Source organism: Rhinatrema bivittatum, chromosome 9 (genome assembly GCF_901001135.1).
Source record: "Rhinatrema bivittatum chromosome 9, aRhiBiv1.1, whole genome shotgun sequence".
Taxonomy (NCBI): Eukaryota; Metazoa; Chordata; class Amphibia; order Gymnophiona; family Rhinatrematidae; genus Rhinatrema; species Rhinatrema bivittatum.
In genome coordinates, this window is record NC_042623.1 from 90374315 (window position 1) to 90518493 (window position 144179).

At 44.5% G+C, this 144179-nt stretch overlaps 1 protein-coding gene across 2 annotated transcripts; it reads right to left on the reverse strand.

Moving 5' to 3' along the window:
• Positions 1 to 3144: 3144 nt before the first annotated feature.
• On the reverse strand, positions 3145 to 116044 carry TES (testin LIM domain protein). 2 transcript variants are annotated; one of them, XM_029615848.1, is made up of 8 exons: positions 115835 to 116044; positions 115436 to 115655; positions 76858 to 76943; positions 49565 to 49817; positions 37670 to 38005; positions 32524 to 32739; positions 27078 to 27236; positions 3145 to 5008 (listed from the first exon to the last, which is right to left on the reverse strand). In XM_029615848.1, the coding sequence occupies exons 2-8, from the start codon at positions 115574 to 115576 to the stop codon at positions 4817 to 4819; spliced, it is 1383 nt and encodes a 460-aa protein (XP_029471708.1). In that variant the 5' UTR covers positions 115577 to 115655; positions 115835 to 116044; the 3' UTR covers positions 3145 to 4816. The 2 variants fall into 2 exon arrangements, with proteins under 2 accessions (XP_029471708.1, XP_029471707.1); XM_029615847.1 differs by having other exon boundaries at positions 115436 to 116044.
• Between the last annotated feature and the right edge of the window lie 28135 nt (positions 116045 to 144179).

Here is a 144179-nt window from a genome sequence, read left to right on the forward strand (position 1 = left end):
TCCAATGACTTTGGTTTTCCAAGTCGTCTATTTTTAATTGCACCACTCGAACAAGATTGCTGAAGGGTTGCACCTTAATATCGGTCTCGTGTGCCCCGGCTTCAATTTCTGTGAATCGCCATGCAAATTCTGATAGTTTGGCATCAATGTCTACCAGTGAGGTTTTTAATTTGTCAAGCTTGCCGTCCATTTCCTCAATAATCCAGGAAGTGACTGCAGGTGGTATTTCTGTGACATCATTCTCAGCCTTTTCAGCAGTCGCCGCTGCCATGATGTTTTCCGGTTTGAGTTTCCCTCATTTTTCTTGGGCAAACTAAGAAGTGGTCAGCTCCGCAAGCATCAAAGCACCTATTTAGGTAATTTATGCAAGTTATTCTTGAAATTTAGCCTTCTGAGAGACAAAAAGCAGGGTGGCACCTGGAGCCACTGTAAAGCACGTCTTAATGGCTCACTACATCTCCGGTTTGTACACTTTTGATTGAAAACAGTTGCCCCAACAGGATTGAATACAGATGTGGATTGGAATGTTTTCTTGTGAACTATTACTGGATTGGAATTTTTTTTTTTTATATTATGTTGTATAATTGAACATTTGATGGTGTTATGGCAAACAAATAGCAGTATTTTTCAGTTTCTTTCTGTGCTATCAACGAGATGAGAGAAGGTGGAATAAGTAGAGATAATAAATCTGGTTGAAGAATTTCGGTAACCAAACAGAATCAGACAAGCTACGATTGAAAAGATTATTGCTGTTTTTCTTTCAATGTCATTCATAGGCTGGCAGCAACTAGAAAGCATAATGATACATCAGGAAAGCATTAAAACAAACCACTGAAACAAGACACTGCAGAGCACACATCTATGTAGAGTATACAGACATCTCAGTAACAAAAAGCATACACTAACAAATAACACAAAAATAAGTTGCTCTAAATTCAAAAAGAAAAAGTGTGACTCAGGGATGTGATGATTAAAAAAGTGTAAGGTAAAAGCTCGCACCTATACAAAGAATCCATTGTAAATTATGTATTCATATAATCAAATTGTCACTGCAACACCACCCCTTATGCAAATTTTTTTTAACCCTCAACTGCTCCTTTTAGTTTTTTTTTTACTAAGCTCCTCTTCCCCCCCCCTCCCAGTTGTCACCCTCTTTAAAGTTAAATGCTACTACAGTAGTTTTGATTTCTTCTTTGCAGTGATTATGTAAAATTAGATTGCATTATGACCACTATTGTTAAGTGGCTCCAGCACCTTTATCCTTTGTACCAGGTTCTTAGCTCCAGTGAGAACCGGGAGGTGAGGGGAGAAGCAGAAAGATTAATTATAGGGGCTGGGAGAGGAGAAAGATTCTGCAGTCTGGGAGGGATCTGATATTCTGGGATCTTTTAAAGGTGGTGGTGGGGGGAGGAAATTCAAGGATCTTTGGGAGGGATATGTGGAGGTGAGACATGGGAGATGCCCCCTTGCCAGCTGCAACCCTACTCCCCATACCTGTCCTCACATCCCCAGTCATCTCCCAAAACACACACACACTCCCTCCTAGCCCTCTTTCACATATACCTCCAGCCCTCTTGCCTCCCCCTCCATCCTGTGTTGATTGGGCCAGCATGAAGGGGTGAACAGCAGCACATTAGGTCTCTCTTCCTCTTTTAGTACTACTCTGAAACGTGTGGCACATCAGCAGACTAGACCACATCCTTCTCTTCTGACAGGGGCTGAAGTGCTACTGCTCACTTCTGTCAACCTGATCAGTACAGCAGGAGGGAAGGAGATGGAAACCCACCACTTAACCCAGCACCTGAATCCTGTGGACCAGCTAACTCAGTGGCAAGGGCCAAATTGTGCTGTCCTCTCTGTACTATCATGGGAGACTGAGGGCCCTAATTGTTTTTTAACCGCAGGTGTGCTAGTTGGTATAGTGGTATATTAGAAGTCAGATTTAAAAAGTGTTTAGATGTCTAATTTTGGGAGTCAGGCTCCTAAAATTGGCCTTTTTGAGTTTACTAAGGCTTAGTTTTTAAAATTAGCAGCCTAAAAAGTGGAGTGGCCATGGAGGTGGAGCTAGGGCAGGGGAATAAAAGTTAGATGCTTGGGACTGATTTTTTTTTTAGCACTGGGCATCAAACTTTGGATCCTATATTCAGGCAAATAAATAGCAAGCTTTTGTGCAGAAGCCCAAGTTTTAGGCTGAAAATTAAGAACTTAAGTTAGGTGTTTCTAATTTAGGAACTCTGCTTTTTTGGAATATTGGTCTCTTCATATCTACTAACCAATTGTGTGTACAAAATTCATAGAAACATTAAAAGTTTCAATTTAGGACCATCTGTAGATTAGGCAGATGAGACTATAAATCATTAAGCTCAACATCAATTGTTAAAGGTCTACAGAAAGAAGAAATTAGACATAACTGAATAGCTTGTAATGCTCCAATTCTGATGCTAGCTACTAACAGTTTACTTAAAAAAAAAAAAAAAAAAAAAAAAAAAAAAATATTATTTTTTTTTTACTTATTCACATCACATACTGCAGATTTATTTTTATCTACTGGATCAAGAATGAGGCATGACGTAGAAAGTATAATTTGCTATTGGGTTGTATGAACTGCTAACTAAAACAGTGGTCAGCGTGCGGCATACATACAGCCTTATCAAGATTCTGCCATTCCCTCTGTATTTACCAAGGCCACACTGCATCCTTTTGTTTAGCAATATTTATGCCCAAGCCCTTCTGGGCTAGTCAACAGGCCAGCACATCTATGAATGGAAATGGAACATGACAACAGAAAAAAAAAAAAAAGTTACAAGATCAACATGATCTAGCAAAAGGAATACATTCACCCAAGCCATCCTTATTTAATCATTTATTTTGTACTTACATGGGTGCAAGTGTACACAATCAAAATGAACCTAATTTGCATTTCAGCCTCTTCACTGGGGCTAACTGGTTCACATTTCACTACCTCTTTAACAAAGATGCCTGTTTCTTTTAGAAATACGAGTACACAGATTTTCCATTTCCATGAATGGTGGCTATTCAAAGACTTGAGTTTTATCTTTGAAAGTCACTCCCCCTGCTGGAAAAAAATGAGTATGTACTTTTTTAAGCTAAATTGTATATAACAATAAAAAGACAGGTCACAAAGAAAGTTTTGTTCTCTTTAATGTGGATATTTGTATTCTCGCAGGTACAGTTAAACATTAAAAAGTATAGTGTAAATCTGCACAATTAATTTTTTTTTATTAAGCATATTTTAGTCCCTTGTTTGCCATCTGAATGTGTTGCAAAAGATTTTACAAAATTTAGGTAGCCTTGAAGGCTCTCTAATTGTAATGGTCCCCAATACTAAGTAACACAAGGTTACAGAAGTGCAAATCTCTTACATTTTCCATTCTTTGTACTTACTTACAAATGCATTTTCAGCTTGTATCATTAGTAGCTAAAGATTAAAATAGAGCGGTTCTTCTGGGTATGTAAACATTTTTAGCTTTCACCTTTTGGAGACAGACAAACCCACAAGCATGGCAATGTAAAGGTACAATCTGCAAAGTAAGAAATACAAAGTCTAGATAAAAATGTGAAAAGGATCCTCAGAAAAGATGGGGAAAAGTGCATTGTGTCATCTTGTCACTGTGGGAATATGACAAATTTATGTTCACCAAATATACAGTTCAGGCGAGCCCTACTACAAAGAAAACACATTCTAACTCTAATGTACATTTGTTCTAACTAGATTATGTTTGCTCCTGCCTACGGTCACAGTTATAAATGTAGTTTTCACATATGTAAGTATCTTTCAGGAAATTACAAATTTTCTTCAAGCTCAAAATAGCTCTGAGTGTGACACATTGGCTGGGCAAAGTGCAACACTTAATATTCCAGAATGTGATGCTTGAATAAGCCAACACCACCTCTACACTGCATGGAACTGACAGAGAAAATTTACAAGATGCTACAGTTCAGTAACAGGAGAACCACCACCCCCTACCAAAACAAAAACCAGCATTTTTCTGGCCTTTGGCTCTAAACTAAGTTTCCATAGTAAATCTCTCCACTGTCCATTGGCACCCCTTTGCCTTCGAAAGGTCCGCAAGCATAGTCGGAACTTTAAACATTTTGTGAATCAACTGGAAATTTTCTGAACCTAGGGCCACCTCCATGCTTCCAACGGCAATTTGTTTATAAGGTGACTGAAAGGCTCGACCTGCAGGACAGGTCCCGAAAGCCTGCTGGGACAACTGATCGGTAATGTCACAGAGTCATGACATTGCTGATCAGTGATCTGCACACCCGATAAACAAGCGAGCAACAAAAGAGCAGACCCAGTTCCAAGCTTCAAAACTGAAAAGGTTCGTACACACTGGGCTCCCCTTTGCCTATTTTTAAAAGACACCAAGGAAAGTCCACTTACAGCAGAGGGAGTTATGAAAGAATTCTGACAGTGTAGAATGCTACCCTAAAAAATATTCAGTTTAGCACTAAGTTTTACACATTTGGGTTAGAATTTTGAGTGTTCAACCCAAAATACCATGGATAGAAGTGTGAAAACAGATTTGTAGCAAGTTGCTGAAACTTTATTGAAAAATTTTAATGCTTGGATATTAAGCCTATGTAGTTGCTCACCAATATTCAGCCAGAAAAAAATGCAAATGAATTGTTTTGGTCTTTAACTAAACTAATCTTCTGGTAGAACAGCTCATCTAAATTCTTTAATATTGAGCAGAATAATTCCTTGTCCCCTCCCCACCAGGTTATAGCAGATTTGCATAACATTTTTAGAAGGCGATCATTGCAGTTTTACCCACTGATTCCTTGCCTAAGACATCATTTTTTTCTTGCACTCCACTGAGCAGAAGACCATTTTTTCAACTGGCATGAACTTTTGCCCAATCAGACACTTGCTGCAGCAGGAGCAGAGAAAGCACTCAGGGGTGGCATGCCAGTGGAAGCTGTTGTAGCTCACACGTTGCACTTCTGGGTCTATAGCATTATTACAGCCTTGACACATCTGAAAAGTATAAACAATCAAATGAAAAAGTTAGGAACTTGATTTTTTTTAAATCATTTTATACACACACACACCACACACCCCTTAAAAAAAAAAAAAAATCAAAAGGAATTCTAAACATTAAAATAAAACACGACTTACAAAAAGAAAATGGCCACAACTCATTCTCCCCTCCCCTACAGACTTATTCAGCAAACCTCAATTTTTCTAAGCTGGTGTGACAGCAATAGAAGCAATTTCTAAAACACTGTACAAATACACACACGACCGTCCCTGCTCCATGGAGCTTACAATCTATTTTTAAAAAAAAAAACTTTTATATTCTGCTTCTTCCAACTCTTTGCTCAGTGCAGATTACTTATATTATACATTCATAATTATATCAATATATAAAATACACACAAACATCAAATAGTCTAGACAAGCAAACATAAGAGTCTCTGGGAAGTATTTATTGTAGAGAAGTACTTAGGACTTAATCTTTTTTGAAGCTGCTTTTAATCTGGATTTGAATAAGGGCAGAGAGGGAGCATGACAAGTACTCTGGAAGTCTCTTCCAGACAAATGTCACAGCAAGGTGGAAAGCATGGAGCAGGGCACAGATGGAGTTCATGAGAAAAGGTTACAGGGAGAGAGAAGTTTAAACTACTGAATATTCCCAGTAACTAAATTATTTTGAATTTACAATAGTCTCAGTAAAATGGCATCTACTCAGAGAGTCAGAGCATAACAAGAAATGCAATGGTGATTCCTGTGGATGTTTCTCAGATATCTGACCCTGTCTTTTCCTTAACTAACAAATTTAAACTAGATACAGTATTACCAAGAAATGGCTTTTCCATAGTTTATTCAAGAAAAGGATTGAGTGCATATTTTGTAGAACGCTTGTTTTAGATGTCTTGGTGTTGCTGAATTCCACTTTAATGTTAAGTGGATGTATGAGATCTGCACACAAGTGCTGACCTGCGAGTTTTGCTCATGCTCACCATGCCGGCAGCTAGCAGAATGTTGAGAAATGCTATAAAATCCCCAAGCATCTGCTTTTGCACTTTTTTTCCCCTCAGATACCCAAGTAGATCTGAAAGGAGCAGTTTCTTTAGCTGATTGGGACACTTTTCATAGTTATCAGATATTGTGAGAAAGCAGAGTTGCTTACCTGTAGCAGGTGTTCTCCTAGGACAGCAGGATGCTAGTCCTCACACATGGGTGACATCAGATGGAGCCCAGTATGGAAAAAAAAACTTTTGTGAAAGTTTCTAGAACTTTGACTGGCACACTCAGCATGCAACACTTCACATGTCTACTTGGGGTCCCCTTTCAGTCTTATAACATAGAATTACGAAAAAATAAAAACATAGGAGAAACCCAACTCCATGGGGTAGTGGGCGGGTTTTGTGAGGACTAACACCCTGCTATCCTAGGAGAACACCTGTTACAGGTAAGCAACTCTGCTTTCTCCTAGGACAAGCAGGATGGCAGTCCTCACACATAGGTGAATATGTAGCTACAGGCTGTTCTTGAACTTTACTAGGCCACAGGCACCTAACCTGGTGCCAATAGGCACAACAACTGTGGTGCTGTGGAGAACAGGGATTCAGCCTGAACCCGAAAAAAAGAGGCAAGAAGAGTTGGGTTTTCACAGCTGAAAGCTTCCAAAGAACAGATTGGCCGAAGCAGCTGTCGTGTCAGCCATCTCTGTCCAAACAATAATGGACAGCAAACGTATGGAGAGAACGCCACCTTGCAGATCTCTGCCATGGGGACAGCTCGCAAGTGGGCCACCAAAGCAGTCATGGCTCTGACGGAGTGAGCTTTGAAGTGGCCTCCAAGCTGAAGGCCTGTCTACGCATAGAAGGAAATACAATCCGCCAGCCAGTTTGAAAGCATTTGTTTGGAAACTGCAATGCCCAATCTATTCTTGTTGAAGGAGATAAAGAGCTGCATGGACTATCTGTGGGCTGCTGTCCTCTCGAGGTAGAAAGCCAAAGTCTCTTGCAATCCAAGCTGTACAGAGCCTGTTCTCCCTGGTGCAAATGAGGCCTGGGGGAAAAAAAGTGGGCAGGACGATTGCTCGGTTAATTTGAAAAAAAAAAAAAAAAAATCAGTCACCACCTTAGGTAGGAACTTAGGACCAACCTATCATGAAAAAACTTAGTGTAGGGTGGAGACTTCACCAACACCTGAAGCTCGCTTACCCAGTGTGCCAAAATAACCACAACCAAGCTGACCTTGGTGGGGTTGGAACGCTCGACTCAGCCGGTTCGCCACCGCATTCTCTGTACCGGCCAGGTATATGGCCCGGAGCAGCATGCCCCGAGACTGAGCCCAGGACCAAGTCTGGACAGCCTCCTGACACAGGAGACATAATCTGGTACCTCCCTGCTTGTTGAAGTACCACATCACCACTTGGTTGTTGGTCTGTAGCAGGACCACCTGGTTGGGCAAGCAATCTTGGAACGGCCAAAGTGGGTATCTGATCGCTCGAAGCTCCAGAAAGTTGATCTGGCATTGAGCTTCTTGGTCAGACCACCAACCTTGCGTGCAGAGGTCGCCCACATGTGCACCCCAACCCAAGGTGGAAGCATCTGTGGTAAGCACACCATGGGTTTGGGGGGGGGGGCCTGAAAAGCAACCCCCTGCTCCCAATTAGGCAGACTCTCCCACCACAACAGGGAGGTCTTGAGAGGTGGCGTGATGTGAATGCGTACACAGAGGTCCTGGGTGGCTTGCTGTCACTTAGACCATAGGTTCCACTGAGCCCTCCACATATGTAACTGAGCTAAGGGAGTAACATGGATAGACATGGCCATTTGATCCAGCAAGCAAAGCAGAAACCTGGCCAACACCTGTCGCCTTCTGTGGACTAGACTCAGAGACACCAGAGCAAGTGCCCGATTATGAGGAAGAAAGGTCCGGCCTTGAGCCATATCTAGCCTGGCACTAATAAAGTCCAAATGAGGCGATGGGGTGAGATGGGACTATGGGTAGTTGATGACAAACTGGAGAGACTCGAGCACCTGAATGGTCAAGCATAGGGAGCAAATTGCCCCCTCCTGGGTGGTGCTCTTGACCAGCCAATCGTCAAAGTAGGGGGAACATGTGCACCCCCTGCTAGAGGTGCAAAGTAGGGGGAACATGTGCACCCCCTGATGGAGGTGCAAATCCCCTGCTGCCAGGGATTTGAAGACCCATGGGGCTGAACGGCAACACCCTGTATTGAAAGTGGCTCTCGCCCACGAGGAATTGTAGATAATTCCTGTAACCGGGGAAGATCTCGACATGGGTGTATGTGTCTTAGGTCGAGGGAGCACAGCTAGTCCCATCTTTGCAGGAGGGGAATCAGAGTGCCCAGCGAGCCCATATTGAAATTTGCAGAAATTTGTTCAAGACCCTCAGATCCAAGATGGGGTGGAGCCCCTTGTTCTCTTTGAAATCAGGAAATTGTGGGAGCAGAACCCCTGCCCTTGCTCGAAAAGTGATACGGGTTTTACTGCTCTGGCCATTACAAGGGCAGCAAGCTCTACCCAGTGATGTGTGTGTCTGAGCTGGAGACCAACATGGAGAAGGAAACTGACCCAGAATCCTCTGCTATCTTAGCCTTCCTGGCTATGTGAACTTCAAATGCCTTACTGAGCCTGAGCTGGAGGAATTCCAAGGACACCTGGACAGCAGTTGAAGCTGGCGACACTTTGTGATGCCTAATTATAGGGTCACAAAAGCAGAAGGAACGGTTGGAACTTCAGGCTATACTGTCACTATAGAAGCAGCATTTTCAGGGGCATCTGTAAACACAGCCTAAGATATGATAATTGCCCTGACCAACAAGATTCTAACAGAACAAAGGACTATCTAAAAAGTGATAATAAATGGGCCCCACCTTGGAGAAATAATCAGGATAGTTTAGGGATAATCAAATCATGCTGTTGACATGACAATCAATGTAAATATTTCTCTGGGTAGTCACGCTCTTCTAGAATTTCTAACCTAGTATATTGTATTTTACCTATAAAAGAAGGATCAGTTCATGTATACAATGAGATGCTGGTGGTCAGTTTGTCAGAGAAATGGCATCCTGCATCTCCCAAGAAAACTTATATTGATCAATAAAAAATCATACTTTCTACAAAGTCTAATTGTTCTTGTATCCCTGGGTAAGTGTCATAAATAATGGCTTGGTGCTTAACACCAAAGAATTTCCTGATGTGGGGTCTGGCCCCATGACGTGCAAAGGGGAATAGTCCGTGGGGGACATGTAGGTAGTTCAACCAATACCCTCGACAAATGATAGGTCACCTCAGACCAGTGGGTCCTGTCTGAGGCCAGCAGTCCAAAAAGGACCGTAGCTGACCTCTGATCTGACCAGGGACCCCAAGGTTGAGGGTATGGTACCAGGGCTTATGCTCCCTTGCAGCCAGTCAAAACCCAATAGCGGGGCTCTGCTGGGGCACCGACTAAGGTCTGGGGGTTCGTTGCTGTCTAGAATGAACCCTAGAACCCATTCATGGCATATGGGCATCCGAGGCCGGAAGGTAATATTTCCTCTGGCGTTCTGATGCGAGAAGTTTCTGCTAGAGGACGGAGGGTCCGACATACTGGCCAAGAGATGCTGGAGGGTCTCATGATCCTTCAACTGAGTCACAGCATCTCTTACCTTGACCCAAATAGATTCTCGCCAGTACAGGGCAGGTCCATGAGCTTCTCTTGGACCTCAGGCTGGAGATCAGATGCCTGGAGCCACGCCATCCTACAGGTGCCAATGCCCACCACCACCCTAGGTGCTGTTTCAAACACATCATAGGTGGAACGCACCTAATGTTTGCCATACTCCAAAGCCTTGCTGGGTGACTGCCAGGTGGCTTCCTGCTGTTGCTGGGGGGAGGCACTCCGACAACTTCTGAATCTGCTTCCAGAAGTTCTGAGTGTATTGGGTCATATACAGCTGGTAGGAAGCAATTAGGGTGATCAGCATAGCACCTTGGTACACCTTCCTACCCAAGGCATCCAATACCCAGTGCTCCCGACCCAGAGGCGCAGAAGCGTGCAGAGGCGCAGAAGCGTGGGTGTGTGAATACTTGGCCTTCTTGAGGGCAGACTCCACAACCACTGACTGATGCATGAGTTGATGCCTCTCAAAACCCAAGGCCTGCTGTATCAAGTAGACTGCATTTACCTTCCTGTTTACCAGAGGCACAGAGATGGGGTATTTCCCAAATCCAAAAGGAGTAATTCTCTAAAGATATCATGGATGGGAAAAGCTACTACCTGCTTTGGAGAATTTTCAACATTCTGCAACAGGCATCTTCCGTTAGAAGCTGGAAAGGAATGCCTCTGTCATAGCCCGCAAAAAGGTTAGATCCTCCGGTGAGGATCGGCCCATCTTATCTGGAGGGGACGGGTCCGAGGGAAGATTCTCTGAGTCATCAGAAGACTACTCTGAGGCATCATCCCCCCAGGGATCATATGGGGCTTCCTCCTCATTGAAGTCCCCTAGAGACCCTTGTGGAGGACCCTTGCCCAAGCATTTCAGTTTTGGTATGAAAAGGCACCAGCGGCACTGACAGCATAGAGGGCACCAAGGATTGGACCAGGCAAAACCGGGTGCAGTACCAGAGTCCCCAACTGTGACCCCGGCCATGAAACATCACCCTCCTCTGAGGAACTCACAATGGGGATGACTCCAGAGGGAGGATGACCCGGTGGCCGCTGGAGTATCAAGGGACCTCCAGGCACTGGTAGCTGCTGCATGGGCAAGACGGCCAGGAGGATGTCGAGGCGCTCCAGCAGCAGTGCTTAGACACTGGGGGAGGCACCGGTGGGGGCTCAGAACACTGCCCATTGCACCCTGCAGTCCAACTTCTCTTGAAAATCTGCTGAAGACAAGATGGTTAGCCGGAGGAAGAGAAAGAGGAAGAGGCTTCACCAGAACTTCCTCAGAGCCCCGAGGAAGCTCAGTGCTTGGTACAGATATCAGTGGGGAATGCCTGGGTTTAATATAGGTCAATGCCTCATTTCCAAGGGGGCGCTTGGGGGGCACCATGGTGGTCAATGGTGCTGGCAAGTCCGACACCGTGCAATGACGGCAAGTGGTGATGATGTTTCCGAGGTTTCCCATGGTGCTTGGCCTGGTCTTTCCCCAGTGCCAAGGAGACGATCCTGACAACACCGATGACAGCCTCTCTCAGTGGAGGAGTGGAGAACGATGGATCCACATCCATCGATTCCCCCCGGCCCTTAGGCATCAATGCATCCGACGCCAGAGTCAAAGGATCAGACTTTAGATCCAAAGAGCTTCGCCATCTTGTCTAAATGGCCCAGACGACCCTTGGGGGTCCATTAGATCACAAAAATGTCACCCCAGATGACGTATGATGCCCCCAGGCAGAAGATACAGACCTTGTGCAGATCCATAATGGACATGGTCCACGGGCATGGGGGGCATTGGTGAAACCCCGATGACGCCATGAAAAAAGAGCCGGCAAGCAGTCGATGACCAGTGGCCACTGAAGAGCAACACTGTCAGGAATTGACCGCAAAGAACAAAAAACTTAACACGCTGCCCTATAGAAGAGCCGATGGGGAAGAGGGGGGCCTGGCACAGATAAGTCACAAAAATGGCCAGAAAAAGCTATGGAGAGAGAACTCCACAACTGCGATGTGAAAGCTGCGCAGAAAAGAGACTGAAGGGGGACCCTGTGTGGACGCGTGGATAGTGGCATGCTGGGTGTGCTCAGTGTGCCAGTTAAAGTTTCTAGAAACTTTGTCAAATGTTTTCCGGGCCAGGCTCCATCTAATGATGTCACCCATGTGTGAGCGCTACCATCCTGCTTGTCCTAGGAGAAAACAAACATTTCCAGGGAATATATTTTTTTTTGTTTATAGATTTTGCAAATACAAACCAAGATACATCTTTTAAAGAAATAATAAAACTCTGAAATAATATTAAGGAAAATCCAAATATAATCGTTAGTCCACTACCTTGAGGAGATGCATAGATGAAGGAAATCAATTTACCCTGGCACAAATGCATAGCTACAAATCACACTTAAGGGTGTCAATCTCTAGGAGAAGGTGCTGAACTCTGACAAGAACTCAATAGAACATTAAGCAATTGCCTCTGGGATATAAAGGTGGTTGCATGTTGAGGGTCAAAAAATATATTTAACCCCTTGTAATTTGACCAAGAATAGGACTCCAAGTTGTAATATTGTACGCTGATGATGTACAAATTCTTATTCCAGTAACGGAATCCATACCCAAAGCCATTGAAATCTGGGACACTACCCTCGCTTCTATCAATAATCTACTAACTTCCTTACAACTTGCCCTAAACTCCACAAAAACAGAACTCATGATCATTTCTCCTCCCACCCCACTACATGCTTCTCCCACCTCACCAATAACATCGACGCACATACAATTCTCCCACCAAGTCCGAGACCTAGGAGTCATTATTGACGACCAAATGACCCTCAAAAAATTTATCAGCGCAATCCTTAAAGAGTGTTTTTTCAAATTACATACACTCAAAAAATTGAAACCCTTACTTCACGCATCTGATTTCCGGACAGTTTTACAAGCCATGTTTTCCAAAACAGATTATTGTAATTCTCTCCTCCTAGGCCTACCTAAAAATGCCATCCGCCCCTTACAAATCCTGCAAAATACTGCAGCCCGCATCCTTACTAATACAAACTCAAAGGAACATATTACGCCAGTTTTGAAGGATTTACACTGGCTCCCCATTCAATCTCGCATACACTATAAGACACTAACACTTATCCATAAAGCCCTCCACAATCCTGAAATGAAATGGTTTAATAATACACTACAATTTCAAAATTCTATTAAACCCACCAGAAATCAATACCTTGCCACATTACAGACCCCCTCGCCCAAACTATATAACTATGCTTCTACCAAAGCGCGAGCGCTTTCTTTTGCTGGCCCTTTGCTGTGGAATACCATTCCCACCGAACTGCGCCTTGAGCCATCTCCCAAAACATTCAAGCAAAAACTCAAGACATGGTTATTCACACATGCTTATACTTGAAATACATATGTCCTCCCCTCCTTTACCTGCCCTACCTTTCTACCCGACACCCCCTGTCTATATACCATCTCTAACTTCCCCTATTTCTACTCCTACTATATGATCTTACCATATAATTGCTCCTAATCTAAGATTAGCACAATCTCTCCCCTCTTACCACTTCCAATTTAGAACTCCATTACCTTCTAACCATCTCCCTTAGCTTTTACCTATTCCCCTTGAACCCTTTTACTCTATAGTATTGTTTTTAATTCAGCTCAGTTAAGTTACAACTAAATGATAGTTCTGTTTTTTTAAAAAGATTCTACTTGTTTTATGTTCAAATATTTATATACCTACCTTTTTTATTTGTATAACGCTTATATAACCCTGTTAAATGTAAAATGCTCCGGCGTAAGTTCCTGTTTACTGTACACCGACGTGATATCTTTGATGAGCGGCGGTATATAAAAACTTATAAATAAATAAATAATAAATAAATATCCCAGATCTCAGGAGCAAGAATCTCTTCCTTCTTTAAAGTATTTTTGCGACATCTGGAAAAATATTGACACTACTCCAAAAAGGGGGTCAATCAATGTTAATGGAAAAAATATTTCATAATCAACTCTGAGTCCACAACAAATCACAACCAGGGCTGAGGGAACTATTTCTTCAGAGACAGAACCTTCCAAATAATCAGCAAGATTCAGGATGTCCAAAGACACTTGTAGTCCTGGATCAGGATGTGGAACTTTTTTGGTTTGCGGTAAATAAGCCCTAGCAATAGGAGGTAAAATATTATCAGGAATCTTTAAGATGTCCAAGAAATATCTCTGAAGCATTCGTATAGAAGAAATTAACCACTGCTTAGGAAAAGTAATCAATATATCTTATATTTCTAGATCTAAATTCATTTTCCAAAGATTCCAGGTTATTTTGCAAAACCAAGTGGCCTTCAGACAACATTCTGACATTTTCTTCTAAAGAAGTAATCTGGGGTTGAACCTCTTGAAGTTTAAACAGAGTTCAGAAAGCTCCTGTCTTGATTTTTGAAGGGATTCAATGAGCTCTTTGAGAAACAGCATGCTATCTTAATTGTAATGAGAGTACCGTATTTTTCGCTCCATAAGACACACTTCCCCCCTCCCCCCCCCAAAAAAAAAGGGGGGAAATGTCTGTGTGCCTTATGGAGCAAATATAAAAACAAACAAAAAAAACTAACTCAACCCCCCACCTTCCTGACGCTCCCCAAGACTTGCCAAAAGTCCCTGGTGGTCCAGGAGCGATCTCCTGCACTTGGGCCGTCTATTGCCAGTAATCAAAATGGCGCCGATGGCCCTTTGCCCTTACTATGTCACAGGGGCTACCAGTGCCATTGATCGGCCCCTGTCACATGGTAGGAGCAATGGATGGCAAAGGGCCATCGGTGCCATTTTGATTACTGGCAGCCGATGGCCCAAGTGCAGGAGATCGCTCCTGGACCCCCGCTGGACCACCAGGGACTTTTGGCAAGTCTTTGGGGGGGGGGGGGGGGGCAGGAGGTTGGGGGTTTGTAATTAACTAAATTTAAAGGGTTGGGATGGGGGGTTTTTTTCTTTTGTTTTTTCCCCACAGAAAGAGAATGATAAAAGTTTTCTGATCCGGGGAGAGGACCGAAATGGCCCTCCCCAGAGCTGAAAACGAAATGGGGACCAAAAAAAGAAAATTTTATGCACTCCCCTAATTTGCTCCATAAGACGCACAGACGCCCAGTAACAGAGCCGGTTTAGCACACCATTTTTTTTTTTAATTTTTATTTTCTCTCTGAATCCTAGGTGTGTCTTATGGAGCGAAAAATATGGTATAATCGCCTCTCAAATAGAATCCAAAGTTATTATAGGTGTTTTGAGAGGAAAGATTCTCGATTCCCATATTGAGATACCTGTGTCAGCAACAAGGAGTCCATTATGGTCCAAAAGGAAAAAACAGAGGGAAATCGCCATCTTGTGCTGTTCCTCCTTCCTGTCCTATTCCCCCTCTCCCCCAACAGACGCATGCAAAGCATCTAGAATGGAAGGGGATGACACCTTCTAGCTCTAATCCACACAGTGTATGGATGCCACTTTGCATGGCCACAGGATGGTTGGGGGCAAGGGAAGTGCATCCCTCTGGAGACAACATGGTGTCAGCATCCAAGGAGTTCAGAGCTGATCCTTTGCACGCTGTGGTTCCCAAGGACATAATTTGCTCCATTTTCAATGAGCTGTGCAGGAACCACCATGCTGATGGCAATTTTGTCAATAGAACCCAAAATAACTAAAGAGGAAACCACCGGGAAGGTACGAGTTTTCCCTCTCTCTTGTCTATCAATATGAGGAACTTTTATACAAGAAAATAACATTTTTAGTGGTAGCGACAAGCAGCTTCAGTGGGGAGAAAGGTGCCGGCGGCCATCTTGAAACACTTCTTTCTAGGGAATATATTTATAATGGGAGAATGTACTTCAGTTTAACAAAAACATCACACTTTTGTACCAAAGCATCTGAAATATGTCCATTGATATCACTGGATTACTCTACAAGATATACTACAAGACAACTGGAGGAAAACCATTTCAGTTTAATGAAACTTGACTAATTATAAAATTCCACAGCTAAAGACAAGACCAATGGTGTTACTGGCTGTTGTCTGCGCAGAAGTAAAGATGATCAGAACAGAAGGAGACACACAGCAGGGACTGAGAAATTGTTAGTGTCACCAAAAATTCACTTTAATCAAAATACAGCAGTTAGAGACAGACACTGGTGTTCTGCCAAAAAAAAAAACCAAACAAAAAAAAAAAACCCCCAACCCATTTACATGATGAAATTAATGAGCATGCAATGGCTTCTAGTCTTCATGCTCACAACAAAAATTGTGCTATTACAATTTTAGAATACAATAGTAGAAAATATCAAATACAGGCAGAGAAGATAGAGAACATTTTGGGTGAGAAAACACATGTACTTGTGCAACACTCAAATGGCTTTAAATAAGCTATACACTTTTTGTTAATGTTTTTAACTTTGCTGTGATTTTTTTTAATCTAAATTTTTAACTCTAAAGAGGAAGTTTATAGCTAGAATTCAAATCCTAATGTAGTAACAAGCAATCATTTAAAACTTATGGGGATTACTGCATGCATGTTACAGCATCGTGTGGCTAAATTTCTAAGTCAGAACATGATCTGTACTAAAACAGAACTGGCAAAACAATTTGGGGTATCAAATTTTTATGAGATCAATGTGTCTTTTTGTAAGTGGCATTTGGTTTAAATAAAAATACTGGCTTACTTATTTTATATTAAATGAGGACAAAAAAAAAGACAGCCATTGAATGCAACATGATATAATAGAAAATAATCCTTAAATGGTAGATCCAAATAAAGTTTCTAGCCTGAAGTCTGATACCTCCTGGGGAATGTGCGGCCACCAGCCACTTCTGGATTAAAACTAAACTACTTAAATTCTGAAATTGGAATGTCAGCCTAATCTGCAGATGAGAAAAAAGGTCACAAGGAATCTGTTAAAAAAAAAAATAAATCACAAGTTATATACTCTAATGATCTTTTATCTGAAATTATCGAATGCGTACACATCCAATTTTATATTACCCATCTCAAAGCCCTCTCTGCAATACAAAACTAAACTATAGTAGGCTTTATAATCGGCCTTCAGGGCTTAAGCAATCACACATGGCTTGGTATCCTACTACAGCAACAGAGTGGACGATGACAGAAGACCAATTGACCCACCAAAACCATTTTTGTTGGCTTTGTATCCTGAGTAGATAAGCATACAGATTTCCATATGTAATCAACCCTCAGCATCTCTTCCCCACCCCACCTATTTTACCACCAAGATTTGTAATAATTCAAACAGGAAATGTAAACTAGACTCCTATCTAACAAGATTAAAAGACATAATTAAGAAACGTGTTCATTTTTGTAGACAGGGTAAAGATTCTTTAAAATCAAGAGAAAGGATGCAATTGCATCAGATCTACCCAACTAAGGGGGTTATTTTCTAAAGCTAGCACACGCGAAAAGAGCCTTTTTGCATGCGATAGCTACATCGGGGCGGAGTCTGCGACGACTTCGCTGACGGCGAAAGGTAAGCTTCCTTATCGCTGCCGTTTTCGCGCCGAATAACTACACCTTTTATGGTGTAGTTATTCTGCGCAAAACCGGCAGCAATTGCTGCCAGCTATCGCAGGCCCACTCTCCGCTTCACCACCCCGCCCCCCGTTAGTGCGGGATTTTCTAAGGTCTGCGACCTTAGAAAATCCCGGCCTAAGATATGAAAATCAATTTAAATCCTGGCCTAAGATTTGAAAATCAATTTAACTTATGACCACATGAAAATATGAGTGCTGAGAACATCCAATTTTATGCCGATTTTAAAATTTCTAAAAGAAAATGTGTTTAAGATTCATAAAATCTTTTTTCCTGGATTTTATTTTTTGAGTCTCATTTCTAAAGCGCTAAGAGGTCTATTCATAGATGCCAGGTGATGCATTGAAAGATGATAAAAACAAGAGAGTCAGTTTTTTCTCTCTTGATCTATAGTAGACTAGCGGAAAATGCAATTTGATGTGGTCAACCTTACAAGCAAAAATGGATGTACAGAATTTAAGAGTTCTGGAATACATTAGTAGAAGCTGATTAACAGGAACTTGGCATGCAACAGTCACTAAGATGAGATGACATTTTGCTCCCACCAAGAGTTTATCCAACCACCATAACCCGTCTCTCCACCCCCAACAGCTTCCCAGGGACTCAAGCTGCTGACAAAATCCGATTTAGATTAGTGCCTATGACGTAACTATTGTTTATTACATTAAAATATAATACTGCATATCCAGACTGTACTTTGTAATAGACTTCAGAAATCTAAGAAATGTTTTTATATAGAGTCTTATTAAAGTCAGCTTCAAATAAATTATACATAAACACTTTCTCATGGATAAAACTGGCAAAGTATTAAGAATGCATTTGGATACTAATGTGATCTAGTGAAGGAAGCAAACAAACAATGCGCAGTAAATGTAGAATATGAGAGCAGAAAGAGATAAAGCTCCTCTAGTATGTATAAATGCATCTGCATGTTTGGTATGGGCCGGCAGGAAGCCAAATTTGGAGGGAGCAAAGATGAAATAAAATCTCCATGAAACAGAACTGAATTTCCCCGAAGCAGGACCCAGTCTCTTAACTACAGAACAAAGAAAAATACAGAAAGTTGATCACCACCTGCTACTGGGACATTTACAAAAGCTCAGATATTTTTAAGAATGGAGGAAAGGCATTTTTGTGGTAATTGTGGGATGGGGGGAGGGGGGGAGAGTCTGGAACAGGGGTGATCAAGTTAGGTCTTATGGGCTCCCCAACCAGTCAGGTTTTCCGGATAACGCTAATGAATAAGCATGAGATTTGTTTGCATGCACTACCTATGTATGCAAATATCTCTCTTGCATATTCTATTAGGTATAGCCTGAAAACCCGACTGGCTGGGGGAGGGGGGTCCATAGGACCGGTTTTGATCACCCCTGATCTAGAATTAGGTGACAAAATGCTTCCAAATATTGTCAGAACATTAAAAGCTAGACATGCTTCAGTTTCTGCTAGGAAAATTAAAGTGCACTCAAACTTCTCGACCCACAGGATGCAGATATAGTATTAGCACCAAAGGGGTTAATACCCAATTCTATTACGGCTGACCTGAAATAATTCCAAAAGCCGCCCTGCAGGACAGGGTGCTGCTTCTGTGAGGACATCTCAGCGGTCGGGAAACGTGTGCCATCTCTCGCTACAGCCACGAGGGGGGAGTTGGCTAGCTCCCAGTTATTGCTAAAATGCCTGCAGGTTTGTTGAAATTCAGACCTATTTTTGGGATAGGAAGGGCTTTTCTCACTTGTTATGAGGATGATAATATATAAAACATCCCTGGATGGATCTATGTAATGAAGGGTCAGCAATTCATGTGTACATTTACTTCTGTAAATGTACGCACATCTCTTAAGGTAAGAAGGTAGTAAAAACAAAGGTGGGAAAATTCCTCAGCTTCACTCTCCACTGCTAGTGTTCCAGTTGCCTTCAAACATGCTGTAATCATACCATGCATAAAAAACCCCTACTGGATCCTACCTGGCCTGCCAACTATCATCCTATATCCCTTCTCCCTCCAAGTTACTTGAATGGGTTCACTACCGCTGAATTGACTTTTATATCTCAAGCCATTCTTGATCCATTCCAGTCTGGTTGTCACACTCTACATTCAACTGAAACAGCCCTTGTTTCAGTTGAATGTAGCCATAAACAGGTTTTTACCCTCTAAAGCCAAAATGTCTTTACTCTGTTCTTATCTTCCTTGACCTGTCCTTGCTTTGCTTGGTTCTCTTCTTACCTCTTCCATTGCACTTTTAGCGTTTCTTCTGGTGGTTCCTCTTTTACTGCCAATTCCACTACCAATTGATGTGCCTCAGGGATCCAACCTGGGCCCTTTTCACTTCTCACTATATACTAATTGCCTTGGTGCTCTGATTTCTTCTCATGGCTTTCACTACCTCTCCTCTCTCTCTACACCCTTCCATGTACATTCCGCCCATTGGATAAGTCACTCCTATCCATGCCCTTCTCCTCTACTACCAATTCCCAACTCCATGCTTTCCACCTAGCTGTGCCATGTGCGTGGAATAGTCTTCCTGAACTGGCGCATCATGCTCCCTCTCTTGCCATGTTTAAATCTCATCTAAAGACTCACCTTTTTGAAACCACTTTTAAATCTTATGCCTCATCTGCTTTTAGTCTTATACTAACCTTTTCTTTTTAACCATTGTCTTGTCCTGTATGTTTTTCTTACTAGATTGTAAGCTCTATTGAGCAGGGACTGTCTCTTTGTATGTTTGTACAGTGCTGCGTATGTTGTGTAGCGCTATAGATATGTTAAGTAGAAGTAGCAGAAGTAGAAGTAAATATTAAATTCTTACTTTGTACCAAATTCAGTCTCTACTGATAAAAATAAAATTTACTCTGTTTCTCCTCAATCTCCCTGTACACCTGGGAAATGCCATGTGAATTAGAGTCTCAGATGTCATGTCATCATACAGGACAGTATTTGGACTCTATAGCCATTAGAAATTCTCTAATATGATCATAGCGACTGACTGAATGGTGACCCTTTTAATAGATACAAGGTCAATACAGAAGAAGGCGTGAAGGAATATTTGGGCAAGAGTCTAAGAGAAATGTGATCAGTGCCCAAATACAAGAGTTTGGAAATCGCCCCACAGGCCAATTATTGTATCTGTTTTCTCTTCTTTAGAATACAAAGACCAGGGAAAAAACATTACACTATGTCAAAAGCAAGTTTGCTTACCGTAAACGGTGTTTCCGTAGATAGCAGAATAAAATAGCCATGCTGTCATGGGAATTGTCATTCAGGGCCCGGGAGGCGGAGCTTTACCAAGCAGAGGTTAGAATTTTCAGTCTCTGCAGCTGCGCGAGTGTTCCCGCGCAGGAAAGTAACAGATTCTCCTCAGTCTGTAATTAAGCTTACGTGTAGCAGAATAGCAGGTCAACTACCAGGGAGGGTCAGCATGGCTAATTCATCCTGCTATCTACGGAAACACCGTTCAAGGTAAGCAAACTTGCTTTTTCCCGTTGATAGCAGGGCTGAATTAGCCATGCTGTCATGGGAGTCCCAAGCTCCCTATCACGCCCTGTGAGAAAGGTTCATTGTTCTTGCGTGATCAATTCAATGTGGTAGTTGACTTGGTTAAGATTTATTTATTTAAAAGCTTTTATATTCGGTATTCATGTGATCATATCGGTTTACATGGAACTTGAAACAGTAGTACATTGAACAGGGTGCAATAAACTGGGGGGGCGGGGGGGGGGGGGGGGGAAATCAACCAAGTCAGGTAGGAACATTGCAGATATAACTTGATGATAATTGCACAGGTGCATTAAACTCAGAAAGGGGATACAAAGTTTGCATGGCATCTTACAAGTATAACTTGCTGATAAAGAGGTAGATGTTCAAGATCTTAAGTAGATGTTCAAGATCTTAAGGGGGGAAGGAGATGATGATAGTGCAAGCAACCCTGCAGTCTCTATCTTCGCATCAGCGGCTGCCTGCTGGTTCAGGCAGTAGTGGGATGTGAAGGTATGAAGAGAGACGACCATGTAGCCGCTTTGTAAATGTCCACATGTTGTACATTTCTGAGATGTGCTACAGAAACCGCTACTTCCCTGACCTAGTGAGCACTGGGAACAGACTTTAGATGTAGTTTCTGTTTCTCATAGCAGAATTGGATACACTGCACTATCCAGCTTGAGATGGTGCATTTAGCTACTGGTAGGCCAGGTGCATTCGGGTCGAACGAGGCGAATAGTTGAGAAGCACGGGAGTCAGCATGTGTTCTTTCCTTGTAGTATGCTAACGCCCGTTTGCAGTAAGCATTCCCTAACATTAGAATGAGGCTTTGGGAAAAAAGTTGGTAGTTCTATTGACTGGTTCAGGTAGAACTGTGAGATTACCTTTGGGAGAAAGGCTGGGTGAGTCCTGAGAACTGCCTTGTTGTGGTAAAATTTTAAATATGGAGCATAGTGAACTAAGGCTTGCAGTTTGCTAACTCGTCGTGCGGATGTCACTGCCACCAGAAATACTACTTTCCATGTCAGGTACTTCATGCGTGCCAAGCCAAATCCATGGATTCGAATGGTGAGAGCATGAGTTGTTCCAGAACTATGTTGAGGTTCCATGGAACCGGTGGTTTAGAGATTGGCGGACGAAGGTGATTCAAAACTTTGATGAAGCGCGAAAGCAAAGGGTGAAAGGAGATAGGATGATTGTTAAATGGCCTACGATATGCTGATATGGCACTAAGGTAAACTCTTATAGAGGATGTTGCCACGTCAGACATGTATAACGAATGGAGGTAATCCATGAGCAGCTCTGGTGAGCAGTCCAATGGTGGATGTTCACCAGGTAGAGTAACGTTTCCATTTGAAACTGTAATTCTGTCTAGTTTATTGTTTCCTGCATTCCAAAAGGATCAATTGGGCTGCAGTGGATACACCTTGCTCAGACAAGAGGAATCGTTCAACCTCCACGCTGTCGAATGGAGGGATGAGTGGAGCAGGTGTAGGAGCGTTCCCTGCTCCTGAAGCAAAAGATCTGGTTGATCTGGTAGTCAAATTGGGTTTTTGATAGAGAGGCGTAAGAGGTAACTGTACCACGGTTGCCTGGGCCAGGCTGGGGCTATTAGGATCAGTTGAGCCCCGTCCGCTATGCATTTTTGAATCTGTTACTTTCCTGCACGGGAACACACGCGCAGCCGCAGAGACTGAAAACTCTAACCTCTGCTTGGTAAAGCTCTGCCTCCCGGGCCCTGAATGACAGTTCCCATGACAGCATGGCTAATTCAGCCCTGCTATAAATGGGAAAGTACCCCGTTGCAGGGCCAACAATATGGAACTCCCTACCGATGATCTGAGACCGAGCCCTTGCAGTAAGATGTTTAAGACTATGCTCAAGACTTTTTCTGCAACAGGCCTTTTAGAATATTCTGACATTTCTCAAATGTATTTGATACAGATGATTTAATTAACTAAGAGCTTTTTGCAACAGGCCTTTTAAAATAATTTGGTTTTCTCATATATATTTGTTGCAGATGTTTGAATTATTTATTGGATGTTTTTATAATTTTGTGTATGTAAATAATTTTATGTATTTTTTTCTACATTGCCTTGGCCTTTTAGTATGAGGTGATTAATAAATTTATAAAAACAAAAACAAGATTATTCTCTACTATGGCATCAGTTCTTGGGAAAAAAGCAGAGTTGCTTACCTGTAACAGGTGTTCTCACAGGACAGCAGGATGTTAGTCCTCACATATGGGTGACATCACAGGATGGAGCCCAATCGCGGAACACTTTTGTCAAAGTTTCTAGAACTTTGACTGGCACCTACTGGGCATGCCCATCATGGCACTAACCCTGCATCCAGCAGGGGTCCCCCTTCAGTCTCGTCTTATAGTAAATAGTACGTGCGAAAAAATAAAATAAGAAAACGTAAACGAACCCAACTCTGCGGGGTGGCGGGCGGGTTTCGTGAGGACTAACATCCTGCTGTCCTGTGAGAACACCTGTTACAGGTAAGCAACTCTGCTTTCTCACAGAACAAGCAGGTTGGTAGTCCTCACATATGGATGACTACTGAGCTGAGGATGCCCGAGCAATACACCAAATGCACCTAAAGATGTGCAACAGGTACAACAACAGGGGTGGAATTTGGTTAGGAGGGCATCCTGAATGGGTCGATGGAAGGATGTTGGGAAGTTAAAATTGAAAATAAGTTGCGTAGAACAGACTGGCCAAAGATGGAATCTTGTCTGCCAGCCTTATCTAAGCAATAAATGGGCTGCGAATGTATGGAGGGAACTCCAGGTAGCAGCTTTACAAATGTCAGCAAGTGGCACCGAACGGAGGTGCGCTACTGATGTCGCCATGGCCCTCCTAGAGTGTGCTTTCACACGGTCTTGCAGCAGAATGCCTGCTTGCTTGAAGCAAAATGAGATACAGTCCACTAACCAGGAGGAGAGGGTCTGCTTTCCCACAGGATTTCCCAATTTGATGGTGTCGAAAGAAACAAACAATTGAGTGGATTTCCTGTGGGCCGACATGCGCTCCAGATAGAAGGCTAGAGCACGTTTGCAGTCCAAGGAATGCAGAATCTGTTCTCCTGGGTTTGAATGGGGCTTGGGAAAGAAGGTAGGTAGGATGATGGATTGATTAATGTGAAATTCCGATACTACCTTTGGTAAAAACTTAGGGTGAGCGCGGAGCACTACGCTGTCATGCAGAAGTTTAGTGTAAGGCGGGTAGGTGACTAATGCCTGCAACTCACTAACTCTGTGAGCGGATGTGATAGCGAGAAGAAAAACTACTTTCCAGGGGAGATAGCGGAGTTCACAGGAGTGGAGAGGCTCAAACGGATGTTTCATGAGCCATCCCAAAACCACGTTAAGGTCCCAAGCAGGGACCGGAGGGTGCAGTGGAGGTTCTAAGTGGAGCAAGCCTCTCATAAAGCGTGCTACTAAGGGTTGTTGAAATAGAGATATCCCCCATGCCCTTATGAAATGCGGCTACCGCGCTGACATGCACCTTGATAGAGGAGGTTTTCAGGCCTAACTCAGACAGGTGCCAGAGATAGACCAGAAACTTCACAGTGGAACAAGTGAAGGGGTCTATGGACATAGAAATGCACCAGACCCGAAACCTCTTCCACTTAGAACGATAAGATCGCCTCGTGGAAGGCTTTCGTGAAGCTACCAGGACTCGGGACACAGACTCTGAAAGAGTAAGAGGCTGAAGTATTAACCTTTCAACATCCAGGCAGTCAGGGGCAGGGCCTGGAGGTTGGGGTGGCGCAGGTACCCTTCGTTCTGAGTTATCAGAAGGGGATCCTTCCCCAGAGGAATGTGCCGATGTACTGATAGGTCCTGGAGGATTGGAAACCACGCCAGAATCATTAAGCCCTTGTCCTTCCATAACTTCATGAGAGTCTTTGATATAAGTGGAAGTGGAGGGTATGCATAGAGGAGACCACTGGCCCACGAGAGGGCGAAAGCATCCCTCATTTGCGAGTGGTGGCTGCGAGTGAGAGAGCAGAAGTTTTCTGCTTTGCGGTTGTGGACTGACGCAAAGAGGTCTATGTGAGGGTAACCCCAACGTTGGAATATTGTGTCCGCTACCGTGGGGTTGAGAGACCACTCGTGCGGATGAAACATGCGACTCAACTTGTCCGCCAACACATTGTCTATGCCCGGAAAGTAGGTGGCTCTGAGGTACATCGAGTGGGAAAAGGCCCATGCCCCTATCTGTGCAGCTTCCTGACACAGAAGGTAGGAGCCCGTTCCCCCTTGTTTGTTGATGTACCACATCGCCACCTGATTGTCGGTTTGAATCAGGATGGTCTTGAGAGGCAATCCTGAAAAAGCCTGAGGGCATATCTGATTTCCCGAAGCTCCAGGAAATTTATCTGATGTTTGGCTTCCTCTGGAGACCAGGTTCCCTGACTCTGCAGGTTGGAGGAGTCTGTTGTCAAGGTAATTTGAGGTTCTGAAGCCTGAAATGGAAGGCCTTGAAGTAGATTGGAATGTTGCATTCACCAGGCCAGCGACAGGCGGAGCTGCGTGGTAACTTGGACAATGCTGGACATTGGCTAACAAGATTAAATCCACTGGGATTTTAGGGTCCACTGCATTACTCTCATGGCTAGGCAGGCCATCGGAGTGACATGCACCGAGGACACCATGTGACCCAGCAGTATGAGGAAGTGATGAGCAGTTGAAGATATGCAAGTCTGTAAGTGATGCACCAGAGAGGCTAGGGTGAAAGCCCGATCCTGAGGGAGGAAGGCTTTCGCCTGTATAGTGTCTAGGTTGGCCCCTATAAAAGGATAGGGTTTGGGATGGAACTATCTTGGATTTGGGATAGTTGATTAGAAACCCTAGGGAGATCAGTGTATGGAGAGTGAGACGTAAGGATGCCAATGTGGCTTGTTGAGTTGGAGCCCTTATCAACCAATCGTCGAGATAAGGGTAGACATGGACACCCTGACTCCTGAGGAAGGCTGCGACCACCACGAGGCACTTGGTAAAGACTCGTGGAGCGGACGTTAGGCCGAATGGTAGTACATGGTACTGGAAGTGACGAGGGCCGACCAGGAATTTGCGATGAGATGGAGTATTTGAGATGTGTGTGTATGCATCCTGGAGATCCAGAGAGCAAAGCCAATCTCCTCTTTGTAGAAGAGGAAGTAGAGAGCCCAAGGTTACCATCTTGAACTTTTCCCTTTGCAGATACTTGTTTAGGGCGCGAAGGTCCAGAATTGGACGAACGCCACCTGACGTTTTTGGTATGAGGAAATACCGGGAATAGAACCCCTGCCCCTGTTGGGAGAGGGGCACTGGTTTTATTGCCTGGGATTCGAGGAGGGTTGAAACCTCCTGTTCTAGAAGGGGAGAGTGGTCGGACATTCCCCACTTCAACCGAGGTGGGGAGTCCGCCGGTTCAGTCAGGAAGTTGAGGTGGTAACCTTGAGTGACTACCGCAAGCATCCATTGATCTGTGGTGACCGTGTGCCAAATGTAGGTGAAGTGGCACAACCGGCCGCCGACCGGTACGGATGGAAGAGGAGTTTGGCATATGCTCTCCAGGGAGGAGTCAAAATCCTGATGCTGGTCCCGGCTGAGGAGCTGGTTGGGTCTTCTGAGGCCAGGATTGCCTAGATTGACCTTTTTGGTAAGGCCTGGAAGGGCAACCTCGGGAAGCCGGAGGATAGTATCTTCTTGGCTTGTAGGCTGGTCGCTTAGAGTCTCGCCTGAATGTCCTCTTGGAGGTGGACGAGAACTCAGCAGGCACTGAAGAAAGTTTACGCAGCGTTTCATGGTAGTCCTTTAGCTGCGCCACAGTCTCCTGGATTTTGTCCCCGAAGAGATTATCACCAGCACAGGGAAGGTCAGCCAACCTGTCCTGTACCTCTGGTCTTAGGTCGGAGGATTTCAACCAGGCCCACCCTTCTTGCACTAATCCCTGCTGCGGACACCCTAGTGGCAGTGTCAAATATGTCGTACGCAGCACGGACCTCATGCTTGCCAGCATCCAGGCCTTTTTGAGCCAGAGCATTAAGCTGATCCTGGAACTGGTCAGGTAAAGATTCAGAGAAATCCTGGATCTTCTTAAAAAGGTCTCTATTATTCTGGGTCATGTATAACTGGTAGGAAGCAATGCGGGAAATAAGCATTGAGCCATGGAAGACATGTCTGCCAAAAGCATCCTCCTCTTAGTTTATTTCAGCTCTCTCATTAGCCCACTTTATAATCATTAGTCTTATCTTCCCTCAACCTATTTCATCAACATTTTAAAATATATTCAATTAAAATACTTTTACACAACAAAGTTATATCTTCCAAACCAACATGCAGGAAATCAGAGAGGAAATAGAAGTAGCTCACCACAGCATGGTTCTTCACATAACAGGGCTTACAGACAGGCTTATCGTTCACCATGACATAGATCTCCCCGGCCAGCACACAGTCGCAGTCAAAACAGCAAAAATGCTTCAAGTGCCAGCTCTGACCCTCTGCCTGTGTATACTCATTGCTGAATATCAGCTGCAAACAAATCAAAACAGAAATTAGTGGTCCTCCATTCATGAAAAATATTTCTACAGCAAATGACCGACCTTTTTTGTGTATGTGCAGTGCAATCTTGAGACATGAATGCACATGACCATGCTTTCGTTCAGTCCTGGAGTAACTACATTACAAGTTAAACACATGGTAACAATGCATTTTTCAGTTTTGCATACTGGAATCTTTTAGAAAGTCTAGGATAGTTTTTCAAATAATCAGGCTGCATCTAACCATAGAGCAAAATAATGGAAGCAGTCATCCTGTCTATTTGACTGAGCACAGTCTTGTCTTAACTGGATAAATTATACACACACCAGTTACCAGTTTTTATTGCAAGTTACTATGGGGATTTCTAACTCAGCAAAGCACAGTTTTGCTTTTAACACTGACTAATGTTCAAGAAAAGCTTTTGCTATTTTATCCAGTATGAATGAAAACTATATAATAGCATGAAAAACTGGATTTAGCATATAGCAATTTTAAAGAGGTCTTCATTTATGCTAAAGCCTGGGATGTTTTTTTCTGCCTTTATAATATAGTACATATAGATTCCATACTGCTCTTGGTTAAGTTACAGATAAACTGAGAATGCAGCAGCTGATTTGGATCATATTGCACTGTGGAGCTGTATCATCCCAGTGTTCCCAAAAGAGCACTGGTGGAACTGGAACCATATGGCCATACAGTTACATCAAATTCTCCAAGGAAACCAAGATCATTATGAAAAAGTGAATAGTCCAAAGCATCCTCTTTACTTAGCCTCTGAGAAGCTAGAAGGAAGCGGACTTTTCATTAAGGTGTCAGCCCATAAGTTGTGATTTATGAAAGGTTTCTATCCTCTGATTTTTTAACCTGAAAGTAACAACTTGTCTTAGATGCTTGTTTAAGAGATTGGGGGGGACATGGACAGGTCAGTTTGTACTAACTCGTCCCAGGAGCACCACAAAATGTCTGTCCAAGTGAAGAAAAAAAAAATGTTACAAATGTACATCCTCTCATGCTTTAATACAAGAGTGAGCAAAAAATTAAATAAAGGGGGGGGGGGGGGGGGAGACTTGACCAATCCTGAAGGGGGGCACAATGGCTGCCCAATCAGGGAAGGGAAAAAAATGGCTGCGCTTTAGAATCTGTCCTGCAGAGGCACTGCAAAGCTCAGGAGAGCGAGAGCTGCCAGGACGTAGTGACATCACTAAGCCACAGCCTAACTATGCATACATTTCGGTGGGCCGGGGTAGGAAGCTGCTTCTGCTGTGGCAGAACTGGACACGGGAACAGCCACTGAGGAGAGCCACAACTTAGGAAGACCTGCCACCCTTGGATCTCAGCCCAGGAGGAATTCCTGCTGCTGGGTTCCTACCCAAGGAAAGCGATCACAGCTGTTGCCTGCCAGGGAAAAGAGAAAAAAAAGAGGAGGTGAGGTTGGTGAGAGGAATGGGCAAAGAGGCCAAAGAGAAATGAGGTAAAAGAGGTGGGGAAGGGAGAATAAAGGCAAAAAGTGTAAAACAAAATAACAAAAACAAAACATGAGAAGATATGAGCAAATTAAAAAAAATACAAAGAAAAATAGTAAAAAGCAAAAACCGTTGGGCAGGATGGGAATCTTTCAGCTCCTAGAAGATTTGGGCTGGTTCCTAAGTTTTTTGAAAAACTTTTCAGCCCTTCCCATTGAGATGTGGTCTGCCTGCTTGTCTTTGTTTCTCTCTGTCTGTGATGTGTGCACTTTTCTGTCTAGGCATTGTATGTCTGAGTCCCTGTGCCTGTCTTAGTGTTTTCTCTCTCTCTCTGTCTGAATATGGGGTTACTGTGTGTCGGGTCTCTGTTGGTCTGTATGTATGCTTGTGTGAAACAAAAATGGGGGCTCTGAACCATTGGTTGGCAGTGTGGACCTCTGGTGAACACTCTTCATGTACGTATGTGTGTGTATCTCTCTCTCTATATCTACAGTGCATTCAGAAAGTATTCAGATCCCTTCACTTTCACATTTTATGTTACAGCCTAATTCTAAAATGGATAATATGCATTTTCCCCTCCTTAATCCACACACACAAAATACTCAATGACAAAGCAAAATCAGGTTTGTAGAAATTTGTGCAAATTAAAAAAAAAAAAAAAAAAAAAAAGAGCAAATTTCACATTTACATGAGCATTCAGACCCTTTACTCAGTAGTTTGTTGAGGCACCTTTTGCAGCGATTACAACCTCAAGTCTTCTTGAGTAATACAGTACAATTTTCATTGGGGATTTTTTTTCCCATTCTCTGCAAATCTTCTCAAGCTTTGTCAGTCTGGATAGGGAGCGTCGATGCTATTTTCAGGTCTCTCCAGAGATGTTCGATTGGGTTCAAGTCCGGGCTCTGGCTGGGCCACTCGAGGGATGTTCACAGACCTATACCGAAGCCACTCCTGCATTGTCATGGCTGTGTGCTTAGGGTCACTGTCCTACTGGAAGGTGAATCATCGCCTCAGTCTGGGGTCCAGAGCCCTCTGGAGTAGTTTTCATCAAGGATCCCTCGATCCTGACTAGTCTCCCAGTTCCTGCAGCTGAAAAACATCCCCACAGCATGAAGCTGCTGCTACCATGCTTCACCATAGGGATGGTATTTGCTGGGTGATGAGAGGTGCCTGGTTTCCTCCAGACATGACATTTGGCATTCAGGCCATAAAGAGTTCAATTTCTGTTTCATTAGACCAGAGAATCTTGTTTTTCATGTTCTGAGAGTCCATTAAGTGCCTTTTGGCAAACTCCAAGAGGGCTGTTATGTGCCTTTTACTAAGGAGTGACTTCCGTCTGGCCACTCTACTATAAAGGCCTGATTGATGTAGTGCTGCAGAGACTGTTGTCCTTCTGGAAGGTTCTCCCATCTTCCACAGCAGAACTCTGGAGCTCTGTCAGAGTAACCATTGGGATTTTGGTCACCTCCCTGACCAAGGCCTTTCTACCCTGACTGCTCAGTTTGGGTGGGCGGCCAGCTCTAGGAAGGGTCCTGCTGGTTCTGAACTACTTCCATTTAAAAATGATGGAGGCCCTCATGTTCTTCGGGACCTTCAATGCTGCAGCACTTTTTTTGTACCCTTCCCCAAATCTGTGCCTCCACAATCTTGTCCCGAAGATCTACAGACAATTCCTTCGACTTCATGGCTTTGATTTTGCTCTGACATGCACTGTCAATTGTGGGACCTTATAGACAGGTGTGTGCCTTTGCAAATCATGTCCAATTGTATTTACCACAGGTGAACTCCAAGCAAGTTGGAGAAACATCTCAAAGACAGTCAATGGAAACAGGATGCACCTCAGCTCAACTTTCAGTGTCATAGCAAAGGGTCTGAATACTTCATGTAAATGAGATTTTTATTTTTTTTTAATTAATTTGTACATATTTCTACAAACCTGATTTCACTTTGTCATTATGGGGTGTTGTGTGTAGACTGAGGCGGGAAAAGTGCATATTATCCATTTTAGAAAATGGCTGTAATTTAACAAAACGTGGAAAAAGTGAAGGGGTCTGAATACTTTCTGACTGCACTGTTTATCCATATAGTATGTATTATAGATAGTGTCTTGGAGGGATCCAATCAATTGAATGAATAAAAGATTGGCCACATCTCAGAACATTTGCTCATCTTTACTTTAATGTAGTTAACATGAGCAGTTGATTTAAAATAAATAAATCCCTAAGCCCTAACGCAATTAGAAATCCAACACAGGGGCCACCTCAGAGGCAGGTACAGAATACTGCCATGCAGAGGACTGGGGTTTTAGTCTCTGCTCTTCACCACCAGGCTGGCAGGAACTGAGGATGCTGTAAAGGCACTGTTCACAGCCCCTGGTAAGGGGACCGTGCATTAGTGCAGAAGCAGCACTGATGCACAGTCCCCAGACCAAAGACTCAGTACAACGATAATGGAGCTAGCTTTGTTGGGATAGCATAAAATGGGGGAAAAGGGGTAGTTGCAAATAAAGGCTCATGGCATCAGATCCGAGACCCAGTTCTAAGTAAGTTGGAAGCCTAAAGGAGCAAGAGGATATTGCCAAGACCATCCCAACCCCAACCATCCCCACCCTAAAAATAAATAAATAAATAAAATCCAACCAAATGTTGTTCCACCACCACCTCCAGAAGCAGCTGCCTCCTGGAAGAGCACTAATCAAATTCATTTCTTTGAGAGCGTTTATTTTGTTGAAAAGACTGGATAATTTACACAAAAGTCTGCCTATAGCTGAAAACCTCCCTCTTAACTATGACCTTGCAATACTAGAAGGACATTCTTGACACAGACATGGGGGCTGATGCAATATAGTGTGCTCAGCTGAGTGCACTGTTTAACCCATGGTTGGATGTGGGTTTTGGACATGCGCCCACAACCCCTTATTCTACAAGGGGATTATAGCACATCCAACCACCCTCCCTCCCCCCTCTAAACTAATAGCCTCATCAAAAAGTATTTGCATGTGATGAGCGCTAATTAGCTATTCTTCCCAGATTAAAAAAAAAGTGCACCTGACCTGCACATTTTTATGCTAAGCAGCTCAAAAAAAAGCGTACAGAAAAGCAGAAAATACTGCTTTTCTGTACTTCCTCCAACTTAATATCGCAGTGATATTCTGAGGAACCAAAAGGACAAAAAAAAAAAAAAAAAAGTGTGCAGTCAGGTTAGGAAAAGGGGCGCTTGTAAAATTGAGTGTCTGTTTTCCTAACCCACTGACAGCCACCTCTCCTGGGTGTCCGCTGCCAAGGAGGGCACTAGGGGCACACATTTGTCCCTGGCGCCTCCTTGGCAGCATGGCCCCTCATTTAAATATTCAGTCGCGGGCCCAGGTGGCACTAGGAAAGCGGGCACGAAACACTGAGAACCTGTTTTCTGCGCCGGACACATTGTGGGTAAAATTAAGCTGCTGGAAAGTACTTGTGGCATGGAAAAGCCACTAAAGATTTTCGTTTTTTCTACCTGCTAGGTTAATTTGTTTTTATTTCAATAGGAAGGTGTGGGTACTATTGCATGTGCTTAAGAGTGTCTGAACCATGCTACTTCCAGTCCTCTAACTGGGAACACAAATGAAGTGACATTTCTTGAAAGCTCCACCGATTACTTATATACGGTTATAAACATCACAAGTCTTTTGTCCAAGTACAGGACAGAGAACCATACAATGAATTCATTCACGTTAGGCTAATCTGGGCCGCTTTTATTATTGCCAGATTGAATCTTCTAAAATTTCAAACATAAGAGCCCAGCCAGATCATTCTAAAGCAAGGAATCCGGCCTACCTCGTCACAGCCGGCACAGCGTGGTTTCTCGCTATCGCAGTAATGCCTTCCGCAGTACAGCTTCCCACCCTTCCAGAAGTAGATCATGTCCACCAGTAGCTCATGGCAGATGCAACAAACAAAGCACACAGGGTGCCAGAGTTTGTCGAAGCCAGCCCGCTCTGCGTACACCGCAGGATCGCCCTCTTTCATGGTCAGTTTGCAGCGGTAGCAGGACTGTAATAAAGCAGGATCTCTTTAATCACAAGAAAAACCACAAATGCAGAATAACTCATAAGGAAAGAACAGTGAAAGATTTAGGATTTAGCTGCCATCAGCCCCCATTCCGCTGGTGAGATCAGGCAACAAGGAGCAAAAGGGCTAAGGCACAGCCACACAGCTGCTTTCAGCAGCTCAGTGGTAGACTCTGCTGTAAGAATTGGAAAATTTGGAAGCACACTGCCAAACATGTCCATCTTATTTTACATTATAAAGAAGTTAAAAAAATTTTTTTTCCAACTTTGCTTGTGTCTCTAGTTTTTGTTTTTAATCGGGGGAGGGAAGTATCCGTGAGCAAGGCAGTTAGATTGGCCCCATTAAAAATTAAGTAATGCTGAGTGACTAAATTTAGGAAGCTTCATTTAGCTGCTTAAAAGGTGGGTGGCACCAGGGGTTTAGTTAGGTTGGGGAGCAAAAAAAAAAAAGTAAGAAGCCACAGCTGAAATTCAACTCTTAAATTTATTTTTCTAGGATGCCCCATATTTTAAGAACTATAAAATGGATTTATTTCCTCTGGTCCCACCTTTGCACAAGTCTTTTTGCATGCAGTATGCAAGCCTAGACACTTCAGGCCATTGCAAGTCTAGCTGGCAACCTAATATGCAAGGTTTTCCATTTTCAAGGCTGCAGGGTTGTGGTATTTAATCTTTCAGACCCTCCTGTTTGTACTTTTTTTTTCTACATTAGTGTTGGTTGCTTGATGAGATTATAGCGTTAGTCCTCGTAGAATCCCTACAATGTGTAGTCATTCTGCGAGGCAATAAGCCACCATGGATTCCTGCAGTCCATGCAGTTGCAAGACTCAGCATATGGGAAGCCAAAAAGATAGAAGAGCTGACAGACACCCTGGATCAGAATCAGTCTAATTAAAGTTAAATTTATGCTTAATACCTGCATTAAGAGAAGAGAATTTTTTTAGGAAAAGAAAGTGAAAGTCATGTTTTTTTTTTTTTTTTTTTTTTTAGTTAAGCTTACTCATAACTTGTCTTTTGATTAATTTATGTACCATTTTGTTACAATAAACATCTATAATTAAAAGTAACATGTAGAATATAAGACTGTAAATAAATGTACTTTTAATATGTAGAAGGCAAAGGGACCCAGCACTCTTATCCACAACCTCTGGGATTCCAAACAGAATCCTTTTTTTTTTTTTTTTTTTTTTTTTTAATATAGCAAATAGTGGATAAAGGAATTGATTGAAAACTCAAACAAGCCAAGTACTTCACTTTCCAGTGGCATGGATGAGTGGCCCAATGGTTAGATTAGTAAGCTGCAAACCAAGGTTCAAAGCCCACAGCTGTTCCTTGTGCCTGAATGTATTTAAAGTGCCAAAAAAGATAGAATATAAATAAAACAATTCTATATATTCTAACACACAACTGCCAGGTAGCATGTACCAGAGACTCCATTCTCCCCAAATATGCCTTTAACATTTTGCTGGGCCTAATAAAGGAACTTTTGTTCCAACTCTCAGATAAGAGAAATGCATGGGGGAAACGTGGCACTCAAAATTAAGCTAGTAACACGTGGAACAGTAGCATGTGAGAAATGTGTTTTAGCTGTGAAGATTAAGCATACTGGAAGCGTTTAGCATCAGGAAAGGTACATCTGAGCCCGCTCAGTTAGTGGTCTAGAGTGAAATGCAGCAAAATTGCAGCTCTATTACACTCTTGGAAAATGCTTGCAATAGAATTCATCTCATGTGTGTGAGCCAGTATTTGTGTTGATATTGTAAAGCCATATTTGAGGTTTTGAACGGCTATCTGTTAAGAGAGAGAAAGGGGTCCAAACTTTTAAGCATAAATGCATTTATTGAACGTCGTGTCAAAACCCAACAAGCCATGTACTTTGCTTTCCAATGCCCAAATGTAGCTGAAGCCTGATGGGCAACTAAAAGTCCCCATTTCTCATAGTATGGAGTTAAAAAATGAGCCAACAGCAAAGTTAGGATTTTCCTCAGAACTGGAGAACCAAAAAAATAATTAAAAAAAAAAACTTCATGGAATCATTAAGTGAAAGTGCTTCCAAAGCTGAAGTGACCAAATTTTCCGATTATGTTTTTTTCTTTAAACACACTAGCACATTTTGCTGTAGTTCAGCTGAAAATACAGTAAGATCTGGTCTCCCTAGTGTGTTCAGTACCATGGAGCAGGGTCTACCTTTTCCTCCCAGAACATAAAATGTAGATTTCTTAATAAGAACCTCTCTTTTTTATTGGGGAAAAATACTGTGGTAAAGCTGCAGTTAATTATGATACATCCCTCTCCACATTGAATTTTTTCATCATACACATCAATTTTGGAGTCACCTTGACAGCTAATTAACCTATAAAATTGTGACATTGCTTGGATCACCAAACTACAGATGTCGCAGACATCACGATAAAATAAGTTCCCAGCTTGCTTTAATACTGGCTAAGGAATCGCCAACAATATTTCAGCATAGCTCACCACAGAGAGCTTCGAATCCACCAGGGTCTTAATATTAATGTGGGGGTGGAGGTGGGAGGGCACCAAATTACTGGAATACAAATCGTAAAACTAAAATCTCTAGACAGCAGGTAAAAATGACAAAAGTCCCATTTGTAGTGCCGCCCTCTCCTGTATGTAACTTTATTAGCCCTATTCACCTGCAGGGGGACAGTTTAATACCGCCGACTAATGAAATGGTACTAAAGGGGGAGGCTCCAGTCACTTCTGACCATCGAGCTCTGCATGCATACCTAACCCTCAGACTGCGTATGGTGTTTTTGTTATGTATTTTCTGCTTGATTTGTTTTAACTCTGCTTCTGTTTTATGCTATGTACATTGCTTATGAGTTTTTTGGGTTTTTGTTTTGTTTTTTTTTATTGGAAGTAGGTTTAAAATTTGAATCAAGAAATATTGTTGGCTGCACTAGTTAAAGTCCCTTGCTATACAATCCAGACTGTTTAGGTAGCTTGAACTCTGCTTTGCTTATATTACTAGGCACAAAAAGGAGCAGTGTTTCCTTCCATGAACTGTCCCTTTGGCAGTCTCTATTTAAAAAGTACAGAAAAGCTACCGACTGCCAACATAAAATGTACACTTCCATTTCTACTCCTATGTTTTTATTGGTCCTAGTGATTACACAACAAAAAAATTATGCAAGAACATACTACTTCAGTTTCAAAGTAAAAGAAAAAAAAATTATAGGAAGTCAATATTCAGTGGCATTTTAGTTAGATAAACTTGAGTTATCCAGCTAAGTGCAGACACTTGCATATTTCTCTCAACTTATCTGACCAAAGTTTACATGGATATCTCATTCACCTACATTTTAGACAGGTTATAGAGGGGCATTTCGGGGTGGAGTTAAGTTAGCTGGATAAGTTAGCTGGCTAACTCTGGTTGTGCCACAGATTAGTCCTTAAGTTAGCCAGATAAGCTTTATCTGGTTAATTTTAAATTAGTCAGGTACATTCAATAGGGCAGCTGTACCACTGAATATCCTGTTAAAGTTAGCTGAGTAAGCATATTTGGCTAACAATGCAAGCTGGCCAGTGGCTGAATATTACCTCCATATGTGTATATATTATTAAAAATATATATATAGAGCATGGATTCTGCTCCCATTTTCAGACCATATTTTCTTTAATAAATGGTAAACAAGTTATTTTATTTATCTACATGCACCCCAGGGTTAACTAAGCAGAATAATGTGTGCATTACTGGTTTACCCTCTATTAAAGAAAAGATAGGACCTAGAAATGAGAGCAGAATTTATGCACAACTGTTTGCAGACTCATTTTACAAAGCGGCAGTATCAGAGGGTCACTTTAGTGGGGTTCTTCTGATTGTACAGTTCAGTGGTGCTTAACCCTGGGTGTCATGAACCATCAACCAGTCTAGTGTCCAGTTGAGCCATGAGAAATATTCATGAGATGCTGCCATACATCTGATTTGTGAACCAAGTTGGTCTGTTTTGTCCTCCCCTGTTTAAACTGGTGTTTCACGATTCCAGTCCTGGATACAGATTAGCTGCCATCTCTTGCACTGGTCCCCATGCTGGCAGCACCTCCAGCCAGCAGCATTTCTACAGGGAGCCCCGCCGATGCCAAGCTCATGAAAATTCAAAATGCAACAGTTTACAAAATCCTTGCTTGTCAAGTGCCCTTTTGGCATAAGAAATACCTTTGAAATCCTTCACAGATGAACAAGGACAATACTACAGGTTGGTAACAATCCGTCTTATAGTTTTAAAAGCTTTCAGAAACTTAAAACTGAACTGGATGTTTGGGCACATATTCAGATCTGGTTACAGAGGTGGCAATACTTGCCGATATACATCACATCGTCAAAAAAAAAAAAGGTTGTGCTTCACAAGTGATGTGCTGTTTAAGCGGATTTTCCATTACAACTAACAATGAATTAACATGCTTTCTTAGGAAGCGTAATAATTCTAACACACATCCCTCCAGGGAAAACAAAAATATTGATAAAGTGTGAAGTCTGAAGTTTGGTCAAGAAATCAATTATCTCAGGCAGGCAAACACAGTGTATATAATTACATATTTTCAGTACTGAAATATTTGTGCTGTGACCACCTCAGGTTTTAAGAAGATGGAGACAGCAGCGCAGAGCTATCTCCGCCACTCCCTTCACATAAATTCTGATACCATGCTCGTTCAATTAGCATTCCAACCAAATCCTTTCCAACATCACATGCAGACTTGTGTGATATTAGGTGTAAGGGCAACAGTGTAGAGCCTTGGGTATCCATGAATAGCAATGCACTGCAAATAAGGTAAGAACGAGTCAATGGACATTTTCTCCATAACCAGATATTGGCAGGATATACATTAAATTAAAAAAATAAAAAAGTGTTAAATAAGACGACAGTTGTAATATTCACTCTGGTACTTACATATTGGGCTCCCTTTGGAGCTCCCAGTTTGTCATCCAAAACGCCAATGACTGCAGTGGAACTTTTGTCCCCGTCACTGGACTTGCTCTTCTCGGCGGCAGGTCTAGCCACTTCTGTAGGAAGCTTGACGTCGCCCACCCCGAGCACCTCGTTTTTGTACTTCTTGACAAACTGTTCCATCTGCTTCACCTCGTTAGGGGACAGCTCATGGCACCTGGAAGGGTCCTGGTCGTGAGCAGGCAGCTGCTTAGCCAACTGTTTCTTCCTATACTGAGCCCCTTCTGACCCGGCCACCGGCTGCTTCTCCTTTGGAATCATCTCCATGTAGCGCCTAGCCTAAGACAACGGGGATTAGCAGCATTAGACATCTGATGCAGTTTCAATTAGCAAGTCCAGCTCTTTAAACAAACAGGCTTGCCGAATCAGCCTGTGGGTTTATTGCTGAAGCTGTCATACCAACAAAATAAAAAGTCTCTTCCGAATTGAGACTGCAGTGAATCACCATGTTTGAACAGACGCAAAGAACTGCCAGGGTGGGTTAACCTGTTCCCCCCCCCCCCCCAAACCCAGTGTTATAACATTAAAAGAAAAAGCTTTAATGATAACTCCAATTTTCCCCATTGTTAGGAATGAGCAGGATGCTTGCTTTTTTTTTTTTTTTTAATTTAAACCCATTACTATAATCTAAAAAAGTTATACCTAAATTTTAAAACCATCACACTTCCCCGCCTAAAAAAACAGCAACAAATAACCCACACATCACTGTCAAAACAAACAGCAAAGTAAGAAAGATAGCACATGACCATATTCACGGGTTTAGCACTAGGTAAGTGAAAATTAAAGTCTCCTGCATCATAGAGACAGAAGGTTAGATTGCCCTTCTCAGGTTATACATCATGCTGAACTGATATACACATGGTGACTTGTTTTATTTTTAAAGCAGAATAGTCTTAAAATGTCTCATCCTCTGTCTCCATATGTACTGAGGAGGCTTTCCTTTTTCTGAATCCTGGATCTGACCCCTGTGCTACAGTCCTTACCATATACAGTAACAAAAACTCGTGCAATTTGGAATGCTTTCTTTGGCTCGGGAGCATGACAGATTATGCAGCCTTCTTCAGCAGCCGAAGCTATCCTAAACAAGCACTCAATTAAAGGCGTTTGTAAAACCCTCGGACAGGCTGTCTGGTTTTCAGATTTTATTCCTACCTGCCCTCTCAAGCAGATCACCCACAAAAATCAGAAGGAATTAGCTGCAAACCAAAATGTGCCCCTTTACAACACCAAAAAAAACAAACACACTGCTCAGAAACCAAACTTTGCAAAATGAGATGCTGTGCAACTTAGCAAGGCTGCCCTTCAGAACAATGTAGCACATGCACAAGTTTTTCCTGGAAAAAATGTGACAATTTGACTGACCTTGAAATTAGGATTTTTGGTTTATTTTTTTCAGGGAAAAAAAAACAAAACAAAAGCTAAACTAAAAGAAGCAATTTACAAGGTTAAAAACTTGCAAGTGGTGTGAACATTGTTTAAAATGACCATCCTTGAGGACCACATTGTATTCCAAGCATTAAAAAAGATCAAAGGAAAACCAAATGACTACTTGTATGGTTTAATAGTGAGGTGAGAGACAAAGCCAAAAGGGCATCATTCAAAAAAAAAAAAAAAAAAAGTGAAGCAGACACAAAATGAGAAAAAAATAGGAAGAGCATAAGCACCAGCAAGTTAGATGTCAAAACATAATTAAGAGGCTAAGAGAGCATTTGAAAGCAGTTTGCCAAAGGTAAAAGCAAGTAGTAAAATCTTTTTTTTCGAGTGACTCGTGGGCTTTTTGCTTCAGATGTAATTGACCCACTAGATGACCAAAGGGTAAAAGGGGCTGTTAGGGAGGACAAGGAAATAGGAGAAAAGCTAAATGAATTTTTTTGCTCCGTCTTTCCTGAAGAGGATGTCAGTCATATGCACATCAGAAACGTTTAATGACAACTCTGTGCAGCTAAACAAAATCACTGAAACTGGGAAGATGTAATAAATCAGACTGCAGACAAGTTATCGGGACTGGATGGCATTCAGTCCCCAGAGTTGTGAAGGAACTCAGTGAAAATGCAGACTTATTTCTGGTGATTTGTCACCTACCATTTAAAACAGCCATGGTACGAGAAGACTCAGGGTGACCACCTCGGTGCCAATTTATTTATTTATGCTATTTTTAAACTAAGCATACTGACAAATTTGTTGCAGAAATAGGAGAAAAACAAATGAAAAAAAGGAAAATAAAAGTGTCAGAGTAGAACTCAAAACCCAAGAGATTTTACATTTATGCATTTAGCTGTAATTACATATTTTAGGTAACTAAAAAAAAGTGTTAGCCTCATAATACTGAAGAAAAACAATGGAGAAGGAGGATGAAATTTAAGGGAGTAAAAGGAAATGAACAATAAAGCAAAAGCTATAGCAGGTATAGGAGCCCGAACAAACTAAATGCAGATCCTATTATAAGGCTATGAATTTGTGAGAACTGGTGAAGATGTAATAATCTTCCTAGCATTTAAAGAGGATTGCAACTGCTCAGGAGCAAAAAAGACAAAATGTCCCAGAGTGAAACTACACCAAACATTTACAAGGATAGCGTAATAGGAAAGTTGCCCCCAATTCAAGAGTATCCTTCCTAAGAGCCAAAAAGCCTTTCCACCATTCCTGAGTTAACCTTGAAATGTCGGGAAAAATTCTAAGGTTCTGCCCATAGAAAGCAGAATTTACATTTTTGAAATATAGTGATATCACTTTAGATAAATCTGTAAGAGAGAACCAAAAAAAAAAAATTAACAAATTCGCATGATGGACATGGCACTACTGGAGCGAATGGACTTTCCCAAATCTCCTAAGCCTGTGGACAAGAACTGTGCAGGGTGCTGAGCTCACTACTGTTCTCTTCTCTCCCCATAGTTACAAAGTCACTTGAGTACAGCAGGCTACCGCGTCACTTGGTACTCCACTACTCCCGGAGCAAATAACCCCCGAGTGGGATCATGCTGCACATCTTTTTTTCTTTCTGATTTTCACTTTTTTCTCCCTGTTTTGCTATTTTGTTAAGGGTCCTCTTAACGTATATGGGCAATGGGGCTGAGGTGGTTGTATGGGTGGGACGTGTGAGGTGTGACTGGTATGTATGCTTGAATGGGAGGGGTGATCGGTTTGGGGGTTTAGTTTGATTACAGAGGTGGATGATGTTTAAAAGAAGATTTACATAACCACTGATTTATCCTGTTGGTATCGTTTTTCTTGTATACTTCTTCGTGCTTGTGGAAATGCACATCTTTGCAATAAAAATGATTTTGCAAAAAAAAAAAAAAAAATCTGTAAGATTCAAAGGAAGAAACGGAGATCTAGAAGAGGAACCAGCAGATATTTGAGGAGATAAAGACAAAAAAAGGGATTTTTCTAATCAAGGGGAATTCACCAGAAGGTATACCAAGAACTTGCAAGAAATATTGTTTAAGTAACCTCAGGGAGTTCACCCAAAATTTTAAGAAAATTAAGAATCCAAAGATTCAAACAGCGAAAAAGACTTCTCCAACAATTTAAGCCTCCGAGACAGTGCTCCTCTATCATGTACAAACGTGAACTGAATCCCCTGAATATTAGTGATATCCTGATGGACTGCAGAGAGCTTTCTTGAATGATCAATTAAGATGCTTCCATGCTGTTCCACAAGAGGATTCAATTTAGAGCCACAGTGTCCACTTTACAAATAGAAATGGACAAAATCTTAGAAACCTTTTCCATAAAGTTCCTACAGAGATTCCAGCGTGAGAATCGCCGGTTTCTTGGGCATCTGAAAGGGTTCTGACAGAGTAAAGGCAGCGAGAGAAGCAACTTCCAAGTTTAAAGTCCTCGACCCTCTTACCGGCATACTTCCAGAGGGAGGAGGAAGAGAAGCTGTTCCTGAACCCTTTACCAAGGATGGTAAAGACGATGCCACAGCCTCAGGGGCTCCCACTGGCATGAATGCCGGCGTCCTTGCAGCCACATCAGGGAGAGGATGCCATTCCAATGGTGGAGTAAATCTGCTCTCGAGGGCTGGGGGACACCTCGTCTCGAGGAAGCCCCGATGCTCCCTTCACCAGCGGCTTCAAACGGGGAATTCACCCCCGAGAAAGACGGAATCTGCAGAAGCTGCAAAGGAGGTAATTCTCTGCTGACCGGGTAGTAATGGGGGTTTGGCTGGGAAAACCCTTGCTTTCCCTTTCCTTTTAGGAGCCATAGCACTGAAAGAAAAACAAAATAAGGGAAATAACAGAGCTCAGCAGAGTAGCGGCTTCTGACTCGCGGCCATCTTGCCCCCTGTGATGCCAATTTTTAAAAAGGGTTCCAAAGGTAATCTGGGAAACTATAGACTGGTGAGCCTGGCATCAGTGCTGGGAAAGAAATGGTAGAAGCTATTCTTAAAAACAAAATGACTCACCACATAGATAGATATGGTTTAATGGGGGGAGAGAGAGCCAACATACATTTTGCCATGGGAAGTCTTCGCTTACCAAATTTACTAGATTTTAAGAAGGTGTAAAATATGCAGATAAAGGTGAATCAGTTGATCCAGTGCATTTGGATTTTCAGAAGGTGTTTGACAGTTTTTCATGAGACTTACCAGGAAATTGGGAGGTCATGGGACTGGAGGCAGTGTCCTGTTTATTGGTAATTGGATAAACAGGAAACAGAAGGTAGGAATAAATGGTCAGTTTTCCAAAAGGAGAAAGGTCATTCCATCAAAAAAAGGCCAGAGGGGCCCCTACCTCCTAGTTCTGGTAAAGCACCTGCCTGGTCATGCTTGCTTCCCAATGAAGCTAGTGGTGGTGGGGGGGGGGGGGGGGGGGGGGGGGGGAGGGACTCAGTGGAATCCCTTGAGACCTCAAAGCCTATGTTGTAAGTTCCCATCTGCTGCTGCCATATTCTTTTCCTGGAAGATGCCTGGCTCCTCCTGCTGCCCTGGGATGAAGGAAGGTAAGAGGGCTTGTCTCCTGCTCGCCTGAGTCTATAATCACATAGGGGGCAAGTTGAGCCGGCCACCATAGGGATTCTCATGGTCCCACAGACCAGGCACCTCCATCTTCAGGGTCCCCCGCCTTGCCTGTCAGCTGTCATGTGCTTTGTTTTTCCCGCTATTGGGTAGACTACAGTACCTCCGGGGAAAACTAAGTCCCTGGAAAGCACGTGGCCCTCAACAGTACAGACTCTCCTCAGGCAAAGATGTGCAGGAACATGACCACTCAATTCCAATGTGGCCCATTCTTCAAATGCAGCCGTTGGTGGGAACATGGCCCCTTACTTCAAGTATGGCCGTCTGCGGGAACACAGCCCTTTACTTCCAGTGCAGCCTTTGGTGGGAATACGGCTCCTTGCTTCAGGTACAGTTGCAGCCTACCTCATTAGTAGGGCAGCAGCCTGCAACAGAGTCCTGGCCATTAGCAGGAACATGGCCTGCTACAGGAGCTGCTCTGTCTGGTCCCAGACTTCCTCCTGGAGAAGGGAGCCTCCTCCCTCTCAGCTTACCTCAGACCTGGAGGGGGCCAATCCTAAAGGTCCTCTGAAGGGAGGAAGTGGAGAATGGCGGGGGGGGGGGGGGGGGGAAGCATACATGAGAACACCTTCTGATAATGCCAACCTTACCCTTGCTGGGAGCACTGCTCGAGGGGCTCACTCAAGAAGCCAGAGGATCTGCAGGGCTTGGGAGCAAGCTATGGAACACCTCATGAGGAATCTCAGGTATCCAGATGACTGACCATCAGACTTGATCCAGCCTTGAAGACAACTCTGGTCTACACTGCAGGAGACAAAGAACTACTGCCTCGAGCAACACCTCCTTTATAGTAAACCTAACATCGCATACGAAGTCAGGGAGAGGAGAAATCCTTAGAGTCAAGGCTTATCTAGCAGGAGGATAAGGAAAAAAAAAAAGAGGGCTGGACAAGCTCCTGAAGGAAAGGTCCAGGTAGCTTATCCCTGGGAGTGAGATACAAGCAGTAGATCAACTACTGGGTATCTACCAGTTGGTGGTCAGACTGGGACAGAAGTATTGGAAAATGGGATACTGCATTTGATGGCCCTTGGGTCTGACCCAGGATGGCATTTTTTTGTTAGTTTTGAAAAACTCCCTTTTACAGAGTATTTATAAATGTCTTCTAAAATGAGATCTGCTTACACGAGTTTAAAGTGATAAATACATCTAGCTAGCTTCCCCCACCGACATGTTTATAGCATTGTTTTCAAAACAGAAAACGTGGCAGAGCATGTGTCAGATAAAAAAAAAAAAAAAAAAAAAAAGATTCAGACTTGTAGGAGTTCTAATACAGTTTTGGTAGCACAGCAGCAATGCAGTTTTAAGAGAAGCAAAAGAAACCCAAAACAGGGCAGACATACAAAACCAAACCTCCAAGAGGAGGCAAAAAAAAAAAAAAAAAGAAGAAGAATATTGAACAAGCATAAAGAATCCACAGCAATGGAAGCAATGGTGGTCAATGAGAAATTACTATTTACCTGATAATTTCCTTTTCTTTAGGACAGTCAGATGAATCCAGACAAGTGGGTTATCTACCAGCAGATGGAGACAAAGCAAACTGATGTCACAGTACATATACCCCTGCAATGACATCAGCCTGCCAGTATTCTCTTCAAAAGCAACTGTGGACACACTAGCAAAACTTAAACACAAAAAAACCCCACATTTCAATACTCAGCCAACACTCAGCTCAGACAAGAATGTATTGACACTAGTCTAGGGACTGGACTAACACTTACCAGTAATCCCTGTAACATGTGGCCACGCAGGAGGACCACACTACAATCATTCAGTAGCCAAGGGAGGGAAGCTGGATTGATCTGACTGTCCTAAAGTAAAAGGAAATTACCAGGTAAGTAGTAATTTCTCATTTCTTAGCATCTAGTCAAATGAATCTTGAACAAGTGGGATGTACCTAAGCTACTCCCAAAAGAGCGGGAGGCTACCTGCGGTCCAGTCAAAATTGTACGTGCAAAGGCTGCGTCCTCCTGGGCTTGCACACCCAGACGATAATACCTGGAAAAAGTGTGTAACAAGGATCATATCGCAGGTCGGCCAATGTCGACAGAAGATAACTTCACTTCTGCCCATGACACTACCTGAGCCCTAGTGGAATTAGCCCTGAACTGACTAGGTAACTGCTTCCCAGCATCAACATATGCAACCGTAACTGCCTCCTTAATCCAGCGAGCTATGTAGCATTTAACAAAAGTGCTTTTCTGCACTTTTGTTAAATGGTAAAGTTTCACCCCTGTTTCTTGTGAACCAGCATGATGGGACCACCGTCTTGAATGTTGGTATATAAAAAACTTAAATAAATAAAAATAAATAAAATAAATGTAGCCAGTTATGCCTAGTACTGCTGTGAAGGACAAAAACAGGTGATCCATCTTCAGTGAGGCTTAGTGACCTCCAGATACCTGACATTATGTCTCTTGACATCCAAGGATAGCAACAGACGATATACCTCTACACCTCTCTGTCCAGAGACGGCAGGGAGATTGACTTTCAATTGAATTAGTCCATGACCACCTTTGGTAAAAAAGAAGGAACAGTACATAGCTGTACCACTCCTGGAGTCACCCATAGGAAAGGCTCCAAGCAAGACTAGGCCTGCAGTTCAGAAACCCTACATGTAGAACAAATTGCCACAAGAAAAAAAAACCCAACTGTTTAAAGTCAGTAACCTCAAGGACAGGGTACACAGCAAACTAAACTTAGGGCCCACCAAGAAATCCAACACCAAATTAAGACTCCATAAGGGCATTGGAAACCACAAAGGAACAAAAGAACATGCCATACTGGGTCAGACCAAGGGTCCATCAAGCCTAGCATCCTGTTTCCAACAGTGGCCAATCCAGGCCAAAAGAACCTGGCAAGTACCCAAAAACTAAGTCTATTCCATGTTACTGTTGCTAGTAATAGCAGTGGCTATTTTCTAATTCCACTTAATTAATAGCAGGTAATGGACTTCTCCTCCAAGAACTTATCCAATCCTTTTTTAAACACAGCTACACTAACCACATCCTCTGGCAACAAATTCCAGAATGTAATTGTGCGTTGAGTGAAAAAGAACTTTCTCCGATTAGTTTTAAATGTGCCACATGCTAACTTCATGGAGTGTCCCCTAGTCTATTATCTGAAAGAGTAAATAACCGATTCACATCTACCTGTTCTAGACCTCTCATGATTTTAAACACCTCTATTATATCCCCCCTCAGCCATCTCTTCTCCAAGCTGAACAGTCCTAACCCTCTTTAGTCTTTCCTCATAGGGCAGCTGTTCCATCCCCTTTATCATTTTGGTAGCCCTTCTCTGTACCTCCTCCATCGCAACTATATCTTTTTTGAGATGTGGTGACCAGAATTGTACACAGTATTCAAGGTGCGGTCTCACCATGAAGCGATAGAGGGGCATTATGACATTTTCCGTTTTATTCACCATTCCCTTTCGAATAATTCCCAACATTCTGTTTGCTTTTTTGACCGCCGCAGCACACTGAACAGACAATTTCAATGTGTTATCCACTATGATGCCTAGATCTCTTTCTTGGGTGATAGCTCCTAATATGGAATCCAACATTGTGTAACTATAGCATAGGTTATTTTTCCCTATATGCATCACCTTGCACTTGTTCACATTAAATTTCATTCGCCATTTGGATGCCCAATTTTCCAGTCTCAAAAGATCATCCTGCAATTTATCACAATCTGCTTGTGATTTAATTATGAACAATTTTGTATCATCTACAAATTTGATTACCTCACTCGTATTTCTTTCCAGATCATTTATAAATATATTGAAAAGTACTGGTCCCAATACAGATCCCTGAGGCACTCCACTGCCTACTCCCTTCCATTGAGAAAACTGTCCATTTAATCATACTCTCTATTTCCTGTCTTTTAGCCAGTTTGTAATCCACGAAAGGACATCGCCACCTATCCCATGAATTTTTTCTTTTCCTAGAAGCCTCTCATGAGGCTTCTAGGATGTTTCATTTCTTACAGGAAATGGGCCACATAAGGATGAGCAGACAAGGAACATCCATTCACCTGACTCCTGAATTAGGCGAAGGCTGCAACTTGTACTTTTAAGCAATTGATGGCCAAGCCTTTATTCAAGCCATCCTGCAAAAATTCCAAAATGAATGGGATTTTGTGCCGAACAAGGAAGAGCACCTCGATATTCATACACCTCAAAACACTTGCCAAACCCGCACATAGGCCAAGAAAATGGGAAACGTTCTAGCTCTTTGCAAGGTGGAAAACACTTGCCACAGAGTATCCACGTTTCAGCAAGCAAGCCCTTTCAAGGGCAATACCGGAAGACAAAATAGAGTCGGATCTTCGTCAAGAGCCAATCCGTGTCGCAACTAGAGATATGATTCTGCCGAACCTTTTGGTTTGGCCTTTGTTATCAGTCCGCTGCGGGAAATTTCGTTTTCCCGCAGTTCGGGCCAGTTTTATTTCAGCTGCCCCCCCCCACCCCGAAATGAAACCCACTCCAACTCTTCAAATGTAATTAATTGTGACCCCCCCCCAAAAAACTTGCTGAAATTCCCTGGTGGTCCAGCCGGGGTCCCAGGAGCGATCTCCTGCTCTCGGGCCGTTGGCTGCCAGTAATCAAAATGGCGCCGATGGCCCTTTGCCCTTACCGTGTGACAGAGGCTATCGGTGCCATTAGCCAGCCTCTGTCACATGGTAGGAGCAATGGACGGCTGGTGCCATCTTAAAAAATGGTGTGGGGAGGGGGAGATCGCTCCCAGGACCCTGCTGGACCACCAGGGAATGTCGGCAAGTTTTTTTTTTTGGGGGGGGGGGGCTGCAATTAATTAAATTTGAAGGGTTGGGGTGGGTTTGGGTTTTGTTTTTTTTTAAATGTGCCCTCCCCCCCCTAAAAAAGGATAAGAAAACCACACGAAATTTCGTTGGTTTCTTTATCATTTCATTGCCCCCCCCCCCCCCGAAACGCGATGAAATAGGATATAGAGACGATATTTCCTATTTTGTCGCAAACGAATGCACATCCCTAGCCTCAACAGGTTGCTGAGTGCTGGAAGTTGAAGGGGCAAGTCCACCAGGAGCTGCAGCAGATCTGCATACCACGGTGTCCTAAGCCAATCTGGAGAAACCAAGAGCACCATCCCTCTGTGGTGTTTAATTTTTTTTTTTCCAATTTGCCTAACATAGGCCATGGAGGAAAGACATACAGCAACTTGTCTTCTGGCTACTTCTGCACTAGGGCATCGATCCCCACTGATTTTGGATCTCTCCTGCAACTGATGAATTGCAGAGCTTTCCCATTTCAAGAAGTCACCAACAGGTCTAGCAATGGAAGTCTACAGCGATCCAGAATCAACTGAAATGGATCTGACAATACCCATTTTTCTGGGTACAGACTCTCCCTACTGAGAAGTCTGCTCTTTCACTGTCTTTTCCTGCTATGTGCGAGGCTGAGATCATCTGGGAGATGATCAATAAGTTGATCTATTTCCTGCAACACTCGATTCCTCCCTGCTGATTGATACAAGCCACAGTCATTGCATTGTCAGATATTATCCGGACCACTCAACCCTGAATATGATAGGCAGAACAAAGAGCAAGGCGCTTAGGTTTGTTAAGCTATAGGCGTCATTAAGCCGTCAGTGCGCTGATCTGTGACTGAAGGCATGCAGTTAAAGACTTCCAAAATTCTAGGCATCCACAAATTAGGCGTTCAACCCTTAGGTGTCTCATACCTACGCGTTCCAATGCCTAGGCATCCCTAAGATAGGCACCATAAAAAGCTTAAGCGCACAGCAAAGCTCAACTTGTGCATACAGGTAAATGGATAGCCACTTAAGGTGACGCTTAACTTGGATGCACAGACTACTAGGCCCACCTAAGTATCCTAAAACTGGTTGCACAACTTGGATGCATAGCTAGACGCACACACTGAACAGACAATCCTGTAGATGGCAGCCTAAAGAAAGCGCGCAAAACGCCATGGAGACCAACCACGCGTCATGCAGCAAAAACGCCTCGGAGCGGGGAGCAGCCTACAGAGGCTGATCAACCCATCAGGCTGCCCACGTCCCTCGACCTGCCACGGAGCGAGACGAATGTCAGAATGGCGCACGAAGCAGGGAGACCGGGGGAAGTTAGCCCTACACAAAAAAACCCAAAAAACCCACAAACCCTCCTCCATAATTTTTTTAGTTTAAAAAAAAAAAAAACCAAAAAAAAAACACTTACCTGAGCTCAGCCTTACCTGGTTGACTACAGAGACTGTCTATGGCTGCGGGGGTAGAGGGCATGTGCCGCACTCTGCTTCCTGTACCTGCTGCCTTTCAGCAATATATCAGCTAAGTCCATGCCGGCTGAAAACCAGCTACCCGACCAAGGCACACCTCTGAGGGACCACAGAAATCACCTCAGGCATTCCCAACTGGGGGAGGGACCTTTTAGTATCATCGCAGGAGAGCAGGGCAAATTAAATTTTCCTTATTTCTCCTTTTTAAATCGAAGCAATCCCCAGTGGCGAGATACACATCCACCATCTGCTGGAGATGGAGAATATTGGCAGACTGATGCCACTGTAGGGATATATATTGTGACGTCAGTTTATTTTGTCTCCAGCAGATGGTAGAGGTGCATAACTCACTTGTTCTGGATTCATCTAACTGGATGCTAAGAAAACATGGTTTAGGCTAAAACAGGGAAAATGGGCAAATGGAAAGTGCCAGGAGATATTTAAACACTACCTCTATGTTCATTTAAATAAACAAAAAATATATATTTTTTAAACTCAGTTCCAAGTTGCTTTTCAATTTTATTTTTTTAAAGTGTGTGTCTTACCAGGGCCTGATTTTGGACAGGAGGAGCCCATTCATATGTGACAGTGTTGATGGAGACATCTTTCCTGGCTGCTATAGGATTTGTCAGGATCATCACGTTACGCTTATATGTGGGGATTCCATCTGTTTTCAGTTTTGCAATAAGGGTTGTATATTTTGTATCTTCAAATAGTTTCCCCACTTTCCGATCATCTTCATTGCTTGAGAGGATATCATGCTCTTCTTGGCCACACTTGCAGTTTCGGCATATTTTTCTAGGAAAATAAAATGAAAACACTTTTTTTAAAGTGACTATGCACTGGGCTATGGTCTAGTATGGTCATATCTGAAGAAGGGATCCTTTTGAATGCAAAAGCTCATATACATTTTGTCTGATTCTTTAAAAAGTTGTCACAATCTACAAAGAATTTTCTAAGACCTATAAGGCTTCTAGAATTCTTCATTAAAAAAATATATATATATGTATGTGTCTTACAGAGTAAAAAGCAAGAAAGAAGACACCAAGAAAGACTTTCTATTAGGAATAAATATATTTTTATTTCCCCGTTTCCCAATCAATTCCTATAGAATCTGGTCCCATGACAGCTTTTGAACATATTTAAACAGGACACTAATGACTTAAGTGTGGGCAAGCATTTTTTGGGCAGTCATCCTCTCTTATTCTGGGGCAAACTGGGAAGAAGTTGGAAGGATGGGCAATCTGGAATGGAGGGCATCACAGGCTCTAACTGCCTCCCACAGTAAAACAACGGGGGTGCGATTGGGAGGGTTCAAACTCACTTGCGATAGTCCCATTTTTTTTCAGCAAGTCAAATTTGGAGACTGTGTCCTTTTTTTTGGAGAGGGATTTTGCTCCCGGAGAAGGTCCCTTTTTATCTAATTCTTTCCAATATTCCATATGTTGAGAAACTAACAGTCCTTAATACACAGACAGCCAGTAATATGGGGAAGTATTCCTAAAAGTACTAAACTGGGAAACTACAGACCAGTTAGCCTGACTTCAGTGCCAGGAAAAATAGTGGAAAGTGTTCTAAACATCAAAATCACAGAACATATAGAAAGACATGGTTTAATGGAACAAAGTCAGCATGGCTTTACCCAATGCAAGTCTTGCCTCACAAATCTGCTTCACTTTTTTTGAAGGAGTTAATAAACATGAAGATAAAGTTGAACCGGTAGATGTAGTGTATTTGGATTTTCAGAAGGCGTTTGACAAAGTTCCTCATGGGAGGTTTCTAGGAAAAGTAAAAAAGTCATGGGATAGGTGGCGATGTCCTTTCGTGGATTGCAAACTGGCTAAAAGACAGGAAACAGAGAGTAGGATTAAATGGACAATTTTCTCAGTGGAAGGGAGTGGACAGTGGAGTTCCTCAGGGATCTGTATTGGGGCCCTTACTTTTCAATATATTTATGAATGATCTGGAAAGAAATACGACGAGTGAGGTAATCAGATTTGCAGATGATACAAAATTGCTCAGAGTAGTTAAATCACAAGCAGATTATGATAAATTGCAGGAAGACCTTGTGAGACTGGAAAATTGGGCATTGAAATGGCAGATGAAATTCAATGTGGATAAGTGCAAGGTGATGCATATAGGGAAAAATAATCCATGCTATAGTTACACAAGGCCGCTCCTCCTTCCACGGGAACAGTGGTCTGCTTGGAGACTGCACACACAAGTGCATCTACCTTTGGAAAATGTAAGCACTCTCTCTCTTACCAATGGATCCAGAGGGTATAGGTCTTCCAAAACCCGACCCCCCCTTTGAAATTAGCCTCTGGGGTGCCCCACTCAAGATCAATCAATTCTTGAATGGCCTCCATCATGAGGAAAACACAAGAGGAAACCAAAATGGAATTTCTTTTTGGCTCAGACACTGAATCTGGCCTAGGAAGTCCAAGCATTTTCAAGGTCTGGGAAATGAGAGCTGGCAGTTCATCTCTATGAAAGAACCGAAACAGTTTTATATGCTTCTAATCCGGGGATAATTTCTCCATCCATAAGAGTCAGGATGTGCATTATCATCTGTGCCATCCAGATCTGTAGCCGGAGGTCCCGCTGCCACTCTAGGAATACTCCGGCGCTTAACACAAGATCCAGGCAAGGATCCTACCTGCACCTCTACTCCGGGAGCATTGGACATGGCTGATGACTACCCATGAAAAAGTAGAAGTATCCAGAGCAGGAGGTACCTGAGGTGTACTCACAGAGCTACCTTCCCCTGCTGAGTTACCAGTTAGGGGAGTTCCCAAATCAGGCGCCCCGTCTGAGTCGTCTTTACCCAGACCCACATTTGGCTGGGAAGAACCAGGCTTAGTGAAATCTGAGGAAGACAATTCTCCCTGAGCCTTCAAATAGCGCTGGCACAAATTAGCAGGCACTTGTGCCTGAGACACCTGAATATGACAAGCAGTGTGAAGAGAAAGACGCTTAAGTTTCTTAGATACAGACACCATTATGGCAGACAGTGCGCTGAGCAGCTGCCAGAGGTATATGTCTTGCTGGATTTTTTTTTTTTTTTAAATATGGACACTCAACTTAGGCACCCAAAAACTGTGTTTCCATCATATACACCTAGGCATCATACACCTAGGCACCCCAAAAATAGGCGCACAAAAAAACATAAGCGCACAGTACTACTTGTGCGCAGTGGAAGGCGTACGGCCACTAAGGTGTTGCTTAACATGGATGCAGACTACAAGGCCCGACTGTGCGTCGAAAAACTGGGCTCCCAACCTGGACACACAGCTACACACACGCCGGACCAACAATCCTGTAGAGGGCAGCCTTGGGAAGCGTGCGAAATGCCGTTGCGGCCTACCACACGGTGTGCAGCAAAAGCTTTGGAGCAGGGCCTAGCCTAAAGAAGCTGCTCAACCTGTTAGGCTGCCCACATCCCTCAACCTCCCATGGAGTGGGACAAACATCAGACTGGCACACCGAGCATGGAGATCGGGGGAAGGAAGAAACCCTACTCAACATAAACCTTCTTCTAGGTTTCTGCATAATTATTTTTTTTAAACTTGCTGGAGCTCAGCCTTACCTGGCTGAGTACAGAAATGGTATCCAGCTGCGCATGTTCCATCATTGCCGCGCTCAGCTTCCTGTGCTCAAGCAGCTAAGTCCACGCCAGCTGAAACAAGCTACCGGACCAAGGCACTCGGCTGAGGGACCATGAAAATTACCTCAGGAACTCTGAGGGGAAGGACCATTTGGTATCACTGTAGGAGAGCGTCACAAATGAATTTCCTTAATTCTCCTTTTCTTTAAAATGAAGCAACCCTCAGCGAGGAGATGCAAGTCCACCATCTGCAGGAGATGGGGAATACTGGTAGGCTGATGACACTGCAGGGGTATATGTACTGTGATGTCTGTTTGCTTTGTTTCCATCTGCTGGTACATGTGCATAACTCACTTGTTCTGGATTCATCTGACTGGATGCTAAGAAACAGTAGATTTAACAAATACAATGAAGAAGACCAGAGAAGAATATTCTATCAGTGACTAATCTTCTATTGACTAAGGCTGACAAAATATGAACCTGGTGCTTTCCGGGATGCTGAAGAGCCCCGAGGACCATGAATCGTAGACTGTGTGGGAAGGAAGAAATATGACAGCGGAAATTAAAGTGACTCAGTTCAGTGAATGCCCAGATGCAGCTGGATGCATAGCAAGTACTTGTGAAGTTACGTGGTGACCTCTACCTTTATGCTCTGAGTCAGAGTCTGATAATTCACTCTGGTGTTCCAGCAGTAGTAAGAAACTTTATATTTGAACAAAGCAGAAATGCACATGTATAATTAAACTGCTACTAGATTTCAACCTTTATTAAAAAACTGAGCAGACAGGGCTTTCCCCCATTTTACTCCTAAGTCTCACAATGTGTGCGATTTGAGAAGGGTGAGATTGAACACAGACCTAAATCAATTTGCTTAAGGAACATCAGGTGGAAGACACAGAGCAATGGATGTTTAGGGTGCATATAGAACCTTGCCTATAAAAAAAGGCACAATAAATTCTCTGAAAAATGTAAAGGTATACTATTAGTTGAGAGTTCACACTATTACTTAACACAGTTTTATGCTGAAAAATGCACTTTGGCCATCCTTAGCTCTTTGCATCGTGTCTCAGTTGCAGGTTTTAGGTCTTATATTGCCATCTAGTGGGGAAAATATGACTAGAATCCTAATACAACCCAATATGGATTCCAGTGGTATAGTCTTTTGATAACAGCAGCTACTAAATTTAGGAGTGAATTTTCAAAGAGAGTTACATAACATCTTTCGTAGCAATATTCAAAAGCCCATTTTACAAGTGTAAAACTTTTGAAAATTCAACCCTATGGAGTGAAGTTTCAAAGGAGCTGTGTGTGTAGAAGTTGCAATTTTCAAAAGTCATTTTAAACATGTAAATCCTTTTGAAAGTCACCTCTTCAGAGTATGAGGCTGATGCCACAGACCTTGCTGATTTAGTGCACTGAAGTAAGTCCAGCTGTGTGGTTACCAAGGCATAAGTCACTGTAAGTCTAACTGGCCTCCTAATCATTTAAGTTCTCCCAATTTGATATCTGGAGACTTGGGTGCTCTAAAGAGTTAGATTATAAGGTATATTAATGCCTGTTCGATTATAAATAAAACAGAAAAAATTTACTCTACTGCTAAACTCAAAGCCAGATTTGCTTTTCATAACTGAATCTTGGCACTCTGATGCAAATGCAGTGACTTTAAATCAGATTTGCCCCCCTCGTGCTTGCATCATGCTAGATCAAGGCAGAGGGGTGGAGGAGTAGAAGTATTTTTCCAGTCTAGTTATGTAGTTAAGGTAGCCCCCCATAAGCTGAGTACTGGATGTGATAGTTTAGTAATAACATATGGGCAATGAGCTTCTGAGTGATTTAATATTAATCAAAGAACCTAGAATTGCCAGGCTAAGAGCAAATTTGAAATGAAGTTGACCATAGAGACAAAAACTCATTGTAAAAAAAACCTTAAATATATCTGAAGCAGGAAACCTGTGAGGGAGTCAGCTGGACCGTTAAATGACCGAGGGGTTAAGTGGCTCTTAGGGAAGATAAGGCCATTGCACAATGACTAAATTAATTCTTTGCTTCTGTGTTTATTAATGAGGATATTGAGGAGATACTGTTTCTGGAGATAGTTTTCAAGGGTGATCAGTCAGATGAACTGAACCAAATCATTGAACCTGAAAGATGAAGTAGGCCAGATTGACAAACTAAAGAGTAGCAAATTACCTGGACCAGATGATTTGCACACCAGGGTTCTGAAGGAACTCAAAAATGAAATTTCAGATCAATTAGTTAAAATTTGTAACCTATCATTTAAATCATCCATGAACCTGAAGACTGGAGGATAGCCACAACCCCAATATTTAAAAATGGCTCCAGAGGCGATCCGGGAAACTATAGACCAGTGAGCCTGAATTCAGTGCTGGGAAAAATAGTGGAAACTATTCTAAAGATCAAAATCACAGAGCATACAGAAAGACATGGTTTAATGGAACACAGTCAGCATGAATTTACCCAAGGGTAGTCTTGTCTCACAAATCTGCTTCATTTTTTTTAAAGGGGTTAAAACATGTGGATAACGGTGAACCTGTAGATGTAGTGTATTTGGATTGTCAAAAGGTGTTTGACAAAATGTCCCTCATGAGAGGCTTCTAAGAAAACTAAAAAGCCATGGGATAGGAGGTGATGTCCTTTCGTGAATTACAAACTGGTTAAAAGACAGCAAACAGAGTAGGATTAAATGGTCAATTTTCTCAGTGGAAAAAAGAGTAAACAGTGGAGTGCCTCAGGGATCTGTACTTGGACCGGTGCTTTTCAATATATTTATAAATGATCTGGAAAGGAATAAGAAGAGTGAGGTTATCAAATTTGCAGATGATACTTGCAACCAAATGGAAAACCAATCCTGATATTAACTATTAGAAGGCCCAGGGAAGGAGCGTTATGGATGTAGAAAACTTTGTTATGATTTGGTCAATAAAGGATTTAAGTTCCTTCAGATTTGGGGGCCATTTCTTACATATAATAATCTTGATCATTTGTAAAGGGATAGTTATGTGCACGGGTATATACATACAAGTTTCCTTGATATTGTTTTTCCATAAGGGCAAGTTCGTTTCCCAATATAGGTCGGCTGACTTTTGTATTTGTATGACATTGTTTCTGATTCTACTATTTAATATCAGTGCTATGTCCTGTATTTTGTTCTGTATGCCTGAAAATGGATACATTAAAAAAAAAAGTTACAAAAAAAAATTTGCGGGTGATGCAAAATTATTCAGAGTAGTTAAATCACAAGCAGATTATGATGCATAGCAGGAGGACGTTGCGAGACTGGAAGATTGGGCATTCAAATGGCAGATGAAATTTAAATGTGGACAAGTGCAAGGTGTTGCATATAGGGAAAAATAATAATCCTTGCTGTATTTACACGATGTTAGGATCCAAATTAGGAGTTACCACCCAGGAAAAAGAACTAGGCATCATAGTGGATAATACTTTGAAATTGTCGGCTCAGTGTGCTGCAGTCAAAAAAAGCAAACAGAATATTAGGAATTATTAGGAAGGGAATGGTTAATAAAATAGAAAATATCATAATGCCTCTGTATCGCTCCATGGTGAGACCGCACCTTGAATACTGTGTACAATTCTGATCACCGCATCTCAAAAAAGATATAGTTGCAATGAAGAAGGTTCACAGAAGGGTGACCAAAACGATAAAAGGGATGGAACAGCTCCCCTATGAGGAAAGGCTGAAGAGGTTAGGGCTGTTCAGCTTGGAGAAAAGATGACTGAGGGGGGATATGATAGAGATCTATAAAATAATGAGAGGTCTTGAACGAGTAGATGTGACTAGGTTATTTACTCTTTCGGATAATCAAAGGACTGGGGGCATTCCATGAAGTTAGCAAGTAGCACATTTAAGACTAATCTGAGAAAATTCTTTCACTCAACGTACAATTAAGCTCTGGAATTTGTTGCCAGAGGATGTGGTTAGTGTAGTTAATGTAGCTGGGTTTAAAAAAAAAAAAAAAAAAAAAAAGGTTGGATAAGTTCTTGGAAGGGAAGCCCATTAACTGCTATTAATCAAGTTGATTTCGGGAATGGACTCTGCTATTATTGGCATCAGTAGCATGGAATCTTCTTAGTGTTTGGGTATTTGCCTGGTTTGTCCTCTGTTGGAAACAGGATGCTGGGCTTGATATACTCTTGGTCTGACTCAGCATGGCACTTTCTTATGTTCCTATGAAAGGCTAGAGGTTAGGGCTGTATAGTTTGGAGAAGAGATGCCTGAGGGGGGATATAATAAAGGTGCATAAAATCATGAGAAGATTAGTACAGATTAATGTAAATTGGTTTACTCTTTCAGATAATACAAGGCCCAGTTGTATGTGTTCTCAGTTATAGTGGGATTAATAGTTCAATGAAAGTGGAGCAGTCTGAACACAGGAGTGGTCTTCTAATAGAGGAGAGAGATAGCATAGTCTGAACAAAGTGAGTCTCTCACTATAGGAGATAAGTAGCATAGTCTGAGCACAAAGTCTCATTTTGGGAGGGTGAAAACACAGTCTGACGCAAAGGGTGATTTGTTAGAAAATACACTGAGGGGCAGATTTTGAAAGGGTTACGCGCGTAGGATACAAGCGCAACCCCCGAAAAGCTGCCCCTGCCTGCGCCGATCCTATCTTGCATAGGCTTGGCGGTGCGCGCAAGCCCCTGGACTTACAAAAAAGGGGCGGGGCCTGGGATCGCAGGCCGGCTGTCGGCCGGTGTAACTTCTTCAAAGGTAAGGGGGGGTTCTAGGTATGGCTGGGGGGCGGGGGGAACGGAGGCAGGCTGCATGGCTTGGCGCGCGCAAGTTGCACAATTGTGCACCCCTTTGCGCGCATTGACCATGGATTTTATAACATGCGTGCGGCTGCTCGCGCATGTCATAAAATCGGGCATAGATTTGTTCGCGCCGGGTTGCACGAACAAATCTGCACCCGCGCACTGATTTTAAAATCTGCCCAAGTGAATAAACTTTTGCTTTACCTTGTGATGAGCTGTGAACAGTATCACACTGCATAGAAGTGCATTAAGGGACGCACAAAGGGGCACACCCAAAAAAGGTGCCATCAGGCTGGCCCACCTCAGCAAGGTGTTCGGGGGAAGGAGGGGATGCCAAGACAGCCCCTACTCACGCAGCTGAAATTATTTTGTTATTAAATTTCTGAATTTTGTTGTATCTGGTTATATTTGCTTGTTGTTACCACCAGCTTTTGTAAGAGGGAATTAGTTCTAGGTGGTAACAATGTTACAATATGCAATCAGACTTGGAAATAAAACCAAATTATTCTTGGAGGCCAGAAAGTTACCTAAATAAGCTGTTTTATTACAGTATAAAAACTACAAAAACTAGAAGCCAATCAGGTTATAATATATACATTTCTTTAGTATAGAAATTTAGTTAAATTTGCAAGGAATCTCCCAAAGGTTATATGCAAACAGACTTGCTGATTATTCCTACAATGGAGAAATTACTTACCTGATAATTTCGTTTTCCTTAGTGTACACAGATGGACTCAGGACCAATGGGGATAGTGTGCTCCTGATAGCAGTTGGAGATGGAGTCAGATTTCAACCTGACGTCAGCACTACATATACCCGTGCACGAGGCTCTGCTCTTCAGTTTTCTCTTCGAAGAGCAATTGTGGATGTGTGCGTGTTTGGATAACTTGATTAACTTGGAGAACTTGATTAACTTGAAATGGTTGACATGGTTTCTAGCTGGAGATCGCCAGAGCATTCAACTGAGAAGCGCCGACACCCGGTCATCGTGTGTGTCTTACTAGGGGTAACGGCTGGTTACCCGTGCTTGTCCTGTTCTCGGGGATTGTCTTCAGAGGCTTCCGTATTACGGGGCAGCCATGGGTGGGATGCTGAGTCCATCTGTCTACACTAAGGAAAACAATTTTCAGGTAAGTAATTTCTCCATTTCCTAGTGTGTAGCAGATGGACTCAGGACCAATGGTATGTACAAAAGCTATCCCCGGACTGGGTGGGAGGCTGCCCGTGTCATTTCTGGCCTGGACATCTAGGCGGTAGAACCTCGAGAAGGTATGGATTGAGGACCATGTCGCCGCCCGACAGATCTCGGCGGGTGACATCTTGGTTTCTGCCCAGGCAGTGCAGGAGGCTTTCCCGCCTCTATGTAGGCTGCCTTGATTTATTTATTTATTTATTTAGCACTTTTATATACCGACTTTCCAATAACAGAGTTACTGATCAATTCGGTTTACATTCTAAACAGAAACATTGACAAGTTAATGTCTTACAATGAACAGGTAGCAGGAACTTGGATACAGATATATGGGGTTAATAACATAACGTAAATGCTACGGAGCCAAATGTTGGCTAAGGAAATAGGTGATAGGTATAAGGCTGGGTATTTGATTTTTAAGACTGGGTATTTGATTTTTAGACTGCCAAGGATTTGATTGTAAGGCTGGGTATTTGATTTTTAGACTGCCAAGGATTCATAGATGACCTGATAGTTCTTTGGGGGTACTAGAGAGAACTAGAGATGATTTATATAGTTCTCTACTGGTTACCAAAGAAGGGATCCTTGGCAGGGAAAGTTCCGCAGATTGATGATTATGAGAAAGCTTGGTGTACGTCTTTGATCCAGCGAGCTATGGTTGCCCGCGAGGCCGCTTCCCCTTGCTTCTTCCCGCTGTGAAGGACGAAGAGATGGTCCGTCTTTTGTACGGATTCCGATCTTTCTGGGTATCGGACTAGGAGTCTACCGATGTTTAGGTGGCGAAGCAGCCGTGAGTCTTCCGAATCCTTATCCTCCTCTGGAGTTGGTAGCGAGATGGTTTGGTTTAGATGGAAGAGAGAAACCACCTTTGGAAGGAAGGAGGGTATAGTGCGTAGCTGTATGGATCCAGGTGTGAATCTGAAGAACGGTTCCTGGAATGATAGTGCTTGAAGTTCGGAGACGCGACAGGCTGAACATATTGCCACTAGGAACGCCATATTCAAGGTCAGGAGCCATAGGGACAGACCGCGAGTAGGTCTGAAGGAAGCTACCGCTAGGAAGTCTAGTACTAATTTGAGATTCCATAGGGGTACCGGCCACTTCAGTAGTCGGATTTGTTTGACCCTTCTCAGGACGCGGGAGACGTCTGGATGGGAAGATAGACCAATGCCATCCCCTTTGGTTCTGAAGCAGGCCAGCGCGGCCAGGAATTCCAGGATCGTAGAAATCTTGACTGTCCGCAGCAGGATGTTGCAGTCTTCACACCAGGCTTCGAATATTATCCATATTCGTATATAGGTTAAGGATGTGGAAAACTTGTGTGCTCATAGCAAGGTGTTGATCACCACCCCCGAGTATCTGCTATTCTTCAGGCGCGACCTCTCAATGGCCAGACCGTAAGAGAGAATCAAATTGGGTCTTCATGGAGGATCGGTCCTTGCTGGAGTAGGTCCCTGTGTGGAGGTAGACACAGAGGGTTCCCCGCTAGAAGTCTCCACATGTCCGTGTACCAGGGCCTTCTTGGCCAGTCCGGGGCCACTAGAAGTACTAGCCCTCTGTGGTGGTCTATCTTGCGGATGATTCCCCCCAGGAGTGGCCATGGGGGGGGGGGGGGGGGAAGGCGTACAGCAGGACTTCTTGTGGCCAGGACTGGACGAGGGCGTTGATTCCCTGGGATTGTGGTTCTCTTCTACAGCTGAAGAAATTGGGGACTTGGGTGTTGGACCCGGTTGCCAGGAGATCCATGGCTGGGGTTCCCCAGCAGTTTACTATCAGCTGGAAGGCTGTTGTCGAGAGAGTGTCCATTCCACTGGATCCAGACACTCTCGGCTGAGGTAGTCCGCAGTGATGTTGTCTTTTCCCTCGATGTGTGCGGCTGAGATCCCTTGTAGATTTGCTTCTGCCTACGTCATCAGGGGTCCTATTTCCAGGGATACCTGTTGGCATCTGGTTCCTCCCTGGCGGCTGATATAGGCAATTGTTGTGGCGTTGTCTGACATGACTTTGACCGACTTGCCCCAGAGTTTGTGGCTGAACCGTAGGCAGGCAAGTATGACTGTTCGTGCTTCCAGTCTGTTTATGTTCCATTCAGACTCTTCCTTGCCCTATTGCCCCTGGGTCGTTAGTTCCTGGCAGTGGGCTCCCTACCTTCGCAGGCTTGCATCCGTGGTGAGCAAGATCCAGGATTCCCTCCTGATATAGAAATGCCGCCATCACCTCCTTCTTGAGAGCTCAAGGATTTGATGTCAGACTTAACGATAGGACATTGTGCTGAAAACCCACATCAGCCACTCCAAATCTCAGAAACCTCTGCCATCAGTTTTAATGTATTGCTTTAAACAAAAAAAAAAAAGTACAGACTTCCACCCAGAGGAGGCTGTTCAAGCACAATACAGTACAGCACAAAGTACTCTACATTAGCAGATTTCATATATAAAATTAAAAAAAAAAATCATAAATGCTCAAATGGTATTACATAAAACTACATCATAAAATACCAAACCCAGAAAGCCTGCTTAGTGGCTAAATACAGTATGACATCCAACATAAGAAAAAGCAAGGCAACTGCCATGCCAACTAAGGAGGAAACTGCTTCATGTCGATAACCTCAGTCTTAGATATTATATGGCATCATAACCAGCTGGAGACAACTTCCAAGTCCGTTAGAGTTCCTTCAGAATACAGATATATTGCCCTCTTAAAGATGATTATCGGCAGCAAAAGAGTAAAAATCCAAGCCAACGTCTTTTAAAAGTACCCCCTAAAGGCTTTAAATAATAAAGTTTGTATAGGTTTGAAAGTAGTTTGCGTACCGGGGGAGGGGGGGGGGCCTTACTTGTATATTACTATTTTATTTTAAAATGTCCCATTTCATGAAACATCCAACTTTATAAACACATATCCTGTCTCCTGTAAATAAGAACTATTGAGCTTGTACTAAATCCAATTAATGCAAGTTCAAATTAAATCTGCCTAAAATAACAACTTTAAAATTCCAAAAGTTGATAATCAAGTATTTCAGAATGGTAGAAGAAAGTGCTGCAAGGTAGTACGTATTTCTCACTTACTCTCATAGATTAAGGTTCAAAAGGGCCAGCAGGAATATTTCCTTTTTCAAGTGGTCCTAGGGAACTCCATAGCTGATCTGGTGTCAGGCTATTCCTAATGAGTATGCATGAGGGAGATCTGCAAGTTTTGAATATCTTGACCTGCTCTTCCCATCCCACCTCCTTGGACTATCAGTATATTTAGAATATACCCAGTGCTTGGCTGATATATCACATGCTTTCTTTAAACAGAAGATATAGGAACTGAAGAAAAAAAAATCAATTTGTCATCAGTTGGTAAAGATTCTTCCAGGGCAATCCATCAAGGGCATAGCTTTTTTGGTCTCTGTGCTCCGAGAGCCTTGGGAGAACAGATAATTGAATCTCCTTTCTGGATATGTGCGGCTGCATCTCCTTCGATCAATGATATCTTGTCTCTCCTCAGCAGGGGTTAACTTCATGCGTTTGAATCCCTTTCAGAAGCTAAGAGATAACTGCTTATCTTTAAAGCAATAGAGCCACTGGCTCGTTTCCAAACAGATATTAAGTTTCAATTCTTGTCCATCATTGCTAGTCTGGAGGCATAAAATCCGAAGAGGCACAGGGCTTGGTGACTTCCAATGGTGATGAGCGTTAACTTTCTCTATATCCCAGCCAAATTGGTAAAGTGAGTGGTTGACCTACAGCTCCAAAATCATCAAGACCTCTGAAGCTGTGGCAAATTCCAATCTGGCCTCTACTCCAGTCATAGTACAGAGTCAAGTTTTGTATCCTTAACAGATTAGTTGCATTGTAATTTTGACCAGGAAAAGTGTACATTGCCAATACTAGAACAGAGGTGGTCAACTCTGTCCTCAAAAGAGACAGAGCTCTGGTTTTCAGAATATACATAATGAATATTCCTGAGAGATGTTTACCTGCACTGCTTTCATTGTATTCAAATATATCTCATGCATATTCATTGTGACTATCCTGAAAATCAGTTGTTTGTGGCTCTTGAGGAACAGAGTTGGTCACTCCTGTCCTAGATTTTTCATCTGTATTTGATATTATAGACTCTAAAATCTTGCAGAGAAAACTATAGGACTTAAGGACACTGAAACAGGTACACCACTGGTTTTATTCATTTTTAGAGGGGAAAACTCAGATTATTCTTCCTGTTATATATCTAAAGAGGATGTTGGGAAGGTACCCGTACCGGAGGTGGTTTTCATAGGTAATGATTCAGATGGACTGAACCAAATCACGGTGAACCTAGAAGATGAGGTAGGCCTGATTGACAAACTGAAGAGTAGTAAATCACCTAGACCGGATGGTATACACCCCAGGGTTCTGAAAGAACTCAAAAATGAAATTTCAGGCCTATTAAAATTTCTAACCTATCATTAAAATCATCCATTGCACCTGAAGACTGGAGGATAGCTAATGTAACCCCAATATTTAAAAAGGGCTCTAGGGGCGATCCGGGAAACTACAGACCGGTTAGCCTGACTTCAGTGCCAGGAAAAATAGTGGAAAGTGTTCTAAATATCAAAATCACAGAACATATATAAAGAAATGGTTTAATGGAACAAAGTCAGCATGGCTTTACCCAAGGCAAGTCTTGCCTCACAAATCTGCTTTACTTTTTTTGAAGGAGTCAAACATGTGGATAAAGGTGAACTGGTAGATGTAGTGTACTTGGATTTTCAGAAGGCATTTGACAAAGTTCCTCATGAGAGGCTTCTAGGAAAAGTAAAAAGTCATGGGATAGGTGGTGATGTCCTTTTGTGGATTACTAACTGGCTAAAAGACAGGAAACAGAGAGCAGAATTAAATGGACAATTTTCTCAGTGGAAGGGAATTGGCAGTGGAGTGCCTCAGGGATCTGTATTGGGACCCTTACTTTTCAATATATTTATAAATGATCTGGAAAGAAATACGACAAGTGAGGTAATCAAATTTGCAGATGATACAAAATTGTTCATAGTTAAATCACAAGCAGATTATGATAAACTGCAGGATGACCTTGTGAGACTGGAAAATTGGGCATCGAAATTTAATGTGGATAAGTGCAAGGTGATGCATATAGGGAAAATAACCCATGCTATAGTTACACGATGTTAGGTTCTATATTAGGTGCTACCACCCAAGAAAGATTTAGGCTTCATAGTGGATAACACTTTGAAATCGTTGGTTCAAAGTGCTGCGGCAGTCAAAAAAGCAAACAGAAAGCAAATATTGCTTACCTGTAACAGGTGTTCTCATAGGACAGCAGGATGTTAGTCCTCACATACGGGTGATATCAGGATGGAGCCCAATCACAGAAAACTTCTGTCAAAGTTTCCAGAACTTTGAAAGGCCCCTACTGGGCATTCCCAGCATGGCACTAACCCTGCAGCCAGCAGGGGTCCCCCTTCAGTCTTATTTGAAAGCTACAGGCAGTGCCGAAAAATAAAACAAACGTTACGAACCCAACACCGTGGGGCAGCGGGCGGGTTTCGTGAAGACTAACATCTTGCTGTCCTGTGAGAACACCTGTTACAGGTAAGCAACATTAGCTTTCTCACAGGACAAGCAGGATGGCAATCCGCACATATGGGTGAGTACTGAGCTGAGGATGTCCGAACATGCACCAAATGTAGCCAAAGGCTTGCATCAGGCATATCAACTGGGGCGGAATTGTTTTGGTACATCAAGTTGTAAACAGGTTACAAAGGACAGACTGGCCGAAGATGGCATCTTGTCTTCCGGCTTTGTCCAAGCAATAGTGGGCTGCAAAGGTGTGGACAGAACTCCAGGTAGCAGCCCTGCAAATGTCAGGAAGCGGCACCGATCGTAGGTGTGCTACTGAAGTCGCCATGGCCCTCACAGAGTGTGCATTAACACGGTCTTGGAATGGAATGCCCGCTTGCTGATAGCAGAAGGATATGCAGTCCGCCAACCAGGAGGAGAGAGTCTGCTTACCCACAGGCTTCCCTAACTTGTTAGGGAGGAAAGAGACGAACAATTGAGTGCTTTCCCTATGGGCAGCTGTATGGTCTAGGTAAAACGCTAGAGCCTGTTTACAGTCAAGGGTATGCAGAGCTTGTTCTCCTGGGTTGGAAAAAAGGTAGGTAGTATGATGGATTGATTAAGATGAAAATCCAAAACTACTTTAGGTAAGAATTTAGGGTGAGTGCAGAGTACTGCCCGGTTCTGCAGAAGTTTAGTGTAAGGTGGATAGGTAACTAGAGCCTGCAATTCACTAACTCTGCGAGCTGAAGTGATAGCCAAAAGGAAAATCACTTTCCATGTGAGACATCGAAGGTCACAGGAGTGAAGAGGCTTGAACGGTGGTTTCATAAGCCGACCCAAAACCAGATTAAGGTCCCAAGAAGGGGCCGGAGGACGTAGTGGAGGTTTTATATGGAGCAAGCCCTTCAAAAAGCGTGTTACAAAGGGTTGTACTGATATAGGGACATCCCCAACCCCTTTATGGAAGGCGGCTACCACACTGACATGCATTCTGATGGAAGAAGTTTTTAGACCTGACTCAGATAGAAGCCAGAGATAGTCCAGAAACTTCGGGATTGGAGAGGAAAGGGGGTCAAGGGACTGAGAAGAGCACCATGACGTGAACCTTTTCCATTTGTAAGAGTAAGATTTTCTCATGGAAGGCTTCCGTGAAGCAATCAAGACACAGGAAACTGGTTCAGAAAGGTTAAGTGGTTGAAGGATTAACCTTTCAACATCCATGCCATCAGGGATAAGACGTGAAGATTTGGATGGCGTAGGCTCCCGTCATTCTGAGTGATCAGAAGCGGGTCCTTTCCCAAGGGAATGTGCCTGCGGATGGAGAGATCCTGAAGTATTGGAAACCACACTTGGCGTGGCCAGTGAGGTGCTATCAGGATCATGGTTCCCTTGTCCTGACGTAACTTTGTAATGCGTAGAGCAGACCAGTTGCCCATGAGAGACAGAATGCATCTCTGGGTTGAGGGTGTTTTCTGGGAATGAGAGAGCAGTAGTTTTCCACTTTGCGGTTTTGTGGGGACACAAAGAGGTCTATTCGAGGATATCCCCTCTGTTGAAAAATGGAGTCCGCTACTGAGGGGTTGAGAGACCACTCGTGTGGTTGAAAGACGCGACTCAGCTTGTCTGCCAGCACATTGTCCACTCCTGGTAAGTAGGTGGCCTTGAGGTACATCGAATGGGAGAGAGCTTCCGCCCAAATCCGTGCAGCTTCCTGACACAGAAGGAAGGAGCCTGTATCTCCCTGCTTGTTGATATACCACTTGGCCACTTGGTTGTCCGTCTGAATCAGGATGATCTGATTTGATAAGCAATCCTGAAAAGCTCTGAGAGCATGTCTGATTGCTCGAAGCTCCAAGAAATTTATTTGGTGTTTGGCTTCCTCTGGAGACCAAGAGCCTTGTGACTGCAGATCGGCTACGTGGGCTCCCCACCCGAGGTTGGAAGCGTCGGTGGTTAGAATTGATATGAGGATTTGGAATGTGGAAGGGCAATCCCTGGAGGAGATTGGTCTGATTTTTCCACCAGGCGAGAGACAGACGGATTGAGTCGGTGACGTGGACAATGGCCGACAGAGGCTGAATAGCTTTAGTCCATTGAGACCTCAGAGTCCAGTGCATGAGTCTCATGGCCAAGCGGGCCATTGGTGCGACATGGACTGAGGACGCCATGTGTCCCAGGACGACGAGAAATTGGCATGCAGTCGCAGAGTGCCGAAACTGCAGCTGGTGAGCAAGAGAAACAAGAGTTAGTGCTCGTTGTTGAAGCAGGAAAGCCTTTGCCTGTAAGGTGTCCAAGTCTGCCCCAATGAACGACAAGGTTTGAGATGGGACTAAGTAGGATTTGTCGTAATTGACGAGAAATCCTAACGAAATTAGAGTGTGTAAGGTTAGATTGAGGGACGACAGAGCAGCTTGCTGAGAGGGAGCCCTGATTAACCAGTCGTCCAGATAGGGGTAGACGTGAACACCTTGCATCCTGAGGAAGGCTGCGACGACTACGAGGCATTTTGTAAAGACTCGTGGTGCAGACGCTAGGCCGAATGGAAGCACTCGGTATTGATAGTGCTTGGGTCTACTAGGAACCTCAGATACTTGCGATGAGCTGGATTTATCACAATATGGGTGTATGCATCCTGGAGGTCCAGAGAGCAGAGCCAGTCTCCTCTTTGTAAAAGAGGTAGAAGCAATCCCAAGGTGAACATCTTGAACTTTTCTCGCTGGAAGTACTTGAGGGCCCGTGTGTCCAGAATAGGACGGACGCCTCCCAATTTTTTGGGGATTAGGAAGTACCGGAAATAGAACCCTAGGCCTTGCTGAGAGTATGGAACGGGTTCTATTGCTCTTGACTGGAGAAGGAGGGAAACCTCTTGATCCAGAAGAATGAAGTGTTCGGACGTTCTCCATGTCTGTAGAGGTGGGGAGTCTGGTGGCAGGGTGAGAAAGTTCAGATGGTAACCCTGAGCAATGATTGCTAATACCCATTGGTCGGATGTGATTGAATGCCATATGTTGTGGAAGTGGCACAATCGACCTCCCACTGGTATGTGCGACAGAGGAATCTGGCTGTTGCTTTCTAAGTGGAAGTCAAAAACCTGAAGCAGGTCCTGGTTAAGGAGCTGCTTGTGGTTTTTTGTTTACGGGCTTAACGAGACTGCGGTTTTTGATAAGGTCTCGTGGCATGGGATCTAGTTGGTGGCGGGTAAGACTTCTTCGGGTGGAAGAATGACTTCTTGGAGTCCTTTCTGAAGGGCTGTTTGGAGGAGAAGTCGGAAGGCATCAAAGAGAGCTGTCTCAGGGTCTCATGATGGTCCTTTAATTCTGCCACTGTCCGTTGAATCTGTTCACCAAACAGATTATCTCCGACACAAGGCAGGTCGGATAACCGGTCTTGCACTTCTGGGCGAAGGTCAGAAGACTTGAGCCAGGCCCACCGTCTCGTCGAAATAGCAGCTGCAGACACTCTGGTAGAAGTGTCAAAATTGTCATAAGATGTCCTAATCTCATGCTCACCTGCCTCAAAACCCTTGTTTATTAGGGTTTGTAATTGCTGAGGCAGGGAATCTGAGAAGTCCTGTATCTGCTTAAAAATGACCCTGTTATATTGGGTCATATAAAGCTGATAGGCAGCAAATTCAGGAGATGAGCATGGCCCATTGGAATACTCGGCGACCAATGTTATCTAGGAACTTGTGTTCCTTTCCAGGAGGAACAGACGAGTGAGGCTTTGACCTCTTTGCCCTCTTTTGTGCAGACTCTAGCACGACAGAGTAGTGATCAAGAGAGGATTACCTGGGGGCATCCAGGAATTGGAGCAACTCCATCATCTGGTGCCTATCATCCTGTTCCATCTGCAATTGAAAAGGAACCAATTCAGCCATTTCCTTCACAAAAGTTTATAAAGGAGAGGTCCTCTGGAGGAGAACGCTTCCTACTCTCAGTGGGTGAAGGTAAATCATCGGTGTCTGTTGAGGTATCATCAGCCCAGGTATCATAAGGATCAGCACCCGTCCCTCTAGGAACTAGAGGGGGGCAGGGTGGTTGGATACCTGAAGGTCCCGGTCTAGGCTCCGAAGGAATCTGAGGAATTATCGGAGGCACAGATGATGGCATCGAAGGCACCGGTGCAGGCAGAGGGCATGGATGGATGACTGTGGCACAGACGGACGTATCGGCACCAATGGATGGGTCGTGGCGAGGGACATATTGGCATCGATGGCTGAGGCAGAACTCCCGATGGAAGGATGCGGAATGGTGTTTCTCCTCCCGATGATGCTGTCAGTGGGGAGGGCAACGGAGCCATCGGAGACCCGGGATCCATCGGTGGAAAAGCGGCCATAAGCGCTTCCATCCTGGATAGCAGCGGTGCCAGCGCTGCTGAAATCGGGTCGATGATCGGTTCCACAGGCGGTGCCGGAGGAACCTGAAGACATTGCATTGCCTTGTCGATGGCCTCCTGAACCATCTGGTCCAGTTCTTCTCGGAGACCTGGAGCAAGCAGCCCCGGCTCCGGAACAGAAGAATGAGGCAGAGGCATAGCCGGAGGGACCACCGTTAAAGGCGGAGTCACAGCTCCCGATCCCCGATCGGGTGAGGATTGCCTTGGTGACCCGGTCGCAGGAATGGTCGGTGCCTTTCCTGGACGGGGTTTCTTCAACAGCAGCTCGGTCAATGATTTTGCTCCCTCGATGGTCCGAGTCTTACGGTGTCGATGGCGATGTTACTCCCTGCAATTCCCTTGATCCTGAGGGGGAGCAGAGGGTGTCGATGGCCAAGAAGTTGTCTATGCTGGTCGGCCACCAGTCAGTGGGTTGATGCCAATTCTGACGTCGATGCAATGGAGGGAGTCGGGGTTTGAGCACGGAAGAGAAGTTCCATCTTCTCCATTCTGGCCTTGCGACCCTTCGGTGTCATTAGGGCACATTTGGTGCAGGTCAAGACATCGTGCTCACGTCCTAGACACATTACACAGACTTTAGGGTGGTCTGTGATAGACATGGTGCGGGTACAGTCCGGGCACAGACGAAACCCCGACGCCATGGCAAAAAATTGAGCCACGGTACGATTGATGGCCAGTAGGCCGTGAGAGCCAAACTGGACGGTAATCGACGGGAAACGGGTAAAAACTTACCGGACTATCGCGGACTGACCCCTATGGGGCAATTTAACTTTTAGTAATTCCGTGAGGAAAATTCCTGTCAGGAATCTCTTCAGAGATCCTTTACCGCGAGGCTACTGCTGCGCGGAAAAAAAGAAGACTGAAGGGGGACCCCTGCTGGCTGCAGGGTAGGTGCCATGCTGGGCATGCCCAGTAGGGGCCAGTCAAAGTTCTGGAAACTTTGACAGAAGTCTTCCGTGATTGGGCTCCATCCTGATGATGTCACCCATATGTGAGGACTACCATCCTGCTTCTCCTGTGGGAATGTTGGGAATTATTAGAAAAGGAAAGGTGAATAAAACGGAAAATGTCATAATGCCTCTGTATCGCTCCATGGTGAGACCGCATCTTGAATACTGTATACAATTCTGGTCGCCGCATCTCAAAAAAGATATGGTTGCGATGGAGAAGGTACAGAGAAGGGCGACCAAAATGATAAGGGGAATGGATAGTAGAAAGACTAGGGGGCACTCCATGAAGTTAGCATGGAGCACATTTAAAACTAATCGGAGAAAGTTCTTTTTTACTCAATGCACAATTAAACTCTGGATTTGTTACCAGAGGATGTGGTCAGTGCAGTTAGTATAGCTGTGTTTAAAAAAGGATTGGATAAGTTCTTGGAGGAGAAGTCCATTACCTGCTATTAAGTTCACTTAGAGAATAGCCACAGCCATTAGCAATGGTAACATGGAATAGACTTAGTTTTTGGGTACTTGCCAGGTTCTTATGGCCTGGATTGGCCACTGTTGGAAACAGGATGCTGGGCTTGATGGACCCTTGGTCTGACCCAGTATGGCATTTTCTTATGTACAGCTCCCCTATGAGGGAAGACTAAAGAGGTTAGGACTTTTCAACCTGGAAAAGAGACAGCTAAGGGGGGATATGATAGAGGTGTTTAAAATCATGAGAGGTCTAAAAAGGAAAATTAGTTTCTTACCTGATAATTTTCGTTCCTGTAGTACCAAGGATCAGTCCAGGACACCTGGGTTGTGACTCCGCACCAGTAGATGGAGACAGACTAAAACTTGTGGGCGGAGCCATATATGCCCCTGTGCCAGTCACAGCCCCTCAGTCTTACGTAATGTCAAAGTAGCATAGGACAGGAAAACTAACTACAGAACCTATCCCCCTCAAAACGAGAAAACAGAACAGCAACCGAACAACACAACGAGCGGACTCTCCGTTTCTTCAGAGCAGCTTGGGCGGGATCCTGGACTGATCCTTGGTACTACAGGAACGAAAATTATCAGGTAAGAAACTAATTTTCCTTTCCCTGTACGTACCAGGATCAGTCCAGGACACCTGGGATGTACCAGAGCCAACTTACCGAGGGTGGGAAGCTGAGAGTCCCGCACGGAGTACCCTCTCTCCAAAACCCCCGGCACTGGGATCCTGAACATCCAGCCGGTAGTGTCGTGTAAAAGTATGTAACGATTTCCAAGTAGCCGCCCTACAAATCTCTTGGGACGATACTTGAGCAGACTCTGCCCAGGAAGCAGCGTGAGAGCGGGTGGAATGTGCCCGGAGACCCTTCGGCACAGACTTTCCTCGAACTATGTACGCCGAACCAATGGCCTCCTTGAGCCATCGTGCGATAGTAGTCCGGGAAGCCGCACCCCCACGCTTTGGACCTGAGAACAAAACAAAAAGATGATCCGTCAATCTGAACGGATTGGTGACCTCCAGATAGCGAAGGATCGCCCTCCGGACATCCAACCTCCGCAACTCATGTCTCTGTGGCAGTGACTCATCCTGGATGGGAAAAGCTGGAAGCTCAACCAACTGATTAAGGTGGAACGCCGAAACCACCTTGGGCAAGAAAGAAGGCACCGTCCGTAAGGAGACTCCAGAGTCCGATATCCGTAAAAACGGTTCCCTACAGGACAACGCCTGTAACTCCGAGACACGTCGCGCTGACGTAATCGCGACAAGGAAAACCACCTTTAACGTAAGATCCTTGAGAGTTGCCCGTTTAATGGGCTCAAAAGGAGACGAGCACAACGCGGAGAGTACCCAATTAAGAATCCAGGACGGACAGGGATGGCGTAGTGGAGGACGAAGATGTTTAGCCCCCCTGAGAAAACGCGCCACATCGGGATGCAGAGCCAAGGAGCCCATGTGCCCCTCAGACACCCAAGAGCCGCCACCTGGACCCTCAGGGTACTGTACGATAGGCCTTTAGCCAAGCCGGCCTGCAGAAAAGATAGCATATCGGATACAGGAGCCGCGGTAGGATCCACATTGCGCTCCGCGCACCATTCATCGAAGACTACCCAGACGCGAACATAAGCCATAGAGGTAGACTGCTTTCTGGCCCGCAACAACGTAGCGACTACCGCATCCGAATAACCTTTCCTCTTCAAGCGCTGCCTTTCAAAAGCCATGCCGCGAGACAGAAGTGATCCGCATCCGCCGAACAAACGGGGCCTTGACGGAGGAGGCCCGGAAACCCCTGGAGGCGAAGGGGAGACGCTATCGACAACTGGATGAGGTCTGCGAACCATGGTCGCCGCGGCCATTCTGGCGCTACCAGGATTACACTCGGACGCAATTCGATGCGCCGAAGAATCTTGCCGATCATCGGCCAAGGAGGGAACACGTATAGCAAGACATTCGTCGGCCAAGGAAGGACCAACGCATCAACGCCTTCGGCCCCTCTCTCTCTCCCCGACGGCTGTAAAACCTGGGCGCCTTGGCATTCTGCCAGGTAGCCATGAGGTCCATATGAGGCGTCCCCCACTTTTGGCAGATGAGATGAAAAGCCTCCGGTGCCAGTTCCCACTCTCCGGGATCCAGATGATGACGGCTGAGAAAATCCGCCTGAACGTTGTCGACTCCGGCAATGTGGGACGCTGCTAGGTCGCTGAGATTGCGCTCTGCCCAAGCTAGCAAGAGCTGCGCCTCTTTTGCCACGAGAGGACTTCTCGTTCCCCCCTGACAATTGATGTAGGATACGGTGGTGGCATTGTCTGACAACCCTCGAACCGCCTTTCCCCGTAGCAGCGGCAGAAAGGACTGTAGGGCCAGACGCACCGCCCGGGTCTCCAGACGATTGATGGACCACCGAGTCTGGGTCGAGGGCCACCTGCCCTGTACTGACCTGCCCAGGCAGACTGCTCCCCAGCCGAAGAGACTGGCATCCATGGTTACCACCGTCCAGTTGGGCACTAGGAGGGGCAGATGAAACTCCTCCGACACCGGCTTCCAACGGGAAAGCAACGCTGATTGCAAAGGACGCAGATGAGCAAAAGCCCAAGGGACCAATGCTAGAGTTGAAGCCATAGAACCCAAAACCGTCAGATAATCGGAGACCAGTGGTAGCCGAAGAGACAACAATCGACGTACCTGACCCTGAAGCTGGCGAACCCTGTCCATAGACAGGAACACTTTGCCCTTCCTGGTATCGAACAGGGCCCCCAGGTACTCCAGAGACTGAGTGGGAACTAGGTGACTCTTGCTGAGGTTCACCACCCATCCCAGGGATTGCAAGAGGGCGAGAACCCTGTTGACTGCCTGCCGGCACTGGGTCTCGGATTTGGCTCGAATCAGCCAATCGTCCAAGTAGGGGTGTACCAGCAACCCCTCCCTCCGAAGCTGAGCTGCGACCACCACCATCACCTTGGGGAATGTCCGGGGAGCCGTGGCCAGGTCGAAGGGAAGCGCTCGGAACTGATAATGTCGGCCCAGGATACAGAACCTGAGGAACCAATGGTAGGACGGCTGGATGCCGACGTGAAGGTACGCCTCCGTGAGATCCAAGGATGCCAGGAATTCGCCGGGCCGGACCGAGGCAATTACCGACCGAATTGTCTCCATTTTGAAGCGTGGAATGCGAAGGCATCTGTTTACACCTTTCAGATCCAAAATGGGCCTTGCGGTGCCGTCCTTCTTTGGCCCGATGAAGTAAATGGAGTAACGGCCGAGGCCCCGCTGCCCTATGGGCATGGGGGAAATCGCCCCTAAGGATTGCAGGCGTTGGAGGGTTCCCCCCTTACCGCTGCGCGCTTTATGGGGCACTTGCATGGCGACACCAGGAACTTGTCGAATGGGGTAACCGTGATTTATCACGTCGAGGACCCACTGGTCCGACGTTATTTTGGCCCATTCCTCGGCAAACAACTGCAGCAGAGCTCCCAGGTTTGGGACGAACGACCGCAGCTGCTGCGAGGGATGGACCGGCCGCATCTCATTGGGAGGATTTTGGCCCCGCGCCCCCCGGGGCTCCCCCCTGACGGCCAAATCTTTTCCCTCGAAAGGACTGGGACCAAGAGGACGACCGTGAGGGCCCCGAACGGTAAGAAGAGCCAGCGGCCCTCTGCGGACGGGATCTCCTGCCGCCGCGGAAGCGGGAGCGGCCCGAGAAAGAAGACCGAGACCTAGACTGATCCTCCGGCAGCCGAAATGCCCGATTCTCACCGAGGGACAACATTAACTCATCCAACTCCTTGCCAAACAACCACTTTCCTTTGAACGGCAGGGCCCCTAGATGGGCCTTGGATGATCCATCCGCCGCCCAGTTGCGAAGCCAGAGGAGCCGACGAGCCAACACCGCCGAAACCATGGATCTAGCCGAGCTACGAAGGAGATCATGGAGAGCATCAGCCCTATAAGCAATCGCCGCCTCAAGCTGATCAGCTTGCCTGGCCTCCCCTTCCGAGAGACCTGCGTTAGCCTGCAGATTCTGCGCCCAGCGCAGGCTGGCCCGCATAGCGAAATTAGTACAGATGGCTGCACGGACCCCTAGAGCGGACACCTCAAAAACTTTCTTCAGCTGTACCTCCAGCTTCCTGTCCTGCATATCCTTGAGAGCCGTGGCTCCCATAACAGGAATAGTCGACCTCTTTGTCACGGCGGACACCGCCGAATCCACCTTCGGTAGACGGAGCAGTTCCAGTGCCTCTTCAGGCAACGGGTAGAGCCTATCCATGGCCTTGCTCACCTTTAGGCCCAACTCCGGAGTGTCCCACTCTCGGAACAGGATGTCCGAAGCCGTGAAAATGAACGGAAACGCCACTGCGGGCCCCGTGAGACCCAGCAGCACTGGGTCCATATTAGCTCCTTGTCTGGGAACCACCGCAGGTGCTTCCACCCCCAGCTCCTGGAGTATAGCCGGGATAAGAGGGGACAGTTCCTCCCTACGGAACAAGCGGACCACTTTAGGGTCGTCCCCCTCGACGGCCGGGTTACCTTTTCCCGCCGCCGGCTGAGAAGGACCTTCATCCGGCGCACCATCAACCCCCCCCCCCCAGGGGCTCCTCGGCCGGGTCATCCTCCCTTGGAGAAGAGGAGCTGGAGTCCGTATCCTGCGGGGCATCCCGCAAGGGCCGGCTGCGTCGTACGGCGCCCCCAAAGGGCCCGTGGACTTCCTCTTCCGGGCTCTGGCTGACTTGCCAGACCCCTTCGCTGCACCTGACTTCTTTGATTTACTTTGCCGCTTACATTTTAAAATTTTTTTGTGCAACAAAAGCACGAAATCCGAGTAAGAAGATCCGGAACTGGACTCTTCTGAACCGGAGCGCGCGGGAGATCCAGCTCCCCCGGGGGCACCCCCCGCGGGCCGCTGCTGCGGGGAAAGCGCGGGAGGCACGCCGCCATCTCCAGCTGCCTCCCTCGTGGTTTCCCTGCCTGCAGCTAAAATGGCCGCCACTCCCGCGCTGAGCGGGAACGGGTCCCCCGGGCCTGCAGAGACAGAAGATTCGCGCGCTGGCGATCGCGGCGCCCGGGCCCCCGGAGCGCCCCCGGACAGACCCTCGCCGCCCGAAACACACAGAGCAAATTCCATCCCTAGACAGCCGCGCGCGGGCCGAGCCGCAGGTGCGGCAAACAGAGCCTCTCGGCATGCCGGGAGCCGCGCAAGTGAGGAGAAAGAAAAAGTAAATTAAATTAATTAAATTAAAACGAAGCGGATGCGCGCCAAACAGCCCCCCCCCCCCCCCCGAAGGAACGGAGAGCCGGCACTTAAACAAAAGGAGCCGCAGCAAAAATAAAACTCAAACTTTTTTTTTTTTTTTTTTTTTTTAAACTGCTGCCGCTGTCCTCGGTCCTGAGGCTTCTGTTCCAGTGGGGGTGAGTGAACCGGGCTCCCCGGTGTCACCCCCAACGCTGCTACTACAAAAGGTGGGTCCTCAACCCTAGCAGCGGCCTCAACCAGGGGGGGATGGTCCCCTCAGAACCTTGCAACCCCCCTGGGAGGCAGGACCAGTGGGAAACCAAAAATAGAAAGAATCCTTAACTTCAAAAAAGTTCCTTGTTTTAAAAAACGAAACCAATTAACCCTGACCACTAAAAATCCCAGGGAACCAGGGCTGTGACCAAACCTGCACCATCTACTGGAGACAGAGTAAGACTGAGGGGCTGTGACTGGCACAGGGGCATATATGGCTCCGCCCACAAGTTTTAGTCTGTCTCCATCTACTGGTGCGGAGTCACAACCCAGGTGTCCTGGACTGATCCTGGTACGTACAGGGAACAGATAGATGTGGATTGGTTATTTAATCTTTCAGATAATAGAAAGACTAGGGGGCACTCCATGAAGTTAGCATATGGCACATTTAAAACTAATCGGAGAAAGTTCTTTTTCACTCAATGCACAATTAAACTCTGGAATGTGTTGCCAGAGGATGTGGTTAGTGAAGTTAGTGTAGCTGTGTTTAAAAAAGGATTGGATAAGTTATTGGAGAAGATTGTTAGAGATGCCACTGCTATTACTAGCAACAGTAACATGAAATAGACTTAGTTTTTGGATACTTGCCAGATTCTTATGGCCTGGATTGGCCACTGTTGGAAACAGGATGCTGGGTTTGATGGACCCTTGGTCTGACCCAGTATGGCATGTTCTTATATCACTTAATTCAAAATATGTGGTTTAAGATGTTAGGTGATCAGTGGTCCTAAGCCTGAAATTGAGAATGTAGAATCCTGCAAGGCTCTATCTTGTTCTAGATTTAGCCAGATCTGCATATCTTTTATTCTAATTTGATAGTACAGAACAGCTTTTTCATGTTGAGACTTCACCTTCCTCAAGAAACGCAGCACTCCCCACATCACACTGATAAAATAGGACTCTATTCTCGTTTGTATTTTGTCATTGCAACTGACTTCCTTTAAAAGGAAACATTAACCCAGAAAAATGGGAAACTTCATTTCATTCAAATTTACAGGAATAAAACTTCCTGAGAAAAGCCAGGGGAGGAGCAGCAGCATTCAGGAAATATTTTTAAAGCTTTCCCACTATGTAGCTGTTCAGCCACACCAGTTTTGGCTCCAAACATACAGGGACACTGGGAGTTCTTTTGTACCCCTGAGGACATTTTAATTAGCCACATCCGAACAGATTAAGCACGTATTTAAAAAAAAAAAAAAAAAAAAAAGCTAGAATGCCTTAAAAGTACTCTGCAAAGAAAGTCTTAAAATATACCTTGGCAACAATTTGATATTAAAATAATATTTAAGAGCTTATCAAAATACGCTTGAAATCAAGTTAGGTATCAATAGCAAAGCTGTTGTAAAATGGATGAAACATTATACAAGGTGTTGCATTGCACTAACCTCCAGAAGTGTAGCTCAAATCCTTCACATTTATCTTTGCATTTTAAGCAGGGGGCACCAGATCCTTGTTCATGGCCCAAAGTTATCTGTTAGATTTAAAAAAAAAAAAAAAAAAAAAGTTAGCAACAAGACATTCTTAACCTAAAATTTACTGAAATCCTTATAGCTGATTTAAACCTATAGCTCAAAATCTACTTTAAGCCTTTGATACTGAAATTTCAGTCTTCCAGAACTAAACAAACAAACATTTTTACTACTGGAATAAACCCATTCAACCCAACTGAAACCTTGAAGCTTCTAGGATTATTTTACTGTATACACTGCCAACACATTTACCAGTAGTCGCTCCAATGACCAGTACTCATGCAGATTCCATTCCTTCTGTGTCCCAATATTATTTAAAGCTAATACCTTCCCCCTCAACTCCTTCGAGCAGGCCCAGCCTCAGTCAATCCCAGAATTTGACGTCTGGACCCACTCCCTTTTAGATTTTTCTTTTTTTTAATGCAATAATGCCACGTGTCACTCTTTTGTTTAATTCAGCATCTTCTCTGCCATAGATTAGCGATATCAATTCTCCTTCACCTAATCACTCATAGTTTGTCATCAATATGATACGGTCCATTAACCAAATGTGCCACGTATATGGTAAAATGGCAGCGTTTGCAAATCTATGATACAGTTTGTGAGAATTGCAGTCATTTTATTTTCAGTTTATCCTGGCACTGCAATTTTGTTTTGGATCTGGCAGTTTCCTCCTGCTCCTTCAGGCTTCGCTCAGTTAGAACCAGGGTTTGGATTTGCTGCAGCGAGCTCCTCTTTGCAACCACCACTTATTTTTGCCCCCATTTTCTATACCTTCCCAACTTATTTTAGTCTACTGTGTGGCCAGGGGCCACACAGTAGACTGCATCCATTACTCTGCAATCAAACCCTAAATCCAGCCACTGGCTGTCACTGTTGTGTAGTGACCGACTGCCCCATCCTCCCGTGAGCTGAGAGTGCTCCCTCTACAGCATCTCTAACAATCAAGGACTTGGCTATTTAAGCCAGCATTTTGCCTTGGTGAGTCCATAGTTCTGAGTAGGAGAGGATCTTCTTTCATTTTTACCTATTTATTCCCTGCTGAATGTGTGAATATATCTACTTTATGATAATGTAATTGTGTGATTTTATGTTGTACAAGTATGATTTGTATTTTGATATGTATGTGTGTAAATTGCGCCGATTTATTGCTTGAAAGGTAGCATAATAAATTTTAAACGAAAGTTAGACTTGACCATCTATCAAATGCAGGTCCCGTTGAGCCACCATGCTGGCCTGACAGGTAATCTCAAAATACACGAATGCCAGTATAGTTGTACAACTAGAAGCAGAGACTTGGGCACACTATAGGAAGTCAATGATACCAGTGAATCGGAGTTTGACCAAGTCACTTTCCTCTCCTTTACATGGACTTTGTTCCAACATGAAGCATCTTTACATCAGATTTCTCTGCTTGTTCTACCAAGTGGGAATATTCTGTCTAGATACTATGCCTTGTATCTATCTCCTGAGCGTAAGACTACTTATGTGTATCATTTGTTTAAGGGGTTTTTTTTTTTTTTTATTAGAGAATTTGTTATGGCAATAAGAGAAATAAAGCTTAAACTGTGGAAAAAGTAATATATATTTTTCCATGGTTTAACCTTTTTGGAATTTCAGGAAGTGGAATTTTCAGGCTCATTCCTTGGGAATAATTTTTCCAATAAGGAGTAATAAAAACATTTCAAATTGGTATAATACAGATTTAAAAAGGCATGTGGCTCTGGATATATTTACAGTACAGTCCAACAATGAAGGAACATAATACACTGCAGCCAAACTGCTTTATCCAAGATTAAACTGAAAGGCAAAGGAGAGCGGTAATGAGCAACATTGACATTCTGAGGCAGGCATTGCACCCACATTGCTAACAGAAAACTAGAATGCCGGTATCACCGTTCCACCTTTGAAATCTAATTTAGCAACAAGCTTTACAATCAATTCAGTAAGAACAAGCATATATCAATAAACAAGGTAATGAGTCAACATATGGTGCAATTAGATCCCATCTAATCTTATGGGAGAAACTATGTATAATTACCAACGGTATAAACTTAGGTGTATTATGTACAATAAAATATACAGTCTATGTATAATTAGATACACTCAGGCAGAGGAAGGCAGATAGTAGTGAGAGGGAAGGGGGGGGGGGGAAGAGAGGCTGGCTGATAGGATGGTGATAGAATGGTAGCAGAGGGAGGTTGTATGAGGTAGTATGACTGATTGGGGGTCTAAGGGCATTATGTATAAGCTTCTCTGAAGAGCCAAGTTTTTAAGTTGTTTGAATTTCTTGGGACAAGGCTCCAGGCACAAGTGTATGGGCATCTTATTCCAGATGTTTGTTCCAGCTATGGTAAACGATCGTTCTCTTGTGGAAACATGTTTAATTTGTTTGGGGGAAATTTTCAGATACCCATTTTAAAAAAAAAAAAAAAAGTTTGATACACAAATGCTTGTTCTAAAGCTGACCGGGGCTTAGCGAGCACGACTGGCAGGTTACATATCTAATCGGCACTTATGCACATACTTTTATATTTTTAAGAACATGCATGCAAGTTACACCTTCCAAAGAAGAGGTGCAAGTTTACCGCTGTGAATGCGCACGTGGACTCTGCCAATCACCCGTGTACACTGGCTTTGACAATACTCTGTAAAGCCCATATGCACAATGTGCACGTGGACCTTACCGCTATGCGAGCTGGTTGAAAAGTTACCCTCTGTACCTCTTAAGATCAGTGTTTCCCCAACCTCATCAAGCCCAAGGCACACACCAAACTCTGAGGAGGCAGCGTGGACACGGAGAGAACTCTATGGCCAAAAGAAGAGCTAGGAGGCACTGAAAGCCCCACCAGTCTCTTCCAAATTTTAAAAGCAATGGGAGAGAGGTAGTTGAGACACAATACAAAGCCTTTCGCAACAGACCAGCTCCCTCCATGTACAAGGGTGGGTTTAAGGGAGAAGGCGGTGTGGCATGGCTAAGTTCATTACATTGCCGGCTGCCAGAGCTCCTTCACGACTGCTACTCCCAGCACGCTGTGCATGCTCTTCCTGTCTCAGCCAGACTGGAGATAAGAGAGTGTGTCAGGGGATGTGGAGACCAAGAGATGCCTTGTGAAATGTGTGTGCTGCACAAAGTGGGGCCCAGCTGTCTGTGCCCTGCATGCTGCCCATTAATGACCACACTTGGGGCTCATGCTAGAGCTAGGAAAAGGTGCTTGTGAAATAAGAGCTCCTAAGCTTTTAAGAGCCACCGCTGGTGTCTCTTGTTGCTGTGAGGTGCTAAGAGCAGAGCCCAGGGGCTGGCCTGGATCACAGCATGAGGCAGCGGTGGCTTTTCCATGGCAAACCTGATCAGGTCTGAAGGCACCCTGTTTGGGACGCACTGATGCAGACGACATGAATTTGCTTGTTGGGAAGATTGTGATAGACAAAACATTCTTGACGTCAATACAAGCTAAAATGTGGTGTTCACAACATTTGGTGTTTAATATTTAATACAATGGGATAATTTTACATACAAAAGCAACATCAATAAAAGGCACTTCCCCACTGTGAGAAGTGTTTAAAATATGTGCAAAGTCCGTTACAAAAAAAAAAAAAAAAAAATAGGAGTGCGTGCACATCTGGCTGAGTTGTTGATACAGAGCAGCTTCTTATGCCGAGCCCCACCCTTCCTCAGGAAGTGCTGCACTCCCTACAGTGCACCAATATAACAGGACTCATTCTGGTTTTACATTGTCACTGCATGGTTAATCAAGCATTCTTTTATACATATTTTTGACCCAGCAGCTTCTTCCTGCTCAGCTAGAACCAGGGCTGGGATCCTCATGCCATAAAGTCTTCATTTGCCACCATCAAGGAATTGTGTCCCATTTTATTGCCTCCCCCCCCCCCACAAAACACAAAAAAAAAAAAAAAAACCAAACCCTACCACCCACAAACAAAATCACACACCCCACTACAGCGACAGTCCTTCAATGGGAAGCCATTCACCAGGGCTCCCCCTCTGGAGCCCTGCAATCATGAGCCCTGAATCCAGCAACTAGGTGACACCATTAAGTAATGACTAGCACTCCCTCTTCCCTGTCTGGAGGTTGTGAGTGCTTCTTCTCCAGCATCCCCAGGCCCAGCCCAACAGGGGTCTTCTGCCTGACAATCCACAGCACTGCCACTCAACCCCCAATCTGGCCCATATTTAAGAGATTTAATCCTCCCAAGTTGCAAAAGATAGTGTTCCTGATGGGAATCGGGTAGCATAGCATTAAGCCCCTGTTGAACAAGCTCTGAATCATGGACCCTACAATCTTAGCCAAGAAGAGGCCGAGAAGCAATTAAACTTAAATTAGCAGGGGCAATGCAACTGGATACCATTTAGGTCGTTTTCCCAATACAGATTTTTTTTTTTTTTTTAAAGAAACTTCGGTGCATACAGCAGCTGAAAATATTTCAGCTGCATCGTGTTCTTTTTAATAAACAGGCAATGCACACAAACATATCATAATGATACAATTAATTGTAAGAAGTTGCTGTAGTAAATACTGGGACCTCACAACAAAATATATTCTATTACATCACTATAGTAACTCTAGTGCATAAAATAGTGTTATATTACAGCTAGACTGTGGATGTCTAACTGGCTAAAAAATATCCCATAGCCAGCCAGATTTAAGCCAACTATCCTTGCACCCAAAACTAAAAATTCAACCCTAGGCAGCCACGTCCCTCCCAATCCTCCAACCATGCCTCCTGAACGCCCAGTTTTTAAGCAGATTAATATAATTTAGTTAAACCAAGCAGCTAACTAGCCCCTCTGCGGGGCTTGATTTTCAAGATGTTGGGTCTAGTCAGATGCCAAGAGCCCAAGAAGTCAAATGCCAGAGCCCTTGGAAAATCTGCCGCTTTGCAACTAAGCAGACCATCTGTGAATTAGGGATCTCGAGATAAGAAAAAGGGCATTTTCCAAATCTATTAAAAAAAAAAACACGACAAGACTGCTAAGTGCACAATGTTTAGACATTTCTTTCCATCAAATTACAGATCCACTAACAGCGTGTCAAACATGCCCAAATAGGAATGGAGTTTGAACTCAAAATAGCTTCAACTACTTTAGTCCAACGCCTGCTAACTATTCCCCATCATTTTGCCAAGACTAAATAGTCTATGGTCTTTATTTTTCCCCCAAGATTGGAGAGGAGTTAAAAAGTAAACAAAGGCATTCTAGTTTATAAATGCACAGAGAGCTTAAGCATAACTATCTTCCAAATGCCATTAGGAAAATGTATTTACTTGAAGGAGCAATTAGGGCTACTGTTCAGTGTTGCCAGATTGCTGCCTTAAAGGAAGAGGAGACTGTGCAGTTATTTATAGTTTCAGCAAAAATAATCTAATATTTGTTTCAAAAATTTCCAATTAGGTTTTACAACACTCAGATTCTCAAGTCAGCAAAACTGATGTTTAAACTTAAAAAATAAATCATTTTAATATGACTTCATTTCTATTTAACTCAAAACAAAGCAATACTTCTTCTGGAACAGACTAGATCCTTCCTTAGACTGGCTGCAGCCAGCTAATGCAATGAAGACTGTAGGTACGTGGTTACAAAGAAAATGAGGAAAGGAAGAAAATTACAAGCAGACACCTACTAAATTAATTATGGTTGAAGAACCTAAAATTCAGTCAGAAGTCAGGTTGGCTGGGGATGCTGCGGTGGCCCTGCGGGAATCATCATTCAGGGCGACAGCCGATGTCTGGGATTTTGAGCCCAACAACACAGGGCTCTGAAAGGAGCCCCTGATGCAAGCCTCCCGGCCAGAGGACCGTCGCTGCAGTGACCAGACTAGGAACAGCGGGAGTGTGATAAAAATTGGGAAAAAAAAATTTCTTCAACTAGCTGTGAAGAAGGCTCATAACTTGGGATTCGCAGCACCTATTCCCACTGAGAAGGAAAAAAGAAGCAAAAAAAAAAAACAAAACCACAACCCCACAACAACCCTTTCATACATCTGGACTTAAAAACTTTCAGCTGTTCTAGCTGACTTGAGCTAAGAATGGCGAGAAGATGATTTCCAGCCCAGGGGATCGCTATGGGCTGTCCATAGAAGACAGAGGCACGCAAGAGGATTCCCCTACCCCAGGAGCAGATATGCACTTAGTATCTGCTCCTGGGACATTCCATATCAAGTGGACCAATCTAGAATGTCATCCATGCTCAACCTCCTTCAAAATTGAATAAGATTTTGTGTGGATATTTGCTAGGGCCTCAAACAAAACTATCCAAAATTATTCGACTGGATCTCTATTGGTTCAAGAACTAGAGGCAGTTGAAAGAAGGTCCCTCAGAGTACTGTGCTCCACGCAACACAAAACGGCCATTTTGTCTGGGCACTGCAGCCAAACAACCTCTGTTAGGGGCCTGACATTTTGTGGATTACAACCACCTCTGGTGCTACGTTCCTATGCAAAGTTTGGAACGTAACGTGAGCTTGCTACCCTTTTTATGGGTCAGCAAAGTACGTGAAAAAGTGTAAACTGGAGTGAAGGATGACGCCAAACTTTGGTATAAAAAAAACATACAAATAAATAAAAGAAATAAACAAAAGAAATGTACAGTCTGCTTTGACGCCTCATTGCTCCTAATGTATATTTCAATTCAGGCTATAACTGGATCCAGTAATCATGGCCTATGACGTACATCTAGGATTTGCACTAGGAGGCTTTGTAGCCATCTGGAAGCAAAGATAGGTTTTCATGTCTAATGTAACTTTTTATGCAAATTTTTGCCATTTTTTGGGTGCAGATATCTGTGTATTTAATTTTTGTTTCTACTGTCATTTGAAAGAGCACCTTTTCTGCAAGACACTCTAGGGATGTGAATCGGGTGCACGATCGTTTCTGCTATCGGGATCGTCTGGCCGTGGGAAAAAATTGTTTTCCCGCGTTTCTCCAGTTTTTTGTTTTTGTTTTTTTTTTTTAGTGAAAAATCGTTTTTCGGGTTAGTGCGCACTAACAAAAATAGCAAAAAATAACAAATAGTAACAAAAATAAACAGTTTTTTGTTAGTGCGCACTAACATGAGTTAGTGCGCACTAACCCAAAAAACGATTTTTACGAAAAATCGGGGGTAAAATTGATCATTTCCTTCTTTTAACTGATTTTTAACGAATTTAGAAATATCATACGATATTTCAATTCGTTAGAAAAACGATTCACATCGTGGGGTTGATAAACCTGCAGATTTCACAAAAATTCACTTACTCTTTTCCTGCCTTGCACATAAACTTTGAATGTCCCATCAATGCGTGACAAAGTGGCTTGTGAAAAAACGTACTGCCTGCCTGATGAAGATGTTATGGGTGCATCAAGGATAGTAATAATGTGGTCTTCCTGAACACAACAGGTGTCTCTACGGGCCAGCCAGTAAAATGACCTAGCAGGACCTTGGGTGTGTAAGAAATTGACCAAGACATCACGTTCCTCGATGGAGACTTCACACAGGAATTATCATAGATGCAAACTAAATACTGACCAGGTTGGAAGCTGGATACTTGAAGGGTGGGAAAATGTTCATGTTCTAGAACACTTACAATGAATGAGGTAATGTCATTTGAAATTTTGCTAATGTAAATTATAGTTGCATCAATGGGCTTGAATTGATTTTCTCTTGATCTTTGCTAAACTTCTCATCCTGAACAGGTCTGATTGCTTCAATGTCCTCCTTTGGGACAAAGGAAAATTTGATACCACAAAGAGCACAATGGTGTCACAGGCATGTTCCCAAAATTCTGCCACTACATACTGCTAACATGACTACCATAGTTCCTTGTGAAGGTACTTTTGCATGTTCAGGCTTGCATGCAGTAAACAGCACAATAAAATGTCCATTTTGAGGGGTTGTTTATAAAATTTCATCACAGCAAAGATGTGTCAAACTACAAGAATGATAAGCACAAGATTCGCTCATTTGCATGTTAAAGAGGCATCTTTGGCGCCCTGCTGTGTAACATAGTGTGCCCATGCATTCAAATGATGTATACCATTGAGGCCTTAATTCTGACCAATGCAAGATCAGGTCCAAAATGAAACAGGGCAACCTTTATAGGAAAAAAAAAAAAAAGATGCTCTTTCAAATGACAAAGAAAAGATTTAAAAACTAAAAACTACACAGTTATTTGTAGTTGAAAATTTGCAAACATTTACATTAAAAAGGTGACCTTGTGTCTTTATGTAATTATATCTTGGCTTCCAGTTGCCTGTAAAGCCTCTTAGTGCAAACCTTGTATGTATATGCCATGGGCCATGACTACAGGTCCAGTCAGTACCTGAATCAAAGCAAAGGTCAGGAGCAATGAGGAGTCAAAGTAGGCCTTATATTTCTTTTGTAACATTCTTCACATACTTTGCTGGCTCATAATAAGGGAGGCAAGCTCACGTTAAGTTCCAAACTTTGCACTGGGACTTACCACCAGGGGTTGTACTAACCCACAAAAGGTGTTGGGCTGCAGCACCTGGACAAAATGGCCTTTTTAGGTTGCATGGAGCATGGTACTCAGGTGACCTCTATTCAACTGCTTCCAGCTCTCCAACCAATGGAGATCCAGGTGAAAAATTTAGTACAGTTTCATTTGAGACCCAAGAGAACATCCATGCAAAATTTTGTTTGATTTGGAGGAGGGTGAGCATGGACCCCTGGTTCACTTGATATGCAATGACCCTACTGTAACACAGGGTGGTCAACATTTTGAAAGACCTCATCCCACCCAGAAAAAAATGGCTTGAAAGATTATTTTATTGCTCCTTTGAAACAACCAGCTGTTGAACTATACAAAAGCAGGGAGGGAGAATAAAAAGCTAACCGTGCAACACTATGGAGACTGTTTGCAGCATAGATCTGCTTTGCAAGAATATATATATATTTTTTTAATTAGGCCAGTGATACTTGAAGTATAAACAAAAGACAATTCCATGCAAGATTCATATCACCGATAAAGGGACACAGCCATTTGGTAATAAAAAGCAACACACGGATGTGCGTGAGCATTTCATGATTCCTAGTTTCCTTCTTTGCTACAGAAGTTTGTGATTTTCTATATAATAAAGCCATCATTAATGGCAATTATTCCTTCTAGAAATCTAGGCAAAAAATGAAGTCAGTGGGTGGGCACAGGAACTAACCAATGGCAGGGCAGTTTTAAAAATGCTTGACAACATAGCCTTCTTGGCTGGATCTCCCTGAATTTCTAGTTAGAACTTTTTTTTTTTAAGCAAATTTTTTTTTTTTTTTTTTAGCTAACCTGGTTGCTTAATGCACCTCAACATTTTCTGGGTGAAAACTCAAGATTTGATCTAGAGTCTCATTCCAGGTCCAATCTGAACTCAACTCTTCCCCGGTAAAGTTGTGGCAGTACTTGATCAACTTCAATTATGGTTACTTGGATAGCAATCAAATTGTAAACATCTACTTAAGAGGACTCTGCAATAAAGCTTAGTGGGCACAATAAGGGCTTTCTGTACATGCTATTTTAAGCGGGCATGTTAAGATGGTCTTTCTATATGCACTCAAATTAGCACATACCCAACTGTACATGAGGCCTTAACAAGTTGGCGTGTGAGCCACAATCCCCCTCCACAACACCAATAGTGGTCCTCTGAACCCTAATCTTCCTACCTCCAGAACCACAAAAAAGGGGGCCTCAGAGCTCTTGCCACATCAAGGCAAAGCAGCATGAGAAAGTCTGCTGGTGACATTTTTTTTAAATCCACTGGCAGCAGGGCAGGATACAGCCAAGTTCTCTCCTGCCATGACCTTTATCATGGCATCATCAGATGGAGTAGATATGGCAGGATAGCACTTGGAAAGAGATGGAAGTCAGGGGAGGGGGGGGGGGGGGGGATCTTCTTCATGGATCCCACATCTCTGTCCAAGAACAGGGCTTAGAGATCTCTTATTCTTGGTGCTGGGGAGGTAATGGGGCACCAAAACTCAGAGGATGCTTGCCCATTGTGGAGAGGGGCAGGGGGAATTCCCTAGGCTAACCAGTCCTTTCATTTTGGGTCAGTTAGCTTAGGGGATTTTGACAGATAGCTAGAGTATATGGCAGAATTTGTGTGGGGTTTTTTTTTTTTTTTAATTTTTATTGCATTTTAATTTTTACACATACACCATTGTGATTGAAAAAATAGATGGTTTACATTAAGATTGTTACACTTCATGAAATCTAAACAAATACAGTAATAATTTTAATCTTTAAACCATTCTAGTTATAATAAGAAATAAATGGGGGGTGGATACTGAAATCTTAAGAGCGAATAACTACAAAGCTAATAAGAAAAAAAGAAAATTACGGTTGCCGAGAGAGCGAGCCTATACATGCCATCTGTACTGAGTCACCTTTGGGTGTGAGTCTAAAAAGAAACAAAGTTGTGACTGCTCGAAGAAAACACACTAACTCTAAATATTTAACTACACATTTGCATGGGTAGCGGAGAATAAATTTAGAACAAACAGTTCTCTCCTGTGTCGTCCGTGTAATATCAGGAAATAGCCAAACTCTTTGGCCATAATAAACTTCAGATCTATTACGAAAAAAATAATCTCAATATATTATTTTTTTCAGTAATGAAAGCGAACGTGACAAATAACACTCCTCTTGTTGAGATGGTATCCTCATGTGATAACTCCAATAACTCAGACATTTAGCTGTAATTGTGGTTCCAAGATCTCTTGGTCATCTACCCTTTTTTGTGGCAAATAGTATGCCTTTGAAATTAAAGGTAAAGCCTCCATTGGTATTTTCAAAATTACATTTAAGTATTTTTTAAATAAGTCAACCGCTGAAATCTGGGAGATGACCGGGAAATTAAGAACTCATATTCGTGCTGCGCAATGTGTTCAATATTTTCTATTTTATTTATTTAATACTTTTTTATACCGGCATTAATGGTTACATCATACTGGTTTACATCCGAACCAAAGGTGGAAAATACATAAAACAGGGCCTGGGGGTGGGACAAAGGCGAAAAGGGAGGCCAAGAGATAGCACACAGAGCAACAAATAATATATAGATAACGAGATACCAGTATCACAAACTATGTACATGGGTTCAGGTCAAATGATGATGCAGCTTCAGGTTAATGGAATAGGGATCTAATCTGGGTAAGCCTGTTTAAAGAGCCATGTCTTTAATGTCTTTTTTAATTTGGTGGTGCAAGGTTCAAGTCGGAGATTTGTAGGTAATGAGTTCCATCATGCGGGACCGGCAATAGAGATGGCACGATCCCTCGTAGAGGAAAAGTGCGCCTTTTTGAGGGATGGCACATAGAGGGGTTCCTTTGTTGTTTGCTCTAGTGGGGCGGTTAGAGTGTGTAAGGCAGAAGGGATCATCAAGACAATTAGAATTGTGACTGTATATGGATTTTTTAGATGATGGTAAGGGTTTTATATAGAATACGTGAGGGGATGAGGAGCCAATGGAGGTCTTTAAGGATAGACATGATGTGGGCTGATTTATGGGCATCTGTGATAGTCCTTGCTACCGCATTCTGGAGCATTTGAAGCGGTTTTATGGTGGAATAGGGGAGCTCTAGGAGGAGGGAGTTGAATTAATCCATTTTAGAAGATAGGGTGGCTTGAATGACAGTGTGGAAGTCATGGGTGTGAAGTAAGGGTTTTAATTTTTTTAGAACATTGAGCTTGAAGAAGTCCTCTTTGAGGATTGTGTTGATGTATTTCTTTAAGTTCAATTGCTGGTCTATGAGGACCCAGAGGTCTCTTACAAATGGTTGAGCGGAAATGGAGCTGAATGCTGGGTTGTTTGCCAGGGAGAGTTTAGGAGTTTGGTGTTGGGAAATGAAGAGCAGCTCTGTTTTACTGGAGTTTAGGGCAAGGTGGAGATTTGAGAGTAAGGTGCTAATGGAAGCAAGGCATGTCTCCCAGAACTTTAGGGAATCAGAGATAGAATCATGGACAGGTATGATGATTTGGACATCATTGGCATATAAATAGAACTTTAAGCCAAGGTCTGATCGAAGCTGGCAGAGGGGTGTGAGGTAGATATTAAATAGGGTGGAGAAGAGGGACGAGCCTTGTGGGACCCCTTGTGAGTTTCATGTTGTACAGCATATTGCTGATAACCTTCCATCATTTTAAATTTCTTTTCCAATTCTTGTACTTTTTCTTGAATTTCAATTCTTTTTTCATTTTCAATACTGGATTTACTTGAGTGTAAGCACGCTTTAGATAACTTAATAACCACTGCCTCAATGGCGGCTAGTGCTTCCCATATCGAGTCCATCATTATTACCGTGGGTTTAACCAGGAAAGAAGTTAGTTCTTGCATTGATTCACCACCTTGCACGGTTCCAGTATCAGTGTCCGGTTCTATTTCCAGCATCGGGGTAGGTAGATGTGTTACCAGCTGAGGTGTCCCTCCTGGTTCGCCCTCTCTCCGGCCTCCAGGCACTATGAGGCTTTCCGAGGAACTCACAGGCACCACCTCACGTTCTCTCTCCCTCTCGCTGGGGTGGGGATGGAGTCTCTGGCGCGCCGGGACTCAGGAGATCTCCTCTGCCAATGACTGAGACGTTCGCTCAACGTCCCTGTCCACAGCGGCACTCGCTCCTGGCTCTCTCAGCAGCGAAGTGAAAAAGGTTTGTATAGTAGCTTGCCTGGCATCAGAAATTTCAGAAGTCGGCTGGCTCTCTCGGAGCTGAGCCTTCCGCTTCATATGAGGCATTTCGTTTTTAAATCTTTGCAAGAAAATACATATGAGGAAATTTAAAACGGAACAACCTTCCCCCAGCACTCAATCGGCAGCAATCTTAAAATACACACACAGGGGGTGGCGTTAACTGTGCAACCAGTAACATGTACACACCTTATTGCATACCACATTAAGCAGGCCCAGATTTAGGCACAGAAACTGCTAAGAGTGCCAAATATCCAGGGCAAAGACAATCCTACTTCTGATTACTTTAGGGCCATGTGCTAGTACAGCTTCAAAGGGCTGCCATCATGGCATAAGCATCTTAAACCTGGCGCCAACACTAAAGGGATGGCTTCCCATACATGTTAGTAAATGTTACCAATTTGCATGCAAATGTATTTTAGCATGCTTTACTGTACAGGCCCCTTAAAGATTATGTTGAAATTATCTTGAAGTGCTGAAAAGCAGAATAGAAATCAAAATAAACCAAGGATGTCAACAATGTATCTGCAGCTGATGTCTTTTTAACACTATGCAGCCACAAAAGGGAACTCTATTCATAAGAGGCAAAACAATGGTACCAGTCCAGCCCCATGCAATAAGAGAACTCAGAGCTCCTAAGAGCAAGAATGTGGTAGAGAATACAAAAATATGTCAGTATATATTTAAAAAGTCTGAACTGGCTCAGAAGTATGAAGAATATGATTTTGACCAGACTGGGGAAATCCCAGCCAAGTACAGGATCCCCTGAATAAGGGAAAACACAGCTACAGTTCAATAACAGACTATTACCTCATCCATCCACAGGTATTTTTCTGCCAACAGCTAAGATATTATACATCCCTTCTACACTGGTCTGTTGGATTCTACAGCAACAGGCTGATTTCAAAGACACTTCCAAAACCAGCTGTCAACATAATTTAATCACTACTATAAACCAGTATGAATTAAGAGGAAAAACTGATTACCTTGTCAAAAGAAAAGCCACCATTATAATAATCCTGTTCATTCTATTTATCCCTCAGTGCACATACAGGGAAGAGCTATTTTGAAATTTATAATGAAGACTGTTTGTACTGAAGTTGGGTTGGCAGCCCTGGTGTCCAATCAGGGGACAGTTTCCATGACGGAACATTCTTTTCAAATACTTCCAATTTATTCAATTGTGTGCATATATCTTATTCTTCAACTGCTGGCCAAATCCACCTTTTACCTCACAGCAGATGAAATGTATGAACAGGGCAGATAATACACCTCCACAGATCTGGATTCTGAATCATCAAAAAAATGTTCCCCATAAACAGAATGAGAGAAAAGCCTTAGCGATTCAGGCCCTTAGTCACAGCAGCTAAGATAGATTTGAGTCTCCAATGTATGCCAATCTCTCTCATGCCTATCCACTGCGGATATTCTGAAACAGACAAGATAAGTGTGCCTCCAGGAGAAGATTGGGAACACTGGTTTAGATGGTTGGCATGCAGTTACTGCAGGTGAAGTTTTGCAAAGTAATGCATATGCAAAACATTCAATGGGGAGGTACAGAGACATGCAAAAACAGCTGTTTTAGAATCTGATACTTTCTACTGGTTTTCGTGCAACACTGAATTCTTGGGAACTCATGCATCTGCCTGTACAAGCTGAAGTACTCACAGTCACCTTTTGGCCACTCCTGGTACTGCAGCCAAAAAGGACCAGAAGTGAGTTCCTTCAATTTTTTGTTACAGCCATACGTTTTCTAGAATTATTTTCAATAACAATATATAGAGAGCAAGGCAATATATCTAAGGCAATGAATCTAATTAATAGTGTTCTGCACGAACATTATGTTTGGGATACCACTTAAGTAGCGTATGCTATCTGCTATCCATGTTCTAAACTTTATATTGGAGACACCAAATTGGCTATCAAAGTCTGTATTATCCCAACATAAATGTTGAATCTGCACTAAAAGTTCAATCACTGCTTGTGCAACATTGGCTAGATAATGCTCACACAGTTGAAGATGGTGGTTCTTTATGATTCAGAACATAAGAAATTGCCATGCTGGCTCAGACCAAGGGTCCATCAAGCCCAGCATCCTGTTTCCAACAGAGGCCAAAACCAGGCCACAAGAACCTGGCAATTACCCAAACACTAAGAAGATCCCATGCTACTGATGAAATTAAAGCAGTGGCTATTCCCTAAGGATAATTGATTAATAGACATTAATGGACTTCTCCTCCAAGAACTTATCCAAACCTTTTTTGAACCCAGCTACACCAACTGCACTAACCACATCCTCTGGCAACAAATTCCAGAGCTTTATTGTGCGTTGAGTGAAAAATAATTTTCTCCGATTAGTCTTAAATGTGCTACTTGCTAACTTCATGGAATGCCCCCTAGTCCTTCTATTATTCGAAAGTGAAAATAACCGACTCACATCTACTCGTTCAAGACCTCTCATGATCTTAAAGACCTCTATCATATCCCCCCTCAGCCGTCTCTTCTCCAAGCTAAACAGCCCTAATCTCTTCAGCCTATCCTCATAGGGAAGCTGTTCCATCCCCTTTATCATTTTGGTTGCCCTTCTCTGTACCTTATCCATCGCAACTATATCTTTTTTGAGATGCGGCGAACAGAATTGTACACAGTATTCAAGGTGTGGTCTCACCATGGAGCGATATAGAGGCATTATGACATTTTCCGTTTTATTAACCATTCCCTTCCTAATAATTCCTAACATTCTATTTGCTTTTTTGACTGCTGCAGCACACTGAGCTGACAATTTTAAAGTATTATCCACTATGATGCCTAGATCTTTTTCCTGGGTGGTAGCTCCTAATATGGAACCTAACATCGTGTAACTACAGCAACGGTTATTTTTCCCTATATGCAACACCTTGCACTTGTCCACATTAAATTTCATCTGCCATTTGGATGCCCAATCTTCAAGTCTTGCAAGGTGCTCCTGCAATGTATCACAGTCTGCTTGTGATTTAACTACTCTAAATAATTTTGTATCAACTGCAAATTTGATAACCTCACTCGTCGTATTCCTTTCCAGATCATATATATATATATTGAAAAGCACCGGTCCAAGTACAGATCCCTGAGGCACTCCACTGTTTACCCTTTTGCACTGAGAAAATTGACCATTTAATCCTACTCTTTGTTTCCTGTCTTTTAACCAGCTTGCAATCCACGAAAGGACATCGCCTCCTATCCCATGACTTTTTAGTTTACGTAGAAGCCTCTCATGAGGGACTTTGTCAAACGCCTTCTGAAAATCCAAATACACTACATCTACCGGTTCACCTTTATCCACATGTTTATTAACCCCTTCAAAAAAATGAAACAGATTTGTTAGGCAAGACTTCCCTTGGGTAAATCCATGTTGACTATGTTCCATTAAATCATGTCTTTCTATATGCTTTACAATTTTGTTCTTGAGAATAGTTTCCACTATTTTTCCCGGCACTGAAGTCAGGCTCACTGGTCTATAGTTACCTGGATCGCCCCTGGAGCCTTTTTTAAATATTGGGGTTACATTGGCCACCCTCCAGTCTTCAGGTACAATGGATGATGTTAATGATAGGTTACAAATGTTAACTAATAGATCAGAAATTTCATTTTTTAGTTCCTTCAGAACCCTAGGATGCATACCATCCGGTCCAGGTGATTTGCTACTCTTTAGTTTGTCAATCTGGCCTACTACATCTTCCAGGTTCACAGTGATTTCGTTCAGTTCGTCTGACTCATCACCCCTGAAAACCAACTCCGGAACTGGTATCTCCCCAACATCCTCATTTGTAAACACGGAGGCAAAGAATTCATTTAGTCTTTCTGCAATGGCCTTATCTTCCCTAAGAGCCCCTTTAACCCCTCTGTCATCTAATGGTCCAACCGACTCCCTCACAGGTTTCTTGCTTTGGATATATTTAAAAAAGTTTTTATTATGAGTTTTTGCCTCTATGGCCAATTTCATTTCAAATTCTCTCTTCGCCTGTCTTATCAATGTTTTACACTTAGCTTGACAATGCTTATGTTTTATCCTATTTTCTTCAGATGGATCCTTCTTCCAGTTTTTGAAGGATTTTTTTTGGCTAAAATAGCCTCTTTCACCTCACCTTTTAACCATGACGGTAATCGTTTTTCCTTCCTTCCACCTTTCTTAATGCGCGGAATACATATGGACTGCGCCTCTAGGATTGTATTTTTAAACAATGTCCATGCCTGTTGAACACTTTTAACCTTTGCAGCTGCACCTTTCAGTTTTTTTCTAACTTTTTCTCATTTTATCAAAGTTTCCCTTTTTAAAATTTAGTGTTAGAGCTGCAGATTTACTTATTGTCCCCCTTCCAGTTATTAGTTTAAATTTGATCATGTTATGATCACTGTTGCCAAGTGGCCCCACCACCGTTACTTCTCTCACCAAATCTTGCGTTCCACTAAGAATTAAATCTAAAATAGCTCCCTCTCTTGTTGGTTCCTGAACCAATTGCTCCATGAAGCAATCATTTATTACATCCAGGAACTTTATGTCTCTAGCAAGTCCTGATGTTACATTTACACAGTCAATATTGGGGTAATTGAAATCTCCCATTATTATTGCACTGCCAAATTGGTTTGCTTCTCTGATTTCTCTTAGCATTTCATCATCTGTCTGACCATTTTGTCCAGGTGGACGGTAGTATACTCCTATCACTATACTCTTACCCAACACACATGGGATTTCTACCCATATAGATTCTACTAAGCATTTAGTCTCTTGTATGATCTTTATCTTGTTGGACTCTATACCCTCCCGGACATAAAGTGCCACACCCCCACCAAGTTGAGCCTCCCTATCATTGCGATATAATTTGTACCCTGATATAGCACTGTCCCATTGGTTATCCTCCTTCCACCAAGTCTCTGTGATGCCAATTATGTCAATCTCATCATTTGCTGCTATACACTCTAACTCTCCCATCTTACTACTTAGACTTCTGGCATTGGCATACAGACATTTCAAAGTGTGTTTTTTGCTTGTTTTAACAACCTGCTTTTCAGTTGTTTGGGATAAGTCAGAAATCATTAGCTTCGGTGATTTTTTACATATAGGTATATGAACTATGTTTGCATTTAATGGAACCTCTCTGTTGGGATGCCCTAACTCTCCTGTTTCATTAGTATCCTTCAAGGATACATTTCTCCAAACCATGCACTGCTGAGTGACTGTCGGCTTTCCCCCTTGTTCTAGTTTAAAAGCTGCTCTATCTCCTTTTTGAAAGTAAGTGCCAGCAGCTTGGTTCCACTCTGGTTAAGGTGGAGCCCATCCTTTCCGAAAAGTCTCCCCTTTCCCCAAAAGTTTCCCCAGTTCCTTACATAACTGAATCCCTCTTCCCTGCACCATAGTCTCATCCACACATTGAAACTCTGGAGCTCTGCCTACCTCTGGGGACCTGCACGTGGAACAGGAAGCATTTCAGAGAATGCCACCCTGGGTGGCATTCTCTGAAATGCCACCCTGGAGGTTCTGGATTTCAGCTTCCTACCTAAAATCCTAAATTTGGCTTCCAGAACCTCTCTCCCACATTTTCCTATGTCGTTTGTGCCCACATGTACGACAACCGGCTCCTCCCCAGCACTGTCTATAATCCTATCTAGGTAACGCGTGAGGTCTGCCACCTTCGCACCAGGCAGACAAGTTACCAGGCGGTCTTCACGTCCACCAGCCACCCTGCTATCTACATTTCTAATAATCAAATCACCAACTATGATGGCCGGCCTAACCCTTCCCTTCTGGGCAGTAGCCCTGGGAAATTTGTTCTCAGTGCGAGAGGACAATACATCACCTGGAGAGCAGGTCCTTGCTACAGGATCACTTCCTGCTACACCAGGGTGATGTTCTATTGGGAGACCTTTCTGATCCAAGGCAGCACTGGGGCTGCCAGAATGGATTTGGGACTTGGCTACTATGTCCCTGAAGGTCTCGTCAATGTACCTTTCTGTCTCCCTCTGCTACTCTAGCCTCCAGAGATCGTACTTGTTCCCTGAGAGCCAAGAGCTCTTTGCACCGAGTGCACACATACAATCTCTCACCGGCGGGTAAAAAATCATACATGTGACACTCAATGCAAAAGACTGGAAAGCCCCCCTCTAGCTGCTGGACTGCTGCCTTCATCTTAGTTTTATTGAGTTCCTAGTTAAGTTTAGGATACTAAGGGAGTTGGAATGAGAGTACTTTAATTACTAAATTCACCTGTAAATTTAATCAGCTAGTGTCCTACAAGGGGATGATTAAACTTTCAATAAGGGCTGGTACAGTATTATGTTTTAGATAAGATCCTGGTTGATTTTTAATGAGAAAGTGTCTTCTGCCTAAAAATCAAGGGTTGAGTGGGTGGGAAAGACAGACACTAGAATTAACTATCTCTGGCTTGCTTTTTACCTCAGACACACACAAACTCTAAAGAATATATCCCTTAATTTCACCTTTCACCAGACTTTTATAAGCCCAAATATTTCTGAAAACTATACTTACCAATCCTCTTAAACCACGGTTAAATTAATCTTCACTCAGTTAATGGAAGGATTCGAGATTCGCGTGCCGTTAGGCGCGCGCTTCCGGTCCTCCTCTACTGCAAACCTTGCGGGGCCTCTGGAAGCTGGGCTGTGGAAGTCAATCCCTGGATCGCTTGCGGTGACCTCTGGACTCCTCTCCCGGGGGATGCTGGGAGCAGTATGCAGATGAGCCTTCCGGTCCTCCTCTTCAGTGTCTGGATCCAGCCAGAAAGGTCAACATTAGGGGTGTGCATCCGTTTTCCACGAATTTGTAATCCGCAGCTTATTTTGTCCTGTTAAATACGTGGGAAGGGGAAACGCATCGCGACTCCCCACGTATTTAACAGATTTCTGTTTTATTCGGCACGCCCAGCAGCGTGCGCTTTTCTTCGCCCCCATTAGCTGCTTGCTACCTAGGATTACCACAAAATGGTGGCGCCCCTGCGGTAACCATGCCAACCTGTCTGACCCTTTCCTGTGAGTCGCAGTGACTCACAGGAAAGGGTCGGACAGGTCAGCATGGATACCGGAACGCAGCGTATCCGCGCTGACATTTTCTGAGCAGCACAATGCAGCCAATAGCGCTGTCATTCAGTGCTCTCTGTGGATTTTACTGACGAGCCAGCAGTATATAAACATCAGCACGAGGAGCCACGCAGTTATTTCCAGCGATGCTGTGGGGAGTTGGGCTGCTGGGTGGAAGAGGGAGCAGGCAGAACTGATAGAGAATAGATAGGCTAGGTAAGGAAAGAAAAATGTTTTGTTTTGCTGTAGTGCCAGGGTCAGCTACAGCCACTACTATTCCTGTTTCTTTCAAGCTGTTTATTTTGGTCATCTCTGACTGAGAAGAGAAGCTGTGCTAGGTCAGCTAGCACTGACCAGTGACCATTTACCATTTAGGGTGTTGGGCTGGCTTGGAGAGATATATTAATTTTCAATTTCATCCATTTTTCTGGAGTGACAAAAATTCCTGCTTTTTTTTTTTTTTTTAATTCCAATTACTTAGTCTCTCAGTGCACTGGGCTTCACTGGGAAGTTTAACAGGCTGGGTCTGTGCAGTCAAGTGCCCAGGGAGTCTGCCTCTTTTGTGCTTACAAGCAAGCAGCTTCTGTGTACACGCCACACACACATTGGTGCACAGCCAGGCAGCGTGACAGTGGGCATTTTAAACAGACAACCTTATTATTGTGGGACAGTGGGCAGTGTTACTACTCAGTGACATAAAATCCATAATGTCAGGGAAAGAGATGCAATCGAGTGATTGGGACTGGCAGAGGAGGCACCCCAAAAGACACTAGTGCAACACCACCAGTACAGCTAAAAAGGCAACTGTTGCAATCTAAACTCTTTGTAGGGGATGGCAGTTCCATGCCAAAAAAAAGGAAACCTGACCTTGATACATCGCCACCACTTGTTTCTGGCCCTGTAATTTTGGAGGAGAGGGAAGGGGAGGCAGAGTCATGCCCAACAAAATGTAGACACCCAAAAGCAGCAGGGGGACAGAAGTCTCGACTAACACTTAGCGTTCACAAGGTAGCGCAGTCACTGATAGCTTCTGATTCAGATGAAGAATCTTCTTGTGTGGGATTCTCATTAGAAATGGAAGAAGTAATAGCCGACGAATCTTCGGTAGAATCAGTTAGTCCTGTCTTAGCCTCCAGAAATGTGCAGCAGGGGAGAGATAACAGTGACATCGAGGACGAGGAAGAGCAGTCAGTACAGGCACAGAGGGTGACTGATGATGCCCCCTCTGGCATTGCTTCTCAGGGTGCACCCACTACCTCAACTCCAGTGCCAGCATCCACCCCCAAGGTTTTAGAGAGGGGAGGATCACGAAAGACATCTCCGATCTGGAAACACTTTAAAGTGACGGAAGACCCGCGTTATGCTTGGTGTAATTACTGTGCCAGGGATATTAGCAGAGGCAAGCAAATGGGACATCTATCTAATTTTGGCATGAACCATCATATCAAGAGGCAACACCCAACAAGATTACTGCCATCTGGGGATGGTGGCAGTTCCAGTTGGGGGACCCCTTCCAACCAGTGTGCAGTGGTAGGAAAGCAGCAGAGTCAGCCCACGCCCTCATACCCTTCTAGCAGTCAGGCGGCAGGCCAGCAACCCCCTGACATGTGGCAGAGGCGACAATCCACCATGGAGGAAATGGGGTGGAGTATGGTAACTCTATCCCGGGGTAGGAGGCAGGCAGCCTCAAAAGTTGTAACCAGGAGCATTGGGGAAATGATTGCCCTTGATGACCAGCCCTTGCAGCTAGTGCAGAATGTGGGTTTCAAGCGTATTTTGAAGGTCGTACTTCCAAATTACAAAATCCCGTGCAGAACCACATTTAGTAGAAAGGTCATCCCCAGCCTGTACAAGCAGTGTCGGTGTCGCATTCAAGCACTGCTAGCTAAGGCAGATGGAAGAGTGCATTTCACCTGCGATATCTGGACCGCCATGAATGCTGCACACTCTTACCTGTCTCTGACAGCACACTGGTGGGACATGGCTGAGGCAGGGGCAGCCAGCAGCTCTATTACTGAAGAAGTATCAGGGTGGAGGTGGGCTTTACTGCACACTCACCTGACGGACCAGGCCCATACCGCAGCCAATATTCTAGCATGCATCAGAAAGATGCTGGAGGGCTGGCAACTACACCAGCGAGACAGGAAAACGCAGGCAGGGTTCTTTGTCACAGACAATGGTACAAACATGGTTAAGGCAATAACCGATGAGCGGTTTAAGAATATCCGATGTTTTGCACACACTCTGCACCTTGTAGTGAAGTCAGCTCTGGGCTTGGAATCCAATGACAAGGAGAATGAATACCTGCATAGGCTAATACAGAAGTGCAGGAACATAGCAGCACACTTCCACAGAAGTGTCAAGGTGGGGCAGGTTCTCCGACAAAAGCAGACTGATTTGGAGATGCCTCACAAGCGTCTCATTCAAGACATTGCCACCTGGTGGAATTCCACCTTTATGATGCTGAAGAGGTTACTGGAGCTGCAGACACCCCTTCATGAACTTTCTGGTAGAATGGACATAGGTGTGCAGAATCCCCTAGGGCATCATGATTGGTTAGTCATGAGTCAGCTGGTAAAAATCCTGCAGCCCTTCAAGGATGTCACGGAGGAGCTGAGTTCCAGAAGTGCCACCTTGGCTGACATCATCCCTATAGTTAATTTCCTGGATGAACATTTGGAGGCCTTTAAACGGGAAGACGGAATGACTGCTGAGATGCTGCAGTGTCTGGACGTTTTGCAGCAGCAGGTGAAAGACAGATTAAGGCCTTTAACAGATGACCGCACATACATGCTCGCCTCGGTCTGTGATCCCCGTGTGAAAGGTAAACTCTCCCTACAAACCAATTGTCTGTCATTTGTGAAGGAGCTGCTGTTAGCAAAGGTCCGTGAACAGGAGCGCCATAGGCGGAGACAGATTAGGCTTGAAGCAGAGATGGAAACAGCAGGCACATCAGAGAGTTGTGCTGCTAGCCCAAGCAGGAGCAGCACTGTGTTAGCGACAGATAGTACCTCCTCCTCCACGTCAGAACACCCAAGGCATGTTGGCCATAAAGATTCATCAGTTGTGCAACGGGCAAGAGAGAAAGCAGCTGGATTGAGTGACTCTGAGCCGGCCATCCAGTGCTCCTACCATGTGACAGGGGCCGGCCAATGGCACGGATACCCTGTCACATGGTAAGGGCAAAGGGCCATCGGCGCCATCTTTATGAGTGGCAGCCGATGGCCCGAGAGCGGGAGATCGCTCCCCGCACCCCCCCCCCCGGACCACCAGGTATGTGTAAAAAGTTTTTGGAGGGTGGGGAGGGGGGGGGGTCGGTTTACAGAGTCAGGTGGGTTTTTTGTTTGTTTGTTTTTTTTTTTTTTAAATCGGGCCATCTGCGCCATTTATATTAGTGGCAGCCAAAATGGCACCGATGGCCCAAGAGCACGCCGGGGACCCCCCCCCCCCCCCCCCACTGGACCACAGGTAATTTAACATTTTGGGGGGGTTCGGGAGGGTAAGGGATTGGTGTGCTGGTTTTCCCGCCCTCCCCCCAAATAATTCCCGTGCCCGATTTAACGATAAATCGGGGGAATTTGTATTGTATCGCGCACTCTAACGATTTTTGACGATTTAAAAATTATCTGACGATTTTTTTAAATCGTCAAAAAGCAATTCACATCCCTATTGCACATGCTTAAATCCTAACCATTTGTACCATTATCCACTGTAGGGGCCAACCCATTCTAGGGAGCCCTTTCCTGCGCAAAGGAAAGGGAACTCTCCCCGGGTGTAGCCAGCCTGTATCTACCCCTCTGACCCGTGTTGAACCACTGTTCACTTGGAAACCTTCTCCGCATCTGTGTTGAAAATTCTCGTTTGTATATCTGCTAACTCCACCAGATTTTAAGAGACCAGCGAGAGCTCACTAGATGCCAACAGAAACACCCCACTCTAGGGGCAAACCCATTCTAGGGAGCCCTTTCCTGCACAAAGGAAAGGGAACTCTCCCCGGGGCCAGCCTGTCTTGCCCCTATCAAAACAGCAACCTGACTACCTCAGCTCTACCAGCCTGTCTTGCCCTATAAACTTTCTGCCATACACCAGACGTCTCACTCAACTCCTTGCGGTTTTCTTGCCACTATCATGGTTCCTCAGTGCGTTGGTGCTAGTTTTTCTGCTTGCTATGTTCCCCCTTCATTGTGCTGTAGGATGTCGATGTCACTTGTCTTGCCACTTTGCCTATCGTGCTGACTTCGAGGGTTCATGCATCTGTTATCGGTGCTCTCTTTTGAAGCTGTGGTGTGTTTTTTACATTCTCGCTGCTGTTTTGCGCATCTGTTAAAGCACTCTTGCCACTCCTGGTACCCCTTTGCTCCTTTAAAGTGCCTTAGGCTATTCATGCCACTTTGGTGCCACAGTCTAAGAACCTTGGAGCTCTTTTCTCGTTTTGATGATTGCTCCCCAGAAGTTTCATCAGAATTGATAAAAAAAATTCCAATTCTGCAGCCAAAAATAGGCTGCAAGTACTTCCCCCATTGACTTTAATGGGAAATCGGAAAATGAATAAAACTAATCAACGAATTGGTTTTCCCCCCTATGAAACGAATGCAACAAATTTGGGTCCTGGCGAAACAAAAACCGAATCGCAACAATTTTTTTTACCTTCTTCACATCTCTAATGGACACGTATAGACACCTCTCCTTTCACAAAGGCCATATTAGGGTGGCACTCTACAGGGGACATCCTTCACACAATGTGCTTTGCTTCGAACAATGGACTGACACACCTAGTTTTAAAATGCTCTGAAAACTTACTCGTATAAGCAAGCTTATAACCAGGTATAAGCTTGGCCTTCTGCCCTTGCGAGCTTTTACTTTACATTCAAGGTATTGCATCATGTGGCAGATGTGGAATTAACACAAGCTTTATTGGATGTTTGTGTCTTGGTACTTTATTATGTTTAGAAGTTTTTGTATGTCTCTGTATTCATTTTATGAGTGTAATATTACTGTTAAGTCATTTCGAACATTGCTGTGATGATTGCCACTGATAAAGTTTCATAAATCCAAGTTTAAATCTTGTTTAGCAAATGGCACTCAACCTCATTTTATGAGTTTTGTCCTTATTTCTGAATACCACAGAAGGCTTCACTGCAGCTTGAAGTTCTTTGCTCAGTTAAACATTTTGTACAAGGTACAATTTACATAAAAAAAGAAGACAAGGAGTACTTTCTACTAGCGCAGTCTCCTTGACAGCGGTTTGCAAAACAGAAAGCAGCATTAATCACTAACAGGAAGTGAATTTCTTAAGTGTTGCTTAACTCTGTGGAAAAGTCATTTGCCCTTTTCTCCAAATACGCAGTTTGTTTAAAATACCAAGAACAAGAATAGAGGCACAAACCAGAAATATTTCTGCATGTTGCACGTGCTAACCTGGAATACTGGAAAATTTAAACTGCATAAAACTCATGCTAGAGTAATATTAGTGTTGGAACGCACAAAAGGAGTGGAGTAGCCGCCTGGTTGTTAGAGCAGCAGGCTACAACCCAGGGAAACCAGGGTTCAAATGCCACTGTCACTCCTTGTGACCTTGGGCAAGTCCTTTACCCTCCATTGCCTCAGGTACAAAATTAGATCGTAAGCCCTGTGGGGATAGGGAAATACATATAGTACTTTAATGTAAATCTGCATTGATGTACACTTTGAAGTGCCGAAAAGTAGAAAGAAAAGTCTAAATAAATAAAAGCCAGAAAACTAAGTTCTGGCTATAAAAGGCTCCATAGCACAGCATCCCTTCGCAGTGTCATCATATCAGGTGAAATACCGAAATAAGCATTTGTTTTTGTACCAACCAGAAGCTATAGCATTAAGGCAGCACTAGCAAAGGATCTAAATGAGCTTGAATGTCTGGGACTATTCAAAGTCCTCCCATCAGAGCTCACCCACTGGTCTTCCATTAACTAAAAACAGAGCTTTGCAAATTCATTCACAAAATCTATGAGTGTAAACTGCACCTGCAACAGGAAGGTAATCAGAGCACTGCAGTGACATCACAAGTAACATCCAGAGAACGTGCTGGGGACAGAAGAAGCCTGGGTCTGGGGAAGATATGCACTAGAAAGAAAATTGACTGTGGGAAGGTCTGAATGGGGATAGCCAGCATGTAAATGACAGAGGAAGGAAAAGGCATGTGTTAAATGAAGGAGCAAGAGAGGCAGGAGATTCAGGGAAAATAAGATACCTGTAGTCAGACTCTCTGGAAAGAATGAGGCAGCTTGGACCTCTATGTATATAGCAGAAGTACACTGAAAAGCAGAGTTGCTTGCCTGTAACAGGTGTTCTCCAAGGACAGCAGGATGTTAGTCCTCGCATATGGGCGACATCCATGTAGGATCCCTCTCCAGTCTTGTAACATAGAATTAAGATTAAAATAAAAAAAACAAAAACACAGGAGAAAACCAACTCCCCTGTGTGGCGGGCGGGTTTCATAAGGACTAACATCCTGCTGCCCTTGGAGAACACCTGTTAAAAAAGGTAAGCAAGTCTGCTTTCTCAGAGGACACAAAAGGGGACCAGACACCCAACCAGGTGCTAACGGGCACAATAACACCTGTGCTGTTGGTAACAAAGGGGGAAACAGCCTGAACCCAAAACAACAGGCCCTGGGTGGGAGAGTTAGGTTGTACACCTCAAGCAGGTGCCGAAGGACAGACTGGCCAAAGCTGCTGTCACGTCAGCCATCCCTATCTAGACAGTAATGAGATGTGAATGCATGCAGCCTTCAGATCTCCATGGGAACTGCTCGCAAATGGGCCTCTGACAGAATGAACTTTGACATGACCCCCCCCCCCCCCCCCAAGATGGAGCCCCACTTGGGCATAACAGGGAGAGATGCAATCTGCTAGCCAATTGGGTAGTGTCTATTTGGCAATGGCAATGCCCAATCTATTCCTATCAAAAGAAATAAGAAGGTGGGTGCACTGTCTATGGGCTTCTGTCCGCTCCAGATAGAAAAATAAGGCTGGCTTGCAGTCCAAACTGTGTAGTGCTCATTCACCTTGGTGCAAATAGGGCCCAGGAAAGAACACTGGCAGGACAGTTGACAGGTTAAGATGGAAGTCCATTACCACCTTAGGCAGGACTACCCTATCATGATAAAACTTAGTGTACGTGGATAGGTCAGTAAGGCCTGGATCTCACTGATCCAGTGAGCTGAGGTGACCGCCACCAAAAATGATCTTCCAGGTCAGATACTTCAGTACACAGGTGCACAGTGGCTCAAAGGGAGCTTTCATCAGCTGAGCTAACACATTGAGATCCCAAGACATAGCAGGAGACTTGGGGGGGGGGGGGGGTTTCAATTGAAGCAGGCCCCGCATGAAATGTACAACTATAGGCTGTACAGAGATGGGAGTACCGTCTACACCAGGGGTGGGCAATTCCGGTCCTCGAGAGCTGCAAACCAGTCAGGTTTTCAGGATATCCTTAATGAATATGCATGAGAGAGACCTGCATACACACTGCCTCAGTTGTATGCAAATCTATTTCATGCATATTCATTAGGGGTATCCTGAAAACCCGACTGGTTTGCAGCCCTCGAGGACCGGACGTGCCCACCCCTGGTCTACACCCTGGTGGTATGCACCAATTTTACTGAGATGAGCCCTAACGGAACTGGTCTTTAAGCCAGCTTCCGATAGGTGTAGAAGGTAGTCAAGCAGTTTTTGTATGAGGCAGGAGAATTGATCTAGGGGCTTCTTCTTACACCTCCTTCACTTAAGTCCATAGGACTTTCTAATGGAAGGCTTTCTAGAAGCCAAACAGGACCAGAGACACATCCTCAGAAAGATAAAGTGGCTGCAGGATTAACCTTTCAACATGTAGGCTGTGAGCAACAGAGCCTGGAAGTTGGAATGTCACAGACTGCCTTGATCTTGTGTGATGAGATCTGGGGAAATCCCCAGATCAGTCTCCGGATGGACAACTCCCGTAGGAGTGGAAACCAGACCTGTTTCGGCCAGTGAGGGGCCATGAGGATCATAGTCTCCCTTATCCTTACAAAGCTTCAAGAGTGTCTTCACCACTAAGGGCATCTAAAGATAAGCATACAGAAGACCTTTGCCTCAATCACAGACAAAAGCATCTGAGGCTGGTTTGCATCTGACATATACAGGCAGAATTGAGGCACCTTCCTGTTGCAGAGGGATGTGAATAGATCTAAGTCAGGCTCCCTCAGAGGAGGAATATCCAATTTTGTTACACACACACACACCCCCCCCCCCCCCCGGTCCAGGGACCACATGTGGGGTCTGAAGACTCGACTCAGCCGGTCCGCTACCACATTCTTCATCCCGACCAGGTACATGGCCCTGAGACCCATAATCAGATCTGGACCACTTCCTGACACAGGAGGTACGATCTCATGCCTCCGTGCTTGTTGACATACCACATGGCTATCTGGTAGACAGTTTGGATCAGGACAACTTTGTTGGACAGAAAGGAAGTTGATATGACAAGAGCAGTCCTGAGCGGACCAGAGGCCCTGGGTGCTGAGCCATCTACATGAGCTCCCCACCACAAAGTGGATGCATCCATGGTTAGGACAATTTGGGTAGGGTGACTTTGAAAAAAGATCCCCCCTTCCTGGATAATAAGTCCCAGAAAGATGGGGTGAGCAATCCCGAAGGCTCTAAGTGGCCTGGCACCACTATGACCTCAGGGTCCATGAGGCTCTGTGTACGAATAAACATGCCAAGGGGAGTGGCAAGGACTTTTGTGGCCATATGGCCCAATAGCCTCAACACGTGTTAGGCAGACACCTGCTGGCTCTGTTGAATCTCTGCTGTGATGATAGTCAAGGTGGCAACCCTCTGGCAAGGAAGGAAGGCCTTGGCCTAAGCCATGTCTAGCAGGGCTCCTATGAAGTCCAGTTGAAGTGACAGGTTGAGATAGGACTTTGGGTACTTGAGAACGAACCCTAGTGACTCCAACACCCAGGTAGTCAAGTACATAGACCTGGCGGCCCCTGCCTGAGAGATGCTCTTGACCAGCCAATCATTCAGATATGGGAAAACATGCACTCCCAGCCTGCGGAGGTGTGCCGCCACCAAAGCTAGGCATTTTGTGATGACCCATGGGGCTAACGCAAACCTGAATGCCAACACCTGGTACTGAAGTGCTGTTTTCTCCACCATAAATCAGAGGTACTTCCTGTGATTCGGGAAGATCTCGATATGAGAGAATGCATCCTTTAAGTCAAGGGAGCATAGCCAGTCTCCTTTTTGCAAAAAGGGAGATCAAGGTGCCCAGGAAAACCATCTTGAACTTTTCTTAGAAACTTGTTCAAGACCCGTAGGTCTTGGGACAGAGTCCTCCTGTTCTTTTTGAAATCAGAAGTACCTGGAGTAGAATCCACACCCTCTTTGCCCTGGTGGTATGGGCTCGACCGTTCCAGCCATTAAAAGGGAGGAGCTCTGCTAGTAGTAATGCCTCCTGGTGCACTACCAGCCCCCCCAAAGATGGGCACGGAGGGCAATTTGGCGAGACACCCAATAGATTCAATTGGTACCCTTGATGAACCGAACCCACTGGTCCGAAGTTATACTGAGCCACTGGTTTGCAAAGAACTGCAGCCTGCCCCTGGAGGTTCCACTGTCCCAGGTACAGACAACTGGCCTACGTGCCCTACGACCCAATCAAAAGCACCGTCCCAGTTGACTGAGGAGCTGGCTGGGGCTTGGGGGCTCTCTGCTGCCTAGGACGGCCATGGGATTCCTGATGGCGTGGACAGTTGTGAGGGGGCAGAGGATCGTACTTCCTTTGGTGAAAAACTCTTTCCTTGGCCCCTGGCTCGCCGGCCTCCTAGAAGATGACAACGAATTTGAAGGGCTGGTGGAGGGTTTCATAGCAATCCCGAAGTTGGGCCACTGCATCCCTCACCCTATCTCTGAAGAGATCCTCCCCAGTACAAGGCACGTCAGCGTGTTATTCTTCTACCTCTGACTGGAGATTGGAGGCCCACAGCCATGCCATTCTGCGGGAACTGATTCCCGCTGCAGAGACTCTCAATGCAGTCTTGATAATATTGTAGGTCACACAGACTTCGTGGTTTACTGCATTCCAGGCCCTTATGCACCAGCGACATGAGGGTGTCTTGCTGCTGTTGAGGCAGCTGCTCAGCCACCTCCTGCACCTGCTTCCAGATGTCCCGCGAGTACTGGTTCATGTAGAGCTGGTAGGCAGCAATGTGGGCAATAAGCATCGCGCCTTGAAATACTTTCCTCCCAAGAGTGTCCATCACTCTATAGTCCTTCCTTGGGGGCACCAAGGAATGAGTGAGTACACTTGGCCCTCTTGAAGGCGGATTCAGCCACACCAAATGGTGGGGCAGCTGACAATTATCGAATTTGGCAGTCTTCTGGATGAGGTAGACTCCCCCCCTCCCATCTGCCTTCTTATTAATGGGAGGCACTGTGAGGGGGTGTTCCTATATTCTCTGCAGCAACTCCTTAAGGATCTTGTGTACCAGGACCGCCACAATCTACTTAGGAGGCACCATGAACTGGAGGATCTCAAGCATTTTGTGCCGCGCACCCTCCTCCATTAAGTGAAAAGGGATGGCTTCTGCCATCACCATCACATACGCTGCAAAGGTCAAGTTTCTTAGGCGGAGGCTTCCTTCCTCTGGAGGAGAAAGGTCTGAAGGGAGACCCTTGTAGCACTCGGAGGACTCGAAAACATCATCCCCTCAGGGGTCATAGTGTTCCTCCTCCTCACTGTAAGTCACTGGGGATGGGTCCCTAGGTGCAGGCACCAGTGAAACCAGATGGAGGGTGACAGACCTCTGCATCTCTGCTGGCCTCAATGGAGCTTCCTCAGAGAAGGAACAAAACGATGACCACCATATTGGTAGGGGGAGGCCTCAGTGCCCTGCCAGGCACCGATGCTGTCTGGAAACTGATGCCAGCTGGGTCTGTAATGCACCAATGAGCATGTTGGGCTTCTCCAGAAGTGGTACTAGGATGGGAGGCACAGAATCCGGTGCAGTCGGTGCCACAGGACCAAAGCCTTGGAGCGCCTGGTCCATCACTAGCTGGAATCAGCGCTCCAGCTCCTCCTTAAAATGATACTGAAACCAACATAGATTGGGAGGAAAGAGGGGGTGGCCATAACTTCTTCGGACCTTTGAGGTGGATCAGTAACCTTTCAATTTCTAAAGGAGGAAATTGTAAGCCTTGCAGTTCTTATCACTGAACTGGTAAGGAGAGGTCAGGGAGACTGCAAGAGTTAAACGAGAACTATAGTCCAAAGATAATGAACAATAGTTTCAAGCAGATTTTAAAATTACAAAATAAAAAAAAAAAAAAGCATAGTCTTTAAGCACTAAAGAATGAGGTTAGCAATTGTTTGTCCTTAAAGTTAAAGGAGGATTGAACTTCAGGAATACAGAGACATGGATATGCATCTTCGAGTATTACCAGGTTAAATGGTGAAGTACTCCCAGAAAGTTGGGATTGTGAATGCTTTCATCAATAGTATGTGTCTTCCTGGCAATCACTTTTTCCCCCACAATCTCTAAATGATCAGTATGGCATGGCAGTACATGCATACAATAAACATATGTCCAGAAGCAGAATTATCAATTAATATTTCATTTATTTGAATATATAAACTGATTTTAGATTAACCATGCAAACCAAAAATGGGATGCACCATTTTGCAATATCAGAGACTAATCTCATTTGAATCCAGGACTGATGATAGGGAAAAATCTCTTGAAATATGTTACAATATTAAAATCAGTTTTAATGCTTTAATATTATACACCATGTCTTAAGAAGGAAATGGATGAAGGGTGATGGTGTTTGGGAGACAGAGGTAGTGCAGCTAGAAGATGGCTAGGCAATGGGGCAGATGGTTAATTTGGTGTGGCAGATTAAACGTACATTACAAAAATATTTTGGTGTATTCTGGCTCTTTGCCTCCATTTTGCATTTTTATGATTTGTTTATATTCTTTGCCTGCATGAGCCAATGAGAAATCTGGAGATTAGATTTCCAATGGTGAGCAACTGTATGCCTTGCACATTATTAACCAATTTGCTAGTCTGAGCAGATTTGGTATTTTATTTATTTAGGGGCTCTTATATACCGATATTCTTGTAACAAGTTACAAATCAATTCGGTTTACATTAAACCAAAAAAACCTGCGCTAATAAGGCATTACATTAAACAAGATATGTGGAGATTTATACCAGTATAAACAAGGTATGTGGAGAGTTATACCAGTAGTGTCCCAGAAGACTAGGTGGATTAAGCATAAAGGATTGAATCTAATTCTCTCAAATCTCATTTACATATTTCAGGATGAAAAATTCTCATTATTAAAAAAAAAAAAAAAAGTCTTTTTTGATGTCCAAAAGTTGCACCCAAACAAGGAAGAGAATGGGTGTAGCCAAAGTACATGAAAGGAGAAGTAATCTGGTGCAAGAGATAACACTCATATTTAACCTCAATTTCTTTTTACCCTCCATGGCATTTTAAAAATAATAACATAAACACAACCAAAATAGCCATGGGTAACACTTTTTAAATTTATGCTTCAGAAGGCTGGCATAGTGTGGGCTGCTTTTTAAAACACTTTATTTCCAAAATACTAAATCAGAAGGAAGTCTGTGGGTGTCTGTACTTCTAGAGAAAAATACAAATAATTTATGAATCTGAGATCATAAGCCAAGAACTGCGCCACAAAAATGCAAGCCATGGATATCTGCGTACTGAACTGAAATCAGGCCAAACAGATTTCCATTTAAGGCCACTTGCAAACTCAGTTTTTTTGGGTCAGTAACAAAGATTTCTTTTCCATTTTTGATAGTTATCACAGAGAAGAATGAAAATAATTGCATGGTGGCTTTGATTTAAACCGTCCAGCCGACAGGCGCTTCAACCTGCTGCATACTATATTTTATTTATTTATTTAACAATTTTTATATACCGGCATTCGTAGGACACATCATGTCAGTTCACAATTAACTGAGAAAGGAAATTACAATGAATGAGGATAGAGAGAGTCAACGATATTACAATGAACTAGGAACAAGGATAGAGAGAGTCAACGAGCAGGGATACAACTTTGTAAAACGAACTGGATGATGATTATCCATGTTAAGAATAGGTATGCATCAGGATGTTAAGGATGCATGTACACTTAAGAACTTAACATATGAACTTATTTACAATATTAATATTAAATGCAGGGGCAGGGAGAAGGGGGTAGGGGTATAGGAGTACGTTAAGGCAATGGCACTTTCAAGGAAAGGCTGTTTGTAGGAAGAGAGGGGTAGGGGAGAGGCAGCAGGGTGCTGGGGAAGGGTGGGGGGAGGGAGCAGGGAGGGAGCTGGGAAGGTGAGGGTATTGTATTATATTATATATATATATATATATGCACCCTGCTGCCTCTCCCCTACCTCTCCCCTCTCTTCCTACAAACATATAATATAATATATATATATATATATATAATAACATATATATATATAATAATATATATATTATATTATATTATATATTATATTGTAGCGTACAGGCTGCGAGCCAACATATTTGTTTATTAGAAAGACTTGATTATAGAAGAATTTGACTGCTGCAAATTAACAAACAAGTATTATCTTGTGGTAAGCATGTCATTAAAACCCAAGATTTATTATTTAAAAAAGGAAGTACATAGGAAAAAATGTCTTTACTTGTAGCAAAAATATTTTAAAAAGCTCTGACATGAATACGAGACCTGTTTTACTGGAATGACCCAAAAAGTTCCATATAGCTCAGCATCCTGTTTCAAAATGATGTAGTTTCTCTAAATGGGTTTGTTTTGTGCAGGATAAAGACCAAGAGTGGTCCATCTCCTGTCACTCTTCCAATTTTTGGAAATCTTAGTTTAGCAGAGTCCTGAAGGTAGGGAGACATTCCTGACTGTGGGATTTATATTGATAATTGCCAAGAAACAATCAAATGTGCTGCCTCTCAGCATTGAGAGGAAGGGGTGCAGGAGACCCCCTTTCTGTGCCCAACTTTGGCAGGGGGAGGGAAGGAGAATTCTTTCTACAGCAGGGGGAGAGGGTGGAAAGTAAGCTCTCTTTGCCCCAGAGGGGAAGCACACTGACCATGTGTTAAAACCACATGCCAAGGACCTATGCAACCATGATTGATGGCAGCCAGAGCCCCAGGTGGCTCTCAAGCTGCCATGCACTGGCTTTCTAAAAATCTGGATTTTAAAAAATTTACATCTGAAGAACAGGAAAAAGGGAAATCATTATTGGCTAATTCTTATGCTTCTCAGTATTTTCTTACAGAACAGGCAATGAAGTCAAGAACAGTAATGGAATTCAAAGGGCATGGGACAAACAGAGAGGATCCCTGCTGGATAGAGAATAGAAATGAAAACATGGGGTAACTTTTAAAATGCCTAAAAGTTCACATTTCTGCTTGGGGGTACCCTGCACAGAATGGCAGTTACTACTAACCCCCCCCCCCCCCCAAAAAAAAAAAAAAAAAAATCTTTGCTGGACAGACTTGATGGACCATCTTTCACTTATGTTACCACAGCCTGCAAATAATCCATTTGTTTTCTTCACAACTAACACTGAGCCTGAAAACTGCAAAGTTTAGTGTATGACAGCAGCTCCTAACCCACAGCTCGATACAGTAAAGTGGGGCCGCGGTTACCCCGCTCCTAACCCGCTTTCTACTCACTTTCCGGCTGAGTTAGCCCTTCCTGCGATACACTATCCCCTTTAACCCATCCTTACCACCTCTTTAAATCCCCGGGTAACCCCTTCCGCAAGCGGCATGTATATCAGATGTAAACGATCAAATTAGCTATTTCCTCCCATACAGTAAAGCGCGCCCCGACTATCGCTATTTTACCCTGCCATTTTGCCCCGCGTTTAACCTGCTAACTTACCGCCTACCCTTACCCCTGCGTTAGAGGCAGGGGTAAGGGTAGACGGTAAACTTTCCCCGAAAAGGAAACCTCTAAAAACCTAAAATCCCCTCCTCCCGAAGTGACTCGACATTACTTTGTTATTTTCTTACCTTTTATTGCTTTTCAGCCCCTTCCCTTCTCTGCCACCCTCCGGAGGGGGCAGCCGGCGCCGAAAGCGGCTCGCAGCGGTCCCCCCCCCCCGCGCAGGTCCCGGTTCTCCTGGCTCGGCGTGAGGTGAGAGCCCACTGTTCTGTGCCCTCTCCGGCACGAGCGGAGTGAAGCGTTCTTTCGTTGGTCGGAGAGCCCGTCGATTTGGGCGCTCTGGTCAATGAAAGAACACTTCGCTCCGCTCGTGCCAGAGAGGGCACAGAACAGTGGGCTCTCACCTCACGCCGAGCCAGGAGAACCGGGACCTGTGCGGGTGGGGGGGGGGGGGGGGGAGGAACGCTGCAAGCCGCTTCACAATTTGTCCAAGCCAGGAAGGAAGGATTGGGGTGGATGGAGCCCTAGCTGTTGTACTGCTGTTGCCGAGCCAGGAGAACCGGGACCTGCGCTGGGGGGACCGCTGCGAGCCGCTTTCGCCGCCGGTTGCCCCCTCCGGAGGGCGGCAGAGAAGGGAAGGGGCTGAAAAGCAACAAAAGGTAAGTTGGCACATGTTGAGCCGCTTCGGGAGGAGGGGATTTTCGGTTTTTAGGTTTTCCTGGGTTAAAGTTGGGATTCACTTCCTGGTGCCTGTCATTTCAAACGTCATTTAAAATGACAGGTACCAGCGCACCCAGGGTACTGTATAGGCGCTGTATTAAGCGCCTATACAGTACAATGGGTTGCGCGGACCTAACGCTTCGCATATGCGGCTTGCATTTGCAAGCAATTTAAATAGAGTATCGAGCGGTAAGTGATCAGAACAGTGCGTGGGGCAAACGAGGATGCGCGCGGCACTGCCACACTCTTTCTAACGTGGCCTTACTGTATCGACCCGCCAGTCCTCCAGGACTACACATGAGAATATCCTAGCACATACTGCCTCTGTTCTATAGAACTAGGATTCATGTAGACTCATTGTGGACATCCTGGAAAACACAACCAGCCAGCGCCCCCTTGCAGCAAGAGCCAATGGAAGGCAGTAGGGCACTACATATACTATGAGGATCCCATGAATACAACCCTGAAATGTCTCTTAAGTGGTATATGTATAGAAATGTAACACCAACCAGGGAGTACATGTCCTTCGGCAAAGAGTTTTCTGACATGTTAAATCTTGTCTATATTGTGTGTGTTAGTCTCATGCATTTAACCTTAAAGCTGAATTCTGACTTTTTTTTTTCAGCCTGCAGTATCTTCCTGCTGCCTTGGGTTTCCAGCTCAACTGAAGCCAGCCTCTACTGGGCTACTCTACTGATGATATGCACCTTCCTTCACACCTACCCAATATTTGTCCTCTTTTTCACATCCTCCCCACAAGAATCCTCAGCAACAGGTAATAAAAAACAAAAAAAAACCAAAAACAACTACAACTCCCTACGAATTCCTCACAAACTCTGGCTATGAGGTTTCATAAGGGGTGAGGACAGAAGTTCACCGTGGTCAGTGAATGCTGCCTCTACAAGTTTTCCCTGTACCGAAGACCCTAATGAAAGGTCCTCTACATGGCAACGCACAGCACTCCTTTTGAGTCCCAAGTCCAACTCCTTACTTTTCAACTTCTACAGGATTTTGGCAATAATAGGAACAGAAACATGTACAATTTACTATATGTGCCTCCATGTAAACCGTTGTGACGGTATATTACTGAACGACAGTATAGAAAAGATTATTTATAAATAAATAAATGAAAAACAGAAGCATCTCTCCAAGACCCAACTTTGGAATTTCATCTGAGTGAATGAGTGAGCTAAAACAGAGCAGGAATACTTATATCCTACCATTTTTCACAGGTAGGGTCTGATTTACTAAGCTTTACCTTTCTCATAGGCACAACACCGATTGAGAGAAAAAAAAGCCTTAGTAAATCAGGGCCTTAGAAAACGTTTCAGTCCTATCAATGACATTAATATGCTGAAAACGATCAACATAAAAAGCAACCCTCATACGGGCCGATACAGTAAAATTCACGGGAGAGTCAGCGCTCCGAGGCAAGCGCCCGCTCTCCCAATGCACGCCCAGACCACTCTCTTGGGCGCGCGATCCAGTATGCAAATGAGGGCCCGCAGTAAAAGGAGGCGCTAGGGACACTAGCACGTCCCTAGCGCCTCCTTTTTGATAGGAGCGGCGGCTGTCGGCGGGTTTGACAGCAGACGCTCAATTTTACCGGCGTCGGTTCTCAAACCTGCTGACAGCCACAGGTTTGGAAAACAGACGCAGACATAATTGAGCGCCCGTCTTTCAACCCGCCCGTCGCCGGCCGATTTAGTTTTTGTTTTTTTTTTTTTATTTTTATTTTGGGGCATCTGATTTAATATCGCTATGATATTAAGTCGGAGGATATACAGAAAAGCAGTTTTTTCTGCTTTACTGTACACTTTCCAGGTGCCGGCAGGCGTTAATTTCTGAAAGTAAAATGTGCGGCTTGGCTGCACATTTTACTTTCTGTATCGCACGGGAATAACTAATAGGGCCATCAACATACATTTGCATGTTGCGGGCGTTATTAGTTTCGGGGGGGTTGGCTGCGTGTTTTCGACACGCTATTACCCCTTACTGTATAAGGGGTAAAAATAGCGGGTTAAAAGCACGCGGCCAAACAGTGCGCTCCACCGGAGCCCACTGTACTGTATCGGCCTGATAATTAGATGTTATAAATGTAGAATGTATTTGAAAACAATGTTGCTAGTGCCCGACTAAGAAGTCATTAACTGACAATTCAAGTCCATTGAATGAACCATTGATGCAGTTTAAGAACAGTTTTAATATATCATCCAAGGATAAAGCAACAATCTCCTTGAAAGGCAGATTCATTCAACAAGTTGTTCTGTTGAGCTTTAGTCCCAATAGACAACTATTCTGTCACCAGTGGCCTTAACATTTTTGCAAACCTAGACAAAAGACACTTCTTGCTACCCCTTCATTTAAAAATCTTAAGGGAAACCATGTGAACAGCCTTATCCTTGAGTTCTACATCGTCAAAGTCTGCAAGTGCCTACACTATTTAAGTGGCACGTAACTTTATTAACTTTTCAGATTCCGGAAGATACCTAGGTAACACTATTTTACAGGAATCCTTGAAACTATTCTTTTACCATCTTGACATTTCTTTTTCCTAACTATATTTTTGCCATTTTCGGATCCTCCTCCCTTCATTTAAGGTCCCTTTACAATTATGCCATCCTTACCCACTGCATTTTTTTTTTTTTTTAAGAATGCTACAGCAGGAAACAGCCTCTTACCATACGAGAGGGGAACTTGTCGCAGCAGCACTCAGTAAGTCTGAGAACTTATTTGATTTGAAAAGTTAAAACCTGCTGAGAAATTTAGGGATACTTTAAAAAAAAAAATTAACGCTAAAGTCCTCCCCCGGGGACACTGGCCCTAAACCCCGTCATCTATTGTGATCTTTATCGCCTCCCAAATAATAAAGCATCACGATTAGGAACCCCAAGAAGTAAAGTATCACCACCTCCAGTCTTATAAAGCTTAACTCTTGCGGTGAGGAGAGAGGACGGACAGCCCCTTCCGAAAAGGAAGCGAGGTTTACCCGGAGCCAGCCCGGGACAGGGCGGCGCTCGCCAGGCCGCTCCCGGCCAGGTACCGCCGGCCCCCGCTGCGGCAGAGGACTCACCTTCTTCACTTTGCTTTCCAGATCCATGTTTTGTCTCGAGCGCCCACGAGCTGGTCGGGCGAGTAGAGGACACGGAGCACTCCTCTCCCCGGGGGCAGCAGCGGATCGGTACCGGTGGGGACGGCTTAACCGTGTGACCATGCGCCTCCGCCCTCTCCAGCGCCGCTACTTCCACTCAAACTTCCGCCGTCCTGCGGCAGCTTTTGCCTTGCCCCAGCCTCTGGGAGACAAAGAGAGAGCCTCAGCCAATCACGGATCAGCTGCGAGGTGATTCTGGCCGTAGGTTTGTGCCGTTTTCGTGAGGCAGTTGTTTAAAAATAAATAAATAAATAAATCAGAAGTGATGATACAAACCCTAATCGGGCGTTTCTGTGCTATTTTAATCGGCTTTCCAGTTATCTGAGTCTCTTGCAGGGCGTCCAGGGAGCGGTTAGTCCAGCCTACCCCCTCCCTCCCCGTGTTAAGAGTCCTGGTGCTGCAATGTGTAAGAAAAGCAAAGAGAGAAGGTCGTAGGGAGGAGTAAAGGCGGTGCCAGGGAGGAGCTCGGATTACTTGAGGGACATCCAGCAGGCAAGTTCGTTTGTTCCTTCCCCTCCTGCTGCTCTCTCCTCCCCCCTCCCTTTCCAGTGTCTAGTGCAGAGCTTTCCAAACTTTTCATGTTGGTGACACACTTTTTAGACAAACATAATTTCGGGACACAGTAATTAGTCTACAAGCAAACCGGAGGTTAATGGTTAAATGAAGGAAATGTATTTTGACAATTTATGTATGTTTCCTTAAATATATACATAATAAAATGTTTCACGACACAACATATCTTGTGAAAACCTTTCATTTATATTAAAAATATATAATATTCCAAGATTAATGTTGTTGTTATAATTTATGAGTAACAATAATAAAACAAAGTTATTGTGTTATTCAATTTACCTCTTTAATGAGATATATGAGCTTGATGGGATGAACACAGCTTTTGAATATTTGGTGTTAATAAAAAAGTCCAAAGGGTCTTCTGCATAATTTTAAAAAGCTGGCCAGTTTCACACTATATAATTATTTGATAGCCTCATTCAACTAATTCTATATGGCTATGAGAGTGAAATCTGGAATTTATAGGAAGGGACAGAATGTCAATATAAATCCTGCACCTCCAGTTCTGTAACTCTGTGCATCCACTGAAATTCCCCCAAACAATGGCGCTTGGATGTTTCCCTTACAGCTCATCATACTAAAAGATATTTTCAAATGCTGGTGTCACCTCACAGTAACAGCAGCACAAACACCTTCCACTGCCAGGCACATTGTGAACTAAAATAAAACCTCGCAAAAAAGACACTCAAAATCTATACTGCAATCCCATTGTAACATAACAGTAATAACACCAAGGACTCAAACAACAATAACCCTACCTGTGAAAAAGCATGGGTAAATATTACACTGGGTCCTAGAATACCAATACACCACCTACTGAGGAAACAAAACAAACCCGATTGCGATAGATCCCTATGCTAGCAGAATCTCTCATCATGGTCACACACACAGAGCAGAGACAGACCCTCACCAAATACAGAATACAAAATAAAGGAGCACAAATTAGACAAAAACTGAAATGGAAACTCCAAGAAGCCAGACTCTGTGTATTAACAATGGAAAAACAGAACCACCATTCCTCATAAAACAAATAAAATCAAGAAACATAAAGCATCAGTTATAATAGTAAAACCATACTAATAAAAGAATATTTTAAAACTACTGATAAATAGAATTTCTATTAATTAAAATCATATACATTTTTTACAATTTCCCAGAGGTTATCCTCTCTCACACAGACTCACATGTCCATTCTCTCTCACACATACACTGTCACATACATACACATTCATGCTCTTATACCCACCATAACCTCTCGCTCTCACAGACACTGACACACTCTCAGGCTCTAAGACACTCTCTCCCCCTCCACACACACCCCACACACAAACTCTTACTCCCCTGGATTTTCTCATACACACTCTCTCTGGCTCCCTCACATACACACAAACACACACACCCAGGCAAGTTCCCAATCATTCTCACACAAACACACACACCCAGGCAAGTTCCCAATCATTCTCACACACTAAAACTGACCCCCAGGCAGGCTCCCATTCATTTTCACACCACTCCCTCACCATCCCCCAGGCAGGCACCCATCCATTCACACACATACACCCCCAGGCAGGCACCCATTCATACACATGCACACACTAGGGATGTGAATCGTTTTTTGACGATTTAAAATATCGTCCGATATATTTTAAATCGTCAAAAATCGTTAGGGCCACGATACAATACCAATTCCCCCGATTTATCGTTAAAAAATCGTAAATCGGGGGAAGGGGGAGGGCAGGAAAACCGGCACACTAAAACCCCCTAAAACCCACCCCGACCCTTTAAATTAAATCCCCCACCCTCCCGAACCCCCCCCAAATGCTTTAAATTACCTGGTGATCCAGCAGTGGTCCAGAACGGCGGCGGTCCGGAACGGCCCCCTCAATTGAATCCTTTTGTCTTCAGCCGGCGCCATTTTGCAAAATGGCCGCCACAAAATGGCGGCGGCCATAGACAAAAACGATTCGACGCAGGAGGTCGTTCCGGACCCCCGCTGGACTTTTGGCAAGTCTTGTGGGGGTCAGGAGGCCCCCCCAAGCTGGCCAAAAGTTTCTGGGAGTCCAGCGTACGGAATCGTTTTCCGTACGGAAAATGGCGCCGGCAGGAGATCGACTGCAGGAGGTCGTTCAGCGGCGGTCCGGAACCCCCGCTGAACGACCTCCTGCAGTCGATCTCCTGCCGGCGCCATTTTCCGTACGGAAAACGATTCGCGGCAAGAAATCGCTTCCTGAACCCCGCTGGACTCCTGACCCCCACAAGACTTGCCAAAAGTCCAGCGGGGGTCCGGAACGACCTCCTGCGTCGAATTGTTTTTGTCTATGGCCGCCGCCATTTTGCGGCGGCCTGAAGACAAAAGGATTCAATTGAGGGGGCCGTTCCGGACCGCCGCCGTTCTGGACCACCGCTGGATCCCCAGGTAATTTAAAGCATTTGGGGGGGGGTTCGGGAGGGTGGGGGATTTAATTTAAATGGTCGGGGGTGGGTTTTAGGGGGTTGGCTCACGATTTTAACGATTTTTCACGATATTTTTAAAACCCAAACGGCAACAATACGATTCCCTCCCCCTCCCAGCCAAAATCGATCGTTAAGACGATCGAGGACACGATTCACATCTGTAGCACACACTAAAGGCAGACCCCCTCTCTTTCTTTTACCAGCAACCTCGGAGCCTCTCTCATTCCTCTGCTGCCACTGATGCCGCATGGCTATTGGGGAGGCGCTGATTGCTGCTATTGGTACTGAAGCCCATTCTGCTGCCTCCTCTGTGCAGGCCCCGTAGGTTTCCACTTCCTCCATGTTGATCTCGTACATTGTGAGATCCGCATAGAGAAAGTGCTACTCTTGACATTAACAAAGATTACATGTGCCAATCAGTAAAAAGTAATTTATTTCTTTTTTTTTTTTTTACCTTTGCTGTCTGATCTTAGTTTTCTAATCGGTTGGTCCCAGGCTTTTTTGTTCCACCTCCCCTTATTTTTTTGCCAATTCATTTCATATTGTCTTTTTTTCTATTTCTTTTCTCTCCATCTATCTTCTTCCCTCAAACATACAGTCAGGTTCTCATTCTCACATGCTTTCTCTCTCTCTCACACACACACAGGCTCTCACTCTCACATGCTCTCTCTCTCATACAATCATTCATACACAGTCTCTCTCTTGCACATGCTGTCTGACTCTCACACACCCAGGCTCTCTCTCACTCCCACATGCTGTCTTGCTCATGCACAGGCTCTAACTGTCACATGCTGTCGCTCTCTCACACACACAGGCTCTCACATGCTGTCTCTGCAAACATTGAGGTCCTCACTCCCACACCCAATCTCTCAACTCACACAGGCACCCAATCTCTCAACTCACCTCATACATGCACACAATCTCTCAATTCAGCCCATCCAGGCACCCAATCTCTCAACTCAGCTCAGCTCATACAGGCACCCAATCTCTCAACTCAGCTAATACATGCACTCTACGGGCCCTTAGCCTCTCTCTTACCTCTGGGCCTCCTCTTCACGGGTCGCTGCAGGATCGGCTCTGCAGCGGCCTTGATCTTCTCGGGCCGATCGCGGCGACTCTGATCTTCTCGGGCCAATCCGATCCGCGATGGGGGCCCTGCTACCGGGCCTCTTCTCGCCCGCTGCAACAACGCGGCTCCTCTTCTGCATGTGGCTGCTTCATCTCCTTCCTGCCCGTGTGGCTCCGGCAACATTTTTCTTCCGGGGCCGCATGGGCAGGAAGGAGGCGGAGCACCTGCGCGTTTAGACGTGCCCTTTTTCTTCGGGCCGTGGTGACGTGAACTCACCACGGCCTTACCGATCTTCCTGCTGTGTGTCTCCGGCACACAGCACAACGATTCTTTACTGCTTAGCCGCCAGTGGGATGAACTCCACCGGCGGCCGTATTGGCTCCCACTTGCCAGTGTGTCACGTGCACCGGGCTTGCGCGACACACCGGCACACCTCAGGCGACACACCAAAGTGTCGCGACACACACTTTGGAAAACTCTGGTCTAGTGAGAGCGGGCCGGAGGCAGCCCCCTCCCCCCCTCTCTCAGCCTATCAGCAATGAGGATTTGGATCCCACAGAGATTTCCTTGAATCTATCTGGGGACTTGTATAACCCCCCCCCCGTGCTGTGTCTGCTCAAGCTGCGTCTGTAGTACGGGGGGGGGGCTAGAATTGCCTGGGTTTGTGTCGGGCAGCAACCTTAGGGCTACCCCTGCTCGGGGTAGGAGTTCTAAAAAAAAAAAAAGCCTGCTGTACGGGGAGTGCAGGGGTCTGGTTTGGCTGATAGAGAAAGGCGAGTGAGCTTCCAGGTACAAGAAGAGCTACTGGTTACTGGTCATGGGGCACCATTAAAGAAAAGAGTCAACAAACCCCCCTTAATGGGGAAAAAATAGGTTGGTGCCAGATGACAGGGAAGGGGGGGCACCAACCAGGGGAGGTTTAAGTTCTATAAGCGTCAGAGGAGCAGTGCGCAAGGCACCTTTAGGGGGGAAGGGGAGAGGAGGCGCCTCGCGTCTTTACCCCGAGAGTGAGATCAGACAAGAGATGCAGAAATTTGCTCCTAGGGATCAGCAGGAGGTCAGGAGTAGTGTGAGGGGATGAGGGGGGAGCGGGTGCAATGAAGGGGTGGTCAGAGCAAGAGATGATTCAGAGGCCCAGCTGGGGGACAAGCAGGGGCGGATTGTGGGAAAATAGTGGCCCCGGGGGATTTTTCTCCATACTGGCCCATGGGTACCCAATTACACATACAGTTTGGTGAGTCACCAAATACAGAATAAAGGGACCATAAAATTATACACAGAAATGCACAGACAAACTGAATGGAAGGTCAGGCAGGTTCCGTAAGGCCTGGACAAAGTAATATGGTGCCAGGTCAAATAGCTGGCACGCCGAGGGTTAAAGCTAGTGGGGGAGGTGCAACGGCCTGTATGCGGGCTCCTGTTGTGTGACGGGGGGGGGGGGGGGGGGGGAGGTGGGAGGTTTATGTTCAAACCTCTGATTCTCTGGGAACCCATTGGTTCCCTCGGGCTCAAACAGAGGGGAATGGGAGGAGCTGAAGGCGGGTCCGGGGGATGCAGCAGACATTTCAGTTTTGCTGCCGTTGCTGCTAGTAGCTGATGCCCGCCCGCTCGTCCCTAATTTTGGTTGATGTTACTGTTCAGGGGTTTTTGGTGTTGTCGCAGCAGGTGGTTGCCCGAGCTGATTGGAGGATTATGCTGTGTTATAAGTATTTGACGTAACAGGTGTTAGGTCAGTGGTTTCTAACTAACAACTGGGTGCAGTTGTTGATGGTACGGCTCCTTGCTTGGGCGGTGGCGGGGGTCGAGGTGGTCAGCCCCTTGCTTGGCGGCGGCGGGAGTCGTGGGGGTAATGTTTATGATGTAACTGCATACAGGCTGGGATAGCCTTGGATTGCCCATCTTGCTTACATGTTGTGGCGGATGGGTGGGGGGGGGGAGGGGCAAGTTGGATGTTATGGTGAATTTGGCTCGGGCACCGGGATATTGTTAATAAAAGCTGCAGCCTGTTAATCCCAACCGGTGTCAAATGTATTTATTGGATGTAAAGGGACGGGCATGAGCAGAAGCAACTGACCTGGCTACCCATATTACTGGAAATCACCAGTTAGACTGTATGTAATGCAGCAATGGAAAAAACAGAAAATACCATCATTCCTCATAAAACAAACAATAAAATCAAGAACTATAAAACATCAATCACAGTAGGAAAATCATACTAAAAATATATATTTCAAAACTGCTGATTTATTTATTTATTTATGAACTTTTATATACCGGCATTCGTAGGACACATCACGCCGGTTTACAAGTAACTAGAAGAAGGAAATTACAATGAATGAGGATGGGGGAGAGGGGGCAGGCTAGAAAAAGGGGAGAAGTGGGCAGGGGGCGAGTAACAAAGCTAAGAGGAAGGAACGAGATTAAGAAGAGAAGGTGGAGAGTAGGGGTGTGCATTCGTTTTGAACTTAAATGAAAAATGCAACTTATTTTTTTTTTTAACTTAAAAAAATGATGAGGCGTAAACGATCGGATTTCCAACTTATTCAACATAGCTATGTTGAATACGTTGGAAATCGCGATTGTTGATCTAAATAAAAATTTAAACCCCTCACCCTCCTTAATCCCCCCCCCAAGACTTACCAAAACTCCCCAAGCTGGCCAAAAGTTCCGTGAGGGTCCCGGGAGCGGACCCGAGGGAAATCACGTGACGTCCGCGTCACTCCGTCGTGACGCCGACGTCACGTGGTCCATCGCGGTTCCGCTCCCGGAACCCTCGTTGGGCCCAAAAGGAACTTTTGGCCAGCTTGGGGGGGGTCAGGAGGCCCCCCCAAGCTGGCCAAAAGTTCAGTTTGTTCAAAACGAGGGCTCCGGGAGCGAAATCCCGGTGGACCACGTGACGGCTGTGTCGACGTGACGCGGCCGTCACGTGGTCCACCGGGATTTCGCTCCCGGAGCCCTCGTTTTGAACAAACTGAACTTTTGGCCAGCTTGGGGGGGGTCAGGAGGCCCCCCCAAGCTGGCCAAAAGTGCCTTTTGGGCCCAACGAGGGTTCCGGGAGCGGAACCGCGATGGACCACGTGACGTCGGCGTCACGACGGAGTGACGCGGACGTCACGTGATTCCCCTCGGGTCCGTGACCACGTGACGGCCGCGTCATCGACGTGACGCGGCCGTCACGTGCTCCTCGCAAAACCACTGGGAGGAATGGCTTCCTGACTCCCCGCTGGACCACCAGGGAATTTTGGTAAGTTTTGGGGGGGATTAAGGAGGGTGAGGGGTTTAAATTTTTATTTAAATTTTTATTTGCACATATGGACATAGACTCAACTTATGGAATTCTCCATATGTCCATATTGACCGCAAATGAGCCCCCCATTCGACTTATGGACTTATGAACATAAACTTTCGGGCTGCACATCCCTAGTGGAGAGTAACTAATTTAAATTACTAAGAAATCACAACACATGCTGCAGAGTGCTGATGAATAGAACCTCCAGTAATTTAACTCATATACAATTTTTTGAAAATTTCCCTAACACCAATAAAATATTTCAAAAACAGCAGACATCAAATAATATTCAATAATTAAAACTAATAAGGATAGGAAAAAAATCCCCTGTTCTCCATACCTGGAAACTTTTAATTCCAGTTACCTTGAGATGGTCATGAATTAGTTGTTGTCTAGCACATAGCACCCTCATATGCTCACTCATGCATACACACAGTCTCCCTCTCTCACTGATGTGCTTACTGACACACATGCTCTCACTCACGGCCTTATGCATGCTTTCACACACATGCTGACTCATTCACTCTCCCTCACACACATGCTCACTGACACACTCGCCCTGTCACACTCACACATGTTCAGTGGCACACAAACTCTGACTCAGCCGTCCAGTCACGCTCATACACATGCTCAGACTTATGCACACTCACACATGCTGTCATTCTCTCCCTTGCACACATGCTCATTAATGCACTTGCACTCTTAACACTCACACATGCTGACATACATACCCTCACTGCCTCATACATTCAGTCATGCTCACTTATGTTTGCTTTTTTCCCCCTCAGTCTGTGAATAAGTAAAAAAAAAACATTTTTACTTACATTGGTGGTCAGGGAAAATCCAGGCAGGGCCCAAGAGAGGAGAGTCTGAGTGGACGTTAGAGCAGTGGTTCTCAACCTTTTTTCTGTCGGGACACACCTGACAGATGGTTCTCATATGCGTGACACACTGAACACATGACCATCATAGGGCTAAATGTAAAAGTACAGTTTGCATCCACAGGAACCTTCCTGATGCACAATTTTGGATGTAAAGCAGAATTATGACATTCCCCGTACAAGTCATCGTACAAAAAGTATATTCTGGTTCTAGTGTCATCTCAGTAACAGCAACACAAACTAACTACCAGGCTCAATAGCTCTACTTATGAAAAGACAGCAGTTTATCACTAATGCATGTCCTCTTGAGAAAATACAACAAATAAGACTGATACAGTAAAATACCTCACCTCGGTCACATACACAGAACCGACTTGACATACTACCAGGATCTGCAGTAATACACATAAACTAATTCACACACAGTTACACTTGTATTATGGAATGCACTCAAACAGTAACAACCCTACCTATGAAAAGGCAACACTACAAATATTAAATCAGGCCCTAAACACCAGTACACCTCCTATTAGGAAAACAGAACTAGCCAAGCAGCTATAGATTCCAACACAGAAATAAAACTCTACCTATACTAATAAGCAGAATAAATGTTTCACAACAACTATGAACAGAATAATATCCAACAATTAAAAACTCATAAAAATTATTTAAAATTCTCCAAACACCAATTAAATATTTCAAAACAGCAGACACATCACATAATATTCAGTAATTAAAATGGCAATCAAGAAAAATAAACTTAAAAAGCCACCTTTACTTAACCCCCTCCAGCAGCTCTCCTACTCCTCTTCCATGCAGGCCAGTAGCACACACCAGAAGCAGTAGTGGCTGAAGCTCTGTACTCATGGTCCTCTTCCTTAGGGCCTACGACCAGTCTCTCTGTCCCTCACACCAGTCTCTCTGTCCCTCACACACACACATACCAGTTACACCCCCATGACCAGTTTCTGTCACCTCTACCCGTTCTAGACCTCATGAGAGGTCTAGAACGGGTAGATGTGAATCGGTTATTTACTCTTTCGGATAGTAGAAAGACTAGGGGGCACTCCATGAAGTTAGCATGGGGCACATTTAAAACTAATCGGAGAAAGTTCTTTTTTACTCAATGCACAATTAAACTCTGGAATTTGTTGCCAGAGGATGTGGTTAGTGCAGTTAGTATAGCTGTGTTTAAAAAAGGATTGGATAAGTTCTTGGAGGAGAAGTCCATAACCTGCTATTAAGTTCACCTGGAGAATAGTCCCTGCCATTAGCAATGGTAACATGGAATAGACTTAGTTTTTGGGTACTTGCCAGGTTCTTGTGGCCTGGATTGGCCACTGTTGGAAGCAGGATGCTGGGCTTGATGGACCCTTGGTCTGACCCAGTATGGCATTTTCTTATGTTCTTAACCAGTCTTTCTCTTACAAACACCAGTCACCTTCCCGATCAGTCTCTCTCGTTCTATCTTACAAATACAGGCTTTTCACTCCCATGCTGTGTCTCACACACACCCAGGTTTCTTACTCCTATGCTAGCTCTCACCACATGCACAGGCTTCTCATTCCCATAATCACTTTCTCTCACACACACATACCAGTCACACTCACATACCAGTTTCTGTCTCTCACACACCAACCATCTCCTGACCAGTTTTTCTCTTATACACACACACACACACGTCACCTTCCCGATCAGTCCCTCTCTCTCATGCACACACAGACACAGGCTTCCCACTCCCATGTTCTATCTTACATATACAGGCTTTGCACTCCAATGCTGTCTCACACACACCCATGTTTCTCACTATCTAGCTCTCTCCACATCCACAGGCTTCTCATTCCCATAATCACTTTCTCTCTCTCACACACACACACACACTCACTCCAGTCATCTCCCTGACCAGTCGCTTCCATTGTCTCTCCTATATACACGCACACCACCTCTCTGACCAGTTTCTCTCAATCACACACATGCTCTCACACACTTTACATAGATGATTTCAATCAAAGGCTCTCACTCACAGTTACACATGCACACTCTCAATCACACATACATTCTCTCACTTACAGACAGGCTGGCTGTCTGTCTCTCTCATTTCCTGCCCCCCCTCCCCCAGCACAAATGGTAGCTGCAGCAGCCTCCTTCTCTAGTCCCCGCATGCCAAGAAAGAAGATTCCTATCGGCCATGGGAGGCTAATTCTGCTGTCTCCTGTGCCGATTTCTGGCTGCTTCTGATTTTGCTTCGGGCCCACAATACTGCTCGGGGCTGCCGCTACTTTTTCGTGCAGCATGGCTCTTTCTTCTTCCCGCACACCCCATTGCACATCACTTCCTGTTCCGGGCCAGGGGGGGAGGTGCAGGAAGAAGAAAAGGCCCAGCCGCAGTTGCCAGCCTCCACTAACACTGCTGCCGTTCCCATCCAGGCTTGAACGTGCTGATTGCCCGGGCGGCAATGGCAGCAGCAATTACAGGAAGAGAGAGAGCTTGGGCGCGTAGCGGGACCCTTCAATGAACCTCCATTTGAAAAAAAATGCATTTATCCCCTTTAGCGGTTATACCTAAAAAGGTTACGGGAAAATTTAGGTTGATTCTGAACTTGTCTTACCCTAAAGGCGAATCTGTTAATGATTTTATTCCCAGGAGCGAGTGTACAGTACGCTATACGTCCTTTGATTATGCATTGGAGTTAGTTCAAACGGCGGGAAAAAGGGCGCTCTTAGCCAAAGCGGACATTGAGTCCGCATTTAGACTGCTTCCAATCCACCCAGAAAGCTTGCCGTTGTTGGGGTTTTCCTTTGAAGGGAAGTTTTTTGTGGATAGGTGTTAATGACAAACGAGCTTCCTTCCCTCTGGGGTTTTAGCTTTTGCTGTATGACAGATGTAAGCTCTCATCTGAAGAGCCCAGGATTGTGTTTGTACTTTCCAGAGTCACAACCCACTCGTGAACCGCATGGTCTGGTCTGCCATAAAAGCTTCTGAAGTATGCAGGTCTATTCTAGTGATTCAGCTGCTATGCTACAATCATTTTACAATTATTTTTAAAAACCTAAATTTATCCAACCGTTATTGGATTCTAGTTTATTTTAAGCTTGTTCTTTTGGCTAATATTGAAATGTAAGGTCTGAACCATGAGCTGGACGATCTCTCTTGGTCTTTTGGCAGATGCTGATAATCTGAATGTCTAGCCACCTGGTCCATTGTGGAGTTGGGTATGTTTATGTCCATTGCCAAATCTCTACCTAAAGCTTCCCCAAATGTACAGTCATAACCCTATTCTTAATGCCCCACACACTCCTGAAGCTCCCATCCACTGACAGTTGGAGTTCTTCCAACAATCAGTGATTAGAGCAGCAGGCTGTGAACAAGGGAAGACAGGTTTCAAATCCCACTGCTGCTCCTTGTGACCTTGGGCTACTTACTTCACCTTCCATCAACTCAGGTACAAATTTGGGGCCTATGTACTTTGCATTTTGCCCATAGACACAGAATGAGAGAAAAACCTTGGGAAATCAAGCCTTTAGATTGTAAACCCTCTGTGGATAAATAAATACCTACCATACCTGAATGTTATCTGTTTTAAGTTTCTTGAAAAAGCATATAAATCAATTAAAAAAAAACCAAACTGAAAACGTAAAAAAATGTGTAACTGCCTCACACAATGGTTTACTAAAGCCACACAACACAGTTTTCCCTTGTTGTTCCATGAAGTCTTCTGCCCTAGCCCTGCTACCAACTACCCTCAGCTCAGCATACCTCTCCTCTGTCCCCCCATCCACCCTCACTGCTCTATCAATGGCTCCCCTCCCCTTCCACACTCTTCTCTCCTGGCTATCATTTCTTTCCTATTGCAGTCCAAACAGCCATTGAAAAAATGTCACAGTGGGCTACAAGAAAGTTGGTCAAGAGCCAAATGCAGCCTTGGTTCATCAGTTGATCCTCACAGCTTTAAAGCATTTTTTTTGGGATTTCTCTGTTGGAAAAACTGAAATGAGCTGGAAAACCAGGACTGAAGCCAGGGCTCTCCCTAATTAAAATCTTACTTAGCAGCAGCAATTTATTTATTTTTATTGTATTTTTTTTTTGTTCATATTTATGTCACCTATTTCCTAAAAATTTGAGGCAGTGAACTACATAAACAATATACACTTTTAGTTAAAAAAGATAATCGGCTTAACAGAGAAAAAATAAAACAGCAATTCAATAAAATCTTCTATCATCCTTAATACGGTAAATAAATCATCATCAGATAATCAGAACTTCTGTCATTCTCAGTTAAAAGCACGACCAAGTTTTACACAGTTTTCTAAAACTTGGGGGTCGATGCAATACAGTGCACTCAGCCGATCACATTGTTTAACCCGCTGTTGGATGTGGGTTAAATAGGCGCTAATCCACCCCCTAATGCAATAGGGGGATTAGCACCTATTTAACACATGCGTCCCAGGTGGAGTGAATGAGTTAGCGCTCATCACATGCAAATGCATGTGAATGAGGCTATTACTTATTCACTCCAAGTGCAAAAAGATAAATGTGCGTCTCAGACACACATTTATCGCTCAGATATTAACGCCTGCCTGGAGTAAAAAGTAAAAAAAAACTTGGCAGACTGCCTAGTTATGAAGACCGACGCCGGTAAACTCACAGGTTATGAACCGCAAGGCCGAGTTTACCGGTGTCTGTCTTCATAACCGGCAGCCGTGGCGAGTTGCACTAGGAAGGAGGCTCCTCCTTCCTAGTGTGACCCCCTAATTTACATATTGCAAGGCACCCCCCCCCCCCCCCCCCCCCCGCTTGTGGGCGCCATGTGTGTGTTAAGAAAGCAGGCACTGAAAAGACAGCACCCACTTTCTGCGAAGATTTTTGCATCGGCCCCTTGGATAGTTCTTTGTAAATCTTATTTCCGTAGTGACTGGATTCCACAGAATTAGACCTGCTGAGGAGAATGTGTGATTCCTAGCTTCCTCATATTTCACTTTGGTCCAGGAGAGAACTAAAAGAACAGCATCCTGGGAGGATCACAAAGAACAAGCTGGCACTAAAAGTTCACTTTGTCTCGCAGATATTGAAGACTTTGCTCAAAAACAGTACTTTAGATAATAATGAAAGCATTTTAAATGAGATCTTAGCAGCCTCCGGAAGCCAATGGAGCTTCTGCAATGCCGGGATAGCATGATTTCAGAATACATAAGAATACTAGAGATTTGCAGCAGGGATGGATACGTTCGATTCGGTATTCGTATTCGTCGGGACCCAAATCTGTTACATCCGTTTTTGGGGGACATCGATTTGTCCATTAGTTACGTATGGTATTCGTTTTCCATTAAAGTTAAAAAAAAACCCAAAAAACATCCCAACCCTTTAAACTTAATTAACTACAACCCCCCACCCTCCTGATTCCCCCCCCCCCCCAAGACTTGCCCAAAGTCCCTGGTGGTCCAGGGGGGCCTGCAGCGATCTCTTGCACTCGGGCCGTCGGCTGCCATTATTCAAAATGGCACCAATAGCCTTTGCCCTTACTATGTCACAGGGGCTACCGGTGCCATTGGTCGGCCCCTGTCACATGGTAGGAGTGCAGGAGATCGCTCCAGGACCCCTGCTGGACCACCAGGGACTTTTGGCAAGTCTTGGGGGGGGTCAAGAGGGTGGGGGTTTTATTCGTTAGTGATACGTTGCATTCGTGGGGGTTCGCCATTCATTCGTGGGGTTCTGAAACGTAACAAATAGGGACCTATATGTTGCGGATTTCGCATTCATTCAAAACAAATGCACATCCCTAAAGAATACATACAGCTCTGTTCTGAATATATTGCAACCTAGGAAGCTGCAATTATAGCTGCTCAAAATATCAACTTAATTGTTTCTTAGCTCTATTGATTTCATATTTGGTCTGATTCTTTGGTCTTCATTCTTATTTTGTCTTGATATATTCTATTTCTGTTTTTTGGGAAATGGGCTCACCCCTTGTTCATAGACATTTTCTACGCTGGGGGAATTCTATTCAAAAAGATTTCTAAAATATGGAGGAGGAATAGCCTAGTAGTTAGAGCAGTGGGCTACGAACCAGGAGACCAGAGTTCAAGCCCTTCTGTCGCTCCTTGTGACCTTGGGCAGGTTACTTTACCCTCCATTGCCTAAGCTTACAAACTTAGATTGTAAGCTCTCTAGGGATAGGGAAATACCTACAGTACCTGAATGTAAACCGATGTGATATCTCAGATCAAATGTCAGTATATAAAAAAAAAAAATAATATAATAGAGATGTGAATCGTGTCCTCGATCATCTTAACGATCGATTTCGGCTGGGAGGGGGAGGGAATCGTATTGTTGCCGTTTGGGTGTGTAAACTATCGTGAAAAATCGTTAAAATCGTGAGCCGGCACACTAAACCCCCCTAAAACCCACCCCGACCCTTTAAATTAAATCCCCCACCCTCCCGAACCCCCCCCCCAAATGCTTTAAATTACCTGGGGATCCGGCGGTGGTCCAGAACGGCGGCGGTCCGGAACGGCCCCCTCAATAGAATCGTGTTGTCTTCAGCCGGCGCCATTTTTCAAAATGGCCGCCGCAAAATGGCGGCGGCCATAGACAAAAACGATTCGACGGAGGAGGTCGTTCCGGACCCCCGCTGGACTTGTGGCAAGTCTTGTGGGGGTCAGGAGGCCCCCCCCAAGCTGGCCAAAAGTTTCCTGGGAGACCAGCGGGGTTCCGGGAGCGATTTCTTGCCGCGAATCGTTTTCGTACGGAAAATGGCGCCGGCAGGAGATCGACTGCAGGAGGTCATTCAGCGGCGGTCCGGAACCCCCGCTGAACGACCTCCTGCAGTCGATCTCCTGCCGGCGCCATTTTCCGTACGAAAACGATTCGCGGCAAGAAATCGCTCCTGGAACCCCGCTGGACTCCCAGGAAACTTTGGCCAGCTTGGGGGGGCCTCCTGACCCCCACAAGCCTTGCCAAAAGTCCAGCGGGGGTCCGGAACGACCTCCTCCGTCGAATCATTTTTGTCTATGGCCGCCGCCATTTTGCGGCGGCCATTTTGAAAAATGGCGCCGGCTGAAGACAACACGATTCTATTGAGGGGGCCGTTCCGGACCGCCGCCGTTCTGGACCACCGCCGGATCCCCAGGTAATTTAAAGCATTGGGGGGGGGGGGTTCGGGAGGGTGGGGGATTTAATTTAAAGGGTCGGGGGTGGGTTTTAGGGGGTTTTAGTGTGCCGGTTTTCCTGCCCTCCCCCTTCCCCCGATTTACGATTTTTTAACGATAAATCGGGGGAATTGGTATTGTATCGTGGCCCTAACGATTTTTTGACGATTTAAAATATATCGGACGATATTTTAAATCGTCAAAAAACGATTCACATCCCTATAATATAAATACTGTTTTTAAGTACTTCCTGGAGGAACTCTGTGCATAAAATATTAAAATTCTGCAGAAGGGAAGGTAGGAGTCAAGATGGTAGCATGTGAGTAGTGTCGACCTGACCTGCTCATTCCTTCTTCTTTTGTTTCTTCGTTTTATGATACAAGATGCCTCTCAAACAATAAGGGAAGAGTTTTGGTGTTTCCCTCAGCACCTCCTCTCCCTTTGGGGCAGCGTACCATCCCCTAACTTGCTACTATCTACCTAGTATCAGGGGCGGCGATCCCTGTTGACGGGACTGGAAGAGGAGCTTCCGTCTCGTCTAGGGAGATTTCTCTCAGCCCCCCTATCCTAAGGATACCGTCGGCGCCTTTCTCCCTGCAGTCTCCGGGTTTGGCACTTGCAGTCACAAAGCCAGTGAACCCTGGATTGGCAGTTGAGGGAGTAGCCGCGGAGACTGGGAGCAGTTCAGCATCGACAGCGGGGAGTGTGGGTTCGATGGCTTTGGCAGCAGTATCCCAGGTGGATTTTCCTGGTGGAGGTGAGCCTGCTATGATTTTGACATCGAGTACTCAAAATACTTTGGAATCTACAGTTATTTCCATGTTACCTCCACTCCCCAAACCACCAGTGGTGATTTTAGATTCCCTATGGGAATTAGTGGCCAAGCTAGGATCTGCTTTTCAAGGCTGTTCCCAGCAAATTTCTGCAATCTCATCAAAGTTGGACACTCTAGCACAAGATTATAACTCTCAGCTCATGGATCACTCTAATAGGATTCAAAATCTAGAAGATCAAGCGAAAAATGCTCAGAATCTTCAGTCATCTATAATCCAGGAATGTATGGTATTGAATAGGAAAGTTGAATTTATTGAAAATCAATTAAGACGTTTGAACTTAAGGGTTTTGAGCTTTCCTAGAAAATTGGTGAACAGCCACGTGTTACTCTTCGGAAGTATATGATAGAGATACTGCATATTTCACCAGAAAATATTCCTTCATTTAATAAAGTATATTTTCTTCTATTTGTATGCTCAAGAAAGAATGCTATACAACATGAACTAGATTTGGGAACTTAACTGAATTCCTGGAAACTTCTACTATTGAGATTTGTGAAAGAGCAACTTTGTTGGTTTCATTTGTATATGAGCAAGATTTAGGTCTGGTTATGTGTAACTATTTCCAATATCTGGGGATTAATATTTTGGGCCATTTTGTCCAAATTTTCCCAGACCTGGCTAAGGCCACCCAAGAGAGGAGAGAGGGCTTTCCTACCCTGCATCAGGAATCTCAATCTCTAGGCGCAACCTTTCAGTTAAGATATCCCTGTAAATGTATTATAAAGTTTAATAATGATACATACATCTTTTTTGTTCCAGAACAACTTAAATAGTTTCTCAAATCCCGTAAAAGGCTGTTGCCTACCTCTTCTCCTCAAGAGAGCCCTATTATGGGCCGATAGAGTACAGTGCGCTAACCCGCAATTGGACACACGTTTTCGATGCACTAGCTTTACCCCTTATTCAGTAAGGGGTCGAAAACGCACGTCCAACCCCCCCCCCCCCCCCCCCCCCCCCGAAACTAATAGGTCCCGCAACATGCAAATGCATGTTGATGGCTCTATTTGTTATGCCCGCGCAATTCAGAAAGTAAAATGTGCAGCCAAGCCACACATTTTACTCTCAGAAATTAGCGCCTACCCAAAGGTAGGCGTTAATTTCTCTCGGCATCGGGAAAGTGCACCGAAAAGCAGTAAAAACTTCTTAACTGTACACCCTCCGACTTCATATCATGGCGATATTAAGTCGGAGGTCCCAAAAGTTACAAATAGTTAAAAATTTTAAAAACATTTAAAATGGGCCAGCGGGTTGAAAACCGGATGCTCAATTATGCCGGCGTCCGGTTTCCAAACCCATAGCTGCCATTGGGTTTGAGAACCGATGCCATCAAAATTGAGCATCGGTTGTCAAACTCGCTGACAGCCGCCGCTCCTGTCCGCAGGCCCTAATTTAAATAAATTAATTTACTGAATCACGCGCACAGCAGTGGCGTAGCCACGGGTGGGCCTGGGTGGGCAGGTGCCCACCCAACTTAGACCCAGGCCTACCCAACTGGCACCGGAACTGCAAGGCTGTCGCGGGATCCCATCCCCGCGACAGCGAACAAGAGAACCCACGCCTCGCGCACCATCACGGCACACATGGGGAAGCGCTGCTGCGGCCGTATGGCCAACCGGTCTTCCTGTTGAGGGGGGGGGAGCGGAAGCGCCGCGCGCAGCTTCCGCTTCCCCCCCCCCAATGCAGGAAGATCAGCTGCCTCTCCTGCTGCCACCCGTTCTCCTGCTATCTTCGGGCCAAACGGCCGGCGAACTTCCTGTTTGGGGGTGGGGGAGCGGAAGCGCCGCGCACAGCTTCCGCTTTCTCCCCCAAAACAGGAAGATCAGCTGGCCTCTCCTGCTGCCACCGGCCTCCTGCTATCTTCGGGCGTCGGGCCCGCCGATCTTCCTGCTTGGGGGGGGGAGGGAGGAAGCGGACGTTGTGCGCTGCACTTCCGCTCCCCCCCCCCCGACAGGAAGTTCAGCGGGCCATACCGCCCGAAGATAGCAGGAGGCCGGTGGCAGCAGGAGAGGCAGCTGATCTTCCTGCTTTGGGGGGAGGAAGCGGAAGCTGTGCAGGTGCTTGAATGTGTATGTGTGGGTGAAAACTGGAGCCTGGGTGTGTATGTGGGTGAGAATGGAAGCTTGAATATGTGGGTGAATGGGAGCTCGAATGTGTGTATGTGTGGTTGAGAATGGGAGCCTGGATTTGTGTGTGGGTGAGAATGGGAGCTTGAATGTGTGTATGTGTGGGTGAGAATGGAAGCTTGAATATGTGGGTGAATGGGAGCTTGAATGTGTGTATGTGTGGGTGAGAATGGGAGCCTGGGTTTGTGGGTGGGTGAGAATGGGAGCCTGGGTTTGTGGGTGGGTGAGAATGGGAGCTTGAATGTGTATATATATGGGTGAGAATGAGAGCCTGGGTTTGTGTGGGTGGGTGAGAATGGAAGCTTGAATATGTGGATAAGAATGGGTGCTTGAATGTGTGTTTGTGTGGGTGAGACTGGGAGCATGGATTTGTGGGTGAGAATGGGAGTCTGGGTTTATGTGTGTGGGTGAGAATGGGTGCCTGGATGTGCGTCTGTGTGTGCATAAGAATATAAGCCTGGGGAGGGGTGAGAAAGTGAGAACTTGTATGTGTGTCTGCAGAGAATGTGAGCTTGGGGGGGGGGGGGGGAGAGCATATGAGAGTGAGAGCTTGAGTGTGTGAGAGGGAGTCTGTGAGAGAAAGTGTGTGTGTGTGTGTGTGTGTGTGTGTGGAAGGGAAGAAGACAGTAATAGAAGAAAGACACTGAAAAGGAATTAGGAAATGAGCTATAAGGGAAAAAGAGACCAGGACCAACTGATTAGAAAAATACAAAGATCAGACAACAAAGGTAAAAATATACATCTATATTTTGAGATGTTAGCAATTTAAATATAAGCAACACAACCGCTCTCTCAAAATTTATGGACAGGTAGGAGCCGTGTATAAAATCATAATAATAAGAAGGCTAAAGTACCACAAATCACCGTGAATTATGTTTGTGTCATTAAGTAAACCTCATACTTAGGCGTAGATGTGAATGCTATGCTGCATAATTTAATAATTTGGCATTATTTATCAGTAAAAAAACAACTAGTGGACCTGCATGCCTACAGCCCACCCATGTTAACCTTGTGCCCACCCAAAAAATCAATTCTGGCTACGCCACTGGCGCACAGGCGAGTGGCCTGTGCGTGCACCGGGAGAGCGGGCACTCACCCGCTCTCCTGTGATTTTTACTGTATTGGCCTGTTACTTAGGTAAATAGTAATGGGTAGTAAAAACATGTTATGCAGTTTTCTTTTTCTAAATTTCTTTTCTGATGTGCTCCTCAACCAGTTCTCCTCTCCCCCCTAATAACACTTGTGGTCTGAAATAATTTATGTTTCTATAAGGATGTAATATTTTAGTCAGTTTCTGATTTTTGCTGTACAAAAATTCTGCAAAATTCTACACAGTTTGTATTGGTCAAAATAACACAATATACATAACAATCTTTGAGTAGTTCATTTAATATGTAACACAGAAAAGTTATTACTCAAAGATTCAGAGTTTTAAATATTTAGAGCAGAATTCCCCTAGAAGTCCACTGTAAGAGTGTCCCTTCCACCTCTCGCCCTACTCTCCTGGCCAGACCCCTTTCACTCTGCCCTCTCAGGTCTCCACTAGGGATGTGAATCGTTTTAGGACGATTAAAATTATCGTCCGATAATTTTAATATCGTCTTAAACCGTTATGGAACACAATACAATAGAGATTCTAATGATTTATCGTTATAAATCGTTAGAATCGTGAGCCGGCACACTAAAACCCCCTAAAACCCACCCCCGACCCTTTAAATTAAATTCCCCACCCTCCCGAACCCCCCCCCCCCAATGACTTAAATAACCTGCGGGTCCAGCGGCGGTCCGGAACGGCAGCGGTCCGGAACGGGCTCCTGCTACTGAATCTTGTTGTCTTCAGCCGGCGCCATTTTCCAAAATGGCGCCGAAAAATGGCGGCGGCCATAGACGAACACGCTTGGACGGCAGGAGGTCCTTCCGGACCCCCGCTGGACTTTTGGCAAGTCTTGTGGGGGTCAGGAGGCCCCCCCCAAGCTGGCCAAAAGTTCCTGGAGGTCCAGTGGGGGTTAGGGAGCGATTTCCCGCCGCGAATCGTTTTCGTACGGAAAATGGCGCCGGCAGGAGATCGACTGCAGGAGGTCATTCAGCGAGGGTTCCGGCGCCTCGCTGAACGACCTCCTGCAGTCGATCTCCTGCCGGCGCCATTTTCCGTACAAAAACGATTCGCGGCGGGAAATCGCTCCCTGACCCCCGCTGGACCTCCAGGAACTTTTGGCCAGCTTGGGGGGGGCCTCCTGACCCCCACAAGACTTGCCAAAAGTCCAGCAGGGGTCCGGAAGGACCTCCTGCCGTCCAATCGTGTTCGTCTATGGCCGCCGCCATTTTTCGGCGCCATTTTGGAAAATGGCGCCGGCTGAAGACAACAAGATTCAGTAGCAGGAGCCCGTTCCGGACCGCTGCCGTTCCGGACCGCCGCTGGACCCGCAGGTTATTTAAGTCATTTGGGGGGGGGGGGTTCGGGAGGGTGGGGGATTTAATTTAAAGGGTCGGGGGTGGGTTTTAGGGGGTTTTAATGTGCCGGTTTTGCGATTTTACGTTTTTTTGATTTTTCACGATTTTTCACGATATTTTACCCCCCCAAACGGCAACATTACGATTCCCTCCCCCTCCCAGCCGAAATCGATCGTTAAGACGATCGAGGACACGATTCACATCCCTAGTCTCCACTGTCTCTGATCTCCACTATCTCTCTCCATCCAGGCTCAATCTCTTCCTCTCTGTCTCCATCCCCCAGCTGTCCACTCCCAGAAGTTGACTTCTCTCTCATACAGCCCCACACACAGGCACCATCTGTCCCTCTCTCTCTCTCTCTCTCTCTCACATGCACACCCTGAGACAGGCTCTCTCTCTTTCTCACTCTCTCACACACACACATATACACACACACACATATCCTCACTCAGGCTCCCTCTTTCTCTCATGGAAACCAAACACCTCCCCACCCAGACTCCTTTTTTTCTCATGCACACATACACACACACACACCCTCACTATAGGCTCTGTCATCCTCACTCACATAAGAACATAAGAAAATGCCATACTGGGTCAGACCAAGGGTCCATCAAGCCCAGCATCCTGTTTCCAACAGTGGCCAATCCAGGCCATAAGAACCTGGCAAGTACCCAAAAACTAAGTCTATTCCATGTAACCATTGCTAATGGCAGTGGCTATTCTCTAAGTGAACTTAATAGCAGGTAATGGACTTCTCCTCCAAGAACTTATCCAAGAACATAGGCTCTTGTTGCGTCCGTTGATCCTAGACAGCTTTGCCCCGTATGCCTCACCTTGTTCACGGCTCTTCCCGTTTACCTTGGGGAAAATGGCTACCGCCGCGTCTGCAAGCCGCCCTCTCCGGCTTCCCCGGAACGGCTGCCATGTTCCTCTCAAAGGCCTACTAGGGTGCTCATGCGCCACCCATGTCTTTATTCCAGCATTGGTGCGAACCTCGGGGGCGTCCCCCTCAAGTGACATCACGCCATCCGGGTATATAGCCTGTACTTGTTTGCTAGCTCATTGAGTTAGCAAGGATTGGTCTCGGCCAGTCTAAGCTACTCTGCCGCTGAAAGCTTTCTCTCTGCCCTTCAGGGTATTGACTAACCTGGGTACCCGCTCCTCGGGGCCCTCTGCTTTATTTCAGGTGCCTTACAGGGATCAGGTACTCGCTCCTCGAGGACCTGCTCTCCCTGCTTCAGTGCCAGTACCATCTACTTCAGCCTGGTGGAATCGCATATCTAAAGCAACCATCTAGTGAGTAATCTAACTCTCAGTCTGTCTCATCTACAGCATTGCTTTGCTGGGAAACCTACACTGGAATTCTCCTTTATCAATGGGATGAGAAGGGTCCCCCTCTGCTGAGGGTCCTGAGACTGCTACTTCCAGACTACCTCACTACTGCCACCTCTGGTGGTATACATCAAGCTGTACAATAAAAGATCTAATTCTGTGTTTGTGCATCCTGAGTCTAGCCCAGTACTGTGGCTCCCCACGGGGCCCCTCCCCGTGGGCGTGGTCACCTGCCACAGTATTTATTTATTTATTTATTTAGGTTTTTTATATACCGGCATTCATGACAGGAATCACATCATGCTGGTTCACAGTGTAACAGGGGTGCATAATAAACTTCAAACTGGAGCTATGGTGCAGAAGAAAGCAGTATAACAAGGGTGGAAAGAACTGGGGGAGGAGAGAAAAATAAAGGACAGGTTAACAATGGCTAACGATAATTACAAAAGTGTAACTTTGAAGTGGCTGATATTTATGTAATGATAGCGAGATGTTAAATTAATTGGGGTTCGGAAATGCTTATTTGAACAGCCAAGTCTTGAGTCTTTACTTCCAAAAATACTACCAAGTAAAGCTGTGCATTTGTTTTTGGGGGTTTTGTTTTGTCATTTTCAAAACAAACCAAAAGGAAAAAAAACATGAAATTTCATGGTTTTCTTCTATTATTTTTAATGCACACTATTTCGAAAATGTAAAAAAAAAAAAAGGCAAAGCAATGATAATCGACCCCCAAACATGACATGACTCAAAATGATATTTTTTAGTCAGCATACCCCTACTATCAGGCAATCTTCTTCCTACAGAATCCTAGAGGAAGTGAGTCTTTTGTTCAGTTCTGGGCAACCTCTATGACTAGTAAAGAATAAAATTCTTTCCAAAAGAAATGATACAAAAAGTGAGAATCAACTCATCAGCTGAAGTTATTCTCAAAATAAATACTAAGAAATTCAGCCTGCAGATTGAAAGCAGAGAAGGAGGAGATCAAAAGTTCTCTTTCTCAGGAACTCTTACTCAGAACTTCTAGTCTCAACACTATGCGTCACTCACTAATATGAAAACTGGATCAGACCATTGTGGCAACCTCCAGGGGGTGCTGTAAGGAAATGTGATATCCCTCTGACTTACACTGTCTAGAAAAACCCATCCGCATGGAAGGTTCCCAATGGGGTCTTACAAATACATATACAAAAAGCACCAATTTTTAATGAAACTAAAAAAGCAGTTGAATTTTCTTGTTTTTGTAATTGCCCTTTCCAGAGGTCGTGGTGATTTATGGTCCTTCTCAGCATCTCTTAGCTGTGTGTGAGGTTTTTTTTTTGTATCTCCTCCCTTGGTATGAAAATATGAAGATTTTGTAGTATCAGTCAATATAGACTAAGAAAAGCATAAAACTAGAATTTACATTGTATAATATAATTAAAATAATATATTTTTATGTGCTGCTTTTTGGCACTTCAAGCAGATTACAATTAGGTACTTCCATCTCCCCAAAGGGTCTCACAATCTAACAGATTCATCAAAAAGTGTTACTAATGCATTGATAACAAAAAGGGGTGTGTTTATGGAAATTTTTGAATGATCATATTATGTAGAAACTTACTGCTTTGCATTGGTATTATTGCATGGTGTGGTAAACTTAGCATACCCTGTGCTGAGTGAGAGAGAGGGAGAGAGATTCTTGCTTGCTTTCTCTCTATCTATATGGCCCTCATAGTAGTTAAGTATTTATATCTCTATAGGAGGGCCATCTAATTGGTCGAGGTGAAGTGTTGGTGGTTAGGGTTTAGAAGCCAGTTTTGCATGTAGAGTACGAACAGTACAATACACCTTGGCTAGGGTGAGAGAACATAGTAGAAATTTTATCTTTGTGAGAGTTTCCTCACTCCAAATGAATTCAAATCTTCACCAAGGTGTACTGTGCTGCTCCTACGTCTCATCTACATGTGGATCTAGCCCCTAAACCCTAAACCACCAACACCTCACCTCGACCTATTAGTTGGCCCTCCTATAGAGATATAAATAGGTGTGCACAGTAAGGGCCTCCCCAGAGCCTCTCTCTCTCTCTAAGCCCAGAAAAGGGATGTGCATTCGTTTGCAACAAAATAGGAAATATAGACAATATTTCCTATTTCGTCATGGTTCAGGGGGGCTGCCGAAACAATAAGAAAACCCACAAAATTTCATGTGGTTTCCTTATCATATTTCGGGGAGGGGGAGAAAGGGCACATTAAAAAACAAAACCCAAACCCACCCAAATCCTTGAAATTTAATTAATTACAACCCCCCCCCCCCCAGACTTACTGAAAGTCCTTGCTGGTCCAGCGGGGGCCCGGGAGCGATCTCATTGGCGCCGGCCGTCCATTGCTCCTACCATGTGACAGAGGCTGGCCAATGGCACCGATAGTCCCTGTCACATGGTAAGGGTAAAGGGCCACCGGCACCATTTTGTTTACTGGCAGCTGATGTCCCGAGAGCGGGAGATCGCTCCCGGGACCCCCGCTGGACCACCAGGGACTTTCAGTAAGTTTTTTTTTGGGGGGGGCGTTGGGAGGGTTGGGGGTTGTAATTAATTAAATCTGAAGGGTTGGGGTGGGGGTTTTTTTGAGTTCGAGACAGCTGAAAAAACCCCAGCCTGAACCGCAGGAAATGAAATTTGCCGCAGTAAGCAACAAAATTTCCCGCGGCAGGCAACGAAATTTCTCACGGCAGGCTGATAATGAAGGCCGAACTGAAAGGTTCGGCAGAATCACATCCCTAGCCCAGACATGGCCAAAATACAATTGCATCATGGCCATTTGGGGCATATCACACAACCTAACACCAGGAAAAAAGGTGTAGTTATTTCCAGCATTAAAACTGGGCAATATTGCCCATTTCCATAAATCCCGCCCCTCCAAAAAATTTGCATTCGCACTATGCATTATGAACAATAACACATTTTGATGAATGACCCGGTAAGTTTGTACCTGAGGCAATGGAGGATAAAGTAACTTTCCTAAGTTCATAAGGAGTGGCAGTGGGATTTGAATCCTTATTCATAGCATTCTGCCCTAACACTACTGAAACCATTATATGTTTCTATTCCATATTATACTATAACATATCACTATGCCATATCATTAGAATGTTGTATTCTGGTGTGGCTATGGTATAAGTTTATTGATAAATGAGGCACAAAATTAATTCTCCAAAAACACCAATATAGACCTACACAGAGCAAGGGAGAAATATTTGCCCCACCGCACTACCATTAAGTCTGATGTAGAACCAAGTAGATTTGTACTGGCTCAGTGCAGTGACTTACCTTGGATGTGAAACATAGCATTACTTTTATGTAAGCAGGGAAGAAAGAATCATTGAGAAAGTCCCATAGCACCTCCATATCACTGAGGTGATTTGGTCTAGCTGTCAGTTGTCCCATTGTTGTATGACTTGGAGGTTTTTTGGGTTTTTTGGTTTAAATAAATTTGCTTGTAGCTTTTTTCTCTGCACTCCTATGAGGTTCAGAACTTGGCTGCAGTTTATTCACCTTTGCCAAGTAGCACTACATTCATTATCAAAGCTGTCTGTACTGCACAATGAATTTGGCATGAGTTTGCAAGCCCCCAAGCACAAATGTTGAATTCTTTAACCCACATTTAATAACCTGTTCAAAGTAGAAATAATGTTTACATGAAAAGATTCTGTTTAGATGTGACTTCTGCATAAAGAACAATTTTAGTCTTCTCCAGGCTTGTAAAATGCCATTACATGCACATTAAACTTTATTACCTTCATGTAGCTTTCCTCAAACATCAAATATCTTGAAAGTGTCACATACATTATTAATTTAACTGTCACAAAAAAACTAGCAAACAGTACCCATCAGAAAAGATAATGTGAGCTAGTTATTCTGCCTGTTTATTTAATTTCATTTTATTTACCGTGTCACTGTCTCTTAAAGAACTGGTTCTGAGCAGGGTTTATCTTGCATTTCTGCAGTAGGTAGGGCCACATGATGAACTGCAGGGGATTGTGCCATAAGGTGGGAGCCAGATCTGGGTGAATGTCACATCAGGACCTGCTAGAGAGGTAAAGTTCCTAGATGAAATAAATGACTGCTTCATGAAGCAGCTGGTACAAGAATCAACAAAAGGGGGAAATTATTTTAGACTTAGTCCTTACAGGAACACAGGATTTGGAGCAAGAGTTAACAGTGTTGGAGCCACTTGGCAAAAGTGATCACAACATGATCAAATTTGACTTAAGTTTTAGTTTTTGTCTGTTATTTAGTTTGTTTTATGGAGGGGAAGTGATTGTAACGTTTTAAGATGTAATTTTAATGTTTTTAATATTGTAAACTGCTCAGGCTAGCTTACGGATTGTAAACTGCTCAGGCTAGCTTACGGATTGTCCTGACCTTACTTCCCCCTCACCACACCTCTCACCATCTCAACAGATTGACCAAGCAATGGAACCCATCTTACCTCCAAGCAACCAAACCAACACATCCCCATTCCCCATCCCCATCCTACAATATCGCTCTCACCGCCACAACACCCATAATCCCGCTATCCCCTCCACACACCCCAAATCACTGATACCTATCATGATCACCCCATTCACCCAATTCCTTGGTCTCACCGCCCTCTCCATCATACTATTCAGTTCCCAATCATTAGCAAAAAAAGCACCCATCCTGAGCGACCTTCTAACAGACTGCAAACCAGACATCTGTGCAGTCACAGAAACCTGGCTTAAACACACTGACCTAGTTCTCCTGAACCAGCTCCCCAAGCAAACAAACGACCTCTTCTCAATTCCAAGGCCCAAGAAAAGAGGCGGAGGCCTTCTCCTAGCCGCCAAGAAAGATCTTAACTTAAGACCTATAAATACCAACACCCCACCTAGACTGGAAATAGGCCTTTTTAAATCGCAACACCTGCAACTCTGCCTTATCTACGTACCCCCAGGCGTACTAGAGCACAACCCCTCCCCCATCATTGAATTTATTTCGGAAAACCTTAACATAGAAATCCCTGCCATCATTCTGTTGGACTTTAACCTCCATGTGAATGCCACCCCCCTCTCATCATCCTGTTAATCCCTCCTAAATGCCTTTCAAGCCATAGGCTTTCAACAACTCATCAATTCCCCTACCCACAAAGCCGGACACACGCTCGATCTAATATTTGTAAACTATTGTATACTCTCCCGCAACACCCCCTCCTGCACCCCAGTACCATGGTCTGACCACTCGGTCATAAAAGCACATCTAACTGTGAAACATATCCCTACACCACCCCATAAACACAACACTATACACTTCAGGAAACCCTGCAACAAGGATGACTTAATCACTTCCCTCACTGACTCTCTCCATAACCTTGATCTAACAAACCCCGACTCAGCACTCACTTCCTGGAACAACCTCACAAACACCATCGCCAACAACCTATGCCCCCTCAAATCCAAAACAATTTGTCATTCACTCCACGCAAAAAAACCGTGGTACACCCCCGAACTAAAGAAACTAAAACATGATCTTAAAAAAGAGAATGTGGCGCAAACAACCTTCCCACAAATCCCAAGCCGCCTACCAAACCTCCTTACATTACTATAGAACCACCATACTTAAGACTAAATGAGACTATTATGCATCCAAAATTCACCACTACTTATACAACCCCAAAGCCCTTTTCACATTCGTAGCCGATCTCACCAAACCATCACCCCCCCCACTTATCAGAAGAGGACACAAAAGCCAAATGTGAACAGATCGCCGGCTTCTTCAAAGACAAAATTGCTAAAATCCTTCAACGATTCTCCTCTCCTATCCCCACCATTCACTCCTCCACTAAATATACAAATGCCACACTAGAATCACTCGACACTACTACAGCCTCAGAAATATTAACCATACTAAAGAGACTACACCCCTCTTCACACCCTGCCGACTCTATTCCCAGCAAAGCCATACTACCCTTAGCCGAGATAATCAATTGCTTACTCACCCATGGCAAAGTCCCTGATTCCTTAAAACATGCGATCTTGAAACCCATCCTAAAAAAACACAACCTTGACCCTGCAGAGCCAGCAAACTACAGACCAATCTCTAACCTCCCCTTCCTGACAAAAGTCTTGGAAAAAATTGTCAACAAGCAACTAACTGACTACTTGGAGATCCATAATATCCTATCCCCATCCCAATTTGGTTTCCGCAAGTTCTTCAGTACGGAAACACTCCTCATCTCTCTCTCAGATACCCTCCTTAAAGGTCTTGACCAAGGGCACTCCTGCTTACTCGCCATGTTAGATATCTCCGCTACCTTTGACACCATTAACCACAACATACTAATCAAACGCCTCGCAGAAATTGGGATCTCAGGAACTGCCTTACTCTGGTTCATATCCTACCTGGAAAACAGACAATACACAGTCCACATCGCCAACAGAATCCAAGCCCATCCACCTCTCCCAAGGAGTCCCCCAAGGTTCATCCCTTTCATCCACTCTCTTTAACATATACCTCCT

Excerpts from the sequence above, each read along its gene's own strand:
- TES (XM_029615848.1), bottom strand. The coding sequence starts at position 115,576 with ATGGTCACACGGTTAAGCCGTCCCCACCGGTACCGATCCGCTGCTGCC. Across the intron at positions 49,818-76,857 it reads TTTGAGCTACACTTCTGGAG|AAAAATATGCCGAAACTGCA; the intron begins GTTAGTGCAATG and ends TTATTTTCCTAG. Across the intron at positions 38,006-49,564 it reads CTGTCCAAAATCAGGCCCTG|GCTAGGCGCTACATGGAGAT; the intron begins GTAAGACACACA and ends CCGTTGTCTTAG.